Genomic DNA, 143,855 nt, shown 5'->3' with positions numbered 1-143,855 from the left:
TATATATAGCCCCCTTCATCACTGTATATATAGCACTCATTATTTACTGTGTATATATAGCCCCCTCCATCACTGTATATATAGCCCTCTCCATCACTGTATATATAGCCCTCTCCATCACTGTATATATAGCACTCGTTATTTACTGTGTATATATAGCCCCCTCCATCACTGTATATATAGCCCCCTCCATCACTGTATATATAGCTCCCTCCATCACTGTATATATAGCTCCCTCCATCACTGTATATATAGCCCCCTCCATCACTGTATATATAGCCCTCTCCATCACTGTATATATAGCACTTGTTATTTACTGTGTATATATAGCCCCCTCCATCACTGTATATATAGCCCTCTCCATCACTGTATATATAGTCCTCTCCATCACTGTATATATAGCACTCGTTATTTACTGTGTATATATAGCCCCCTCCATCACTGTATATATAGCCCCCTCCATCACTGTATATATAGCTCCCTCCATCGCTGTATATATAGCTCCCTCCATCACTGTATATATAGCCCTCTCCATCACTGTATATATAGCCCTCATTATTTACTGTGTATATATAGCCTTCTCCATCACTGTATATATAGCCCCCTCCATCACTGTATATATAGCCCTCTCCATCACTGTATATAAAGCCCTCATTATTTACTGTGTATATATAGCCTTCTCCATCACTGTATATATAGCCCCCTCCATCACTGTATATATAGCCCCCTCCATCACTGTATATATAGCTCCCTCCATCACTGTATATATAGCTCCCTCCATCACTGTATATATAGCCCCCTCCATCACTGTATATATAGCCCTCTCCATCACTGTATATATAGCACTTGTTATTTACTGTGTATATATAGCCCCCTCCATCACTGTATATATAGCCCTCTCCATCACTGTATATATAGCCCTCTCCATCACTGTATATATAGCACTCGTTATTTACTGTGTATATATAGCCCCCTCCATCACTGTATATATAGCCCCCTCCATCACTGTATATATAGCTCCCTCCATCACTGTATATATAGCTCCCTCCATCACTGTATATATAGCCCTCTCCATCACTGTATATATAGCCCTCATTATTTACTGTGTATATATAGCCTTCTCCATCACTGTATATATAGCCCTCTCCATCACTGTATATATAGCCCTCTCCATCACTGTATATATAGCACTCGTTATTTACTGTGTATATATAGCCCCCTCCATCACTGTATATATAGCCCCCTCCATCACTGTATATATAGCCCCCTCCATCACTGTATATATAGCCCTCTCCTTATGTGAAGGAGCTCCCTGTCCCCCTGGCTGGGTACCTCCGCCAAGGACCGCTTCCTAGCTGGGGACAAACTGCAGCACTTCTGCCCACAGTCGCCGTAGCTGGACTGGAGCCCTGGAACCGCTCCCTCCTGGAGCCGAATGGGGAATACGCTCTAGACACCCCCAGGCACTGGACGACACTCAGTCCTGGGAGCGCTAGTCTTTACAAGGACTTTCCCCGTTGAATCCCCTGCTAGCTGGAACAGCAGACACAGGGGTTACGTCTTCCTTCCCTCCAATAACAGGACGACACACAGTTTTGGAGTGCAAGCCGCAACGCTTTAATGGCAGCCACAACTGGCCTTATATTCATGTCCCCATGCAAGAACACTCCCCTCTGGACCTGAGAGTAGACTACAGTAAAAACATACACACGATTACATTGGCTGTCGGGTCCAGGACACTCCCATACATATTCAGATAATCTCTCCTCTGTGCCTGGGAGATAATTGGATCAGGAACTGTACTTATCTAACCCAATTATCTCCATAACAGAAAAACATACTTTTTACCAAACACCCCAAAAGTACTCTAAAAATACATGAAAACCCCACAAATGTAACATCCCCTGATAGCCCTGATCTGAGTGACCAACATATTCAAAAATCACACAGATCAGTTCAGGGGTTCAGGAATTTCCTGGAAGTCATTTATTTGGCCGACCGCAGGCATGGTCCCATGCCCAAAACAGTTCCAGAGAATCAGGGCTTGCGGTCGGTCTAGTTTGGTAGTTTGAAAATGAACAAACTACCGAACAGAGTCAATAGTCTTGCCCTGGAGCTTGTTCTTCTCATCCAGACAAATTATTTCAAACAAACAGTGCCCTTCTAAGTTGTAAAGAACCTAACGCAGGCGATGATGGAAGTTCAGTGGTGTTTGGTAGTTTCTGTGTCCGATTTTAGTTCCATGAGATTCGTGCCCAAACACGGCTGCCTGCGTTCATGCGAACAAGATGGCCGCCACCTCGTGGTTGTCCATAGGAATTGCGGCCACCCAGACAAACAATTAGAACACTGTGGTGAGAAACGTTCCAAGTTGTTAATAGGTGTTAACAAGCTTCAGGGTGGTCTCTGGTTCGTGCAGTTGTTCGGTAACTGAACCATATAATCCCAATTGCATGAACAGAGTCTTTTTAACATTATTTTTCACATAGTCTGTGGGCAGGAGGCTGGCAAGCAGGCTCCTCCAGGAGCTTGTGGCAACCTCATGTAAAAAGCAGAGTTTGTGACACCTTATAAGTGCAAATTCTTGGGAACTAAAATTTGAATTGAAGGTGGATTTCAAATCTAACGCCAAAATCGCCAAACTGAAAACATGCTGACTTAGAGAATTTGTCCAAATCAGTTAAACTGTGAAATTCCTATTTCTGACAATTCACACCATCGATTTACAGATCTGAAACAATTGCGTCAAAACTGGACAATATATCTTTTATTCCCAAACACCATTGCCTTAGAGCGTCCACACTTGGCATCTGGTCAACTCCCTTCATGGCAAAGAAATTGCAGTTACAAAAAGATAAGTCCTGCGCTCACTCCCATAAGGAGAGAGCGCAGGTAACTTTTCTTTTCAAAGGAATTGCAGTGACTGAATTGAAATAAATGGATTTACGCAACCTGATTAAGGGATACAAATAGGTACCCCACTATTCATACATCATTATTGCAGTGCACCCCTCACTAAAAGTTATGTACAGATCATACACGCTCTATTCTGCAGCAACACACCCCTGGAAGCACCACCGGAACCTTTTTTGGGTGGGTGACAGCGACAGGCACCTAATTTTGGCATGAGTCACTGTCACAAGGTGTGTTAATAAGATGGAGGAACTCTGTTGCAGAATGAATATACAGACGAGAACGTGTGCATTGTATGTAGTGTCGTGCTCAGCTGATTAATCTGATGATGGCTCTCCCAGCTTGTTAATAAAATAATTTCATTAAATGTTTAGTATCTAATGTTTCCCAAAAGATGGACAGACGTCGACTAAGCGAAAGCGCATGGCTGCTAAGAGCCTGTCGTGTTCGTCGTCTATGGGGAGCTGCTGGGTTCCTCTAAACTCTGCAGGACCTTTAACACTGCTACATTTTAAGGGAGGGAATAAGAGAGGGACAAAACACAAGTGGGTTCATTCACCAAACCAGTATTTGTAGAAAACATACAAGTACGTTTCACATTTTAAGCCACATTAAGTGACACTGCCTTAGAACTGGGAGACCTAGGTTTGAATCCCAGTCAGACTGGTATCCAGAAGTAGTTGCTCTTCAGGTGGGTAGATATGTAAAACAAAAACCGAGAGAGTCCATTGGTGGAGTATACATCAATATATAGACAGGAATATGTGTGGAGAGCCACTTTTAGATGATACATAAATATATGATAGTGCTTTAAACCAGATCTAGGATATTGGGCCTGTGAGGAACAATCCCCACCCAAAGGATATGTGGATATATCTTCCTACAACCAATATGGATTCTCACCAAGACATGTAAAACAGAGCAGAACACAGGAACAATATATGGCGCAGTGTGTACTGCAGTTTTGGATAATAATGCAAGTATTAATTTGTACACTCACATAATACAGAGCCTTGAATGGCTTCAATATATCAGCATATAGTGGTACAATCCCGATCTCATGTAAAATAAAACCTAGATATAGTGCTCCCTGTAGCCGAAAACGTTCAGTTTAGAAAATAATATTACTTACAGATTTCTGAGCATTTTTTGGTATTGATCAGTCTTTAATGCTTTAGTGGAATGTGGAATGTGGTCACAGATGAAAAGGAATCCAAACTGAACTTTATTTATGATTAGTAGAAACAATAAAAGATAATCGTACATAAACGTGTTTCACCTTATCAAAATATTTTGTTTACACAATGAAAAATACTTTTGGAGCCATTCAATGCTTTATATAATGTGAGTGCCCAAACTATATACTTACAATATTATCCAAAACTGCAGTACGTATTACATTAGATATTGTTCCTGTATCTTGCTCAGTGTTTCATGTCTTGGTGAGGATCCATATTGGTCGTAAGAAGACATCCACATATCCTTAGGTGGGAATTTCTCCGCTCAGGCCCAATATTCTAGAGCTGGTTCAAAGCTCCATCCACACATATCCCTGTCTATATATATTGAGATATACCCCACCATTGGATTCTCTATGTTTTCGTTTTACATATCTACCCATCTGAACAATTATCATTTTTCCAGCCAAAAAGAGAGACCATTGGCAGGACTGTGGCTGCTATCCGTTAACAGGACTGTTTGTTTTACCTGGTTACCAGTAAGTGCCCTTTAGCATGATGACATCTAACGACACGTCTAATTTAAAGCTTGTTTGAGCAGGGCCTTGTCCACCTCTTTATATAATTGTGAAGTGTTGCAGAGTATGTTGGCTCTACATAAATGCTAATATTAATAATTGCTACCATGTTGATTTGATGGATTTCATGACCACATAAATAATATACACTACTGACCGGCCCCATATTATACATGGTCTTAGCAGTCAGAGAAAGATGTACCATGTAGCAGCACCAGGGGAGGAAGGTTGATTGAATGATGATAGTCAGTAAATTAATTTCAACCGTCAGGTTAAAATTAAGTGTAAAATGTCAAGGATTCATTTTAGGTGTGTGTCTGCTCCCTCCTTCTCTGTAAAACTTGGTTCTTTTTTTGTGGGGAATAAACAGTGATTTAATTGTCGGGTTCTTGTTTACTTTGATTGTCATTCAATGCGTTCTTTCTTGGTTGTATCTCCGTGAAAAGGCGTGGACCTCATTTGAGATCTGGCCAACCTCGGTTTCTTTGTAGGAGGTTGAAGGGAACGTTTATGACTTTTGCTGTTCAAGCGGCTGATTGCCAGGAACGAGAGGTGGGCGTGAAGATGGGTGTCCCGGAGCACATGGGATATTTTGTTTTCAAGCTACTTGATGAAGCATTTAATGAAGATATGTAAAGACACCAGTTTGTGCCCCAAGTAACCGAGAAAACTGGCCTGCCGCCAGAGATATGCATCATCCGCTTACTATTTCTGGCTATTTAATGAATCTGTAATTGGTTAATCCGTTCTAAGTACTGCTTTATTGGCGGGTCTTGTTATTTTATGTTGGGCGGGCACCAGATCTTGGCTTATAAGGAAATTATCATAAAGGAACAACACAGAAATACTAAAAGACAAACTGGAATTTATGTCAGTGCTGTTAATAATGACATTGGTATCTACTAACGCCCGCTCATAACTTACTATTGTTTTCACTATTCTCTATTAGGTTTTCCTGACACCAGTATGGTTTTCACTATTCACCATTATAGCTCCCGGACATCAGTTTAGTTTTCACTATTCAGTATTATGGTTTCTCTGACTGAGCCATGGGGAGCAGAAAGAAAACTGGCAAAAGTCCTGCGTAACAAGGTAATGGAACTTTATAAAGATGGAAAAGGATATAAACAGATATCTTGTGAAAATTGATGGCAAGATGAATGCGGCCTGTTATCAGAAAATACTGGCAGACAATTTGCATTCTTCTGCACGAAGGCCGCGCATGGAACGCTCTTGGACTTTCCAGCATGACAATGACCCTAAGCACAAGGCCAAGTTGACCCTCCAGTGGTTACAGCAGAAAAAGGTGAAGGTTCTGGAGTGGCCATCACAGTCTCCTGACCTTAATATCATCGAGCCACTCTGGGGCGATCTCATATGTGCAGTTAATGCAAGACAACCAAAGACTTTGCATTTTGCCAAGACGAAAGGGCAGCTACACCACCTGCAAGAATTAGGGGCCAAATAGACAACTGTTACAAAAGACTGTACGCTGTCATTGATGCTGAAGGGGGCAATACACAGTATTAAGAACTAAGGGCATGCAGACTTTTGAACAGGGGTAATTTAATTGTTTTCTTTGTTGCCATGTTTTGTTTTATGATTGTGCCATTCTGTTATAGCCTACAGTTGAATATAAATTCCATAAAAAAAATAAAAGAAATGTATTTTGCCTGCTCACTCATGTTTTCTTTAAAAATGGTACATATATTACCAACTCTCCAAGGTATGTAAACTTTGGAGCACAACTGTATACCTCTTCCCGTCACTAGACCACCATAGAAAATAGAAAATGGGATCGGGGCATCACAAATTTACCCATCGCTTCCCCATATAAAAAAAAAAAGAGGATTTCGATTAGCAATTTCACAACGAACCCACAATTGCAGCCCTAGATCCCGGGTTTGGTGTATAATAAATGCACCAGGACGGGCGATTCTGTATTTTGTTTTACTGTGCCAACTGTGTTTTCCAACTCAATGCTGTCTACAGGCTTGTAATTTTTCTAATGGGAACTTATTGCCTGTACGTAATCACATCCTATTAAAGGTATAAAAAGTGCTCCTCCGAAGGGCACATTCAGAGCTCTAATCCCTTTTCAGGTTGCACGTGTACCAGTAGCTACAAGTCTGTTAGGCTGTCTGCAGGTACAATAGTGCCCTCTGGAAATGATTTGAATATAAATTACCAAATGAATAGAATGTATTCACTAATGTGGGAATTGTGAAGAATAGCCCGGAGCAGCGGTAGGCAACCTTCGGAAGCCCAGATGATGAGGACTACATCTCCCTTGATACTTTGGCTGGAGTGCCCCTGTCATCTCCACCTAGTACCGATACCTGTCTGATTCCTGTACAGCACACCCATGTAGAGAGGCGATACCCTCTTTGTGCATTCACTCCCTTTGGTACACGTCCCTGGCTAGGCTACTATTGCAGCGTCCCCGGCTAGGCTACAATTGCAGAATTATGTTATATTTTACCCATTAAAAGGTTTTTGTCTTGCTGAGAAACTATAATTTATCTTTACATAATAGTTCATTCTTTAAGGCCCAAGTAATAATCTTTAATTTAATAAGTGACCACAAGCCACACATTATCTTTCCCGGGTCTTGTGACCTCCTAAGATCACTGCAGTTGCTCGAAGACAGGACGAGCCTGAGTCTGCTTGTAGTTTTTAATTAATGTCAATTAAACATAGAGTGTGGCGTCTAAAGTACTAATCATTTCTCTGAATCCCAGATAGATGGTTTTTTTTTTGTTTTTTTTGCTAGGCTGAATAAATTGGAAACATGTTAGCCAGAAAGAAGAAAAAAAAATTCTGGAACAGGTTTCGCTTTTCCATGTTATGAATAAGGCATCGATGGAAAACACGGATATTTAACAGAAAACAGGGGGGCGGCTGCTTACACACAAACACACAATTACATTCCTGCACAGACGGGGGCAGCGAGGGGTGCATGGTTTGGAGAAGGGGTACGTTTTTGGGAAAGAGTGTTCCGAGCATAAAAAAAAGGACATATATCCATATTTTCATATTCTTAGATATGTATAATTGTTTAATTGTGTGCATTATTTTAAGACCGTAAAAAGTAAATATAGATGTTTAACTATAATTTCAATAATTCACAAATGATAGTCTTAACAGTCGAAGCTTCAGGACTGTCGTAATATTTGCGTTACAAAATCACAATTTTTTGGCAAGGTGTTTTAAAATTCTTTATTGTGAAGAGCAGAACCTGACGTCAGGTTGCAGATCCACCAAGTTTACAGGACACATCAACTATTCATGTTGTAGATCAATGCAGGAAAAGTGCTGCCCTATATTTTATGACCTGCAGCATTTAAATTCTAAAATTTTAAAATTCTAATTTTAAAATCACAAGGCAACACTTTTAGTGCTGGCCATTGATGATCAATGTATGGATCCGACAACCATATGCTTCTGGTTTGAAATCAGTTACTCCTGGCTGGAAGTCGATATGCTTCATGGATACAAATCACATTCAGTACATGAATGGTGCTGCCCTGTAGAATGTAGATTTGATAGGCGTAATCATTCTTCTTCTGGGCAAGTAATTTTGAAAATACACTGGGTTAAAATCCAAAAAAACATACTTACATTTTGTTGTTAAAATAAATCAAAACTTTATCTCAAGATCAAACTTTCAGAATTATTTACAGGGTTTATCTATAAAACATGTGATGATATGGTCTCCATTAGGTAGATATACATGTTTAAATCATATATTCTGCTGGATTTTCCTCCTTTACATTTGGATGGGAATAATTGTCTGAAAATGCTGTGGGCTGTTGAGGGGCTGGGCTTTAGCTGCAGAGAGAATTCCAGTATAATGGCAAAAAATACTTAAAAGGGGTTTCATTCATACAAATGCTTTCTGCACCATAACAACTACAATTGTCTGATCATGCACCTATAGTCTCACTGCTCAATTCTCTGCCATTTAGGAGTTAAATCACTTTTGTTTCCATGTAACCCGAGTCATACTTCCCTGGGCTTTGACTCACACAGCCTCCATGAAAAAAAATGGTTTCATTTTCAATCAGATGTTAACATTCTTTAGAAGTTTTTATCTCCTGCTCCTGCTAAATTGAACTTTAATCACACACAGGAGGCTCCTGTGGGTTCTAGAAGTCTATAAACAGAGCAGGCGATAAGTATTTCTAAATTAAACAGAATGTGTAAACATTAGATGACTATTTACAGGAAATGTTCAGGAAAGCTGTGTAAGTCACATGCAGGTGAGGTGGGACTGGGGCTGTATAAACAAAGTTATTTTACTCCTAAATGGCAGAGAAGTGAGCAATGAGGTTACAGGGGCATGATCTATACACCAAAACTGTCTAATCAGGATAAAGTTGTTTTGGTGACTATAGTGTCTCTTTAAGGGTACCAGTAGATAACTTTATATATGTTTGCTATTCATTAGGCTATCACAGGCTATAGGCATAATTGGGAGCTTTTTAAAACCATGACAGAGTGAGAAATATGATTGAATGACGAGGGAATTGCAGATTTTAGCCAAAAATATCCAATGCGGAAAATTCTCCATATCGGCTATACCTCTAGCTCACCAAATTTGGCTTACATTTTCAATTCCCTTGATAATTCTTTGCGATTTAACAGTTTAGTGAATAAGTCCCAAATGTTTTGTGGAATCCCTCATAAATGATTCAGTATTTGGACAAAGACTTGTTGCACATGTTCAGGCCTGGGGCTCTGCTGAATAAAAGCAATATGTAACACCAAGAAAAATGTAAAGCTATATGTTAATGGACATACATTTGTTAATTACTGATATGAAAGTCATATAAAACTGGTGCTGGGTATAGTGATATAAAAAAGATATTTGGATGTGTTAGCGAGATTGGAATTCGAATGGAAAAACAGAGTGAGCTGGGATGATCGAGGCGGAGCTGGGGGGAAACATTCGGTGTCTCAACTACATAAACAGTACACAGCTGTGAGATATTACTGCGCTGCCCCTTCTGTGTCGTGTAACATAACAATCCGCACTTTACCAAGACATGCTGATTCAAAGCTATTAGCTGTGAACCTGCCAATCCCAGTGACCTATCGCTTTCAACACATTGAAGAATTACCCTGTTAACAGAAAAATGATTTCTGTGCGTGGATATTAGTGAATTTAAAAAAATCCATGTTCCAAATAAATAAGTGATATTTGTTTAGGCAAATGCTAACGATTGAAAATTCAGGGAAGAATCTGTATTTCGTCAGAACCCTGTACTCAAATCACCCCCATTTTGCTGATAATATAGGCCTCAATTTAATATTTTCGGATACACTTTACAAGTTATGTAATATTTTTTTAAAAACTTAAAATGAGTTAAAAAATATATATATAATAAAATATTTAAAAATGTCAAATAAAAAATATAGCTATATATATATATATATATAAAATCACATGTATTTTTAAATATTAAAGGACCACTATAGGCACCCAGACCACTTCAGCTCAATGAAGTGGTCTGGGTGCCAGGTCCATCTAGGGTTAACCCTGCAGCTGTAAACATAGCAGTTTCAGAGAACCTGCTATATTTACATTAGGGTTAATCCAGCCTCTAGTGGCTGTCTCACTGACAGCTGCTAGAGGCGCTTCCACGCTTCTCACTGTGATTTTCACTGTGAGAAGACGTCAACGTCCATAGGAAAGCATTGAGAAATGCTTTCCTACGGACTGATTGAATGCGCGCAGCTCTTGCCGCGCATGCGCATTCAGCGGATGACGTCGGAAGAGGGAGGAGAGTCCCCAGCGTTGAGGGCGCGCGGCGCAGGAGAAAGGTAAGAATTTAATCCCTTCCTCCCCCTTCAGCCCGGCAGGAGTGGGACCCAGAGGGTGGGGGGGACCCAAAGACCCTATAGAGCCAGAAAAACTAGTTTGTTTTTCTGGCACTATAGTGGTCCTTTAAATCATTTTAAATTATTATCCAAATATATTAAATCATTGGAAAAGGTTATCCAAAAATATTAATTTGAGGCCATAATTGGTCAATGTCTAAATCATAAAATATTGGTGGTTGTTTGAAACTTGTTTAGGAAGAAATAGTCCAAGTTCACTAAATAGTTAATTCAGCTCTATTTGGCAATTTTCCAACAAACAGATAATACTTTTAATTCTTGGACTACACTATATAATACAAAATACATACAGAGATCATCAAGGAGTTTCCCACTGAAAGAGCGTATCAAAGAACATGTCAGATCCCCCAAAAATCGACTTGACACTCCCATCTCAAGACATTTAAAGGAACAGCATGGTGGGTCTTCTAAAGATATTCGCTTCTGTGGCCTGGAGCTTGTCAAACGCGAACAGAGACGGGGGGGATTTTGACAAAATTCTATGCCAAAGAGAATGTAGATGGATTTACAAACTGAACACCCTTAACCCAAGAGGTTTAAATGAAGGTTTCTCTTTCTCCCCATATATTTGACCCACTGATAATTGTTCTCTATTTATCTCTTTTACTTTACATACCTTGTAATCCGTCCATATTTATATATTTTTTTTATTTATTTTCTTTATCTAGCCTTTCTATCTATTATAGTGATCTTTTCCAGTATACAACTTATGGTAAAATAATAGCCTTTATTTTGGCATTTGAACTTAAGGTCCTCCTTTTTGCCACAGTTTTTTATCTTTATGACTTTGCTTGATGTGAACCATAACAATTTTATTCATAACTCATACCACTTTACACTCTCTTAACGGTTGATAAACCTTATGAGTTTCCTATTACTTGGCTACTTGCATGATTCTGCAATATGTTGCTATAATTATGGAACTCCGAAGCAACAATGTTAATAAATGTGAATGTAATAACCTTTTTTTGAACGGGCTGGATTTGATATCAATTTTCAATAATACTATTATGGATTTCAATCATTTACTCATCTTTCACTGCCCTACACTATGGTTTCATCACATTTTGCTTTCATTACATCTTGTTCCAGTCCAACTTTAGCAAAATCTCTTTCACCGTTTAACAGTGACTAAGTTTGATCCTTTCCCCCTCCCTTATCCACCTCCTCCCTCCGCTCTGGAAACGGAGACCGGAGCTACCACGCCCACCGCCCCTGATTGGTCCGACCTCCTGGGGAACAACTTGTCACTCTTCGACAATTAGATCGTCTGATTGGAGGTCCTGTTTGGAGGGGCGTCTACTTACCCCTTTATAAGCGGTCCTCATTTCATTTGCCGGGTAACTCTTGACAAAGGCTTATTGAAGACGCCGAAACGCGCGTCGAGCTTTTAGTAGCCGATGCTATGATCTCTTATTAAGTTTACTCTTTTCTATTTTTATCTACTTGGGCTTTTATGGCGCTATCCATGCATCCAATACTTTGATTGAAGCTTTAAGGGATTTCGTTAGGCTGCCATGAAGCAGCAGTAAGCGGTTGTGGGTTCAGACAGTCAGTCTAGGGCGTACTAGGTTCTAACTTCACGCTTGGATACTTCCTTTTTTACAAGGATAGATTTACTACTGTTCTGATTATTCTGATTATTCTACTTACTAATTATACTATCGGACGTGCTATCCCTATTGTGGTTAAATCCATTAGGGATTTTTTTCACCCTTTACCTTTAGTGGTAATAATAAGTGTAACTAGGATTTATATTCTACATTTCTTAACCCCCTGTTCTTTACTTTATAGGGAGGTTTTTCTTCTTTTTCCTAGACATCTCAGGACTTAGTCTATACGCCCTTGTCTACTTTTTCAATCTTACCGTCTTTTTATTGTCGGCACCACAACCACTGCCAGACACCTACTATCACATTTATGCTTTTTTCTTTAGACTAAACCATTTTGTTATTTTTATACTGAGGCTATTTAGGTGATTCTACTCTGATTACCTTAAGACAAATACTACTCATTCACCTTTATCTTATACTCAGCTAAGGTACTCTGTAGGTTTAGCCTGCCCACTTTATCACGATTTACACACACTGTTTTGGTGTATTTAGTATTTATATATATATATATATATATATTTTCCAATAAAGGTTTATTTACCCTATTTATGTGACGTTTGATTTTAGGAGGTATAGTTCAGTGGGTTTGACTTTTCACCTGTTTTTTGTAGGTGGATTCTCTACCCCACTCTCTCTGTCTTTTTGTTAGGAGTTTCTCACTGGTCCAGATTTCTTTCAGTCTTCTCCAGTAGGTTTTATCCAGAAGTACTCAAATTTATTTTTGATGTTCTGTTGTGAAGGTCATCTTAAAGTCATTAATGGGCTTCCTGTTGGCCCTGGTGTTCTCAGCATGCAGGGGACTTCCTCATCTTCTGAGTTTTTTTTTCAAATCTTTTATAGAAAGAGACATCCAAAACCCATCATGGTTCGTCCATCTGGTCTGAATGTGATCTTTAGAGCTTTAGAAAGAGACATCCAAAATCCTTCGTCCATCTGGTCTGAATGTGATCTTTAGAGCCTTAGTAGTTAACAACCATTTCTGGTTGATTTCCAAATGTAACTCTTTTTAACATTATAGAGGAACAAGTATAATCCATTCACATTACAAAAACAGAGAAGGTCCAATATATATATATAATTTTGGTAGGGTTATCTGTCCTTTTAGCAGCTATTTTGATCATAGTTAGGATAAGACTTTGGCAATGTAGGCTGGTGAGATAGCTCAGTGGGCTAATGCATTTATCCTTTCATCCTTCCGAGGTAGATATGAGTACCATTAAATTGGGTAATAGTAACATCCCCTGGATGTTGGGCTAAGGTATCATCCCCAGGACGTAGTTGAAAACCAGAGTAATCTGAATATTCCTGGTTAAATACTTTGTTATTATTAATGTGATTACCAGGGACCATTAAATGTTCAAATGGTATGTGTGAACGAGTCTGCCAACATTGACCCACCCTAAAATATCTGTCACTGACAGTTTGTGAGAAAGAACATTCATTGCATTTTGTTATCTTTGTAGACAAAGGGAACACTCCAAGCACCATAACCACTACAGTTCACTGGCAACCTCCCATTGTAAGTAGTAAAACCGTTTGTTTCTTTTTAACCTAGGGACCACCACCACCAGGCAATGCTCCCATCCTCAGCTACTAACACTGAAAGTTCCTAATCAGCGCAAGGCTCAGCTCGGGAGAGCTATTGGACACTCTTGGCACCACAACCACTACAGACAGCTGCAGTGGTTATGGTGATTGGAGTGTTCTTTAAAGTATTGCCACTTCTATGGAAATAACAACACTGAATGAAACATTTAAAATTACCCATAACCTGTATTTATCTTTTACTCATACAGCAATTCAAACACCATCCAGTTTAGTCCTGGCACAGTCAGGGCACACGTTGCAAATTAAGACAGAAACATTGTCTCTTCTCTTCCATGGGAGAAAAGCTCTATATTTATAATGATTTATGACGGACGGGGAGCTGGATGGCGAGACGCAGTTCCAGGATAGATGTGAAGAATTCTACATTTAATTTAATTTTTTTTAAACCTGACAGAAATATTTGCTACATATAGAGAATAAATAAAAAAAGAATATTACAAAATCCAGAGAACTGCTATATTTTAATATATTTCAGCCACCTCGGTCCCTGTCCACGGTGCCAATGACAACCAAAGGCAAGAATTTCAGTAACAGATCCCAAACATTGTAAAATCCCAGGAACTTTTGGATTAGTGGTAAACATTAAAAAAGATTAACCTGTATAGAAAGCTGTGTGCATTAACCCATTAATGTCCCTCAAACCTGGCCTATATCAGCCATGGCACATCTTTGCAAACTACATATCCCATCAGGCTCAGTCAACATCCCGGCTTGGTGAGCAAGCCTAATGCTTTTAAATGTAACTGCACCAGGGATTAAATCATTTTCAGTCACAGTTAAACAGTCAGTTATTCATCATTAACGTTTGATGATTCATAGCCATTTTGAGATAAACATAACTCAGTGAATAGGTGAATATTCAGAAAATGGCCCTTTAATACGAGGAAAATATATGTCATGGTCCATTGGTAGCTACATGCAGGATTACGGCAGGCGTTAATTATAAGTTCAAGGCAAATGAATTATACTCAGGTAGAAATAAAACACACCTACGACGAGTTATTTCACGAAACTGGCGGATTGGTGAGGGAGGTGATAACTTCAGGCCGGTATAGGTGAAGTGGAAAAATCCTACAACTCGCCTAATTTTTTCATTTCTGCTATATTATTCTAAAATGTTTAATTTCCAGGTCGATTTCCATAATTCCAGATTTAGAGAATATACCCCCAAAGGAGACCCCTTTAAATTAGCACTGTTTTAATTGCCCAATCAAAATGCACGCAACAATACCTTTAAAGGATGCATGTCCTCGTAGTGCCTCATAGATTATAGGGACTCTTCACACAACTTCTAATAGAGGGTTAGGGTTATTGAACATATAGGGTTCGGGTTACAGGACATACTGGGTTAGAAGATACATGGTTTTAAGATACCCATAACAACAGTGTCTACCCTTAGGGTTCAAGGGGTGTATCTCCACTCAAGAAATTGGATTGTAATTCCCATTATCCAATAAGTGATAAGCCACCATACCTCTAATGCCCAGGTTAAGTTAGTGAACTAAGTGGGTTAATGGGTACATCAGCGTACCCCTGGATTGATAAGATGATTGGCACCTTGCTGTGCCCCATACTATGGCCATTTTAATGTCAGTGCTTTAATAGTGACTAACTACAAAAAATAAAAAATCTAAAAAAAACCAAAATAATGCTAAAATCTAAAGTCATCTATAAATACTAAGTGTGTCTGATCCTAGCAACGGACAGAGCCACCTGTTATAGGAAATGATTAGAGACCATTATATCGCCGCTATTTGTACCGAGAATGTTTTTAGATTTTTCTGACCCTCAGACAGCCAAGAAATACTGAAGATTTTTTTAAACGTTGCACAAGTCGTTAATACAGTCGCCAAGGAGCGACCTGGCGATGTCTCAACTCATACTGATATTTATTCAATTTCTTCCCTTTTGACATACATATCCTAACTCTTCTGAATCTGAATGATCTCTTCTAAAAATCTGGTAGTTACTGGGATTGCATTAGAATTGCATAGACAATGTGCTCCATGTTCATGGAAATACAAAGTGACGCATGTGTGTAATCTGACACGTGATGTAGGTAAAACGATGCATGTATGCAAATCATGACACGTGTGTAAAGTGAAACATTCAGAGCAAATGCACACATGCGGGTAGCATGACGATGACAATGACAATCTGTTCTCATTTTTTTATTGTATCAGTTGCAGATCTGTGATGTCAGGAGACACAGCGCTGAACACACTGGAGTCACCGTTGTGTGAAATCAATGCATCTAAAGGCGGCAAATTGCTGACTAGCGAAACAACGCTCTATGGAGAAATCCGGTGTCCTAGCACTCCAAAGTCCTGACATTTACCCCTGTGTTGTGTTCTGTATTTAAAAGTTCCATGGTATGAGATCCCAAAACTTACATTCTAGAGATTTGTATGTGGATTGGGTCCGTATGAATATAAAGAGACACTCCAAGCATCCTGACACACGTACCCTCTAATTCTGTAATTCAGCCAACAGTCCTGATATTTATGGGCTCCTAAACCTTTATCCTGATGGTTCTCTATTGGTCTGGTATTCGCTTCTAACAAACCTATATTTTTAAATGATACGTTATATTATTTTAAAGGGAAATTATAGTGCCAGGAAAACAATGCGGGGGAGACCCAATGCGCATGCGCGGCAATGGCCCTGCTCGTATTAGGATTTCGCCATAGGAAAGCATTACACAGTGCTTTCCTATGAGGATCTCGATGACGCTGGATGTCCACAAGAGGTGAAGTTACCCCACAAAATGATTTATTGCAGTTTATAAAAAAAATGCAATAATTACCATTACAGGGTTAAACATGCTGGGACACTGCATCCAGACCACTTCAATGAGCGGAAATGGTCTGGGTGCCTATAGTGACCCTTTAATATGTCTAATGCTTTAGCTATATAATGAATTAGAAAATGTACCACCAGCAGCTACGCCGTACACATTGCGGTTGACTCTTGGTGGCCGGCCAGTGGCATGGTGTGGCTGGGATAAATGCTCAGATTTGTGGACGATTTAAAAGGTAAATCCACAGCTGGCTCACCCTGTGAACTGGCCATGACTGGGAGTTCCCCTCAGATATTTACACAGATCTCTTTTATATGCAATCCCTGAGCCAGGGCCCAGCCTTCCTCCCTCCTAAACCTTGCACAGGAATGCAGTGACTGGTTTCAAAATATGTGCGTTCTTGCTAAACAGATCTGTTCTCAAACAGATACCTTTACTCCCATTTGCAGCACGCTGAAAATTTAAAGGGAACTTTCAATTTTACTTGAAGACGAGAGAGATCGCAATGTATCCTTCCTGGTAAAATATTTTATAAATAAATGAATAAACATTACAACACGTGCGCTCCTGTCAGTGTCTGTGATTTACCCGGAGAACCAAAGTAAAATTTGAGGCCGGCTTTACTTTTTACAATATTTTCTTAAAATAATATACCGTAAGCTCATTTTAACAATCATAATATAAACTCATTTTAACAATCATAATATAAAGTCATTTTGCCATTCAAAGTCCAATTTGTTTCAATAGGAAGTTGGTGAATAGCCCTGTTTATTGTCACTGTTTGGCCTATACAAACAGGTGAATCCATAGTTTGTTTGCTCTCTAACTGAGTTTGCAGTCCTGCTTTGTTTTATGAATAAGATTAATGTCATGTGTATTGTGTTTGCAAGTAAACACTTACTGCCAGTATCAGCAATAGCCCCACATACACGCTCCCAGCTACAATGGTCTATTGTCTCCCAGACACAGTGTAGCTGTACGCCTGCAAGTCAATCCTCACAACCCTCCATTATCTAACACGTGTGGGGTAAACAATGAGCTGCACTCAGTGAGTGGGACACACACTAACACGGGCTTACCTGCTACATTATTAAAGTGGTTTCCTGTAGTTTGGCAACCAATTCTCCCTCGCTCTTAAAAATCATACGGGAATATTCCTCCAAAATAATTCTATGGTAAGAGGAATTTGGCCATGCTTAATCGACGTTAACCCTTTACGTGCCATGTCATTGTTCTGAAGCATTGCTTAGCTAATGCTCTGAATTCTCAATAGATTTCCACACAAAACAAATATAGAACAATACAGCATATTAAAATGTAACATTGCTAATATGTTCATTATATTTTTTTATTATTATTATCATGTGTACGCTGCTTCTATCGCTGCCCTTATTGCATTGTTACAAATGTAACACAGGCAGGCAGAGTTAATTCATCTGACGGACATCTAAGGGAATTTACAAACAAGCGGGCTTATTCACTAAGAAGTGAACGGGAGTGAATTTAAATCTGATTTGTAAAGTTTTAGGTAAAAGATGCCGGTTTGTAGAATTCCTTCCGTCCCGCTGTATCGTCACAGCTGGGCCATGTCAGACGACATATTGCAGTTTGGATTTTAATTGCAATGACTGGGATAAGGCATAGAAATAGTGATTTCTTCTTTCCTTATAAAGTATTCCTGATATAATGTTTATTTTATTTTTTGGGGGTGATTAACCCTTGACAGAGATCTCAAGGTCCCGAGTGGAAGGAAAGGTGACAGAGTCTCCCCGACGAGTTACTCCCTCAATAAAACCAGTTTGTCCTGCTCTCTGGCATGGGGACAGTGACATCCTCCCTCTGGGTGTGTCCCTTCTAAAATCTCTACCGAAACCAGTCAGCCCGGTACTATAAGGGATGAGCCAGGGTAGGGTCTAGATAGACCATATTCTCAGTGTCTCTAGTGCTTCCAGTACGCGAGGCTTGGGTGTCCGAACTACAGGGTTTACTCACTAAACGACAAATCGTAGGGAATTAAACACAAAACTGCAACATTTTACCAGCTATAATCACACCATGTCTATCTTGGCCACATTTTATAGTTTGGTTTTTCAATTCACTGCAGTGTTTATATATATATCCTGATGAAAGCTCCTATGCCAATCTGAAACGTTGAAATTCAATAAAGATTTTATTTCTATCAGAACACAGAGTGCTATCCTCTTTTGATATTTTGTATCCTGTGCTGTGTCAAGCACCAGGTAATAATTTTTCATTTTAAGCTAGCATTTTCCCACTGTTTTATATATAAGTGCGGTCAATACATATATTGGATTAGCCGTATTAGTCCAGTAGACAAGATGCCAAATACCAGAGTATTGCTGTATGCAATGATACCTTTTTATTGGGCTTTCTCTTCCGCGGGTCAGAACCAATACCGATCAACTTAAAACAATGATGTGGTTAGAGAAGCAGAGGGGGATAGTGGGGTGTCATAAATAGCAGCAGATAGACCCAGGAGTGAAAGGTGCAGATAGGTTGAGAATAGCCAGAACAAGTGAATAAACAGAGGAGAGTTAATGAGCTGAGTTTAATTACCTTATTGTTTATTCTGTTTATTTACTTGTGCTGGCTATTATCAACCAATCTGCACCTTTTACTCTTGGGCCCAAGATCTGCTATTTACCCGCTCTCCTTCTCTAATATTATTATTATTATTTTATTATTTATATAGCGCCAACAGATTCCGTAGCGCTGTACAAGGGGTGGACTAACAGACATTTAATCGTAACCAGACAACTCGACGTACAGGAACAGAGAGGTGGAGGGCCTTGCTCAATGAGCTTATTGCTTTCTGTGTTAAACTCCATCATATTGATCAGTATTGCTTCGGACCTGAGGAAGAGCGGAAAAACGAGTCTGCTATCTTGGCATCTATATATATATATAAAAACTATTCTGGTATGTTAAACCGCACGATTAGGGCAACATTCAATGTCACACACTCCATAGAAAGTCTAACATTGTCAATGCAGAGTTGTGTCAATGTATTTCTTGGTAATTTTAGACTCGGCACCTTTAGTTAGGTGCTTTGTCGCCATCTGGTGTCAAGTGAGTGCATTACAAAAGCACGTGGAACAGGTGCGTAGTCTCTATGTCGGAATTATCACTAATCCCTAATTAACGGGGAATTTTATGGACAATATATTAGAATTGGAAAAATTCTCCAACACGTCTATTTTTCTCTGATCAATTCAATATAAATAAACAGCCAGGAGATGCCATGTATGTACGTCTATATTGAGATTTTCAATTTAGTTTTCCGCTCACCACAGTTCTCTGATGATTAAACTCCATAGAATCATTGGAGTGCTGCAGGAAATAGTGATATCTACTACAGTGAATACTCAACATGAATTAAAAGTGAATTTCAAATTTATGGTCAGAATAGCAACACTGAAAGTTTGATCTTAAAATTGAATGTCACTTTTAATTCTCAGTATAATGAATAACCCTGAAACTTTTTTTGTTGTTGTTGCATTTTGGCTTTCCATTCACTGCTATTCACAGATATGACGATTCATTTAAAGTGTCCAGTGTTTTAACACCTAGGAATTTAATAACTAAATAGAGCCTTGCAGCTCTAAGGAACTAAGGAACTAAGGAACTAAGGAACTAAGGAACTAAGGAACTAAGCAAGAGGGGGGCGTGACTGCTGCACACTCACAAAAAGAGAATTGGGGGCAGACCCGGAACATGCATTTTACAGGAATGGTGCTGCTGTAGAGACCAAAATGTATACATAATATAGATTAAGGCTTAATCTGTATTAAAGGAACACTATAGGCACCTAGACCACTTCAACTCATTGAAGTTGTCTGGGTGCATTTCCCAGTTCCCTTAGCCCTGGAAAGGTAATTATTGCAATTTTTTAATAAACTGCAATAATTACCTTAGAGCGTTAACTCCACCTCTAGTGGCTGTCTGGCGGGGGGGAAACCAAGAGGGGAGAGGCCGGGGAAGTCATCATGGCTTTTTAACAAGAGCCAATGATGGTACTTTAGCACCTGCAGATTTAAACACGAGTCCTCCCAGTGCAGAGGTGCACACCCAGCAATTTAGTGATTTAAAAAGGGGTAATCCGTTTTTCAAGGAGGGGGATCTACTAAGGGCGAGAACCCCAGTGAGCGCTCTAAAGATGTGCCCCGGGTAGATCTGTGTCCTAAGCTTAAGAAGCAGCTACATTGTGGGAAGATTTTACGGTTGTTTTTTGAGTACCCATTGGTTTTGGGGTGTATTTTCAGAGTGGGTGGTGCGTGGAGACATGGCCACAGTGTTGGGTGCGTTTGGACATTCTCAGGAATATGACTTTTTTGGAGTTGTTTTCAATCGTGTTGTCGGTGGAGCTCTTGGGTCAGGAGCTTAGTAACCGTAGGGAAGTATTTCATATGTACAAAAAATACACAGATAGGATAAGCACTAAAGTGTCTACTGAGTATAGATATGATAGCAGGCAGCAAACAATAATAGTAAGGGATACCCTCAAAGCCTTACTGAAAGATATAGAGAAAACAATATATACAAAATATAGGTTACTCCAATATAAAGTCCAATTAGTCCATAATTGCTGGAGTCTGTTCTCAACTGGTAACCGTCCAGATTTCAAATAGTGAGAGTATATGGAATAAAAGCAGAAATAATAATGTATATGGTACATCACTCACATTTGAGAGAGCTATAAGACCAGAGATGGTACATCACTCACATTTGAGAGAGCTATAAGACCAGCTCTGAGTTTAACAGCATGCAGCGGTACAATCCCCACTCATGGATATATAGATCTGGGGGCTGGACCCTCAATGCTTAGTTTGATATATATAAAAGATAAAGACGGCAAACAACAGTGATCAAGTGTAATCAATATAATAATTGATTGGACCACCGTTGGGATGGCAGTGACCTAGTGTCAGGATAGGGTAAACCCCTTTACTTAGAATATAGAGAAAGAGTAGCCAAAATGACCGGACCTTAGAGTAGCCGGGTTTTACATGTGCCCTAGATAGGCAAAAATACAGTGTTGATAGAAAGCCAAAAAGGTCAAGGATGCCAGAGGTACTTAAAATACGATTTAACAAGCCAGGGTCGAGAAAATAGAAAATCAGGATAGTCAATACGAAGCCGGATCAGAAACGAAAAAACACTTATTCAGTATGCACTCTTGGGCCAAAACAGAAAGAACGGAGTAAAAATATGGACAATCAAAATACTATTGGACATCATCATCACCCTGCACCAATTCACACAAAGGTGTGTAACTTGTGATGGCCAGATAATATGTCCCACAATTATAACCGGTTACTCTTTAACCCCTTAAGGACCAAACTTCTGGAATAAAAGGGAAATATGACACGTCACACATGTCATGTGTCCTTAAGGGGTTAAAAAAAGCCTAAACCTACAGGGCCCTCTAATTCCTGTAGGTGGCCTTAATGATCTAATTTCCTTGCAACGGTGAGGGAGTACAGACCACATTGTGCACAAGGAGCATTGGAACGTCTGCACGCCATCATGGCTGCCGCGCGGCTCCCCCTAGAACCTGCATGTGCAGCTCAGCAGCCCGAGGAATGGCACCTTGTCAGCTTAGCACATATATAAGAAGGAAATCGCCTAGGGCCAGCTTGGGGAGCTGTGGTCTGCAGGGAAGCTGAAGACAGAATGTGGACTCCAGTGGACTCTGGTTATTTATTTATTCTTATTTATTACCGGCATTTATAAAGCGCCAACATGTTCCGCGGTGCTGTACAATTAGTGAAGAACGTACAATATACACAGACAAAAAATAAAAAGGTAGAGATCTAACCATTGAAGCTCTTTTATACAAAGTGCTTAGCTAGATCCCTCCACAAATGTGAACTAAAACTCCCATAACTCTCAGTCAGGCTGTGGCCAGCAGTGCATCATAGGATTTGTACTCCAGCAAAAGCAGACAAATCTGATGAATCAGTATCTAGTTCTACGTGGTTTTGGTTCCTTTCGTCAAATTATGTTACCGCTATTCCAAACAAAGACTATGTTATCTTCTGAACCTTGTTCCTGAGACATAGTTGGGGTATTAAGTAGCTTCAAGTGTTAACACGATCTTCCTTTCTCTCACAACTATTAGAAACGGGACTGATTCATGTCAGATACCTACAGCCAACAGTCAATGTTGTACCAAAAGATCAACTAATTACCTTCCTGATTCTGCTGCCAGGAAGGTAAGACGATAAAATATAAGGGTAAAAATCCCTTTACATTTACTAAATATATCGTTTTAAATGGGAGTTCTAGCTGACTGTATGGAGAGTGCTGATATAGGTTATTAGTCATAGTATTAGTTATGACTATGACTAAGTGCCATGATCTGAGATAGTTTTTTCTCGCAGAGCGGTCTTTGTTGTGTCTGGAGATATAACCTCAAGGAGACCTTGAATGGCCAGCCTAGCCTTGCTCTCCTGCCATTTGGGATTAGCAATGACATCTGTTCCTAACATGTTGCAGAGTCAGGGACAGCATTGGGGAGGGGCAGCTCTGTACAGGCAGCCATGACCCAGGACTGCAGCATACCATCCTCTAATGTATATATGTGCGGCTTAGTATTCAATATACAGTATCCTAGCAATGGTAACCAGTGAAAGCATTTAAAAATTAACCCTCTGAGTACCAGACAGCAATGCAACATAGAGTCCTGTCTGCTAAGGGAGTGTACATCAGCATGGTGTATATTGGTGATTTTTGTGTGAGCAAAGTAATAATATAATTATTATGTTCCTCTAATTTACCCAGGAATCCGATGTGTTGTCGTGTTTATATTGTTTTTTTTTTCAGGATTCCATTGGCTCTGTGTGTGCTGGATCCTTTAACCTGTGCTGAGTGTCCTGCGTGTGTTTGGGGTGCTGTGAATTGAAGTAGTGTCCCCGACAGTAACCCTTAAATCCACTATTTATATGGCTCTGTTTATGTTGCCTACTCCACAACTGGGGCCAAACCTAGTGCCGATCACAACCTGTACGACATTATCTGCAAACCTTTTCCACTGCTTCACCCCAATAAAACACATATGTTTCCCCATTTAAAATCCATATTGATCTCCCAGCCTCTGTTTATTTCCTGCTGTCCTGGCAGGTCCCTGGTGTGTATTAGTAGAACGGACAGTGATTCAGGTTGTGCTTTGCCCATTGAGGGAGCATGCTGATGGGTATTTTGTCATAAGCCGTCACCCTCAAGCATAACACAAAGCCTTTAGTCCAAATGGCCACAACCGTCCGGTGCTGCCTGTTTATCTATCCAGTTCCTGCACTAGAATAGAGCAGTGAAGCACTGAGTGAAAACTTCTAAGGCTTTCCTGATCAACAAAGTTGATAAATATATAACGTGTTGTGGATGCGATGGCTACCTTTCCTGCTTGCCACAATCTCCATCCCTATTTCTGATGCCTGCCTTGACCTTGATCATTCTATCTCCTGCTTACATTAACTGATCATTCTATCTACTGCCTGCCCTGACCTTAACCATTCTATCTGTTGTCTGCTCTAACCTTGATCATTCTATCTGCTGCCTGCTCTTACCTTGACCATTTTATCTGCTGCCTGCCCTAACCTTAATCTTTCTATCTGTTGCGTGCTCTGACCTTGATCATTCTATCTGCTGCCTGCTCTAACCTTGACCATTTTCTCTGCTGCCTGCCCTGACCTTAATCATTCTATCTACTGCTTTCCTGACCTTAATCATTCTATCTACTGCTTCCCTTTCCTTAATCATTCTATCTACTGCTTCCCTGACCTTAATCATTCTATCTACTGCCTGCTCTGATTTTGATCATTCTATCTGCTGTCTGCCCTGACCTTGATCATTTTATCTGCTGCCCACCTGCAGTTTGTGTATATCTTAAAAATGTATTCCTGTGCATTCTGCCTGCTTGGCCTTGACCACAATACCCAATCAGGCTCTTATTAACACTCCAGTACCCACATGCACACAACTGAACACAATGGACAAATATAAACACAGCACGCCTCCAGGTGGATGGTGATAACTGCATTGTCTCTGCTGTAGCAGTGTCTCTCCTGGCAAATGAGTTATCCATCCCACTGCTGCCTGCACTGACCTCACCTTACCTGCTGCTTCAACATGTTAAACTACTAATAACATAGCACTAATGCAATATTGTTCTCATCTTCATATTCATATTAAGAAGCATCCAAAATGCTATTCAAACCTCCCTGGCATTTACATACTCCGTTATTATCCCCCTTTGTCTTATGAGAATGTCTCTGAGCAGGAGGTTGCTGTATGGAGGGTCAGGAAGTCATGCATGCAAGGGGCATTTGTTCCCCCAGTCTGTTCGGAAACAGCTTGCGGCGTCTCATAAATCTTGAATCATGTCCATACTCGGAAGCCTTTACATAAATGCACATTCGTAAATGTTATAAAAATCTCTTTTTTGTATTTTATCCATCTCTGAATATAAACTGTCAAGGGATATTTTTAAAGTAATCCTGAGTTAAATAAAATCTCTCCTTTCCATTAGGCAGGATTAGTACATTAACAGAACAATATATTGAGTTTGTGCCGGCTGATGCTTTAGTGGGTTTTTGAGACCACGCCAGCCAAGTGGAAGTAGAATTCTTACAGGTAAGAGAAAATCAGCTAAACGAGAGACGTCCGACTAGACTTACTGCGCGATTTAAAGACTAAAGTCTGGAAAAAATAGAGATACATTTACTAAACCAGCCATTGCAGAGAATTTACAAGAGAATTGCACATTTTTGGTCAAAACAAATAAACTGAAAAAGATTAATTTTAGAATCTTTGCCCCTTCCACTATTTTTTCTTCAAAATCACAGTTCCCATGGCAAATCTCCAAATGTTCCCGTTTAGTGAATAGTCTCCACATCTCGCAAGAATGCAGGTAAGTCTACGTACTTACCCTATGCGAGATGTGTTGGGAAAACGTAACCACTTCATAGCAGATGACGTAACAGGGTTATCATGAAATCAGAGGATTTGCTAATGCCGTGTTAAAGACACAACGAGGAACTTATAGAGAAATTATCCTTCTTACTAGGTTAATACACTCTGTTAAAATGTCAATACGGAATAAGCTATACGTAGCTGCTAACTACAACGCCCATCATTCTCAGCTAACAGAGACATTCAAGGGGCTATTAATAAGTTATAATTTGGGGGAAGATCCATTCGCCAAGCCAATACCTGGTATAGACCTTACTACACAATTGAAAGAGCAAGACATGCAAGGTACCCTGTCTGCCAAGGAGAAAGGGCACTGCGTACGGTGTGAGCTGGACTAGGGACAGACGGGTTAATAAAATATATAAAGAGGGAGGCAGTTTGTGGGTGGGGGTGTTGAAGTAATATGCAGAGCTGAGATTAGGCCTGCCTGTCTGTGGCTGAAATCCTGAGCGATTAGCACAGAGAGAGCTGAGATGATAGGGCATTAAGAAAAGGACAGAGTACCGGGGCATGGACTGTCGGCTGACGGAACGCAGCCTGGTGCCTTGATGCGGGACAGGGGCTCACTGGAGGCTCTCTGATGAAATGTCCTATCTCAAACCATCTGGGAAGGAGTTGGAGAGGTTTGACGGGTTATCGCTCATCTATTGGTGAGTACCACAGCCATCACTGACAGCCGTCTGCTTTAACACAATAATAGTTATCAGTTTTGGGGGGGGGGGCGTTCGTGTACCTACCTGTGCTTCATTAAAAACCTGCTTAGACATTGGGTAATAACTCTATCACTAATCCCTAATGCACCCAAGTCCCATTGTACAGAGCTTCAGCATGTGTTGGTGATATATTATTATTATTATTAATAATAATAATAATAAAATGTGCAGAAAGTGATCTATATATCAGCTGGTTATAAAGCTGGGGGCAGGGACTGTTGGCAAAGGAGCAGAGACTGACCTGTCAAACACTAATACTCCATTAATTCGTTAAGATCCAGAACAGTGTGCTTGTAATGGGGGGATTTCATGCCATGTAAAGCCTTGATACTCCTTGATACTTCTGCACAGCCTGGTCACCAGCAGCTATAGTAATGTGGGAAAAGTGACTTTGTTCTCTCCTTAATTATTATAAATGTATTTTATATATGTTACCTGGGCAGAATCAGAAGAATTGATCAGAATTGGATATATTCTGTTATTTTTAGAGCTTGGCTATTTAACTGTCAGATCCAGATAATGTCCAGTCTACTGAGTATAGCAGAGGATATCTGCGCTCTGGAGAATTATGGGAATTGTAGTCCAATTAAAGATAGAGGGTAATAACGGTGTGAAATATGCCCTTTCATTGCATATAATTCACAGTCACAAGTTTTTTTTTTAACTTTACTATTGTGAGCTAAATTTTTAAACTCATGTGACAACTCGACATCCATCCCATATTGTTTATCAAAGCCGACATTAACTTTTCCATATCCCCCTTGTCAGTCACTGTGCACCCCACTCCTGGATGTTTGGGAATGTCCCCATATTACTCTGTATCCCTTACTGGAACACCATGTTACTCTGTAAACCCTACAGGAACCTCATTATAACAACATATTACTCTGTACCCACTACAGGAACCTCATTATAACACCATGTTACTCTGTACCCCCTACAGGAACCTCATTATAACTCCATGTTACTCTGTACCCCCTACAGGAACCTAATTATAACACCATGTTACTCTGTATCCCCTACAGGAACCTCATTATAACACCATGTTACTCTGTACCCCCTACAGGAACCTCATTATAACACCATGTTACTGTGTATCCCCTACTGGAACCTCATTATAACCTCATGTTACTCTGTATCCACTACAGGAACCTCATTATAACACCATGTTACTCTGTACCCCTCTACTGGAACCTCATTATAACACCATGTTACTCTGTACCCTCTACTGGAACCTCATTATAACACCATGTTACTCTGTACCCCCTACAGGAACCTCATTATAACACCATGTTACTCTGTACCCACTACAGGAACCTCATTATAACACGATGTTACTCTGTACCCCCTACAGGAACCTCATTATAACACCATGTTACTCTGTACCCCCTACAGGAACCTCATTATAACACCATGTTACTCTGTATCCACTACAGGAACCTCATTATAACACCATGTTACTCTGTACCCACTACAGGAACCTCATTATAACACCATGTTACTCTGTACCCCCTACAGGAACCTCATTATAACACCATGTTACTCTGTACCCCCTACAGGAACCTCATTATAACACCATGTTACTCTGTACACCCTACAGGAACCTCATTATAACACCATGTTACTCTGTACCCCCTACAGGAACCTCATTGTAACACCATGTTACTCTGTATCCCCTACAGGAACCTCATTATAACACCATGTTACTCTGTACCCCCTACGGGAATCTCATTATAACACCATGTTACTCTGTATCCACTACAGGAACCTCATTATAACACCATGTTACTCTGTACCCCCTACGGGAACCTCATTATAACACCATGTTACTCTGTACCCCCTACAGGAACCTCATTATAACACCATGTTACTCTGTACCCCCTACAGGAACCTCATTATAACACCATGTTACTCTGTATCCACTACAGGAACCTCATTATAACTCCATGTTACTCTGTACCCCCTACAGGAACCTCATTGTAACACCATGTTACTCTGTATCCCCTACAGGAACCTCATTATAACACCATGTTACTCTGTACCCCCTACGGGAATCTCATTATAACACCATGTTACTCTGTATCCACTACAGGAACCTCATTATAACACCATGTTACTCTGTACCCCCTACGGGAACCTCATTATAACACCATGTTACTCTGTATCCACTACAGGAACCTCATTATAACACCATGTTACTCTGTACACCCTACAGGAACCTCATTATAACACCATGTTACTCTGTACCCCCTACGGGAACCTCATTATAACACCATGTTACTCTGTACCCACTACAGGAACTTCATTATAACACCATGTTACTCTGTGTCCACTACAGGATCCTCATTATAACACCATGTTACTCTGTATCCACTACAGGAACCTCATTATAACACCATGTTACTCTGTATCCCCTAGAGGAACCTCATTATAACACCATGTTACTCTGTACCCCCTACAGGAACCTCATTATAACACCATGTTACTCTGTACACCCTACAGGAACTTCATTATAACACCATGTTACTCTGTATCCACTACAGGATCCTCATTATAACACCATGTTACTCTGTATCCACTACAGGAACCTCATTATAACACCATGTTACTCTGTACCCCCCTACAGGAACCTCATTTTAACACCATGTTACTCTGTATCCGCTACAGGAACCTCATTATAACACCATGTTACTCTGTACCCCTCTACTGGAACCTCATTATAACACCATGTTACTCTGTACCCCCTACAGGAACCTCATTATAACACCATGTTACTCTGTACCCACTACAGGAACCTCATTATAACACCATGTTACTCTGTACCCCCTACAGGAACCTCATTATAACACCATGTTACTCTGTATCCCCTACAGGAACCTCATTATAACACCATGTTACTCTGTACCCCCTACAGGAACCTCATTATAACACCATGTTACTCTGTACCCCCTACAGGAACCTCATTATAACACCATGTTACTCTGTACCCACTACAGGAACCTCATTATAACACCATGTTACTCTGTATCCCCTACAGGAACCTCATTATAACACCATGTTACTCTGTACCCCCTACAGGAACCTCATTATAACACCATGTTACTCTGTACCCCCTACAGGAACCTCATTATAACACCATGTTACTCTGTACCCCCTACAGGAACCTCATTATAACACCATGTTACTCTGTATCCCCTACAGGAACCTCATTATAACACCATGTTACTCTGTATCCACTACAGGAACCTCATTATAACACCATGTTACTCTGTACCCACTACAGGAACCTCATTATAACACCATGTTACTCTGTACCCCCTACAGGAACCTCATTATAACACCATGTTACTCTGTATCCCCTACAGGAACCTCATTATAACACCATGTTACTCTGTACCCCCTACGGGAATCTCATTATAACACCATGTTACTCTGTATCCACTACAGGAACCTCATTATAACACCATGTTACTCTGTACCCCCTACGGGAATCTCATTATAACACCATGTTACTCTGTATCCACTACAGGAACCTCATTATAACACCATGTTACTCTGTACCCCCTACGGGAACCTCATTATAACACCATGTTACTCTGTACCCCCTACAGGAACCTCATTATAACACCATGTTACTCTGTATCCACTACAGGAACCTCATTATAACTCCATGTTACTCTGTACCCCCTACAGGAACCTCATTGTAACACCATGTTACTCTGTACCCCCTACGGGAACCTCATTATAACACCATGTTACTCTGTACCCCCTACAGGAACCTCATTATAACACCATGTTACTCTGTATCCACTACAGGAACCTCATTATAACTCCATGTTACTCTGTACCCCCTACAGGAACCTCATTATAACACCATGTTACTCTGTATCCACTACAGGAACCTCATTATAACACCATGTTACTCTGTATCCCCTAGAGGAACCTCATTATAACACCATGTTACTCTGTATCCCCTAGAGGAACCTCATTATAACCTCATGTTACTCTGTACACCCTACAGGAACCTCATTATAACACCATGTTACTCTGTACACCCTACAGGAACTTCATTATAACACCATGTTACTCTGTATCCACTACAGGATCCTCATTATAACACCATGTTACTCTGTATCCACTACAGGAACCTCATTATAACACCATGTTACTCTGTATCCCCTAGAGGAACCTCATTATAACACCATGTTACTCTGTACCCCCTACAGGAACCTCATTATAACACCATGTTACTCTGTACACCCTACAGGAACTTCATTATTACACCATGTTACTCTGTATCCACTACAGGATCCTCATTATAACACCATGTTACTCTGTATCCACTACAGGAACCTCATTATAACACCATGTTACTCTGTACACCCTACAGGAACTTCATTATAACACCATGTTACTCTGTACCCCCTACAGGAACCTCATTATAACACCATGTTACTCTGTATCCCCTACAGGAACCTCATTATAACACCATGTTACTCTGTACCCCCTACAGGAACCTCATTATAACACCATGTTACTCTGTATCCGCTACAGGAACCTCATTATAACACCATGTTACTCTGTACCCCCTACAGGAACCTCATTATAACACCATGTTACTCTGTACCCCCTACAGGAACCTCATTATAACACCATGTTACTCTGTATCCACTACAGGAACCTCATTATAACACCATGTTACTCTGTACCCATTACTGGAACCTCATTATAACACCATGTTAATACAAATACAAAAAGAGAAGTCCTGCGCTTAAGCAGCAAGGACTACAACACACATCAGCCCCAATATATAGTAAAAACCAAAGAAAAGAAAATGTTACTTGCGCTTTCTCCTTAATCCCTATGTATATTTAGACAAATGGAGGTCATTTAGTTGCTCCAATGGCCATTGGAGGGATGCCCGCCTACCAACGTCAAGGCAGACCCCCCCTAAGCGGGTCCTAACACTGACCCTTCAGCCTGCTTCCTTGAGCTTCTGGCTTCTTTGGTTTTTACTATATATTGGGGCTGATGTGTGTTTTAGTCCTTGCTGCTTAAGCGCAGGACTTCTCTTTTTGTATTTGTATTTACTTTGTATCACACAGCCTGGTTACAATGCTGCTACCCATCCCATGTGTTCCCTATTAAGGGTTAATAAGTAAAGGGGTGTATATAAAAAATACCCCTTTCTGTCTCATTAGAGATATCTTTGCCAGAAGCTCAAGGAAGCAGGCTGAAGGGTCAGTGTTAGGACCTGCTTAGGGGGGGTCTGCCTTGACGTTGGTAGGCGGGCATCCCTCCAATGGCCATTGGAGCAACTAAATGACCTCCATTTGTCTAAATATACATAGGGATTAAGGAGAAAGCGCAAGTAACATTTTCTTTTCTTTGGTTTTTACTATATATTGGGGCTGATGTGTGTTGTAGTCCTTGCTGCTTAAGCGCAGGACTTCTCTTTTTGTATTTGTATTTACTTTGTATCACACAGCCTGGTTACAATGCTGCTACCCATCCCATGTGTTCCCTATTAAGGGTTAATAAGTATAGGGGTGTATATAAAAAATACCCCTTTCTGTCTCATTAGAGATATCTTTGCCAGAAGCTCAAGGAAGCAGGCTGAAGGGTCAGTGTTAGGACCCGCTTAGGGGGGGTCTGCCTTGACGTTGACGTTCCTATAGGAACCTCATTATAACTCCATGTTACTCTGTACCCCTCTACAGGAACCTCATTATAATACCATGTTACTCTGTACCTCCTATAGGAACCTCATTATAACACCATGTGATTATGAAACTCCTTATAAACCTGTCTTTGCCTCCCATGTTACCTTCCAGTTATCTGCTAGGATATAAATATAACACCTATTAACGTTGCTTCCTCCTTCTGAGACCTCTGTATAAACCACATCTTACTCTTCAGTACCTAAATGTACCCCACTATAACAACTTTTACTCTCCAGTCCCTACTTGCACCTGCTTTGTTAATCTGCAAGTCCAGTTGAGAACTTTCTATAAGCCCCATGTTACCTCTCTATAAGAAGCCCTCAGTCTGTTATTGAGCTCTTCTAGTAATAGAGAGATACATGTTTTTCTAATTATTCTGCACGTATATGGTAAGTGTAGCATAGTCTGGGACAGAGCTTTGTCAGTAACTCTATTGGAATAAAATATGGAAATACATAAATCCCAGACTATTGGTGAGACATGAGGACTGATTTAGGAGCCACTGGGCCATTCCTCTGGAAAGGTTACCTCACAAAGACACCTACTTGTCTTTTGGTTGGGTTTATTAATCTGATCAGGTTAATTGTACTAGTCCCTGGCTGCTTATATAGCCTTAGGGTAATATAGGCAATGGATCAGGAGGTACATACTTTGGGAGGCCATGCCCTCCACAAATTGGATTTTTAACCAGTTGTGGAATTAATTGGCTGTGGGAAGCAATGACAGCATGGCTGGAGATGTGAGATAAATGACCTACAAAAAATGGGAGACAGCTGTCAGGAGACCGACCTCTGGTGGACGTGAAGCCTTGGTTCGCAGTCGATACTGCTGTGCACTCATTGCGGTGACACTGTGGAACCTGATAGCCTGGGGTGATTCCAGACATTTATCAGTTTTCTTTTCTTAACAATGTGATTTGCTTGGTTTTGTGATACCTTTCTGACTTGGTTGATGTCAGCAAGCAATAGCCAATCAAGTACAGCGCCTCCCTATTTTAGGAGTGCTTTCGGGCTGTTCTGGGCCTTTTTGTGGTTTCAGAATCCTAGTGATATTTTTGTCCTGATCTTGTTTTATTGGTTTTGATCCAGCTTATCCTTTGACAATTCTTGATCTCCTGTATTTGTGTATCAGATTTGGCTTGTATGACTACCCCTGTTCGTGTACCAGACCGGGATTGTTAATTAACCTGTTCCAGTCCGTAATCCTGACTTTGGCCTGTCTGACTGTTTGTTTCTATATCAGCCTGTGTTTTGTCTGGTACACAGTTTTGTTCGTTTTCCTTTTTGTATTCCTCTCTGACCTGAAATAGTTGTCTGACTTAGTCCTGATATTTCCTAGTTCCTACTTTAAGTTGAGCCTGGACTCCCTAAGGTCCAGTAACATGCTTCTTCTATCCCTCTGTCTTTGCCTTTGTTAGGTCACTGTCTCTTACCTTGCTGAGAATCCTTTGACCAACTTTGAGAACATCATGGACTGTGAAGGGAACAAGGCTCTACAGAAAGGAAAGGGACAATGGTGGGTTGCAATGGTGACAGTAACAAAGGGATTGATGGCCCTGCTCAATGAGCTTACGTGTTAGAGGGAGTGGGGTATAGTGACATTAACAGAGGGATTGATGGCCCTGCTCAATGAGCTTACGTGTTAGAGGGAGTGGGGTATAGTGACACAGTAACAGAGGGATTGAGGCCCTGCTCAGTGAGTTTACATGTTAGAGGGAGTGGGGTATAGTAACACAGTAACAGAGGGATTGAGGGCCCCGCTCAGTGAGTTTACATGCTAGAGGGAGTGGGGTATAGTGACACAGTAACAGAGGGATTGAGGCCATGCTCAGTGAGTTTACATGCTAGAGGGAGTGGGGTATAGTGACACAGTAACAGAGGGGTTGAGGCCCTGCTCAGTGAGCTTACATGTTAGAGGGAGTGTGGTATAGTGACACAGTAACAGAGGGATTGAGGCCCTGCTCAGTGAGTTTACATGTTAGAGGGAGTGGGGTATAGTGACACAGTAACAGAGGGATTGAGGCCCTGCTCAGTGAGTTTACATGCTAGAGGGAGTGGGGTATAGTGACAGTAACAGAGGGATTGAGGGCCCTGCTCAGTGAGTTTACATGTTAGAGGGAGTGGGGTATAGTGACACAGTAACAGAGGGATTGAGGGCCCTGCTCAGTGAGTTTACATGTTAGAGGGAGTGGGGTATAGTGACAGTAAGAGAGGGATTGAGGGCCCTGCTCAGTGAGTTTACATGTTAGAGGCAGTGGGGTATAGTGACACAGTAACAGAGCGATTGAGGCCCTGCTCAGTGAGCTTACATGTTAGAGGGAGTGGGGTATAGTGACACAGTAACAGAGGGATTGAGGGCCTGCTCAGTGAGCTTACATGTTAGAGGGAGTGGGGTATAGTGACACAGTAACAGAGGGGTTGAGGCCCTGCTCAGTGAGCTTACATGTTAGAGGGAGTGGGGTATAGTGACACAGTAACAGAGGGATTGAGGCCCTGCTCAGTGAGTTTACATGCTAGAGGGAGTGGGGTATAGTGACAGTAACAGAGGGATTGAGGGCCCTGCTCAGTGAGTTTACATGTTAGAGGGAGTGGGGTATAGTGACACAGTAACAGAGGGATTGAGGGCCCTGCTCAGTGAGTTTACATGTTAGAGGGAGTGGGGTATAGTGACAGTAAGAGAGGGATTGAGGGCCCTGCTCAGTGAGTTTACATGTTAGAGGCAGTGGGGTATAGTGACACAGTAACAGAGGGATTGAGGCCCTGCTCAGTGAGCTTACATGCTAGAGGGAGTGGGGTATAGTGACACAGTAACAGAGGGATTGAGGCCCTGCTCAGTGAGTTTACATGCTAGAGGGAGTGGGGTATAGTGACAGTAACAGAGGGATTGAGGGCCCTGCTCAGTGAGTTTACATGTTAGAGGGAGTGGGGTATAGTGACAGTAAGAGAGGGATTGAGGGCCCTGCTCAGTGAGTTTACATGTTAGAGGCAGTGGGGTATAGTGACACAGTAACAGAGGGATTGAGGGCCTGCTCAGTGAGCTTACATGTTAGAGGGAGTGGGGTATAGTGACACAGTAACAGAGGGATTGAGGCCCTGCTCAGTGAGCTTACATGCTAGAGGGAGTGGGGTATAGTGACACAGTAACAGAGCGATTGAGGCCCTGCTCAGTGAGCTTACATGTTAGAGGGAGTGGGGTATAGTGACACAGTAACAGAGGGATTGAGGGCCTGCTCAGTGAGCTTACATGTTAGAGGGAGTGGGGTATAGTGACACAGTAACAGAGGGGTTGAGGCCCTGCTCAGTGAGCTTACATGTTAGAGGGAGTGGGGTATAGTGACACCGTAACAGAGGGATTGAGGCCCTGCTCAGTGAGTTTACATGCTAGAGGGAGTGGGGTATAGTGACAGTAACAGAGGGATTGAGGGCCCTGCTCAGTGAGTTTACATGTTAGAGGGAGTGGGGTATAGTGACACAGTAACAGAGGGATTGAGTGCCCTGCTCAGTGAGTTTACATGTTAGAGGGAGTGGGGTATAGTGACAGTAAGAGAGGGATTGAGGGCCCTGCTCAGTGAGTTTACATGTTAGAGGCAGTGGGTTATAGTGACACAGTAACAGAGGGATTGAGGGTCTGCTCAGTGAGCTTACATGTTAGAGGGAGTGGGGTATAGTGACACAGTAACAGAGGGATTGAGGCCCTGCTCAGTGAGCTTACATGCTAGAGGGAGTGGGGTATAGTGACACAGTAACAGAGGGATTGAGGCCCTGCTCAGTGAGCTTACATGCTAGAGGGAGTGGGGTATAGTGACACAGTAACAGAGGGATTGAGGGCCCTGCTCAGTGAGCTTACATGTTAGAGGGAGTGGGGTATAGTGACACAGTAACAGAGGGATTGAGGCCCTGCTCAGTGAGCTTACATGCTAGAGGGAGTGGGGTATAGTGACACAAAAGGTAAGGGTAGGAGTAGAAATCTAGGTTGCAAGAAATATTTCCACTGAGGACTTAATGTTTCATTTTTTGGATGACAGCTGCAGGAGAGGTAGCAAGGTGCGGGGAGGGAAAGCTATTTTACAGTTTAATTGATAATAGACGTCACACAAAACAGACCCAGAGGTCCAATTAATCTTGATTTAAAATCATTAACTGAACTAAATTTGACCCGGTAACTGTCCAAAACAGCCTAAAACCTGTATGTGGGGTGTACTGTTATACCTGTCAGACATCTCTGAACAGAAATCTGAAGTGTGCTTTGATGAAACCTTTTGGTTAAAAGTAAAGTGTGGTTATATAGCCTTATTTAATACCTTTATAGTCTTTGCTGGTATATTGATTGTATTTGTTCATTTTTAATTGAAATAACGTTTAAATCCTTTTTAATTTAATTTTGAATTTATTTGGGATTTTACTTCAAACCCTGCTTGTTTCCTGATTCCTCATATCCCAGGTGAGGGTTGTTCCACCAGAGCTGTGTCACACCAGAGCAGGTCATATGCTCTGCCACGTGTGAGTAGGATAGCTACCTTATTTTGTATACGGTCAACCATTTGTTTATACTGCACCATTGGATGTTTTTATTTTTGTCATTCCATATCACACTTACCTTGGATATATACCATCACCACTGCAGACAAAATATAAATGCTAAAACGGGGATTGTACCGTCCATGCTGAAAACAGCAGAGCTCTTAGTAGCTCTTTAAAGTGTGAGTGTGCCCGCATTATGTGTTTTGCTGTTTATAAAATCTAAAATAAGTTTTACAGTATTGTAATTTCTTTTGTTTGTTTTTGAGATATTCAGCACTTTATAATGGAAGGCTTCCTCTGACATACGTATGTATAGAACAAACTACTCTATAAAAAAGATAACACTTAAGGGTTAAAGATATTTTTGGCACGGTTTATCAATTTTGTATTGGGTTTTTGCTTGTATGTTACAAGGTTTGAGAATCCTTGTTGAGAGTCACTGATGCCTCACCACAATAATGGTGAGCACCTAATCCTCTATCTGTGTGTACTTTCGTGAATGGTATGCCATGATGGGGTAATTTTCATTCCTAGGCTGCCATACGGTCTCAAATGCAACATAGGCCCAGAAAACCAATCTGACAAATTACAATGTCTAAAAAACTGAAATGGGCAAGCTCTTTATTTTAACCTGTAACTTTGTGTCCCGAGTCTGTCATATTTGTGACAATTTATAGAAGTGCTGAATTCAGTAGTAATCAGCAAGATTATAAGAATTTGTTGAAACGTCTCCCACACACTGGCTCACATTGAAATACACACACACACATACTGGTACACATTCAGATACACACACTGACACATAGATACGAATACTGACCCACACTCAGATACACACACGGACACACAGTCAGATACACACCAATACACTCACTGGCACACACACACACACTCAGATACACACTGACACACAGATACACAGACTCTGATACACACACTGACACACAGTCAGATACACACCAATACACTCACTGGCACACACACTCAGATACACACTGACACACAGATACACAGACTCTGATACACACACTGGCACATTCACACTAACATGCACACAGATACACACATCATATTTTATATATTTGCAGCTACCATCCTGTTAGCTTACCTTTCTGTCCAGGGGGTGGCTTTTTAGGGGTTTTGGTGCTGGCTGAGGCTAATGGGAATGACCATGCAGCAGCAGCGCACTCCAGCCTCTCCTCTGCCTCCATGCTGCTGTGTGCACCACCAGCTTCCCCCTCCATTCCTCCCATGCAGTTCTCTGTGAAGCAGGGAGGAAGTGACATTCTGTCACTTCCTCCATTCTGGCTGATATCATAGTGGCACGGTCTCTCTTAAAGGGCCACGGCACCCGACCAGGTCCCTGTTTAGCGAGTATTATCAGGTGGCCGCAAATAATATACAATATCCCGGAAATCACACACACACAATGCGATATACATTGTGTTTGTGATTTCAGGGATTTCCAGGTGTCAGGGAGCCAAATTCAAAATGCGGGAGTCTGACATAACCTCCGGGAAACTTAGGATGTCTGAGATCATTGAGAAGCACCCATGTGTGGGGACCGTGTGACCTCTATGGGGGTATATCTACTAAATTGTTCTATAAAAATTCAGTGGCGTCTTTTGTTAAGTAGCCAACATTTCCTTCTGATATTCTGCCTTCTTGAACACAACAGTTCCTGTAATAAGTACCAATCGGATTAGCAGATAAAGGCTTTTGTCAGTTGAGGTTCAGATCAAGTCCACGTCTAATAACTTACAAAACCTCAGCTCAGAAGGACACGCTTCCACATTGACATTGACCACCGACCAAAGAACTGCTTGCTGTAACCCGTTGTTCGTAACAAACTCACCGGTCACTGCAGATTGATAGAGAATGCAATCCATACCTTCGCTGATTTAGACAGTTCTGAAATATTGTGTGCCTTGTTGGTAAATCTGTTGATAAAACAATAAATTTATAGAGATTCAAGATTTTACCTGTGACGTCAATCCCAAGTAAACTTCTAACTGTGAAAGAATCGTTTCAGGGCCATAGGAATGATTAAGAAAACCATGTCTGGTGTATTTTCCCGTGTAAGGAGTGAACAGGGTTCTCTTTGCAGAAGCTTTCTTCACCACTATTGGCGTTAAAGCCCATATCTCTCATTAACCAAAGTCTCACTTTATCCCTTTGTGAAAACCGCAGATACAAATAACTTCATAAAATAATCTGTTTTCCATAAATAGAGTTATTGGCTTGTTTTTAACCCCTGGGTTGTCTAAGATCCTTAAGGCAATATATTTTTATATGTCTGCAGACTCTTTTGACAGATTTTCTTCTGTACGCCTCTTGTTACCCCCCCCCGTCCCCCCATTTAACAGAACGGGAGTCGGTGTTCTGCCATATATAGGTCAGTTCATCCCCATGGCACCGGGAGATGACATATAGTATCAGTGTCAGGCTAACATTTGGGTGACGGCTGCAAATTCTGAGCTAGCACATTCCTGGCAGGCCTTATTCCTGGACAAGTTTTATTAACTTAATATTATATTTATATATACAAATCAATATTTTGTTATAAACTATTATTTTCATTGTAGCCATTTACAGAAATTAAATTTGCCAGCAGACAGGGTTATTCACTACGGTGTGTGAAATTTGAAATTCACTTTGCATTCTGAACAAGTCACACTTTAGTAAATAACTCTGTAAAGGTTGAACTCGGGTCCATTGGGGTTTTCAAACTGAACAAGTATCATTACGATACATCACACACTGCAGTGGCATGTAACGTCCCATTAAAAAGAGACATTGAGACTATTTGGCAAGGAAAGTCTAGACTCGCCAATAGGGTCAGAAATGAGTTAGAATCAGACTAGCATAATAGTAGGGGTAACACAAGGGTTCCTCTGTTTTTGGGTTCCTCACTTTGGTCAAAGGAGCCCTCCATAACTGTGTTCTTTGTGCCCTCTATGGTACAGGCTGGGTTGTGTAAGCCGTGACTCTTCTGAGAAATGGCAATGTTTACAATGCTGCTTAACGCCGACTCTGCTGATTTCCTGGGTTTGGTTCTTCAAATATTGCAGGAGTGACGTTCATAGTCCCCGACCGACGCTGAACGCTCCCCATAGAGAAGCATGGACTCCATGTAATGCTATGAATGTTTTCATGCATGCCCACTAGATTCCCAATGCTTGCTTATAGTAAAGCACTGGATTGACTGGGAGCTTCAGAAGTGATGTTCTCAGCCGGCGAGGCAGGGTCCTCACGAAGACTGGTAAACCAAGGTAAGAAAGGGAAGGACAGTTATTTATTTTAATCCACATTGATGGGCCAACAATCAAAATAGTTAGTATAACAGTATAATGTTGGAATACATGTTTATATTCCTAACAGTATAATGTTCCTTTAAGATGACATCATATCATAAGGTTGAGGGAGCAGGAGAAGCCAGACTTGGGCTTCCAAATCTACAACCATCCCAGCTTTGCCATAAAGTAAAGTACATAATGAATTAATTGCCAAACGACATTTAGGTTACATGGTCCATGAAGCCAGCGTTTCTGCTGGGCGAAGCCTTTAACACTACAAGGAGAGACGGTTTTCACGTTCAGGCTGTCCCATGTTACATTCTGCAGCACACACAATACCAGAATACTAACGTTAATACTTGGCGTTTATCAGATTCCATTAGAAATGGAATTCAAGAAGGCGAATGGGGGACACAGGTCAGCGGGCAGCATTCCGTGCAGCTTAATGCATTTTGTGCCCTGACATATTGTGAACAGAGATTATGAATACATTAATGAATAAATCTGATTGTAAGATTTATTTTATGGTTTGTTAGGAGGCTGATTCTTGCAGGAGCTGGATTTGGCAGTTGTGATAAAATAGCTGCTAACATAGCTCAGTGGATAGAACTGGCACGATTACTCGGATCAAATCAGCCTTGAAGATCAGGGATGTAAAGATTCAGAACAATTAACACCCGGATCCGAGCCTCTCTCTCTGCCGTGTGACTGATCCGAAATGGTAATGACTCAAAAAACCTGCGATATGTTTCAGAACCTGCAGTCACAGCGACAAGGGAAAAGCAAAAATGGTATTTGCACCACTTTGGTGGTAGACCATTTACTCCAACATTGTACTACCTGGGTCAACTTGCCTCAACGTGTTAACCATGGCCTGCAAGGTTAAACAATTGTTGTGAATAGACAAACTTATCTTAATATTTGTTACTTTATAAGTATGTGATGTCCATAGACCTTTCATTTAAAGGATATTGGGGATTTATTCACCACCTTTAGCCCCGTTCTTGGTGCTTTATAAATAAATAGATAAATAATTGACAACATATTCGGCAGCACTGTACATGTACAAGTAAAAAGACAGAGAAAGAGTTAAGGGCCCTATTCACGTGGAAACTTACAGTCTACAAGATTGAGGGTCAGTGTCCTTCTATAAGCAGTGCATAGCAGGCTGCTGCCAGTAATCCAAACAGTTAGACAGACAGACTGCTGTCTGTAGAGTATTTAGGGAACACAGTAGCTCCCACTGGGGGAACACGGCAGCTCCCACTGGAGGGCAACACAGCAGCTCACACTGGAGGGAAACACAGCAGCTCACCCTGGAGGGAACTCGCAGCTCACACTGGGGGGAACTCAGCAGCTCACACTGGGGGGAACACAGCAGCTCACACTGGGGGGAACACAGCAGCTCACACTGGAGGGAACTCAGCAGCTCACACTGGGGGGAACACAGCAGCTCACACTGGGGGAACACAGCAGCTCACACTGGGGGGAAATCAGCAGCTCACACTGGGGGGAACACAGCAGCTCACACTGGAGTGAACACAGCAGCTCACCCTGGAGGGAACTCAGCAGCTCACACTGAGGGGAACACAGCTGCTCACACTGGAGGGAACACAGCAGCTCACCCTGGAGGGAACTCAGCAGCTCACACTGGGGGGAAACACAGCAGCTCACACTGGGGGAAAATCAGCAGCTCACACTGGGGGGAACACGGCAGCTCACACTGGGGGGAACACAGCAGCTCACACTGCAGGAGGGAACACAGCAGCTCACACTGGGGGAACACAGCAGCTCACACTGGAGGGAACACAGCAACTCACACTCGGGGGAACACAGCAGCTCACACTGGAGAGAATACAGCAGCTCTCACTGGGGGGAACACAGCAGCTCACACTGGGGGGGGAAACACTGCAGCTCACATTGGAGGGAACGTAGCAGCTCACACTGGGGGAACCCAGCAGCTCACACTGGGGGGGAAATCAGCAGCTCACACTGGAGGGAACACACCAGTTCACACTGGGAGGAACACAGCAGCTCACACCGGAGGGAATGTTGCAGCTCGCACTGGAGGGAACACAGCAGCTCACAATGGAGGGAACACAGCAACTCACACTGAGGGAACACAGCAGCTAAAACTGGGGGAACACAGCAGCTCACACTGGGGGGAACACAGCAGCTCACACTGGGGGGAAATCAGCAGCTCACACCGGAGGGAACACAGCAGCTCACACTGGGGGGAACACTGCAGCTTACACTGGAGGGAACACGGCAGCTCACACCGGGGGGAACAGGGCAGCTCACACTGGGGGGAACACAGCCACTCACACGGGAGGGAACATAACAGCTCACACTGGGGGGAGACAGCAGCTCACACTGGGGGGAACTCACACTGGGGGAACACAGCAGCTCACACTGGGGGGAACACAGCAGCTCACACTGGGGGGGACACAGCAGCTTACACTGGGGAAAACACAGCAGCTCACACTGGGGGGAACACAGCAGCTCACACTGGGGGAAACACAGCAGCTCACACTGGGGGGAACACAGCAGCTTACACTGGGGAAAACACAGCAGCTCACACTGGGGGGAACACAGCAGCTCACACTGGGGGGAACACAGCAGCTCACACTGGGGGGAACACAGCAGCTCACACTGGGGAAAACACAGCAGCTCACACTGGGGAAAACACAGCAGCTCACACTGGGGGGAACACAGCAGCTCACACTGGGGGGAACACAGCAGCTCACACTGGGGAAAACACAGCAGCTCACACTGGGGAAAACACAGCAGCTCACACTGGGGGGAACACAGCAGCTCACACTGGGGGGGACACAGCAGCTCACACTGGGGAAAACACAGCAGCTCACACTGGGGGAAACACAGCAGCTCACACTGGGGGGAACACAGCAGCTTACACTGGGGAAAACACAGCAGCTCACACTGGGGGGAACACAGCAGCTCACACTGGGGGGAACACAGCAGCTCACACTGGGGAAAACACAGCAGCTCACACTGGGGAAAACACAGCAGCTCACACTGGGGGGAACACGGCAGCTCACACTGGATGGAGGAAGATAAGCCACAATAGTGTTTTTCAATTTGTCTCTGGACATTCTAACTCTACAAAGCAGCATAGAGTTATTAAAAATATGATTAAAGTGACATTTTGTGATAGGTTCCCTTTAAATTGTAAAAACATGGGGCTCGTGTTGCATTCAGACAGAATGAAGCAATTCTGCGATAATTCTAACCTGCGCTTGACCCTCCAGGAAGGCGAAAGGTTCATTGTGCTGAATATAATCACTTTTCAAGAAAAGATTAGTCCCTGGCTGGGTTTTAGCGAGGAGACAGCTTAGAGGGGATGTATACAGACTGTGGGTTCACACAGGGGCAGAAAGAACGATTAATCTGTTCGCTGTAACAGGAAAACAAAGGCGATAAGTTATAATGTTTCTGAATTATTTGATTTTCATGCATTTTGGACCTGGGTTTAACCCACAGTCATTGACCCTGGGACTTCGCCCGCTAGAGAGGCTCAGTTCCCTGGTATGATGTAAGCGGATTTATAGCCATTGTCTCGTTATGTAAATTCATTCCTAAACAATATCATGCATCCCGCTGTGCTGGCTGTGTGAGGCTTCTGATCCTTTCAGACTGATTGGAACAAAAAAGATGCAGAGTGGGACAATAAATGTGGATTTATTTTGACGAAGTTAGAGGAGGAGTTATAGGGAGTGGGTATAGGAGCAGTTAGAGGTGGAGTTATAGTGAGTGGGTATAGGAACAGTTAGAGAAGGAGTTATAGGGAGCGGGTATAGGAGCAGTTAGAGGAGGAGTTATAGTGAGTGGGTATAGGAGCAGTTAGAGGAGGAGTTATAGTGAGTGGGTATAGGAGCAGTTAGAGGAGGAGTTATAGTGAGTGGGTATAGGAGCAGTTAGAGGAGGAGTTATAGGGAGTGGGTATAGGAGCAGTTAGAGGAGGAGTTATAGGGAGCGGGTATAGGAGCAGTTAGAGGAGGAGTTATAGTGAGTGGGTATAGGAGCAGTTAGAGGAGGAGTTATAGGGAGTGGGTATAGGAGCAGTTAGAGGAGGAGTTATAGTGAGTGGGTATAGGAGCAGTTAGAGGAGGAGTTATAGGGAGTGGGTATAGGAGCAGTTAGAGGAGGAGTTATAGGGAGCGGGTATAGGAGCAGTTAGAGGAGGAGTTATAGTGAGTGGGTATAGGAGCAGTTAGAGGAGGAGTTATAGGGAGTGGGTATAGGAGCAGTTAGAGGTGGAGTTATAGTGAGTGGGTATAGGAACAGTTAGAGGAGGAGTTATAGGGAGTGGGTATAGGAGCAGTTAGAGAAGGAGTTATAGGGAGCGGGTATAGGAGCAGTTAGAGGAGGAGTTATAGTGAGTGGGTATAGGAGCAGTTAGAGGAGGAGTTATAGTGAGTGGGTATAGGAGCAGTTAGAGGAGGAGTTATAGTGAGTGGGTATAGGAGCAGTTAGAGGAGGAGTTATAGGGAGTGGGTATAGGAGCAGTTAGAGGAGGAGTTATAGGGAGCGGGTATAGGAGCAGTTAGAGGAGGAGTTATAGTGAGTGGGTATAGGAGCAGTTAGAGGAGGAGTTATAGTGAGTGGGTATAGGAGCAGTTAGAGGAGGAGTTATAGTGAGTGGGTATAGGAGCAGTTAGAGGAGGAGTTATAGGGAGTGGGTATAGGAGCAGTTAGAGGAGGAGTTATAGTAAGTGGGTATAGGAGCAGTTAGAGGAGGAGTTATAGGGAGTGGGTATAGGAGGAGTTAGAGGAGGAGTTATAGGGAGTGGGTATAGGAGCAGTTAGAGGAGGAGTTATAGGGAGTGGGTACAGGAGCATGACATGCCCCCAGTCGATTATTCGGCAGGTGCGCTGTTTACCCCAACCCCCCAATAACTTACAGACACCGTATTTCTGTTGTAATATAAAAGTCCACAGCTTTATTTATTATTATAAACAAGGTAACAAATCGGGGTCATTGCCACAAATGTAAATTTACCTCCACCCCCCACCGTACATAAATTACCCCCGGCAATGACCCCGCCCAATAACAATAAATAACATTATAAATAACAAATAACACATAACACATGGCCTACCAAAGAGGCCCCATATCCATAACTTTTTTAACTGTAGGGGTGTACCGAGACCCCCCTACAACACCTGGTTCGGAGCCACCGATGAGCTCGAACCCACAAACCATTTCACACTCCATTCTAATCCAGCCTAACCAATTTATACTCCTCCTACCTTCCAATTACCCAAGCCCTATCCCGCCGCTGTGACCAAACGGGAACTACAAAACAACAGGGAGGGTGGGAGGGACAATTACCAGGTAAGTGTCAGTTTAGTTAAAATGTCCCTTACTCATAAAATGGCTGCTTAATATACTCCTATTATCCAGCCCACATATACAAATAACCACGCCCCTTTAACTGGTTACTCCCCTGCCTACTCCTGGCTCTGTCAAGGCCCACTCCCCTGACTGCGCTGTTCCATGGGCTTCAGTTAGAGGAGGAGTTATAGGGAGCGGGTATAGGAGGAGTTAGAGGTGGAGTTATAGGGAGTGGGTATAGGAGCAGTTAGAGGAGGAGTTATAGGGAGTGGGTATAGGGGTAGTTAGAGGAGGAGTTATTGGGAGTGGATATAGGAGCAGTTAGAGGAGGAGTTATAGGGAGTGGGTATAGGAGCTGTGGCGAAACCAGCTTCGCCACTGTGAACTGGAGAGGCCTGGTTGCTAGCCTCTTACCTGCTGACTATGGCCCCTGGGTTATTTGGGGCATATTGTATTTAATTGTGCGACTGCTGGCCCTTTAAGCACAGGGAATGGTATTTTATTGTACTGCCGCTGACCCTTTAAGAACTGTCTGGGGACATATTGAGACTTTGGGTAACCATACCCTTTAAGACTATGGCCCCTGAAAACGTATGGACTTTTATTGGTGTGTATGGCCCTTTAAGAACCGTCTGGGGACATATTGTGACTTTGCTGAACAATGCCCCTTTAAGACTATGTCCCCAGACCGGTAAAATAACTTGTTCCTGGCTTTCCCCCACTTGGTTCAGTAAATAGGGCTTACTGAACCAAGTACCACACAGGCGGACCACCCAGAAGCTAAAGTGTGCAGGCAATTTACCTCCCAGGCTGTGAGGTTACTGCAGGTTAATTGCACGTGGCGGCGGCCATCTTTGTTCAGCCGAACGCGGTCAGCGGTGTATGCTAAAGATTCTGTGGAACTGAAATCGGCTACACATTTTGCCGAATACCGCTGACCCTTACCTTCTCCCATACTGAACTTGCAGCTCCAGAGACTAAGTCCCGTTCGAAATGGGACTTAGTCGTTTTTTCGGCATGAAATTGACCGACCGCACAGCCCAAATCTATGGAACTGTTTTGGGCAGGAAATTGTGCTTGCGGTCGGTCATAAAGGACTTCCAGCTAACTTTTGATCCACTGGAGGGATTTGTCTGATTTTTGGAAGGGTGTATGTTTAAAGTGTGCTGATTCTAAATATGCAGTTTTTAGGAAGATTGGATGTATGGATTTAAAGTTATAGCACATGTATAAAAACTGTAGTTTTCCTGGCTGTATAATTATGTTAACTGGTTATCTGAGGGGAGGGGATGTGTGGGTTGTACCATGTATCTGACTGGTTATTTTATGCCTCCCCCTGGGTGTGGCCTGTATGTGTGAGTTGGAAATAAAAGCCAGGCTGGATGAGCCAGTCCAGAGTTCTTGCTTAACCCTCAAAGCGATGTGTCGTCTCGGTCTTTGGGGGAATGGGATTGTATGCTGACTGCCAAGAGTGTAAGCCGATGTCTGCTTTTCTTGTTCAGCTGTTCCAGTGTTCGTGTGGTTCCAGTCGGGAGAATGGTGTTTGCAGTAGCTGCCTGTGCATCTGTAAAGGGGATTATCGCCTAAACTGGGTTTTATCCTCTTGTAAGTGAAACGGTCCGTTACAGGAGCAGTTAGAGGAGGAGTTATAGGGAGTGGGTATAGGAGCAGTTAGAGGTGGAGTTATAGTGAGTGGGTATAGGAACAGTTAGAGGAGGAGTTATAGGGAGTGGGTATAGGAGGAGTTAGAGGTGGAGTTATAGGGAGTGGGTATAGGAGCAGTTAGAGGAGGAGTTATAGGGAGTGGGTATAGGAGCAGTTAGAGGAGGAGTTATAGGGAGTGGGTATAGGAGCAGTTAGAGGAGGAGTTATAGGGAGTGGGTATAGGAGCAGTTAGAGGTGGAGTTATAGTGAGTGGGTATAGGAGCAGTTAGAGGTGGAGTTATAGTGAGTGGGTATAGGAACAGTTAGAGGTGGAGTTATAGGGAGTGGGTATAGGAGCAGTTAGAGGAGGAGTTATAGGGAGTGGGTATAGGAGCAGTTAGAGGAGGAGTTATAGGGAGTGGGTATAGGAGCAGTTAGAGGAGGAGTTATAGGGAGTGGGTATAGGAGCAGTTAGAGGTGGAGTTATAGTGAGTGGGTATAGGAGCAGTTAGAGGTGGAGTTATAGTGAGTGGGTATAGGAACAGTTAGAGGAGGAGTTATAGGGAGTGGGTATAGGAGCAGTTAGAGGAGGAGTTATAGGGAGTGGGTATAGGAGCAGTTAGAGGTGGAGTTATAGTGAGTGGGTATAGGATCAGTTAGAGGAGGAGTTATAGGGAGTGGGTATAGGAGCAGTTAGAGGAGGAGTTATAGGGAGTGGGTATAGGAGCAGTTAGAGGAGGAGTTATAGGGAGTGGGTATAGGAGCAGTTAGAGGTGGAGTTATAGTGAGTGGGTATAGGAACAGTTAGAGGAGGAGTTATAGGGAGTGGGTATAGGAGGAGTTAGAGGTGGAGTTATAGGGAGTGGGTATAGGAGCAGTTAGAGGAGGAGTTATAGGGAGTGGGTATAGGAGCAGTTAGAGGAGGAGTTATAGGGAGTGGGTATAGGAGCAGTTAGAGGTGGAGTTATAGGGAGCGGGTATAGGAGCAGTTAGAGGAGGAGTTATAGTGAGTGGGTATAGGAGCAGTTAGAGGAGGAGTTATAGTGAGTGGGTATAGGAGCAGTTAGAGGAGGAGTTATAGTGAGTGGGTATAGGAGCAGTTAGAGGAGGAGTTATAGGGAGCGGGTATAGGAGCAGTTAGAGGAGGAGTTATAGTGAGTGGGTATAGGAGCAGTTAGAGGAGGAGTTATAGGGAGTGGGTATAGGAGCAGTTAGAGGTGGAGTTATAGTGAGTGGGTATAGGAACAGTTAGAGGAGGAGTTATAGGGAGTGGGTATAGGAGCAGTAAGAGAAGGAGTTATAGGGAGCGGGTATAGGAGCAGTTAGAGGAGGAGTTATAGTGAGTGGGTATAGGAGGAGTTATAGTGAGTGGGTATAGGAGCAGTTAGAGGAGGAGTTATAGTGAGTGGCTATAGGAGCAGTTAGAGGAGGAGTTATAGGGAGTGGGTATAGGAGCAGTTAGAGGAGGAGTTATAGGGAGCGGGTATAGGAGCAGTTAGAGGAGGAGTTATAGTGAGTGGGTATAGGAGCAGTTAGAGGAGGAGTTATAGTGAGTGGGTATAGGAGCAGTTAGAGGAGGAGTTATAGTGAGTGGGTATAGGAGCAGTTAGAGGAGGAGTTATAGTGAGTGGGTATAGGAGCAGTTAGAGGAGGAGTTATAGGGAGCGGGTATAGGAGCAGTTAGAGGAGGAGTTATAGTGAGTGGGTATAGGAGCAGTTAGAGGAGGAGTTATAGTGAGTGGGTATAGGAGCAGTTAGAGGAGGAGTTATAGTGAGTGGGTATAGGAGCAGTTAGAGGAGGAGTTATAGGGAGTGGGTATAGGAGCAGTTAGAGGAGGAGTTATAGTAAGTGGGTATAGGAGCAGTTAGAGGAGGAGTTATAGGGAGTGGGTATAGGAGGAGTTAGAGGAGGAGTTATAGGGAGTGGGTATAGGAGCAGTTAGAGGAGGAGTTATAGGGAGTGGGTATAGGAGCAGTTAGAGGAGGAGTTATAGTGAGTGGGTATAGGAGCAGTTAGAGGTGGAGTTATAGTGAGTGGGTATAGGAACAGTTAGAGGAGGAGTTATAGGGAGTGGGTATAGGAGCAGTTAGAGGAGGAGTTATAGGGAGTGGGTATAGGAGCAGTTAGAGGTGGAGTTATAGTGAGTGGGTATAGGAACAGTTAGAGGAGGAGTTATAGGGAGTGGGTATAGGAGCAGTTAGAGGAGGAGTTATAGGGAGTGGGTATAGGAGCAGTTAGAGGAGGAGTTATAGGGAGTGGGTATAGGAGCAGTTAGAGGTGGAGATATAGTGAGTGGGTATAGGAACAGTTAGAGGAGTAGTTATAGGGAGTGGGTATAGGAGGAGTTAGAGGTGGAGTTATAGGGAGTGGGTATAGGAGCAGTTAGAGGAGGAGTTATAGGGAGTGGGTATAGGAGCAGTTAGAGGAGGAGCTATAGAGGGTGGGTATAGGAACAGTTAGAGGAGGAGTTATAGGGAGTGGGTATATGAGCAGTTAGAGGAGGAGTTATAGTGAGTGGGTATAGGAACAGTTAGAGGTGGAGTTATAGGAAGTAGGTACAGGAGCAGTGAGAGGAGGAGTTATAGGGAGTGGGTATAGGTGTAGTTAGAGGAGGAGTTATAGGGAGTGGTTATAGGAGCAGTTAGAGGAGGAGTTATAGGGAGTGGATATAGGAGCAGTTAGAGGAGGAGTTATAGGGAGTGGGTATAGGAGCAGTTAGAGGAGGAGTTATAGGGAGTGGGTATAGGAGCAGTTAGAGGTGGAGATATAGTGAGTGGGTATAGGAACAGTTAGAGGAGTAGTTATAGGGCAGGGGTAGGCAACCTTTTAGCAGCACTGTGCCGATATAGGATTGTGATGTCCCGTAGCGTGCCGATCCTCAGGCCCGTTGCTACCAGGCAAGCTAACCAAGCAATTGCTTGGGGCCCCGAGCTGGCCTGGGCCCCCAAGCAGGGCCGCCATTTCTATAAGGATGCAGCCGCCTGAGCGCTCTATAGAGAGCCTCAGGCGGCTGCAGCACTGCCTCTCTCGTCATCTCCCCTTCCCTGTAGCGTGGCCGAGCTCCTCTTCCTCCTGTCAGTCCGGCTGGGTACCACACGGTACAGGAGATTTAGTTTCCTGTTCCCGGCCGGACTGACAGGAAGTGCACCCTGAGCTCGGCCACGCTACAGGGAAGGGGAGGTGAGAAGAACATAGGGAGGGAGGGAGGGAGGGGTGGGGGAGTAAAAAGAACATAGGCGGGGGAATAAGAAGGACACAGGGGGAGGGGAATAAGAAGGACACAGGGAGGGGAGTAAGAAGTAAGAAGGACTTAGGGAGGGGAGAGAGTAGTAAGAAGGACTTAGGGAGGGGGAGGAGTAAGAAGAACACGGAGGGGGGAGGAGTAAGAAGAACACGGAGGGGGGAGGAGTAAGAAGAACACGGAGGGGGGAGGAGTAAGAAGAACACGGAGGGGGGAGGAGTAAGAAGAACACGGAGGGGGGAGGAGTAAGAAGAACACGGAGGGGGGAGGAGTAAGAAGAACACGGAGGGGGGAGGAGTAAGAAGAACACGAAGGGGGGGGGGTAAGAAGAACACGGAGGGGGAGGAGTAAGAAGAACACGGAGGGGGAAGGTGAGGAGAAGGTGAGATTAGGAGAACACAGGGAGGGGGTGAGGAGAACACAGGGAGGGGGCTGAGGACAAGGGGAGATGAGGAGAACACGGAGGGAGGTGAGTAGAAGGGGAAATGAGGAGCACACGGGGGGTGGAGAAGGGGAAATGAGGAGCACACGGGAGGGTGGAGAAGGGGAAATGAGGAGCACACGGGGGGGTGGAGAAGGGGAGATGAGAACACAGGGAGGGGGGGTGAGGAGAAGGGGAGATGAAGAGAACACAGGGAGGGGGCTGAGGACAAGGGGAGATGAGGAGAACACGGAGGGAGGTGAGTAGAAGGGGAAATGAGGAGAACACGGAGGGAGGTGAGTAGAAGGGGAAATGAGGAGCACACGGGGGGGTGGAGAAGGGGAAATGAGGAGCACACGGGGGGGGTGGAGAAGGGGAAATGAGGAGCACACGGGGGGTGGAGAAGGGGAGATGAGAACACAGGGAGGGGGGTGAGGAGAAGGGGAGATGAGGAGAACACAGGGAGGGGGTGAGGAGAAGGGGAGATGAGGAGAACACAGGGAGGGGGTGAGGAGAAGGGGAGATGAGGAGAACACAGGGAGGGGGTGAGGAGAAGGGGAGATGAGGAGAACACAGGGAGGGGGGTGAGGAGAAGGGGAGATGAGGAGAACACAGGGAGGGGGTGAGGAGAAGGGGAGATGAGGAGAACACGGAGTGGGGGTGAGGAGAAGGGGAGATGAGAACACAGGGGGGGATGAGGAGAACACAGGGAGGGGGGGTGAGGAGAAGGGGAGATGAGGAGAACACAGGGAGGGGGTGAGGAGAAGGGGAGATGAGGAGAACACGGAGTGGGGGTGAGGAGAAGGGGAGATGAGAACACAGGGGGGGATGAGGAGAACACAGGGAGGGGGGGTGAGGAGAAGGGGAGATGAGGAGAACACAGGGGGGGGGGTGAGGAGAAGGGGAGATGAGGAGAACACAGGGAGGGGGGGTGAGGAGAAGGGGAGATGAGGAGAACACAGGGAAGTTTTATGCACATTATATGCAACAGCAGTATTTGCACTGTAAACCTTTTTTATTTATATAAAGTGTGGGTGAACTTAAACTGTATGGCTATGCTGTGATTTTTGTAGGCTTTGTGTGCGGGGGGGGGGGGCACCATGTCCATTTTGCTTGGGGCCCCCAAATTCCTTCAAACGGCCCTGCCGATCCTATTTTTTTAAATTGAGGTGTGTGTGCTGCCGTATTCTGCTTGTGTTATTTTTACTGTAATTGCTTTGTATCGTTGTATTTGTGCGTATATGAGCTATTATATTGTATATGTTCATTAGTAGTTTATGGTATCGTGTATGATACATATGAATGTGGGCTGTGTATGAGGGCTGCTTGTGGAATTGTGTGTAGATGGATATGTCACATTGTGTGTTAGGTAGTGTATGGGAGCTGTTTGGGGTTTTGCACGTGAGAGGCTGCATGTGGGATTGTGTGCATGTTTGTAGATTGTTAGTGGTGTTGCGTTTGTGGGGATTGTGTGTATGTTTGTGTGTGGGCTGTTCGTATTATGTGTATGAGGGGAGGCTTATTCTGCAGGTCTGTGTATATCTAGCAGTGTGGGTGGCTTCCCTGGGTTCCAGTGGGGACCAGCCTGGGCAGGTACAGGTCAAGGACAGGAGCTGCAACATCAGCTGTGGGCTGCTCTACTACAGTGTGGATTCCCATTCACAAGTGCTGAGATCACTTCCTCTAAGTGCTGCAATGCATAAATTGAGGATTGTCCATCACTACCTCTTTGTATTAGCAGATATCTGAAGTTTCACTGAGACTCCTGATAGGCCAGACCCTGTTTGGCTCTAGCAGCCTTGAGTGCCGTGGAAAGACACCTCGAGTGCCGTGTATGGCACTAGTGCCGTAGGTTGCCTACCCCTGTTATAGGGAGTGGGTATAGGAGGAGTTAGAGGTGGAGTTATAGGGAGTGGGTATAGGAGCAGTTAGAGGAGGAGTTATAGGGAGTGGGTATAGGAGCAGTTAGAGGAGGAGTTATAGAGGGTGGGTATAGGAACAGTTAGAGGAGGAGTTATAGGGAGTGGGTATATGAGCAGTTAGAGGAGGAGTTATAGTGAGTGGGTATAGGAACAGTTAGAGGTGGAGTTATAGGAAGTAGGTACAGGAGCAGTGAGAGGAGGAGTTATAGGGAGTGGGTATAGGTGTAGTTAGAGGAGGAGTTATAGGGAGTGGATATAGGAGCAGTTAGAGGAGGAGTTATAGGGAGTGGATATAGGAGCAGTTAGAGGAGGAGTTATAGGGAGTGGGTATAGGAGCAGTTAGAGGTGGAGTTATAGTGAGTGGTTATAGGAGCAGTTAGAGGAGGAGTTATAGGGAGCGGGTATAGGAGCAGTTAGAGGAGGAGTTATAGTGAGTGGTTATAGGAGCAGTTAGAGGAGGAGTTATAGGGAGTGGGTATAGGAGCAGTTAGAGGTGGAGTTATAGGCAGTGGGTATAGGAGCAGTTAGAGGAGGAGTTATAGGGAGTGGGTATAGGAGCAGTTAGAGGAGGAGTTATAGGGAGTGGGTAAAGGAGCAGTTAGAGGAGGAGTTATAGTGAGTGGGTAAAGGAGCAGTTAGAGGAGGAGTTATAGGGAGTGGGTATAGGAGCAGTTAGAGGAGGAGTTATAGGGAGTGGGTATAGGAGCAGTTAGAGGTGGAGTTATAGTGAGTGGGTATAGGAACAGTTAGAGGTGGAGTTATAGGGAGTGGGTATAGGAGCAGTTAGAGGAGGAGTTATAGGGAGTGGGTATAGGAGCAGTTAGATGAGGAGTTATAGGGAGTGGGTATAGGAGCAGTTAGAGGTGGAGTTATAGTGAGTGGGTATAGGAACAGTTAGAGGAGGAGTTATAGGGAGTGTGTATAGGAGCAGTTAGAGGTGGAGTTATAGGGAGTGGGTATAGGAGCAGTTAGAGGAGGAGTTATAGGGAGTGGGTATAGGAGCAGTTAGAGGAGGAGTTATAGTGAGTGGGTATAGGAACAGTTAGAGGTGGAGTTATAGGAAGTGGGTACAGGAGCAGTGAGAGGAGGAGTTATAGGGATTGGGTATAGGAGCAGTTAGAGGAGGAGTTATAGAGAGTGGGTATAGGAGCAGTTTCTGGAGGAGTTTTAGGGAGTGGGTATGGGAGCAGCTAGAGGTGGAGTTATAGAGGGTGGGCGTAGGAGCAGTTAGAGGAGGAATTATAGGAAGTGGGTTTAGGAGCAGTTAGACATGGAATTATAGGAAGTGGGCGTAGGAGCAGTTAGACCAGGAATTATAGAGAATGGGTTTAGGAGCAGTTAGACAAGGAATTATAGGAAGTGGGCGTAGGAGCAGGTATTATTATTATTTTATTATTATTGCAATTTATATAGCGCCAACAGATTCCGTAGCGCTTTACAATATTAAGAAGGGGATTTAACTATAAATAGGACAATTACAAATAAACTTACAGGAACAATAGGTTGAAGAGGACCCTGCTCGATCGAGCTTACATTCTATAGGAGGTGGGGTGTAAAACACATTAGGACAGGAATTTGCAATCAAATAAGGTGGACTGCCCTTTAGGAGAGGGCAAGAGACAGGTATGTGAGGTATTGGTTAGTCTTGGAGGCCATAAGCTTTCCTAAAGAGATGAGTTGTAAGGCACTTCTTAAAAGATGCAAGACTAGGGGAGAGTCTGATGGCGGTAGGCAGGCTATTCCATAGGAAGGGAGCCGCCCGCGAGAAGTCCTGCAAGCGCGAGTTGGCCGTACGAGTGCGGACAACGGACAGGAGGTGGTCATGGGCAGAGCGGAGAGACCGAGAAGGGACATACCTATGGATCTGTGATGAGATATAAGAGGGGCTAGAGTTGTTCAGTGCTTTATAGGTGTGAGTAAGTACCTTGAATTGACTCCTATAGCATACAGGAAGCCAATGTAAGGACTGGCAGAGGGGTGAGGTGTGAGAGAAACGACTAGAGAGGAAAATCAGTCTAGCAGCAGCGTTCATTACGGACTGTAGGGGTGCAGTACGGCTTTTGGGAAGACCAATCAGGAGAGGGTTACAGTAATCCATGCGGGAAATTACTAGAGCATGGACAAGCTCCTTGGTAGTATCTGGTGCAAGAAAGGGGCGGATGCGGGCTATGTTTTTAAGATGAAATCTACAGGATTTGGCAACATGCTGGATGTGAGGCTCAAAGGTGAGACCAGAGTCAAGTATGACGCCAAGACAGCGCGCTTGCAAGGATGGACTGATGTTGGTACCACAAACTTGAAGGGAGAGCGAAAGAGGAGGATCAGTATTAGGAGGAGGAAAGATAAGGAGCTCAGTTTTTGAGAGATTGAGTTTCAGAAAGCGGGAGGACATCCAGTCAGAGATGGAAGAAAGGCAAGCCGTGACACGTTGCAGGACGGCAGGGGAGAGGTCCGGGGAGGAGAGATATAGCTGGGTGTCATCAGCGTACAGGTGGTAGTGGAATCCAAAAGAGGTAATAAGTTTGCCAAGAGAGGCAGTATAAAGAGAAAATAGAAGGGGACCAAGGACGGAGCCTTGGGGGACTCCAACCGAGACAGGACGAGGGGAGGAGGTATCATTAGAGAAGGAGACACTGAATGAGCGTTGGGAGAGATAAGAGGAAAACCACGAGAGGACAGAGTCACAGAGACCAAGCGATTGAAGAGTTTGAAGAAGGAGAGCATGATCAACGGTGTCAAAGGCCGCTGAGAGGTCAAGAAGAATTAGTATGGAGTAGTGGCCTTTGGATTTAGCTGTGATTAGGTCGTTAGTGACTTTGATAAGGGCAGTCTCTGTAGAGTGGAGAGGGCGGAAGCCAGATTGAAGGGGGTCAAAGAGAGAGTTGGAATTGAGGAAATGAGACACACGGGTAAAGACAAGTCTTTCCAGAAGCTTTGAGGAAAAAGGGAGCAGGGATATGGGACGGTAGTTAGAGAGGGTGGATGGGTCGAGGGATGTTTTTTTTAGTATAGGCACTACAGTGGCATGTTTAAGGTCAGCAGGGACGATGCCAGAAGAGAGCGAGCAGTTGAAGATGTGTGTTAGAGAAGGCACGAGACAAGTGGAGAGAGATCTGATAAGGTGAGATGGGACAGGATCGAGCGGGCAAGTGGTGGGGCGAGAGGAGCAAAGAAGAGCAGCCACCTCTTGGTCAGTAGCTGGGGAGAATGTCTGAAGGGTAGGAAAGGCATGATCTATGTGTGGTTGAGAAACAGAAAGGCAAGGAGGGGAGAATTCTTTCCTTAGCTGTTCAATCTTGTCAGTGAAGTAACATGCAAAGTTATCAGAAGTAAGGTTAGTTTTGGGGGTGGCCACAGCAGGGCGAAGAAGAGAATTAAAGGTGTCAAAGAGACGCCTGGGGTTGCGGGAACATGAACTAATGAGAGAGGAAAAATAGGACTGTTTGGCAAGGGCAAGGGCTGCACTGTACGAACACAATATGAATCTATAATGGAGAAAGTCTGCCTGGGTGCGGGACTTCCTCCAGGAGCGTTCAGCACAACGGGAGCATCTTTGCAGGTAGCGTGTTGATTTAGTATGCCATGGTTGGGGGCGGGTCCTCCTCGAGGTGCTTGTTTGGAGTGGCGCTGCAGTGTTCAAGGCAGATGTAAGAGTAGAGTTATATATGGAGATGGCCAGTGAAGGACAGGAGAGGGAAGGGATGGACAGCAGTTGTGAATCAATGTCAGCTGACAACTGTTGGAGATCAAGAGAATTAAGGTCCCTCCTGAGTTGAGGGGGGTTAGGCTGAGGTTGTTGGGTGAGGGGGTACGCAAGAGCAAATGATAAGAGGTGGTGATCAGAGAGTGGATATGGAGTGTGCAGATATTAGTTACTGTACATGCATAAGTGAAGATTAGGTCAAGGATATTGCCAGCTACATGGGTGGGAGAATTTGCCCACTGTGATAGCCCGAGGGAGGAAGTAATTGAAAGTAGTTTAGTGGCTGCAGAGGTCAAAGGTGGGTTTATAGGAATATTGAAGTCCCCGAGAATTAGGGATGGAATGTTAGAAGAGAGGAAATAGGGTAGCCAGGCAGCAAAGTTGCTAAAAAAGTTGGTAGACGAGGATTTATAGGAAGTGGGTGTAGGAGCAGGTAGACGAGGAATTATAGGAAGTGGGCGTAGGAGCAGTTAGACCAGGAATTATAGGAAGTGGGTTTAGGAGCAGTTAGACAAGGAATTATAGGGAGTGGGCTTATGAGCAGGTAGAGGAGCAGTTATAGGGAGTGGGCATAGAAGCAATTAGAGGAGGGGTTATTAGGAGCGGATATATGGGTAGTAACGGGAGGGGTTAGAAGGAGGGGTATAGAAGCAGTTAGAGACGTAGTTATATGAAGTTGGTATAGGAATAATTAGAGGAGGGGTTATTAGGAGCGGATATAGGGGTAGTAACGGGAGGGGTATAGAAGGAGGGGTATAGAAGCAGTTAGAGACGTAGTTATATGAAGTTGGTATAGGAATAATTAGAGGAGGGGTTATTAGGAGCGGATATAGGGGTAGTAACGGGAGGGGTTAGAAGGAGGGGTATAGAAGCAGTTAGAGACGTAGTTATATGAAGTTGGTATAGGAATAATTAGAGGAGGGGTTATTAGGAGCGGATATATGGGTAGTAACGGGAGGGGTTAGAAGGAGGGGTATAGAAGCAGTTAGAGACGTAGTTATATGAAGTTGGTATAGGAATAATTAGAGGAGGGGTTATAAGGAGCGGATATAGGGGTAGTAACGGGAGGGGTATAGAAGCAGTTAGAGACGTAGTTATATGAAGTTGGTATAGGAATAATTAGAGGAGGGGTTATTAGGAGCGGATATATGGGTAGTAACGGGAGGGGTTAGAAGGAGGGGTATAGAAGCAGTTAGAGACGTAGTTATATGAAGTTGGTATAGGAATAATTAGAGGAGGGGTTATTAGGAGCGGATATAGGGGTAGTAACGGGAGGGGTTAGAAGGAGGGGTATAGAAGCAGTTAGAGACGTAGTTATATGAAGTTGCTAGAGGAATAATTAGAGGAGGGGTTATTAGGAGCGGATATAGGGGTAGTAACGGGAGGGGTATAGAAGCAGTTAGAGACGTAGTTATATGAAGTTGCTATAGGAATAATTAGAGGAGGGGTTGTTACATGGGACAGGATATTAATTGTTTATCCCATGGAAAGTTATTTATTTCTATAAACAGTTCTCCTACTTCTGTCAGGAGATTATTCAATGTACACACATCCCTTCTGTAAAGTAATAATTTCACACGTGTGAATATTTGTAATAATGGGTTAATTTTCGAGTTGTGGGTGAGAAGTATTATTGGTTACAGTTAGGTGGCTGAGAATTAGAGAAATAAGGTTAAGGGAACCCACGAAGCTCCGTAAGACTGCAGCTCGTTGGGGGCACAAAGCTCTCTGTCTGAGCTCAGCCCTGCAATGCAGAGCTTCCTTCTCTCAGCAATAGAGAAGGTGGTGAGCGTGCTCAGCGGAACCCTGGTAAGAATCAGCTTGACTACTTACAATTACAGTGAACTGTAGTGGTTATGGTGCTCGGAGTGTTCTTAAAGCTTTAGGGTACAGGGTAAGACAGTACCTACCTTTATCATGCTGAACTACCCACCTTTAAGTCCTGCTCACTCTAGCCCTCCCTAATCCCCCTGAAATCACCCACAATTACAGTACTTGGTACCTCCTACCATTATAGCGCGGTAATGGCGAATGTCTTTATAAATGGCGTTAGAATGTCGCCCGCTCTTTAACCCCTTAAGGACCAATAAGTCTTCTGGAATAAAAGGGAATCATGACATGTCACACACGTCATGTGTCCTTAAAGGGTTAAAACATGTTTTTGACAATTTTGCTACAATATATCCTTAATGTATTTGAATAGCCCACAGTTGGCATTAAAACTTGTATTGATAAAGCGGACGCTATGTATTGCTAGTAGGGAACTGAGCATGTTAATATAAAGTGGCTGATTGCAGTGATTGTTGCTTGCAGGAGATTTGTCTGTCGATGCCAGTTTGGGATCAGCACACACAGTGTCTGTAATTACTGACACATCACATTTACTGGTTCTGTTGGGAGATGGGGGTATAAATCTTCTGGCAGTCAGGAGAAATCTTGTGTTTAGAAATGCACTCCTGTTTGCCTCCAAGGTTCAAAGCAAAAATCAAAGCTGAAGCATAAAAATTGCTTATGTTTGTTTTGTTAAAATTCGGTTTTTAAATGGTTTAGCATCTTTTAGCATTTACAAGGAGCATTGATGGCTGAAGTATTGAGACCTGAATGTTTTTTAACATATAAATGATACTGTCGGACAGCACACAAAAAGCGACGGAACGTTATTGATTAGTTAATCACAGGGATTCCTTTGAGACCCGTACCATGATTAATTAATTAAATTCAATCTTGCCACATGTAGCTTCCTATCGCTAGTAATGTGCCAGTTCAGCATTCAGCATGTGGGATTTATAGCATTATTGAAGTTTAAGCACCAACGTGTTCCGCAGCGCTGTACAATGGGTCGACAAGAAGAACTTTTAAATAATTCACAATGTACATAGGCTTTCATCAACAGGGGCCCAATAAATTAAGCTTACACCTTTCAACGCCGTTAGAATGACCATAACACATTATGATTTATTGCAAGGAGTTCCCCGCACACAGTGTATTATAACTGCAGCTATAAGGTTATGGGGTAAGGAGATCCCATGTCTCCCTGCACACAGTGTATTATAACTGCAGCTATAAGGTTATGGTGTAACGAGGTCCCCTGTCTTCCAGCACACACAGTGTATTATAACTGCAGCTATAAGGTTATGGTGTAAAGAGGTCCCCTGTCTCCCCGCACACAGTGTATTATAACTGCAGCTATAAGGTTATGGTGTAACGAGGTCCCCTGTCTTCCAGCACACACAGTGTATTATAACTGCAGCTATAAGGTTATGGTGTAAAGAGGTCCCCTGTCTCCCCGCACACAGTGTATTATAACTGCAGCTATAAGGTTATGGGGTAAGGAGATCCCCTGTCTCCCTGCACACAGTGTATTATAACTGCAGCTATAAGGTTATGGTGTAACGAGGTCCCCTGTCTTCCAGCACACACAGCGTATTATAACTGCAGCTATAAGGTTATGGTGTAAAGAGATCCCGTGTCTCCCCGCACACAGTGTATTATAACTGCAGCTATAAGGTTATGGTGTAAGGAGGTCCCCTGTCTCCCCGCACACAGTGTATCATAACTGCAGCAATAAGGTTATGGTGTGAGGAGGTCCCCTGTCTCCCCGCACACAGTGTATTATAACTGCAGCTATAAGGTTATGGTGTAACGAGGTCCCCTGTCTTCCAGCACACAGTGTATTATAACTGCAGCTATAAGGTTATGGTGTAAGGAGGTCCCCTGTGTCCCCGCACACAGTGTATTATAACTGCAGCTATAGGGTTATGGTGTAAGGAGGTCCCCTGTCTCCCCGCACACAGTATATTATAACTGCAGCTATAAGGTTATAGTGTAAGGAGGTCCCCTGTCTCCCCGCACACAGTGTATTATAACTGCAGCTATAAGGTTATGGTGTAAGGAGGTCCCCTGTGTCCCCGCACACAGTGTATTATAACTGCAGCTATAAGGTTATGGTGTAAGGAGGTCCCCTGTCTCCCTGCACACAGTATATTATAACTGCAGCTATAAGGTTATGGTGTAAGGAGGTCCCCTGTCTCCCCGCACACAGTGTATTATAACTGCAGCTATAAGGTTATGGTGTAAGGAGGTCCCCTGTCTCCCTGCACACAGTGTATAATAATTGCAGCTATAAGGTTATGGTGTATGGAGGTCCCCTATCTCCCCGCACACAGTGCATTATAACTGCAGCTATAAGGTTATGGTGTAAGGAGGTCCCCTGTCTCCCGGCACACAGTGTATTATAACTGCAGCTATAAGGTTATGGTGTAAGGAGTTCCCCTGTCTCCCCGCACACAGTGTATTATAACTGCAGCTATAAGGTTATGGTGTAAGGAGGTCCCCTGTTTCCCCGCACACAGTGTATTATAACTGCAGCCATAAGGTTATGGTGTAAGGAGGTCCCCTGTCTCCCTGCACACAGTGTATTATAACTGCAGCTATAAGGTTATGGTGTAAGGAGGTCCCCTGTCTCCCTGCACACAGTGTATTATAACTGCAGCTATAAGGTTATGGTGTAAGCAGGTCCCCTGTCTCCCCGCACACAGTGTATTATAACTGCAGCTATAAGGTTATGGTGTAAGCAGGTCCCCTGTCTCCCCGCACACAGTGTATTATAACTGCAGCTATAAGGTTATGGTGTAAGGAGGTCCCCTGTCTCCCGGCACACAGTGTATTATAACTGCAGCTATAAGGTTATGGTGTATGGAGGTCCCCTGTCTCCCCGCACACAGTGTATTATAACTGCAGCTATAAGGTTATGGTGTAACGAGGTCCCCTGTCTCCCCTCACACAGTGTATCATAACTGCAGCTATAAGGTTATGGTGTAACGAGGTCCCCTGTCTTCCAGCACACACAGTGTATTATAATTGCAGCTATAAGGTTATGGTGTATGGAGGTCACCTGTCTCCCCGCACACAGTGCATTATAACTGCAGCTATAAGGTTATGGTGTAAGGAGGTCCCCTGTCTCCCCGCACACAGTGTATTATAATTGCAGCTATAAGGTTATGGTGTAAGGAGGCCCCCTGTCTCCCCGCACACAGTGTATTATAACTGCAGCTATAAGGTTATGGTGTAAGGAGGCCCCCTGTCTCCCCGCACACAGTGTATTATAACTGCAGCTATAAGGTTATGGTGTAAAGAGGTCCCCTGTCTCCCCGCACACAGTGTATTATAACTGCAGCTATAAGGTTATGGTGTAAGGAGAATTTTGGGTAATGCCCTGCTATTCAGATTTAGTTTTCAGGTTATCTGCATCCAGATACACCTGGAACTGTGTCAGGCAGCACAACACAAAAGCATTAGTCGCTTGCTCTGTTAAACGGGCCCTAGGATCCTGCATAGAGCGTTGGAGCAGGGAGTGTGGTGCACAACCATTTATACAAACTGTGAATGGAGCCGTCACCAACTGCAGTATCATTGCCATCAGTATATGCGTCAGATCATCCTATGCTATGTGATGTGCAGGGGTTAATTGGATAAGATCAGATCCTATAGACCAGAATTAGAGATTTGTGAAGAATTGTTCTGGTCTGCGAGGAGCTGCACCCGCAGGAACGATAATGGGAAGTATCTTTTTATCTTAATTCTTAACTTAGTTTTTGTATATTTACCCAGAGTCCTAGACAAACAAAATATTCCAGAGACAGATAAACCTCAAGGGGTATTGGATAATCATTAAATATTACCAATATTTCTATAAAATATTAATTATTAAATGAAACTTTAAAATGAACTTAGTTACCTGGAGTTATAACAAACGAGTCGTTTTGTCGCTTGCTGAGTGAATGCTGTCCTATATGTTTTTTTATGGTAACGTGCTTGGCAGTGATGGGGTTAAATCTATTGATAACAGTCCTGGCAGAGCGATAGGGCATTTATCGGGCTCAGTGACAGGAGATAGCTAAAGGCTGGTGCCCTAAAGGAGTTGTATTACAATATTTAATCCCTGGGGGGCAGGCAGACAGTGATTAGCTTCAGGTCAGGGAGAGCTGACAAGTCCTTCGAAGCACATCTCATGTCGTGGACTCTGGGTACAGATATAGCTCTGATTTAAAGAGACACTGCGCACAGATCTCTTGTTTTTTAAATGCTTTACAATTTGTTTTTATATTTTGTCGACATTGAATTCGAAATAAAAATGAAATTGCAAAAAAAATATATAAATGTATAAAAGCAATGGTAGACTGCAGTGTTTGCGGTGGATGTGGCAATACCCAGTGACTATAACATCAGGAAGACGGAACTTGAGAATGTAGACAAAAGCAAGGACTAAAAGCAGAGTTAGACAGGATGTGGACAGTGAAGGCAGTAGTAGTCCAAGTTGTGACAGGAGAACCCAGGGCTGTAACTTCAACAGATTCCAGGTGGGAAATCTGAGATCGCTGTCCAGAAGAGTGTAGTACTAACTAATATACTGCAGACTCCCAGGCCACTGGTGGACCCGGACATGAGGAATACACAGAAACACTTCTCTGAATCCCAGGGTTCTGATTTTTTCAGACCGAGGATCGGCTAATGTTTCTCAGCCAATTCCTGATCTCTAATGTTGTCCTGCTGCAAGGCGTATGCACAGATGATCACTAGATCCACATGCTGCTGGTCACACAATTACAGTGTACTCTCAACCAGGCTAATCGTGATATAGAAAGGGTAGTAGATACCTGGAATAGCCTTACATTAGAAGCAGTAATGACTAACAGTGATATAGAAAGGGTAGTAGATACCTGGAATAGCCTTCCAGTGGAAGCAGTGAAGACTAACTGTGATATAGAAAGGGTAGTAGATACATGGAACAGCCTTCCAGTGGGAGCAGTAACAGTGATTTGGAAAGGGTAGTAGATACCTGGAATAACCTTCCAGTAGAAGCAGTAACAGTGATATAGAAAGGGTAGTAGATACATGGAATAACCTTCCAGTAGAAGCAGTAACAGTGATATAGAAAGGGTAGTAGATACATGGAATAACCTTCCAGTAGAAGCAGTAACAGTGATATAGAAAGGGTAGTAGATACATGGAATAACCTTCCAGTGGGAGCAGTAACAGTGATATAGAAAGGGTAGTAGACACCTGGAATAACCTTCCAGTAGAAGCAGTAACAGTGATATAGAAAGGGTAGTAGACACCTGGAATAACCTTCCAGTAGAAGCAGTAACAGTGATATAGAAAGGGTAGTAGATACCTGGAATAACCTTCCAGTGGGAGCAGTAACAGTGATATGGAAAGGGTAGTAGATACCTGGAATAACCTTCCAGTAGAAGCAGTAACAGTGATATAGAAAGGGTAGTAGATACCTGGAATAGCCTTCCAGTAGAAGCAGTAACAGTGATATGGAAAGGGTAGTAGATAACTGTAATAGCCTTTAATAAATTATTGTCTAAGTTAACAAATAAAAGAACATTGATATATATTTAAAACTGTTTCAGAAGAAATGATAAATGTTCAGTATACGGTAATTATCGGTTGCCATGGTGTAAATACTTTCGAGTAATTTTATTGCAAACAGTTGAAAAAAAACCCAAGAATAAAGTGTCATGGTTTTCCGATCTCCTGCATAAACCCTAATTATATCTATTTACGCAGACCATACGCATGTTGTAAAGTTAAAAATATGTCAGAATGGATCATTTTCAGTGTCCGAGATTGGGGAAGTCAACCTTGATTATCTCTAATTATTCCAATTATGGAATTATTATCTATAAATGGTGGAATTTATTATATATAGAATATATTGCGATATCTCTATGTCGAGTTATTCTCCTGTTCTGTTAGTTATTTATTCGCGTGTTGTATATATTGTTGGTTTGGGTTCAGGAATTTGGCGTTGTTAACTTATAAAAGAGGTGCAATATGGCCCCCTGGGTTCCCACCAAAATGTAACACCACTGCTGCAGAGGCAATGTTTCAGACAGGGGCTAATATATAAAGAAGCACATCAATTCTGTTTTATACAGAAAAAATAGCGCGTGTTAAAAAGACACCAAGAATTCTAAAAAAGGTATTCAGACACATATACATGTATATAACTTTAAAAATAAAAAAATCATTTAAAATCTAATCTAATGTCACGCCAAATTACATTTTAAATATTATTATTATTAAATATATTATTATTAAATGTTATTGCAGCGCTGTACAATGTAAGCCTGGTGGGTCATTAACACGGTGTAATGTATTTAGTCACAGTGATAACACTGAAGATTGCAGGCTGAGCCTGTGAGCTTGCAATCTAGTATTTGTAGGACTTTTATGTAATTTCTAGATAAGGTGTCCATGTGATTTTACCTTTCTACAACCAGGCAGGAAATAAAAAAAAAACGAGACACTGTTGTTATGTAGCAGACGTGCCTGGAGTTTACGATCACATTAACCCATTGGATAATAGTTACCGTACTAGAGCAATTTATTCCAGTGCTCGGGAAAAGGCTCAAAAATATGTCACGTGATCCCCACCCCCACCCTTTCCACAATCGAGCTCAGTCGCTTTCTCCTTTCCCCACTCCCTGACCTCGCTCTGTTGATGCTACCTGCCCCGGCACTGACTTGACAACGATGCCTTCCGTGTCCGTCTTCTGTAAAGGAGCCATGCTGATCAGCAGGTGAGTCGCAGCGGCACTTGCAGGTGCTGAGCGTGGAGAGCCGAGCAGATGTTGGGCATTTGTCTAGTGGAGATATAAGACGGAGGGAAGGCAAACACATCTGTTCATCTGGCTGCGTATCTGGTGGAGAGCTCGCTCCGGGCTGCTTCACTGCTCTGGTTACAGTGTTATACTGATACTGCTGCACTGCCCTGGGTATAGCGTTATACTGATACTGCTTTACTGTGTATAGTGTTATACTGATACTGCTGCACTGCCCTGGGTATAGTGATATACTGATACTGCTTCACTGCCCTGGGTATAGTGTTATACTGATACTGCTGCACTGCCCTGGGTATAGTGTTATACTGATACTGCTGCACTGGATATAGTGTTATACTGATACTGCTGCACTGCCCTGGGTATAGCGTTATACTGATACTGCTTTACTGTGTATAGTGTTATACTGATACTGCTGCACTGCCCTGGGTATAGTGATATACTGATACTGCTTCACTGCCCTGGGTATAGTGTTATACTGATACTGCTGCACTGGATATAGTGTTATACTGATACTGCTTCACTGGGTATAGTGTTATACTGATACTGCTTCACTGCCCTGGGTATAGAGGTCTAATTATATTATTTCACTGTCCTGGGTATAGTGTTATAATGATATTATTTCACTGTCCTGGGTATAGCGTTATACTGATACTGCTTCACTGGGTATAGTGTTATACTGATACTGCTTCACTGCCCTGGGTATAGTGTTATACTGATTTTGCTTCACTGCCCTGGGTATAGAGTTATAATGATATTATTTCACTGTCCTGGGTATAGTGTTATACTGATACTGCTTCACTGCCCTGGGTATAGTGTCATACTGATACTGCTTCACTTCCCTGGGTATAGTGTTATACTGATATTATTTCACTGCCCTGGGTATAGTGTTACACTGATATTGCTTCACTGCCCTGGGTATGGTGTTATACTGATAGTGCTTCACTGCCCTGGGTATAGTGTTATACTGATATTGCTTCACTGTCCTGGGTATAGTGTTACACTTTTATTGCTTCACTGCCCTGGGTATAGTGTTATACTGATATTGCTTCACTGCCCTGGGTATAGTGTTACACTGATGTTGCTTCACTGCCCTGGGTATAGTGTTATAATGATATTATTTCACTGTCCTGGGTATAGTGTTATAATGATATTATTTCACTGCCCTGGGTATAGTGTTATACTGATATTGCTTCACTGACCTGGTTATAGTGTTATACTGATATTGCTTCACTGCCCTGGGTATAGTGTTATACTGATATTGCTTCACTGCCCTGGGTATAGTGTTACACTGATGTTGCTTCACTGCCCTGGGTATAGTGTTATAATGATATTATTTCACTGCCCTGGGTATAGTGTTATAATGATATTATTTCACTGCCCTGGGTATAGTGTTATAATGATATTATTTCACTGCCCTGGGTATAGTGTTATACTGATATTGCTTCACTGCCCTGGGTATAGTGTTACACTGATGTTGCTTCACTGCCCTGGGTATAGTGTTATAATGATATTATTTCACTGCCCTGGGTATAGTGTTATAATGATATTATTTCACTGCCCTGGGTATAGTGTTATAATGATATTATTTCACTGCCCTGGGTATAGTGTTATACTGATATTGCTTCACTGACCTGGTTATAGTGTTATACTGATATTGCTTCACTGCCCTGGGTATAGTGTTATAATGATATTATTTCACTGCCCTGGGTATGGTGTTATACTGATATTATTTCACTGCCCTGGGTATAGTGTTATAATGATATTATTTCACTGCCCTGGGTATAGTGTTACACTGATATTGCTTCACTGCCCTGGGTATAGTGTTATAATGATATTATTTCACTGCCCTGGGTATAGTGTTATAATGATATTATTTCACTGCCCTGGGTATAGTGTCATACTGATACTGCTTCACTTCCCTGGGTATAGTGTTATAATGATATTATTTCACTGCCCTGGGTATAGTGTTATAATGATATTATTTCACTGCCCTGGGTATAGTGTCATACTGATACTGCTTCACTTCCCTGGGTATAGTGTTATAATGATATTATTTCACTGCCCTGGGTATAGTGTTACACTGATATTGCTTCACTGCCCTGGGTATAGTGTTATAATGATATTATTTCACTGCCCTGGGTATGGTGTTATACTGATATTGCTTCACTGCCCTGGGTATAGTGTTACACTGATGTTGCTTCACTGCCCTGGGTATAGTGTCATACTGATACTGCTTCACTTCCCTGGGTATAGTGTTATAATGATATTATTTCACTGTCCTGGGTATAGTGTTACACTGATATTGCTTCACTGCCCTGGGTATAGTGTTATACTGATATTATTTCACTGCCCTGGGTATGGTGTTATACTGATATTGCTTCACTGCCCTGGGTATAGTGTTACACTGATGTTGCTTCACTGCCCTGGGTATAGTGTTATAATGATATTATGTCACTGCCCTGGGTATAGTGTTATACTGATATTGCTTCACTGACCTGGGTATAGTGTTATACTGATATTATTTCACTGCCCTGGGTATAGTGTTATAATGATATTATTTCACTGCCCTGGGTATAGTGTTACACTGATATTGCTTCACTGCCCTGGGTATAGTGTTATAATGATATTATTTCACTGCCCTGGGTATAGTGTTATACTGATATTGCTTCACTGCCCTGGGTATAGTGTTACACTGATATTATTTCACTGCCCTGGGTATAGTGTTATACTGATATTGCTTCACTGCCCTGGGTATAGTGTTATAATGATATTATTTCACTGCCCTGGGTATAGTGTTATACTGATATTGCTTCACTGCCCTGGGTATAGTGTTATAATGATATTATTTCACTGCCCTGGGTATAGTGTTATAATGATATTATTTCACTGCCCTGGGTATAGTGTTATAATGATATTATTTCACTGCCCTGGGTATAGTGTTATACTGATATTGCTTCACTGCCCTGGGTATAGTGTTATAATGATATTATGTCACTGCCCTGGGTATAGTGTTATACTGATATTGCTTCACTGCCCTGGGTATAGTGTTATAATGATATTATGTCACTGCCCTGGGTATAGTGTTATACTGATATTGCTTCACTGCCCTGGGTATAGTGTTATAATGATATTATTTCACTGCCCTGGGTATAGTGTTATACTGATATTGCTTCACTGCCCTGGGTATAGTGTTATAATGATATTATGTCACTGCCCTGGGTATAGTGTTATACTGATATTGCTTCACTGCCCTGGGTATGGTGTTATACTGATATCGTTTCATAATGATACGGTGATGGAGATGGGATTGCAGTGATATAAAGGAACTCAGTACCTAGGGCATAGTCATAATAAAAAGTTATCCTCATTTTATGAGACCGTCTTGTGACCATATAAGGAAAGTGCTCGGAAAAGACCCAGATCGTAAAGGAGGCTTTAATTGATTATACTACAGAACCCTCGCTGTATTAACCCCTTACCTCGCCTTCCATTAACTCTTGCATTGTTTTGCATTAAGTCCTAACTTGCCTCTCGTTAACCCTTAATGTGTCATTTATTATTTGTTCCCATGTCTCTTATTATAACTTACCTGGTATTTTTTATTATCCATCCATTGTCTATTATTACCCCTTACCATGTCTTTTATTACCCCTTACCATGTCTTTTATTACCACTTACATGTGTATTCTTACCCCTTACCATGTGTCTTATTACCTCTTACCTTGTATCTCATATCCCCTTACCATGTCTTTTATTACCCCTTACAACATGTCTTTTTACCCCTTACCATGTCTTTTATTACCCCTTACACGTGTATTCTTACCCCTTACCATGTGTCTTATATCCCCTTACAACGTCTCTTTTATTACCCCTTACATGTGTTTTCTTACTCCGTACGATGTATCTCATATCCCCTTACAACGTGTCTTTTATTACCCCTTACCATGACTTTTATTACCCCTTACCATGTGTATTCTTAACCCTTACCATGTGTCTTTTATTACCCCTTACCATGTCTTTTATTACCTCTTATCATGTGTCTTTTATTACCCCTTACCATGTGTCTTATTATCCCTTACCATGTCTCTTATTACCCCTTACCATGTCTCTTATTACCCCTTACCATGTCTCTTATTACCCCTTACCATGTCTCTTATTACCCCTTACCATGTGTCTTCTTACCCCTTACTATGTCTCTTATTACGCTCTTTTAATGACCCATTACCATGTTTCTTATTGCCCCTTTTCCATTACCCTTATTAACCCTTTCCATGCCTCGCGAGTCGCGTGTTTTATTTAAGATATTAATGTAACACCATTTGCCCATGAATGGTTTCTCGTTTCCAAGTGTGTTCTGGTTTCTCGATGTCACAATAAATGTGCTAATTCAGCACTTTGAATAAATTGCTAGCCCACTGTTAATTCATCATTCCCCCTGTCCCCCACCCTTCCTCATGTCCCACAGCCCTATATCGCACCAGCTGCTGGGTACTACGGTAACGATAATGGCCATTTTATTGCACACATCTTGCGGTATACATTGCTAAATATACAGCATATCGGGTGTTTGCCTTCTGTAAAATGTGTCCTGGGCCATGGGTGTATGTTGTAACCCAGTAAATGGATGCTATAGACTGCAGGCATGGGATCACAGTAAAGCTGAGCATTCTGACAGAAGGTGGGGGTGGAGAAGAAAGGAGATTGGGACAGAGGTGGCTAGATTAGATTAATGAGAGGCTAATGAGAGACATTTTCATTCCCTGGTGCGGCTTCTGAGCTCTATATATAACAAAGGTCAAGCGCCACACTTGTTTACACCGTCCAGTCCATCATAAACATTCAATTTCCATTCAGTAGAAGGTTTTTCAGTCAGGCCGGACCTTGACTGGGGGTCGGAAAACAGTGGCAAGAATATACCTAGATTATGCCTGTGAATGGCTCAGTGGTTAGTGCTCCAACTGCAGTTATTGAGAATCACATTTGATTCCCGGTAAGATCAGCTCAGCCGTTCATCCTTCTGAGGATATTAAAATAAATATCATTAAGCTGAGTATGATAACATCTATAACCCCAGGATGTACCGGGTATTTCCGGTTAAATGCTATTGTTATTATTTGAAGGCAAAGTGGATAGAATCTTTTCTCAAAGTAGAATATCCATATTTTATTAATTATTTTTCCCCAGACATTTTCGGTATTGGTTTTGGTGCAGATTTTTGTCACTGTCAATGGATAAAAAACAATGGCGCAAAAAAACCTATTTTAAAATAATTTGCCACCAATTGCGCAGTGAGTGATTTCTTTGTTGCAGGCGTAAGCTGTTTACTTTTATACGGAAGGAAAGGGAACGTGTGCAAAATCCTCACATAATTTTTTTTATAGATAATATATATATATATATATATAATGTATTTTGTTAGTATGTTTTTGGAACACGAGTCAGACGGGAATAAACACACACCTACCTATTCCTTACTGTGTATCGTAAATCACTTTGTAACTACAGATCAATATATGCAGGATTTATTATAGTGGGCTGTGATTTGCATGTTTGTAACGTAAACACAGATACAATTAATATCCAGGTCCTACTATATTGAAATTCGTGAATGGCGACCTCAGTTAACCCTTCTGAGGGCGAAATACGCCAATATGTGATAATATTGCCAAAAACCATCAAAAGACAAACCACAAATATAAATGTTTTGATGATTGTAATGGCACACCGATTAGCACAATTACCAAACTAAGCAAGCAGCCATCTTTGTTTTATCATATCACCCTTATGAGGGGCAGACTTTTTCCTCGAATGTGAAATTAAGACTAGGAGGATGGTGGCATTATGTGGGATGTAGTTACAGTCTGGTGTTATGTTTATGGAAAACCTCAACTATACGCTTTTTCCTTTTCGTTTTGTGGGGTTCGTTCACGACACTGCATGGAAATATGACGACCATTTTAAATCCCTGTCTGTTTTAGCATTTAATGAAAATAACAATTATAGAGATTTGCAATGGGTTTGTTCAACCATAATTCTTTCTTCGTTAACATTCCTAGACATATAACGTGTCGGTTTTTAAATGAATACACAACACTGCAAAATAAATTAATACTAAACACACTTTATCACAGTGTTGTCTATAATTATACAGATAACGAAAAATGCCTATACATAATTTTACGTATTTGTCCTGATTACAGAATGTATCATATGTGTCGAAATTCCGCCGATTCTGGTAGTTTCAGGTCAAAAATCTTTTTCATAGATTATTTTTCAGAATTTAAGCCCACGAAGGTAATCCACTTGAAGAAATTAGTACTTCATGGTGCCTCACATGGTTAATTGTGAACCTGGTAACATAGGGATTCCCCCAGTATACAAAGCACTGAGCTCTATGTGAGAGCTCTGCACAGTGTGACTCCCTCTCTACTGATAATTGATATCATGATGGGTAGATACAAAATGATCCTGTATTCTCTCCCTGCCATGATCACACACAGCTAATGCTACAGGGCTGTGTGCAGAGCCCAAAGCAGATCATTCCTAATATCAGATTTGGATCATAACTGTAGTGGGAAGTTAAAGCCCAATTATGCCTGGCAGCATGGAACATCAACCCGATTTCAGAATTTACAACAAAATATATGATAAGGTAACATTCTCCAATTCAGTATTTTTTATTATTAATTTTATTTTAAATTGATTATTTGGTAAGAATTTTTCATATTGTCAATTTACTAGAACATGGCATCATTTTAATAATCCCCTTTGGAAACCACCTAGGTCAGGGGTGCCCAAAAGGTAGATCCCTTGATGTTGGAGAACTACAACTCCCATGATGCTTTGCTTGTCTTTAGAATGCCTTTAGAATGCCAAAGCATCATTGGAGCTGCAGTTTTAAAACAACCTTTTGGGTACCCCTGACCTAGGTGACTCAAAGTGCAGTATCCATCCCCACCTTTCCATTCTGTGCAGGTGCTGTTTGCACTTATTGCAAATAAAGAATTGTATCAATTGTCTAATAAATGACCTCCTGTAGTTATGGGTAGCACACTGGCCCAAATATGGCCAATATAAGCAACATTTCTTTCCGAACCATGCACACAGTTGAAATGATCGGGTCTTTCTAACTGTTCAATGTTTTTTTATATTTTTCAGGACATTAATGGGTCCATACGGGATGGATCGTAGTGTGTACTGCATGGAATTCACAGACTGCACCAATGGATTGGGTAACTTATTCATTTCAACACACTCTATTGCTCGGACTTACAAACACGGCGACTGGCGCTTTTTATTGGCCTGGCTATGTGTCTGCCTTTAGATTTCTACTGCTAAAACGCCAAACTCTGTGCGGAAGGGAACATTACTTCCAGTGACAGCTTAGAATGGACTGTTTTTAATTTATATTATGTTTGCTTATCCTTTATATTTAACAAATATGTGTATATGAGGTCTAAAAACTAAAATTCAATGTAGAAATCCCCACCACGGCATTCCCTCTATCCTGTAACAGAACGCCATCTTGGCCCCTGCTAACCTTTGTTATAAGCTCTGTCCTCTCGACAGAGAACAAGTAAGATCTCACAGGTCCCTAAGCAGCTTACCTGTTTGCCCCAAGCCCTCGTCAATCTTCATCGATGGTTAAAGGATGCCAAGCATCTTCATGACTCTGGACCCCTGTCTCAGCTCTGGGTCTCGCTATCCTTGTCAGTCATCACAGAGACTATAGAGGGGGTGTAACACAAACAATGTTTATCCAATGCAATATGTGCCAAGACAGAACTGAGCTGCGATATTAATTGCTAAAAAAATATGTGTATTACATTAAAAATAGGTTAACAGTTCGCCTTTAAAGGACCATTTTGGGCATCATAACAACTTCATCGGAAGTAGCTCATCATTCACAAAACAACATACGTACGTCTTTTTTTTTATCCAGTCGTTTTGTGAATGTGGAGTAACCTGTAGGCTGGGAGCGTCAGCTAACGCTCTAAGTCTGTGAGCACCACCTCTGTCTGAGGCTTCCTGATTCAAGCATTGGACTGCAGTGGAAGGAGTTGGTCAGAGCGATCAGAGAATTTATTAACTGTTAACACGTTGAGGTAAGCCAGCACCTGGGACCTCCTCGCACCATAACAACTTAATTCAGATGAATTTATTATGCTGCCTGAAATGTCCCTTTAACAAATCCACTCTCTTTCTATCTGTAAATACATTTTCCCGGCCAAAAAGACTGGCTTGGTGTCATAGGACATATAAGCACAACCATAAAGTGCCAGAGGTTAGCAAGCAAGTTTTGTCGGTGTGACTAGTTACATTGGAGGGTAACATGCATGAACATTTATCTTTGTTCTAAGTATTTGTTTTGTTGTTATGTGTTTATAATATATTATCAATATAATTGTCCTTGAAATATTTTCTGCTGAGTGATACGTAATCACCTAAATCACTCCCCTTTCTCTTTCTAGGTTATCTGTTTAATACCCCGCTTATAATGATTCATATCTCATTTCATCTCATCATCTAAGATTACACAATGACCCTCCCCCATCCCTTTCGCATTCAATTGAAATAATGGTCTCGTATTTACATAAAAAAATCTATAAATCCTCTTTCATTCTGGGTGCTTCCAGACACAAAATCCTGTCTGATTACTGAGAAGGTTGATTACCTTGCATGGTGGGGGCGACAGACCTCCCATGAGAACCATTAACTGCACGGGGCTTTATTAACACGCAATGGGCTGGGCTTGTGTGCCGGTGCAGTGTAAGTTTATTACCAGGATTATTCACTAAACGAATGCTCCAAACGCCTAAACCAGAGCTGTCCAACCTGCGGCCCCCCAGATGTTGCTGAACTACAACTCCCATAATCCTTTCAATTAAACAGATAGCAAGGGAATCATGGGAGTTGTAGTTCAGCAACATCTGGGTGGGCCGCAGGTTGGACAGCCCTGACAAAACCTTGTTCATTTTACAAAAAGCGCAGATTTCAATTGAAATTGGCATTTTTTAAATTAACCTTGTTACAACCCCCCCAGCTGTCAATCAGTGGAGCTAAACTCGAGAGGCAGCGGTGGCACAGAGCATCTGCCTTGCAAATACTTCTCATTGAGCTGCATTAGGAAATGCGTGATTGGACAGCCACAGAATGTGTGGGCGGGGTTAGAAGGGGAGGGCTTGCAAAGGCTTCAGACAAGAGATCTGTAGGTTTTGCAAGCTGTTCTTAGATATACCCACCTTAAAAAGATTTCAATGCATGCATGTTTTCATTTTTAGTATATCTACTAAATAGTGTTTTTTTATTTTATTTGGGCATTTGTCTTGTATTTGGATATGTGTCCCTTTAATTGAACGCTTTAACATTATAAATCTATTTAGTTCCAATGTTAGAGGCTTCTTTTTTTAGATTCATGTTACCCCTATTTTAAATATAAAAATGTAATACAATTTAACTGTAATCCGTTAAAATGCAGTGGTTTTTGTTTGTGTAGTTGACGAGGGATTTGTAAATTTACTCACAAGCGGCTAAACTGGAGATTTTACTCAATGAGACTATTTTTGCCAAAATATATTAATATTTGGGGTCTATTCCCTAAACAGCGAGTCACAATCTGCTATTTATAACTGTCTCAAAAAATATTGTCTAAAGTAGCTGAATTGGAAAATTCTCTCAATTCAGTTGATTTTGAGAATTTTGTTCCATCTCTGTAAAGGATATTTAACAGATCAACATGAAACAGGTGTTGTATTGTTGTAGAAGACCCCTTATAATATATAGTTCTGTTATCTCTACAATAGTTTAATACTGTATTATTATATGTTGCTGAAGATTGAACTATGTGTGTCTTATGTGTAAATATATGCACAAACACATAGATACATATAACAAAAACCTTTCACCACCATGTGAAAAATGTCAAAATAGTAATACTTACCTAAAATAAGTAAAAAAAAAAAAGCTTCCCACAGATCACCTCCCAGATGGTGGTCTTAACAAAACCATAGAAATATACAAAACACAAAGGGATACAGCTGATATTGTCTAAAAAGAAATGAATAAACAAAGCATTGTGTAATAAAATTAGATAAAAGAAACACACATTGCGATAGACTGCACTCACAAGATGGTAAAATAGAAACCCTCCGAGGTAGATTGGAGGCTATTGTCCTCTTCTTAATATGGTAGTTACAACCGTAGATCAGGAACTGACCAGGACTTAGAAAGATAGGTAAACCTAAAACGACAAAAAAAGATAAAGTAATAATAAACCAATCAGTCCTACACGTTTCGTCCCAGTATTAGGACTTCCTCAGGGACCGTATGTGTAAAAACAGTGACAATAATGAAGCCCAAAAAGAAGCCAAATATAGTGCAATCTATCACAATGTGTGCTTCTTTTATCTTATTGTATTACACTTTGTTTTGTTTATTTATTTCTTTTTAGACAATACCAGCAGTATTTGTGTTTTGTATATTTGCATATATATATATATATATATCTGTATAATAATTACTGACACTTGAATAATTAATACAGGCAGACAGACAGACAGAGAGCCAAGCTGACAGCCAAATAATCTTACAAAATTCCACAAATCCTCTTTTCTCCTCAATCAATTTGTAATGTATGTCAAAGTTGTATATTTTCAATATGGTATTGTATTGTAGGGATTAAAGTAATCGGAGGAAATCGGGATTTTAGTAGAGAGGAATACGGAGTTTACGTAAAAAGAATTCTTCCCGGAGGTGTGGCTTATGCAGATGGTAAGGACCATGTATCAATATGTTATGTGCATATGGGTTTAAAAGAGTGAGTGAATGCATTGATATTTTTAGTATTTCCTCACAGCTTGTGGAAAAAAAAATTCTGTCCCTCGGGGGCTGTCCCTGAGGATCTAGTGGGAGGAGCTGGATATATATGATCCAGTCTTCTAGATGTGGCCATATGATATTTTCTTTTTTAAGATGTACTTTTATTTTCCCCATTGATTGGTAGATCTCCAGTAATATGTTACCATGATGTTCATTCCTCCTCTCTCTGTGTGGCATGTCATAATGTTAGGGCTCTTTAATGTGCAATATTTACTGGAATTCAATTATTATTCACAGGACGGCTGCAACCTGGAGACCAGATACTGGAGGTGAATGGAGATAGCTTGCTGGGAGTGACAAATGAAAGGTACATGACCTGAATACAGCATAGAAACATTCCTGGGATTACGGGAGAAATTCTAGAAATTAGAAATATTTATTTCGCTTTTTTCCTTAAATTCTTCTTCTATTTTTCACTATTTTGTGGTGCAGAACGTTTTATAAAAATGTGGTGATCGCACAATGAGATTTGATAACCCTATTGGTGAAGCTGAGAGAATCCTAGTGACCCCGAGTTTTGTAGCTTAGATTAATGATGTGAACGCAGTAATTGTCGAGAGCTGACAGATTCAATTAACGGATTACAAAGCACACGGCTTTCATTCATAGCAGGGGACAGCACGCTCAGGACATTACAGCTCAGTGGAGACATCTAGTCAGCGCTGTGCGTTTCCGTTATAACCCTCATAACTAGCAATGCACGTTTGCTACCTGAACCTTAATTAGCATCAGTGTTGATGAACTAATATTTACATTCTAAGGTAGGAACCGAATCATTAAAATGTATTGTATTATATTTTTCTATAAACTAGATTTTCCATTTATTTTTATTTACAATATAATTCTTCTGATACCAGATATACGTTCTGTGATGTATTATTTCTGATACATGTTTCCAAGTTATTGAGTAAATATATGGAGCCCTTGGTGGGCCTGGACTTCTCTTCCTGTTGGGAATCTATGGCCAAATCAGAATGTTAATTGTCAATTGCTATAAACCGTTTTCTTACACTGTCTGTAACATGTCTGCTGGTTTAGTTCAGCCATCAACTAAGAAAAAAAGAAAGATTAAAAGTAAAACAAATAACATTCTCACAAATATCTTAGAAAATAAACCCATAAAACAACGCAATTCATTTAAAAAACACAAAACTAGGGATCTTATCGATTTATCTGAAATTGAGATTTCTTTGTTTTCTCTTTCTGCAGAGCTGTTGATATTTTGAGATCGGCCTCCGCCACGAGCTACATGCGCCTCCTCATAGCCCGAGATGAAGAAGCCAGGTGAGTGTCACTTTTGGTTTTACATATATTATTAAGTTAGCGTTTAGATCCATTTAAAAATACAGATCCAGTTCAGGTCTAATGTAGAAGATACTATGGATATTGGGCAACAAAGTACAATATAAGTTGCCATTTCCTGCTGAGCCTTAAAATCACTTGGGCTAATATCTCTAAAAGATGACCCTAGGTATGATGGAGACCAATATCTCTGAGAGGTGACCTTTAGATATGACCAATACCAATAAATCCAGAAGATGACCCTACAATAGCCTGAAAACCCTAAACAAACTAAAAGCCTGAGACCAATAACTGGAGATCGTGACCCTCAAGGTGACCGGAAATAAATAACTCTAGATGATGACCCTCGAGGTGACGGAAAATATATAACTTTAGATGATGACCGTCGAGGTGACTGAGACTAGATAATTAGAGATGATGACTGTTGAGATGACTGAGACTTGATAACTAGAGATGATGACCGTCGATGTGACCGAGATCAGATAATTCTAGATGATGACCATAGAGGTGACTGAGACTAGATAACTAGAGGTGATGATCATTGAGGTGTCAGAGACCAGATAACTCTAGATGATGACCATAGAGGTGACTGAGACTAGATAACTAGAGGTGATGATCATTGAGGTGTCAGAGACCAGATAACTCTAGATGATGACCATAGAGTTTCCTGAGACTAGATAACGATAGATGATGACCCTGAAGGTAACAGAAAACAGATTACTAGAGATGATGACCCTCAAGGTGACAGAAATAGATAACTCCTTTGATGACTGAACATCTCTAGAAGGTGACCATGGAAATGATGAGATAAATATTTCCAAACGATGACACCTAAGATGGTCCATACTACTTTTGGTATACAGATAGACAGATTACGTGAATAGATTGATTTATTTTCTGGCAATGTAAGAAGGTCTGTATCATTTCTCTACTTTGTTAATGTAATAAGATGATGTGATTTATTTTTCAAGGTTCTGTTATTTTTTTTTTTTTTTTAATTATAGCAACAGGGTTTTCATAATTTGTTTGTTTGTTTCATAACTAGTTGATGTGAAACAGTTACTCACTGCAAGTCTTTGGGATGGCAGTAAAGGTTACTATGACTGCAGTCTTGCAGGGTTATTCACTAACATGTGAAGGCACAATAGCCATGCGCTAGGGTGCTTCTACAAACAAGTGACTCTGAAATAGAGTGTTTCAATATGACAAATTGCCCTGCAATAGGACGTGCCTATAGGGCACATTGCCTTTCTATAGGAAATGCCCTTAGGAAAATAACTCTGCAATAGGCTATGCCTATAGGACAGATTTGGCTTGAATTCAGAGACGTATCTACTGAAGATAGAGCCTATGGCAAACACTAAAATTGCGCCGCTTACATCCCCTGTCCAAATGTCTGACACCCATCTTTTAGATAAGTTTACCATAAAATAAACGTAACATTTCAAGCTGCATGTAATATGCGTGTGGTGTCTGCTGGCTGTATGTGATGTGATGTGTGTGCTGGCTGTATGTGATGTGATGTGTGTGCTGGCTGTATGTAATGTGTGTGTGCTGGCTGTATGTAATGTGTGTGTGATGGCTGTATGTGATGTGTGGTGTGTGCAGGCTGTATGTGATAAGCGCTGGCTGTATGTAATGTGTCTGTGTGTGTGCAGGCTGTATGTAGTGTGTGGTGTCTGCTGGCTGTATGTAGTGTGTGTGTGCTGGCTGTATATAATGGGTCTGTGTGTGTGCAGGCTGTATGTAGTGTGTGGTGTCTGCTGGCTGTATGTAGTGTGTGTGTGTGTGTGTGTTTGTGTGTGTGCAGGCTGTATGTGATAAGCATTGACTGTATATACTGTGTTTGTGAAGGCTGTATATAATGTGTGTGTGCTGGCTGTGTATAATGTGTCTGTTTCTGTTGGCTGTAGATGATGTGATGTGTATGCTGGCTGTATGTGATGTGTGTGTGCAGGCACTGTTGTGTACATTATGCCACTGCTTACATTAGGGTATGTCTATAGGACAGATTGGCCCTGCTTAAGAGTATGTCTAGAGGACATATTGGCCATGCAGACCATGTACACAAAATGTTCAAAATAAACCTTGTGAATGGGGATGGTACACAATCGATGAAGATATCAACTAAACTAGGCAGATTATTGCTCAAATCCTTAATTTACCTCTTGATAAATTCAGGGATCTCCACTGAGCTTGGAATTGACATAATAGCTGCGCAAGAGAAGTAACTGACTGTTTTAAACTATTGGTGACTAAGATTTGCAACCCCCATGACTGTCCCCAGCCTCTGGCACCTCACCTACTGACAGCGATCATTCAGCACCGCTTGGCTGTGAGACTCCCTCTGGGTGAGCATCATGGAAACTGGGGGTCACAGAAACCATGCCCAATTTCAAGGGGTTGTGGATGTCATGTCTGGTAGTGGTACAGACAATCTCGCCGTTGTTACATCATTCTCATCTTGAAAGCGGCGTTCACTGCACTATAACCACTACATCTCAGCGCTCTCAACCTATCACTGGCGTCCTGGTTGGTCAGAATTGATCTTAGAAATACAGAAATGTAAATTCCACTGTACCAGCGCAGTTGGAGAGAGGGGCAGTCTGTGGGGTAACAGCCTGCTTCCTGTCAAACCACTCCAAAATTATTTTACCAAAACTCTGCGACACCTCTCTTAGAGACTGCATTGAGAGTGTCCCTTTAATATCACGAACTGCTGCAGTGCCAAAACCTAGTTATGAGATAGTTTGCAACTTATCTTCTACAAAATCTTTTTTTCCCTCAAATTGATCTCACCATCTGCTCATACTGCCAACTCTGATTGAGTTTGGGAAAAAAGTAAACTAAATGTATATTTTCTTAATTGTTTGGCAATTTGTGAGCTATTAAAAAAAAAACAGTAGTTTTTAAAGAGATTAGTTTAATGTTTATGATAGTTATCGCACTTTAGAACTTGCACCCCCAACACAGGCAAAATATGATTTATTTATGTTGAATGATAGCGGTTTGTTCTTGCAAACATTTGTAAAATGAATTGCACAGACCCCATAACAATCCCCTGGAATATGATATAAGGCCAATAAGTGCAGGGGATCCCAGAACCTCCTAATCTGCCAGCTTTCTCCCCTTCTCATCCCATGCGCAGCACAGAGATCAGGCCCGTTAGCAGCACAAATCTTGCAACTCCTGCATTAACATAATCTATGTATGGGATCTAGTCCTGTACATCTTTATCCATCCCACAACCCCTACTTATACCCCTCTACGTACTCCCTCCCCCCCCCCTTTCCTTTTTAGGATTTTGGGAACTAGAAAAAAAAGAATGTTGAATTTTAGCAGAGTTGTTGTAGTGCAGTAGCATGTTATGGCCTTCAAGACTTCTTGAGGGCTGCACCGTTCCTGTGGAACTCACTTCCCTCCTCCGTTAGATGCTCACCCAGTCTCCACTCCTTCAAAAAAATAATTAAAAACCTACTTCTTTATAAAAGCGTATCAATTAAACTGTTAATAGCTGCCAACTGATTCCTCTCTTGCAACTGTCACTAGTCTAATACTATCCTTACCTTTTGTGTCCCTTTACCCCACTCCCTCTAGCATGTAAGCTCATTGAGCCGGCCCTCAACCCCTCGTTTCCTGTGTGTCCAACTTGTCTGGTTACAATTACATGTCTGTTCGTCCACCCATTGTAAAGCGCTGCGGAATTTTATGGCGCTATATAAATAATAGCATAATAATAATAATGGCAAAATGGCTGCAGAGCGAGAGAGAGAGGAGAAGAAGAAAGACAAGACAACATACTTCCTCTCCAGCACCATAGAGACCATAGATAGTGTACATAATAAGTCCTCCAATAAAGAGCTCCCTCTGTAATGAAGATAGTGACAAAATAAAACAACAAAAAAAGATACCTCCCAACATAACAGATCGGAACGTGACATCAGCAGTGAAGCAACTTGTGTCACTGGTGATGCCCATAATGGTGATGCCCACTGAACGGGTCTGTCTGGCCAGCCGCCTGCCCGCAGGACCTTACAGAGAGCACTGCTGAATGACGCACTCACATTGTGCTACCTGAGGAGAACTGCCTGGTATCCCCAGATGCGGGACCTGGGAACTAAATCAAGATGTAAGTCAGGCGTCACTTTACAATACACTTTGATAAATATTCAAAGTTGTTTATGATTCTCCTCCTGACCTTTGGTCGCCTTCACCACCATGAAGGTATTTGACGCAGGTTGTGTGGAGGTCTCTGTGCTGACTGACAGGAGCAGAGACTGTTTTTTAAATGACGGAAAAGAGTAGAGTTTAAAACAAATATTTAAATAAGATCCAAGGTGGAGATACTCATTTCAAGGAGAGAGGTACATTTGGTAGAGGACTGGAGGTCTGTGTGAATTTAGTAGATTTAATTTAGTATGTCAGACCTCACACTAAGTGTTTTTTTCCTCTCTTAATTAGGCTTTTCTGAGTTTGTACAAAAGGTTTAACCCCTTAAGGACACATGACATGTGTGACATGTCATGATTCTCTTTTATTCCAGAAGTTTGGTCCTTAAGGGGTTAAAGATATAAATCAATTGTGCGAGGAAGTCGTTTAATTTTTCAGGCATACCATGTTGTGTTCATTATCCCTGGAGAATAATGTGGTATAAACCGATCACGACTTTATCCCAGAGACAGACCCCCTGAGGGGTAATCGGCTCTGTCCGCCCCATTCTGCTGACAGATTTAACGTAACGCTGATATAAAAAAAACCTTCAAGCCGAGCTCTGACCGGATCAGTAAGCATGCCATTAACCAAATCATTGCCGGAGGATCCTGAATAACCTATACGAATCGAAATCTTAGCAGCCAAGGTTTAGGCACTCACAGACTCAAAATGCGTTGGGCAGGTTTTTCCCCGCTTCCCCCTGCTCTTTTCCTTTGTCTTGCCTATTCAAGTATTTAATAAATTATATTTAAATAAATAATATTTCAATGAATGCTTCAAATAATACTAGTGACAGATGTGATTCTTTTTTTTTTTTTTTCTAATTTTTCTTTTTTCTTTTTATTCTGTTGTAATTTTTTATGTATTCAGCCATACTTAGCACAAACGTAGAACTAACAGTAGACCAGCAATACAATTTCACATGAGCATAGAAGGACTTTTGGATATGTGGATACCTTACCATGGCTCTTGGCATCTTACCGTGTCGGTGATTAAAGGGACATGCATCACTTTGAGACAACTGTCTCGTTCAAAAGCTTTAGCTCCGAACGACAGTCGCCTCACTCTGCAGGCTAAAAAAAAAGCAGGTAAACATGATTTTAAAAAAATAAAAAATTCTATTTACCTGCTTCTACGTTCTTATGCAATTAATACTGGTCCCCACTTCATCCATTGCAAATGCTAATAAATATACTGGTGGTAGCTGGATAGGAGGAGATACCATTGCCTTGGGATGTAGCTGTTTCCCAGATTCATTTCAGTGGTGGTGAAATTCCTTAGAAGTCTTGGTTTGAGATCCCAATACACTCTTATAGGCTACGACTTGCTGTAACATCATTGTGGAGCCGTACGTCTAAATGAACTTTATTGCAGGAAGGAATTTGCAGAACTACTGGAGAAGTATGGCTCATATAGCGACGCTAGCTCCTCGAGAAGTTCACCCATAATGCACAGCAGTAAGTATGACATTTACTATAATTTGCAGAAATGTTTTCCATTTCCTAAAACTTACCTTTCTTTAGCTTGAGAAATAAAGAGGATCCCTTTTTGCCAAGCGCCTGTTCCCTTGTTAGTTCTACGCATTGTCCAATCGGATGCTTCTCACATAAAAAGTAATTTCTGTGCTGTGTTAGTAAGTGCCCTTTTAGGTATTAATTTTATCTGCCCGATAATATGAAGGCTTGCTATATAAAGCTATGGTGGACTAAAATTCTTATCAGGCTTGGCCGACCATGGATGAGGATGATTGGAGTTATATGCTGCATTACCTGTTAAACAGGTGGTTGGCTCACTTTCGCATTTACATCAGAAGTATATTATAACTCCAATCAGCCTCAGCCAGAATATCACTAAGCATAATAGGCATTGTAGTCCAGGTTGGGAAGGTGTAAATTCCCAACAGAGTGATTGTGGGTTTTTCCTGATCTCTGCACCTAGAAAAGGGGAGAGATAACAGCCCAGATAGATGCTTTTCCCTTATCAGGGAGTTAGAACGATAAATTGCCTGGAAGCTGGGCAGCTGGAGCTTTGGCAATGTGTGTAACCCACCGAACCAGTAGCAGCCTGTCTGGGGTTAGAGTGCTGTGTTTGCTGACACCATATACAATAGGTGCACAAAACAGTTATTGCCAGCCAGGAAGAGAGTATACCAGCTGACTGACTGACACAGAGAAAAAAAATAATTTTAAAAGGAAAGGGTGCAGGGATAGGGTCTTTGCATCATACTCCACCGCTGTACGATGAAGTGGTTATGGTTCTTAAAGTGTCCCTTTAAGGCTATCCACTATATGTCTGGAGTAGCAAAGGCCCTGCTAGAAGTATTTATGAACTGCCATATTTAAAGGGACACTATAGTCACCTGAACAACTTTAGCTTAATGAAGCAGTTTTGGTGTATAGAACATGCCCCTGCAGCCTCACTGCTCAATCCCCTGCCATTTAGGAGTTAAATCCCTTTGTTTATGAACCATAGTCACACCTCCCTGCATGTGACTTGCACAGCCTTCCATAAACACTTCCTGTAAAGAGAGCCCTATTTAGGCTTTCTTTATTGCAAGTTCTGTTTAATTAAGATTTTCTTATCCCCTGCTATGTTAATAGCTTGCTAGACCCTGCAAGAGCCTCCTGTATGTCATTAAAGTTCAATTTAGAGATTGAGATACAATTATTTAAGGTAAATTACATCTGTTTGAAAGTGAAACCTGTTTTTTTTTTCATGCAGGCTCTGTCAATCATAGCCAGGGGAGGTGTGGCTAGGGCTGCATAAAAAGAAACAAAGTGATTTAACTCCTAAATGACATTGAATTGAGCAGTGAAATTGCAGGGGAATGATCTATACACTAAAACTGCTTTATTTAGCTAAAGTAATTTAGGTGACTATAGTGTTCCTTTAATGTTCAGCCAGTCACACATAGTTTTGCTGTAAAAGATGAGAGGAGATCTCTTGCATTTCTCTGCATCCTTCCCTGCATTAAAGTTATGAGAACACAGTCCTTTTGTTCTGAATTCTGCTAAAGTGTTTTATATACAATAAACAATACATTTATCCTACTCTCTATATACAAAGAATCAGAGACAGTATGCAGTGTTGCAATATTACAATGTATCACATTTAGCAAAACGAATCTTGTAAATCTGCAATGATTCAATTAGCCCACAATTCTAGCTTGCTCCCAAAGGTTCCAGTATATCCAGGTATAAAAAACAAAAGGAAATTGAATAATATGGTTATAAAAATGTTTCCTTTTATTAGTACATCATCGTTATTATAATAGCGTACAGTTTATAAAAGCATGTGTAACTGGGTAATTAAAAACAGTAGTTTGAATGCAGACCTTATTCGATGTACTCTGCGTTCCGAGTATCAGTCAGTTCTATCTGCTCCAATGCCAACTTTGCCGGGTACATCGACTAAGGTCTGCATCAAACTCGAATAGGGTAAACTTAATGTTTATTGTGCGTATTTATTGTAATAGGTTATTAGGTTACCTATATTTTACCCCTTTTTTCTTAGTTTTTCTTTTACCAATTTCCCCTTGGGCTATGGATATTGGGCAACAATACTGATATATAAGTGTATTAACATGTGTTTTATCCCTAGGCAGGTATCTGGAAAGCACTTCCTCAGAATCTTCGTCACGTTCCCAGAGTCCTTTGCTGCTGAGTCCAGCCAGTTCTGCTAGCCAATTCTTGGGAAGCTCTAGCCTCTCCCCGCACTCTCTTTCAAGGTATGAATCTGTCTAGTCCTAAACTACCTGCATGTTACCCCAAGCAGTGTTGGAATAAAATTAACTTTTCAATCTGCATTTCTTGCACTACAACTCCTTTCATCCTCAGCTGGGAGTTTTAGTCTAATAGATATCTGCAGGCCGTGGTTTGACCAGCTTGAATTAGATTGTCATTTCCACTGTCCACTTGAACTTCTGCTGTCAGTGGTGACCAACAGAAAGGGAAGGGAGGCTGTGGAGATTTCTGTGCACTGATACTCTGTCTATCCACAGTGACTCTGGAATCCAAACCATCTCCATATCAAAGTCTACGGGCCTTGGACTAATGATCAACGGAGGTTCCAATCGACCAGACGGACCCATGATCTATGTGGAAGAGATTCTGGCTGAAGGAGATAGTTATAGGGTAAGATAGTCGTTTGGTGTTGTACCGTAATACCTCTCTTTATGGCACTTAATTAATACGAAAGCCAGATGATGATTCTTTATTTTATGGTGGTAATATTTTTTAATTTCTTATTTTTACATCTTTTTTTTTTGGTCTACCGCTCTTGTACACCTACTATACATACACTGTATGATAGCGTAAATGTATTCTAAGGATTTTATATGTACCAGCAAATGAAAATCCATGTGGTTCACTTTACAGCAGTGCTCTGGACTCTACATGTGACAATGGAGATATGTTGAACGTGCTACCATACGTAAAGGAACACTATAGTCACCTAAATTACTTTAGCTAAATAAAGCAGTTTTAGTGTATAGATCATTCCCCTGCAATTTCACTGCTCAATTCTCTGCCATTTAGGAGTTAAATCACTTTGTTTCTGTTTATGCAGCCCTAGCCACACCTCCCCTGGCTATGATTGACAGAGCCTGCATGAAAAAAAAAAAACTGGTTTCACTTTCAAACTGATGTAATTTACCTTAAATAATTGTATCTCTTTCTCTGTAAATTGAACTTTAATCACATACAGGAGGCTCTTGCAGGGTCTAGCAAGCTATTAACATAGCAGGGGATAAGAAAATCTTAATTAAACAGAACTTGCAATAAAGAAAGCCTAAATAGGGCTCTCTTTACAGGAAGTGTTTTATGGAAGGCTGTGCAAGTCACATGCAGGGAGGTGTGACTAGGTTTCATAAACAAAGGGATTTAACTCCTAAATGGCAGAGGATTGAGCAGTGAGGCTGCAGGGGCATGTTCTATACACCAAAACTGTTTTATTAAGCTAAAGTTGTTCAGGTGACTATAGTGTCCCTTTAAATAGCACCAGTTCAGAGGGAGATACAATTTCTGCACTGGACTTGGTTAAATAAATTATTCTGGCCTAACATTTACAAAGTCTTAATTACTTACAAAGTATTTACAAAGTTCATTTTGCACAGTTCCCAGGGCAGTTCCTTTAGAGTAGACTGGAAAATGATGGACTCATTCATGTTAAGACTCAGATAAAGAGCATTAAAATGGTCAATTGCTTGGAAACATATTCTAAGTAATGAGACTAGACATTAGAGAGGCGAAACTTCAGGCTCAAAATAAACTTTTGATTGGAGATAAGATCAGATTGGCTACCTAGGTATACAGTTAGACCCACAAGTTGAGGACATTGCTATTAAAAACCTCCTCTAGGTATGGAGTACGGGTAAAAAGATTTACACAGATGGAAAGGATATGAGGTCTCATGGACAGCAGAAGGGTAAAGTGATGCTGCTTCCAAAGTTCTTATATATTTTTCGAACTATAGCTCTACTATTTCCAATGAGCCAGTTGAGGGAAATACAAAAGGCCATTAATAATTTTATAAATGTATATAACAAACCTAGGGTGGCTAAGAAAATATATCAAACAAAGCCACAGGTAGAAATGGGAAAACCAAAATTGGAGTCATACTATCAACAACAGCATTGTCCCAAATGGCCCTATTCTGTAAACAACCATTTAGCAAACAGTGGATAGATGTAGAGCAGGGCTGTCCGACCTGCGGGCCCCCAGCTGTTAATAAACTACAACTCCCATGATTCTTTCAATTAAAAAGATAGCCAGGGAATCATTGGGAGTTGTAGTTCAGCAACATCTGGGGGGCCGCAGGTTGGACAGCCCTGATGTAGAGGATGCCATGGTTCATCCTTTAAGGTTCTCCTTATGGTCAGAATTCCCCATGTTACTAAATTCCACTAAACAATCGGGCACTGTGGCGTAACTTGAGCAAGGTTATCCTAACGCTGTCGACTATATCTAGAGTGGCACCTGTCCAAACAGTGGGTCACCTAGCTAGGTTCTCCTATAAGCAAGTTTATGTTATTGTTGTTATGTCATGTGTTATAATTGTTCTTGTTTATGATTATTGTGCATGATGTATTGAAGTCTATCTGTGTATAAAATAGCTGCCAGCTGTATATCACATGTACAACTGCTTATGTGTCGATATATTGAAACATCAATACAAAATGACAGTTCAAAAATAAGGTAATACATTACATTTATCTGTGAAATGATATTAGAGAAACCTTTTTAGCATGTTTTTATTACAAGCAGAAGGTGATTTCTCATGAACTGCTTAAAATCTTTTTAAAACATTTTTTTAGAGGTGAAGTAAGTCTTCACCCCCACGGTATAGTCAATACTTTGATTACCCTATCAATGAAAACCTCTGTGGCTTTTTATCAGGACGGGCGTCTCCGAGCCGGTGATCAGTTGGTTGCTATCAATAAAGATTCCATGGTCGGGATCACCAATGAAGAGGGCAAAAGGATTCTGGCCAAAACCAGATTTAGGTATGTACTTATGGAATCAATGCGTTTAACCAGGGCAACGTATCTTCCTGAGCTTCCGTGATACGAATTATGTTATTTACTTGCAGTAACTTCCACATGTTGCCAAAAAGGCTCTGATCCACCCGGTATCATACACAGGATTGTTCACTAAACTGAGAATTTCACATTTAAGGTCAAAATAGCTGAACTGAAAACATTTTCTACGTCTGTTTGGCTACTTTGGCCTTAAATTTGAAATTCACTTTCATTTCACTTTAGTTAATATCTCTGATATGGATTATATCATTAAGAATTAAGCCTTGGATCCTAAAGGCCTGGAATCCCTCTCTATTAGTGAAAGGAACCAGATCTCCGGTTAGTGTTGGCAGACATGCAACGTGATGTCATACATATCGTACCCTTCATGTGTTTAAAGGATTAACTCTCGCACTGCTGTGCAAATTGCAATATCTTTTCTATCTTTGTCGGGGTTGTTGTAACACGCTGTAACGTCCCGTATCATGCTTAGTACGTGCTATTTTCTCTTATCTCAAGGCAAAACAGCTGCACAGATGTGTCCTTTATCCCTACGACAGGACGTGTCTCCAGCATGTCGGGGGCCTGCAGTCCCACCTCGCCACAGCACAGGATTCTGGGAAATGGTCTACCCTCCTGCAGACTAAAAGTCCATGTTCGGTCCCCTGAGGTACGTGCATGGCAGGCATATGGGATGTATGTATCAGTGTCTGTGTATGTTTGTAAATGTATGTATACTTTATGTATATTACTTACTTGGTTTGGAAATAAAGTATGTGTGAGCTCGTCTGTGGAAAATGCAAAGTGCAGGTGGTTAAAGCCTGGAGCAGGATGTATTTATTAACTAGCGTTCTGCGTTCATTATTGTCTTACTTCTGTAATGCTGTAAAAAACAGCTGGTCATTTTTACCCTGTAGGTTTCCATGAAATAGCCACTTTCATTCCCACATATATATTACATACTTAACCGGTCACTCTACACAGACACTGCGCCAGCTACTCACCAATATCTAACCAGGCACACATATCACCAAATTCACTCCAGCCCTCGGTGAGCCCAGCTATCGAGGCAGCAGTATAGCTCAGTGGTTCCAACCCCAGTCCTCAAATCATACTTACATTCCAGGATTTAGGTATGTCCCAGTTCTGTTCCAATGGGGAGATGGCCAAAATGTGGACCATTAGACTCATAGCCAAATCCAGAGCATGACTCCAGGATTGTTTAAAGAACTACCGGGATAAACATCTGTACTGCCTGATGCTCAGCCCATAGTCACAAGAGCTAGATACATTCAGGATTCTGTGTAATGCAGTCAAAGAGATTAAATCCCAACCGTATTCTTACTTAGCAAATTGATAGCACAAGGGATTCACAGCCACTTGCCACGGAATCCACAAATCATGTTAACACAATTTCAGTAAAAATGACCTTCATCAGGCTTAGCCGTGACCCTTACTGTTAAAGCAGTGACTGACAGCTGCAATCTATGTGATAAAATTCAAAACAGGAAAACACCAAAAAGGGGGATCAACACTACAGTGCCACTCAGGCAAGGGAGACTACCAGTCCCTCATAATTTGCCAGAATTAAAAGAAAATGTATGTGTGGACCACACACATTACACACAGTGTGGTCTGTGAGAATTAGTTGTGTGTGTGTGAGACAGTGTCTGGATGAATAGGATAAATTACACATTAATATGAAATAATTCGATCGATAAGAAGTCATTTTGTTGTCCATCTGATTGCTCCTATGGAGCTTTTAAAATGGCGGCCCTGAGCGCTCCTGAGAATACCTCTGCTTTTATAAGTCAAGCTGTCTGTGTTCTCTTTTAGTGCCGCCAAGAAAATCATGTGCCTTCACCCTCGCCTGACATCTGCCCTCCTGAATTAACCGTGTCAGGTGAGAAATCTGTGGCCCAATCCCTAATGCTTAATGCCTATTGGATGCATTTAGATCTTTGACAGTTTATTGTGTTAAATATTTTATTATTGCAAGATGTATGTGTCTATGTGCCTCAAACAAGCAGAAAGTTCTTCTCCAGATTTGAAGGAATTGTTAACACGATGTAATTAAATAATAACCATTTTGTTTGCTTTGTTTCTTATCCAGCTCCGGTGTCCCCACCAAATCACCAATTATCTAGTAGCAGCAAGGAGAAGGTGTCACTGGATCCACATGTGAGACTCAAGGAGGAGAAGTTGGAACTGGTAAATCTCAGAAAGTTGTACCCTCTGACCCATATTACCATCAGTGAGCTATAACGACCATACAGTAAAATCATTGGCTGATATTATCAGTTCATGGACACAGGGTAAATATGAGACTAGGAACAAAATACTAGAGAACTTCACCCATCAAAAACGCCCATATCTGTCAGTATCCACCTCTGTGGTACCCAAAGGGTTCCACTACAGCTGATACAAGCCAACGTCTACCACAGGCATTCCATATAAATTAAAAACATTACAGAGGACAAACCGATTGCCCCAGACGACCCCATAACCCTGTATACATAGCAGTACAATTCGATATTAACTGGAATAGATTGTGTTTCCTTCATTTCACTGTCTGGGCTTTATGTCAAGTTCTATGTCCATGTTTGATAATGGCTTCCTCACCCAATCCAGATCCTGCAGTTCCTTGGACTTGATGTTTCAGAGAAAAAAAGGAGAGAACTTCATCAGGGTTTGGTAACAGACTGTCAGGGAACGGTAGCTTATGGCGGTGAGTCCAGAATCCTAAAACTGGTATTAAAGTGCTATATGGGGTTACAAGGCCACATGCATTCCATTGGGATGCAAACAGTTATATGACTGATGAGATCGCTCAGTAGAAAGGGTTCCAGCATTAGTATCAGGTTTAATTTCAGAAAGTTCCGTTCAGCTTTTCATATTTCCAACTTCAATAAGATTTTATAAATTTATCTGGTTAAGTTGGGCCCCATATAGACCTAGAAAGTAACCTAAAGATAAATATAACTATTCTAGGTAAATATTTTGATGATTTTTTTTTTTAAAAATTCACTTTATTTGCAAATTAAAATTGTATTAAAATGAAGTGAACTTTTGTTTTTAACTTTCAACTTAATTTATGACATTTTATTGTTGGTGATCATATTGTGTTTGTAGTGAAGTCATTGTGAATTTCAGACAGCCAGGTGCAGCCTATGGGTTGTCATACAAACACTGTCTAAATGCGCACTTGTACCAATCCCCAGATTTCTTGCAAGTGATGCGGGACAGTCTGCAGGAGGAGATGGAGGAAGCAGGCCTGGATCACAGCTCTCTGAACTTCACGAATTACCAAGCGGCCAATTTACTTGATACGTCTGCATTTTATTCACCTGTCAATAAGGTAACGTGTGGTCACAGATAACGAGGCCCACTCAAGAGAACTGAGTGTGATAACTGGAATTAATGTTAGTGGACTTACTATACACAACTCGAGTTATTTACTAATGTGACCTGTAATGAATTCAAAGTGAATTTAATAATGCAGGCCAAAACAACCACATTGAAAGTATAATTGACTAGAAGTTGTTGTTTATTTTCCCAATTCAGCTATATTGACAAAAAGTTTAGCTTCAGATTGAAAAGTAGCCAAGATTTTTCTAAATCATTTGTTAATGGACGATATTTTGAAAATTAAAGGGACACTACAGTCACCAGAAGAACTACAGCTTAATGTAGTTGATCTGGTGAGTATAATCATTGCCTTCAGGCATTTTCATGTAAACACATTGCCCCTAGGGACACCTCCAAGTGGCCACTCCTCAGATGGCCACTGGAGGGGCTTCCTGGCTCAGGGCTGCACAGTAAGCAGCCCTGCCGCTCAGCATCCCCACGCTCTGCATGGAGACGCTGAATTTTCCTCATAGAGACGCATTGATTTTAGCCAATAGAGATGCCGATTTTAGCCAATCCAATTGGTTAAAAATTGGTTAAAAATCAGCCATTTTGATGATGTCACAAAGGGGGCGGAGTCAGCGCCAGAAGACCTGCGCGGTGCTGGAAATATGGTGAGTTTTAAACTTTTATAGGGGAGCTAGGGTGGGGCGAGCCACCTAACTGGTGCGTTTATCACTATAGGGTCAGTACATGTTTGTGTTCCTGACCCTATAGTGATCCTTTAAGCCCCAACTCACTATAACTATGTAACAATCAGATTCATTGAATAGTTTTATTGCACAATAAAACTAGGATGGCACAACTTCCAGGACACACATCATTTAAAGCATAGAGTTATTCCAGGATGGACGCTGGTGTTGGGATTTAAAGGTTTGTTTCTCTGGCTTACAGGAGATGGAGCTCCTGGGATTCTGTGAAAATGCTGACGAGGAACATCTGCGGTTGGAGGTATCTGACCTCAGACAGGAGGTTCGACAGCTGAAGGTGAGAAATGCATTACTGGATGGGACCTGAAAGATCTAGAAATGTTATTATTTTATAATAAAACCCGAAAGTGTAAAATTGCGAAAATGAAGTTAGAACATCAAGGTGGGAGTTTATTTACTAAACTGTGAAAATGTCCAAATCACATAATTTAAGATAATATCGAGAATAATTCCCCGACTGTGCTAACTCGCAGTCCTCCAATTAATATATGTCATTATTTTGACAATGATTAATTACTAATTATTATTATTAGTATTTAGATATAGAATAGGATATTATAAAGAGGGACATTTAGCAATAATTGTAACCATTAAAAAATGTGACGGGAATTATAGGTTGATGAGGACCCTGCTCGCACGAGCTTGCCGTCTAAGGGTGGTGGGGTATAAAAACGCAATAGGAAGGGTTTTGAGGGCAACTACGACTAAGTGATAGGGTGGGAAAGTAGCAGAACAGGAAGGTGAGAGTGGAGTGTGGCCCTTTAAGAGTTCTTAAATGATTGATGACTAGGAGAGAGTCTGATGTCAAAAAATGTTTTAATTGAAAAGGTCTGAAGGCAGGCGGTGTAGATAACCTAGCGCACATACCAATTCCATTAGCTCTGTGGGGACAATGGAAGCAGCCACGGAGGTGTTTCAGCAAAGTTTTATAAAAGCACTGATTTCTGTTGAAATTATAAATTATATGACTCCAGATTCCCGACATAGAAAGCACATCAGCAAACTTGTGTTTAATGTGTGTGTTCCTTTAATGACATAATCCTGTGCTGCCCTCTAGTGGGCTGTTAGGGTACATGCAAGCCATCACACCACACATGATTAATGTATATGTCTCAGTTAAGTTTTGTTTTTTTAAAAAGAGTATCTGTCACAGGGCAGAGGGAATATTCTAATAACTAACGAATGGTTTTATTTGTGGATATTTAACAATTCGAATGCAAATTTTAGACCATAAGAGCTGAGCTGCAAAAAATAGAAATTTTGGTGTAAAATCTTAATTTTTTTTTTTTTTTATAAATATTCTTCCTGCTAGCACTTTATATACAAATAAATACAAGATACCAATAATATAGGTGCCTGAGAAATGTATCTTTTGGGGGGTTTGTTTACTATCAGTGAGTCATGGTTCAGTTATTTGCATGGAATGCCTTCTGATGCCAGCAGAACATTCTGTGCGTATAACTTAATATCCAATGGGCACCCAGGGAATTATGGGAATAAAAGCTAACTAACCTGGGTAATGCTGCAGAGGTAAGTGCATTTTACCAGCAATGTTGCCCGATTACTAGGAGAGTGTCAGGGAGCCATGTAGGCACATTTACTAATATAGTGACCGACCCTTGTTCAGATTCCCCACTCACGCACAGTTCTACATTGTTCATGTGTCCAGGAAGAGCTAAACCAAAGGAGAGTCTATAGGCGATGGCACTCAGTCCCCTTAGCAGGACAATAACCCTGGAACAGGGGATGTTATGAAACAGCTTTCCAGCAATTCTCTTGGTTCTCTGCCTGTTTTCCTCTCACAGATTTTGCTAAGGGAGGCTGAAAATAGTAAAAGGATATCCGAGGAGTCGGTCCAGAGACTAAACCAGGTAAGTGTACGCTTAGATGCGTCTAAGTTGTTGTAGAACTAAGGTGCGCAAAGCATCATGGGAGATCTAGGTCTACAGCAGGTGGAGAAGGGGACAGTCCTCAGCACACAAGTGATCCAGGTTTTGTCAGAACCCAACTGGTGCGTTAATCATGGACTGTTCACCTGCTTAAGGACTGGGCTGAAAACTTTTTACCACCATTTAGAGTGCAAGAAATTATAAATATAGTGCTCTTACTGTGTTTTTCTGTAGCTCAGCCGGTTCCACATATTATCAATATATATTCACATATATAACAATGCTTGCAGAATAATTACCGTGTATTTGTATATATGGGTATTTTAGGTACGATTTGTATGACATTCCTCTCCTGTGAGTCTTGCTCCAATTCTAAGCCAACATCTAGGTCAAATGATTAGTCTGGGAAATTGGGTTCAGCTTAGTTTGGTACTGAGTGTTGCTGACCTGACAGAATGTGGTAGGGTTATTAGGTACGAGCTGGAGACCTAAATATTGTACAATTGATGGTGCACCTAAAGTGCATCCCATGGTGCTCTCGTAGCCTTTTGGCCATCACCAATCTCAGGGATCAATGATTGCTAAGTTGTATATGAATACTCCCTTAATAAATCACATGGCTCTGGTTATCACTGCACCTAGAACATTATAGCCATACTTTGGTTGATTTGCAGAAGGTCATGGGGCTGTTATCGGAGAATAGGTGCCTGCAGAACAAGCTTCAGGTGGCAGAGCTTGCCCAGCGCCAGGCGCACAGTGCGGAACATGACTACGAAGAGGTTGTCCATCTGCTGGAAGCGGAAATCAAGGAGCTGAAAAACCAAATGTCTGAAAAGAAGAAGCTAATGGCGTTAGAGATGCACGAGGTACGAAATGTGTGGGGTTGAGCATGTTTGCATTAGAAGGTCATATTTTGAGCAATTTTTGATGCTGCCACCTGTATCCTCAAGAAAGTAATAGAAACCTCTGTATACAGGATTGGTTTCTTAATTATTGTTGTTTATTTAAAGTAGAAATTCTCTGCATCAGTTCTAATAAACATATCTGTATCAACAGTTGGAAAATATAAATATATTTAAAGGAGCACTATAGGGTCAGGAACAAAGACATGTATTCCTGACCCTATAGTGTTAAAACCACCATCTAGCACCCCCTGGACCCTTCTGACCTCTCTAAATATAGTAAACTCTTACTTGTATTCAAGTCTGCAGCTGCTGGCTCTTCCCCTGTCTGCCTCAGACCTGCTGACATCATCAGAAGTGGTGGTCTGAGCCAATCACAATACTTCCCCATAGGATTGGCTGGGACTGTTAAGGAGGCAGAACCAGCACAAGTCAAACACAGCCCTGGCCAATCAGCATCTCCTCATAGAGATGCATTGAATCCATGCATCTCTATGAGGAAAGTTCAGTGTCTGCATGCAGAGGGAGGAAACACTGAATGGCAGTGCTGCTTACTCTACAGCACTGCCCCAGGAAGCACCTCTAGCAGCCATCTGAGGAGTGGCCAGTGAAGTTATCACTCGGATGTAATATAAACACTGCATTTTCTCTGAAAAAGACAGTGTTTTCAGCAAAACGCCTGAAGGTAATGATTCTACTCACCAGAACAAATTCAATAAGCTGTAGTTGTGCCGGTGACTATAGTGTCCCTTTAATAAATATTACCTTTGCAAAGCTCCAGGGAGGGACATGCATTAATTCTGGAATAAATTTATATTATGGTACTCAAAAGGTTAAATGAAAATGTATATATTTTTTGCTTCTGTTAGATATACTCTTTATATCATACAATAGATGTACAGTAAGCGGCGTGAAAATAATGTAAAATGGGCAGCTTTTCTGTTACTTAGGGTACCTTAGGACCGGAGTAGCGAGTAGGGAGTAAATCCCATCTATTGTATATCTCTAACGCCCATAATCCTTAGCCAGCCATATGGCTTGAAAGCATTGTGAGAGTTGCAGTCCTGCACCTGTCTTAGGGTAGCTGTCATAAAACTGTGCACTTTTATTAAACGTTTGGTTTGTATTGGCAGCGTTGTACTGCCTTGTGGTTAATATTTAATGTATAAATTTCAGTTGAGTAAGAGGCAAACTGCACAGTCCATTGAGTTACAGATACCCTCTCTAACATCACATCACAGAAGGGCAGCAAATGGCGGAGATTGTGCAGATAATCTCTGCTTCGGTTACCTCATTAACACAGAATCGATAGATTAAAACCGCACACTGAATCGTGGGCCGTTCCTGAACTCTACCCGTGGCTACTGCTCCACTTAAGTTGCCTAAGGAACCTTTTAAAATTGATGGCTACATTTTTGTTTTTCATTCAATAAATGTTTGAGGTTTGAGTAAATAGAACATAGGACAATAAAGAATAAGAGATGTTCTAAATGAGGCTGTTACAAGGATAATACAGGATGTCTGTGTTTGCAGTTGAGAAGTTGTGGTACACCAGTAATGCAGTAAGCAAACAAGAATTCATATAAATAATCATAGTACCGCAAGCTTGAACTCAGTATTTAGCTTGGGGTCCAAAGAGCTATGGACATGGAGGGAAAGAGGAAGACATGATTGGGAAGGAGAAGACCAAATGGTGAGTGTCGGGGGGGGGGGGGGGGGAGGTTGAGGAGAGAGAGTGAGGGCCAGGAGAGAAGAGGAATAAATAGCATTGTTAGAGCCCCAGGCAAGAGTGTGGCCACATCTGCATCTTATATACGGTCGGATAAGCTACCGCACCCCTACATCCGCATTTGCTGCTGGTTGCGCATATGCACGAATGTCTGCTGGGGACAAAAATTCCAGCCAGTAGAACCACCGCCTGTCTACTAGGGTTGTCCACACTCATGGTATCCATCTCTCTCACCTCCTGGACCAGGGTCATCCGCAAAGACAGGGGTGGTGGACATTTTATGTACACTTCTGTAGACTGTTCAGATGCCGGTTATAACTTTTCAGACGATTGTAAGACTGTGCACGATTATCAGTGTAAACGCTGTAATGTTAACAGTACTCTGTATATATTCAAAGGGTTTGGATCTCAATCGACGGTTATCTCTGTCCGATTGTCAGCTGCGCAAGTCTGAAGTGTCACGGAAACATCTCGAAAGCTCCAACAAGAAACTTTTCAGCTTCGTCCAGGTAACTTCGTTTAGTCTTTCTAAATAAATTAAAATAATTTTACGGATTTATTATACTATTACATGACATATTCTACAGATACAGATAGCCATATACGTTTACAGTTTATTCATTAAACAGCAAATGGGCCTGAAGTCAGAGAATACATTTCCAAACACTTGTAAATTCTAAATGTTTTTAGCCAAATAAAAAATACTTTTACAAATTACAGTAAAATAGGGAACAAAATGTATACTTTTTTCTAATTATTTTATTTTCGGTGTGTTCTGTTTACTTCCAGAAAATCCAAACAATATTAACATCTTCGCTTCAAGTAACCGATGAGAAAAGGTATGATTTAAAAAAGTTTTTTTCCAAACAATGGGTGATATTTAAGAAAATCTAGGGCTTTATTTACTAAACAGTGATTTGCAATGATTTTGCAGTTTATGTACTACATTGAGAAATTCAAAGTGAACTCAAAGTGAATTTCAAATCTAAGGCCACAGTAGCTGAACTTTTTTGACCTGACATTTAAAATCCACTTAAAATTCACTTTGAATTCTCAATGTAGTAAATAAGACCTACAGACTTCGGCATATAAATTGGGAGAAAAATCTCAAACTCAATTGAAGTCGACTAACTGCAACTCAGTTTTTAATATTAATGAGCCAACCCCTTCGTTATAGTCAAAAATGTAGAAGCATCTGAGCTTGAATCTCATTTAATGATATACCGTAAGTAAAACAACAATGTATCATATATTTGACTCAATTTAAATATATAAAATGACACAGTAATGAGAATATATATATATATATATATATATATATATATATATAACTATGCATGCTGACATTAAAAATGATCAACGGTCACTTATAAAAACCCTCTTTAAATTAGGTTTGCACAAAACATACTTGTTCATTAATTCTTCCTTTACAAAAATATTAGGAAGTTAAAAAGTTTTATAGATCACATGGTATCCATTTTCATATCTAAAATGTTCTCTTAAAATACAGTGTATACAGCAAACATCCCACAGGGAGCTATTATACTCACCAGAACAAATACATTAAGCTGTAATTGTTCTGGTGACTAGAGTGTCCCTTTAATACGACTTCCTACGAGGGTTGGGCGATGATGCCTAACCAAATGATTTCCTTTCTGGGTAGCCAACGCTCTCTGCAGACAGCGATATTATTTTTTATCAGTGTGTTTATATAATGGGCTAATAATTGTAACATTGGTGGGAGACACTATCAGGCTGACGCGGTTATCTCTTAATATCATGATCTAGAAGCAGCAGTCTTGAGAAAAATCAAGGAGGTAGTCTGCTAAATGTGACGATACCGTCTGCAGAACTGCTAGCAACAGAAGTCAATGACATTCTAGAATCATGTAATGGTGAGTTCTTCTGGATTCTTGTGTATCACTTACCTAAAAATAAAGGAGGTTGCTATGGAGCCTCCGAACTAGCCTTGTACACATAATACTTGGAATAAGGTCTTAGAATGTATTTTGTTGTTTTGATGCGGGAGAACTAATTTTCCTATAAGATACTGGCTACTAGCCTTGGCCTTACAGTAGCCTTCGCCTCACATGTACATCGCTGTGGAATTTACTGACGCTATATAAATAATAAAATAATTAAAATAATAATGTACATAGGAAGCACTTTACTATTCGTGCAGATGATACAAACAGGCGTACATGTATTCATGGGCATGGAAGTCACATGCGTTTTTCATATACAACAAATGTAAAGTGACCTGAAAACACACAACATACCCCCAACACTCCTCTGTAAATTAACCTGTTAATAAAAGAGTGAAATCGCCTATAACATGAGTTCACCTTTTTACTTTGAATTTTTTTTAGCAATCAACATCACAACCCAGTTTTGTCCTGGCACAGCATGGCACACAATGCATTGGAAGAGGAGAACCAGATATGATGTTTCCCTTCCTCCTCCTCTGTGCATGCTTTCTCTGTGCCAACTCACAAGCGCAATTGGCACCGCTTATAACAATGGAGGATTTAAAAGCACTTGTGCATCAGCACAGCTCAGCAATAGGTTGCTCTGAGCGAGTGGGTTATAGTATCTGCCTACGCATGTGTATTGGAACTCATTTTTAGTAATTTCTTCCAATGACCAAGAGTAACGGAACTATACGGTGGTGGTGGTTTTGGTTTTCAAGTCAGACTGGAACAACAGTTGTGATATAAACATTTCCATTTTTATTACAAACTCTGTGTTAAATAAATAACTTACTGGGCAGACTAGATGGGCCGAATGGTTCTTATCTGCCGTCACATTCTATGTTTCTAAATAAAAATAATCATTTTTAGAGAACATTTTCTCTTTAGCTAAAAACAGATGGTTTTGGCGTTGAACTATATTTGCGTTATATAATATTGGCATCTTTTTTTCCCCACTTTTTCTAGCCAGCACTTTCAATTATAGCGATTTACAGAAAAACCACAAGCCATCGTGCCAGCCAGGGTAAGTACAAATCGCAAAACATGTCAACGATTCAGAAAACTAACACTTCTGTGTGTTTTATTCCGTAAACGTGTTGATCTGGAACTCAGTTTTTCTGGGATAGTTTTTTATCTTTATAATATATGACTTCTCTTTCAACTGAAAGTGTCTAACCACTATAACTACTGCAATCCATTGTGGTGGTTTTGGTGGTAGTAAAGTTCACACGTAGCATCCGCTGATTTTGGGTCAAACTGTTTTCAAGTGGTCTGACTACAGTGTAGTATAGTATAGTATGTTTGTATTGTAAATCCATATATCTCCAAAGCACCTGTGGCTTGGCCCCTACTCGCCATTAAGATATTAGCAATATCAATTGTGTCCATATTTGGATGGCAGAGATAGACTGAGAGCATCACACCAATTGTCACCATCACTGGTTTATTCACTAAAGGGGGAATTGTTGGGAATTCTAGGTCAATTCAAGGGAATTTTAACTTTAAGGAAGAAGTAGCTGATTGGAAAAATCCCCCCAGTCATTTGTGATTCCAGTTCAGCTACTTTGGCCGTAAATTTTTAATTTTAGTGAATGAACCTGTGAGTGAATCGCTACTGTCAAAACGTGGACAAAATGAGGGGCGTGGCCTGACTGTGGAGCTGAACAGTCGCACATGCTTCGAGCTCCTAGGCCCTGGTCTAAATACCGGCTGAAATCGGGGGCTATCTGCCTAATCTTGCACCCCTACTCACCCTAATTTGCTCCGCAGCAACCGGCGACCCGAGGGACACCCTTCGACGCCCAACTTACCCGCCGGAATGACCGAGCCGAGGTCTGGAGCATATGCCAAGCAGGGCAAGGGAGAGGCGGCCGCTCTCCCAGCCCGCAACTACGAGCAACGCCCGCAGCACACGGTTGCTTCCCCCCCCCAGGACCGGTGGGGGTTATCCCGGTCCACACACTCTCGACCAGCACACCTCTGTGGCCCTTCAACGCTGACTACAGCACAAATCACGCACCAGATATGCAGGCGGCTCGCCACGCTAAAATGGCGGATGTACAGCCATGCGGAGGAGACTTGCCGCTGAAATGCAACCCCCAACCAAGCGTTTCACTCACCACCCGCCTGAATGCGCTGTTTAACACCTTCTGGGCACGAATTGAGGCCCGACAAGCAGCAAAGCAGCAACTACAACAGGAGAACGGGAGAGGAGGGGATCAACGTGGCGGTGTCGACCGGAGCAGGCCTGGGCTACCCTTGGGCACAGCCTTGATACAGCAGCACACACCTCACCACGCTAGCCCATCTGGGCCGCAGGCCACCAGGGGCCCAACCCTGGCGCATCAACCACACAGGCGGAGGCCGGCCCGCCGAAGGCGGCGCTACACCACCATACAGGCCTCCAGGCCTATCCCGACAGGGAAGGATCCGGCCCCCAGAGGTACCCGAATCCGTGGACGCAAGATGCCGGCCATGCTACAGGCCCGGAGCTGGAGGGCGCAACCGGCTAACTCCTGGCTGAATGCCTACCACCATGAACCCCCACTGCTGCAGACACGGTTCCCACCTGAAGGAATGGGGTGATTATCCAGCAAGAGGACGGCTCCCCCCACGATCACTATTGAACGCTGCCCAAACGCTCACGGACACTGACTGTACACACCAGGGTTTCTGACACATGTATGTTGGTGGCTGTGTTTACGCTATATCTCTCTCTCACACAATGCCACAGAAACGCATTCAACACTTATTACTTATTGCAAATATCCATGACACTCATATAACTATTCCAGCTTACACTCGCGCATGTTTCAACCATAAGCTGTTACTTGAACTATGTTCCCTGTTATATGCCTTCTGCTTTAAGCCTTTAACACATTGTCCACACTAGCATTGGGCAGAGACAAGAGGGGCCTTCAGACTTAGTCTGCCAATCCATGTGTAATCAAGATTGCTAGACATGCCTATTGTTTATACCATGTGCAACACTATTGCCATTCATGCTATATATGTGCCTAATCGTGAAACTATATTGCCTTATTCTCTCATGCTATCTGTTGAACGTTCTGATGAGTCTAAAGCTTTTGTCAGTATACACTGCAGCAATCTGCTTCCTCTCACTGAGAATTTAACTACGACCTCTCTAAGCACAGATTTCTATGATCCAACTCACTGCGGATCTTATGTGATAAGTTTATGTTTTCAGCCTGTTCCCTTAGCATGTTACCCTATTTCATCATAAAAATGTGCAACTGTATACCTTGTAAGCATTACCCCACCTGTGCCTGCTGTTGTGGCACCACAGGAATGTATGTTCATCCTATTTGCACCAAAAATAAAGAATTTAAAAAAAAAAAAAAAAAAAAAAAACGTGGACAAAATTAATATTGTTAACGTGGAAAGCGTATCAGTTTGCCTCAATTTGTTTTGGTCAAACCTCTCATATATAGGTTGATATCTGCAAACTGGGAAACCTCTCCCTTTCATCCATATCTTTCTCTCCCTGCCAGTCTCCCCCCTCCTATCCATAACTCTTCTCCCCCTATCCATACCTCTCCCCCTTTGCCAATCTCCACCCTTCCTCAATATCCCCCCCTGCCTTCCTCAATATCTTCTTCCCTCTTTCCAACCTTCCCCCTTCCTCAATATTTCCCCTCTTGATAACCTCCCCCCTTCCTCAATATCTCCAGCCCCCTGCCAACCTCCCCCTTATTCAATAACCTGCCTGCCTCCCCCCTTCCTCAATATCCCCTCCTTGGCAACCTCCCCTTCCTCAATATCTCCCCCCCCCCGTGCCAACCTCCCCCTTACTCAATATACACTCTCCCCCTTCCTGAAATCTACCTACCTATGCAATCCTCGTCCCATGCAGCACTCACAGAGCCGGTCCAGTAAAAGGCTCCCTAACCTTTTGCCTGTCATGGCAGGGCAGGGTAGGGGGGCACATGATGTCCGGCGTGGCGCGCTGTCTGTGTCATGCTGAGCGCCAGGTAGTCACGGGACACCCGGCACTCCTATGCAGACCGCTCCCCCTGTGTACTGTGAGTGCGGTTCCTTGATGAAGCCGCACGCTGCCTGGGGGCGCCGGATGCGTAGGCTGAGCAGAGCGCCCATTAATCACTGCTCACACTGACAATTGATTTTTGTGTCCCACCTCGGCCTGCGCCCCTGGCGGGCGCCGGTCTCGCCAACCCCTCGGTACACCCCTGCTTCTTCATAAAGACGCTGAACACTCTTCAGAGAAATACATTTCTCTTGCATGCGTTCCTCTAATAGATTGCAGCCAGGTCGGCATACATGGAGATTCCTCTTGCACACATGGGATCCTAAAGAGTGCAATGACATATCCATCATTGGCACCAGAGAGAAACTTGTACCAACTTTGGTTAAAGTCAATGCAGTCTCAACTCATTAGTGCTGTGAGGACAATCTTTTTATCTTAAATAATTACACTTTAATTAAAGTGACTCTCCACATCTTTAAAGGGACAATATATTCACCACTCCTCAGATGGCTGCTAGAGGTGCTTCCTGGGGCTGTGCTGCACAGTGTGACTGACATTCAGTGTCACCACCCTCTGCATGCAGACACTGAACTTTCCTCATAGAGCTGCATTGATTCAATTAGTCTATATGAGGAGATGCTGATTGGCCAGGACTGTGTTTGACTTGTGCTGGCTCTGCCCCTAATCTGCCTCCTTGACAGTCTCAGCCAATCCTATGGGGAAGCATTGTGATTGGCTCAGACCACCACTTCTGATGATGTCAGCAGACAAAGGCAGTTCACAGGCAGAGGCAGCAGCTTCAGACTTGAATACAAGTAAGAGTTTACTTTATTTAGGGAGGCCAGAGGGGGGCAGGGGGGCTAGATGGTGGTTTTAACACTATACGGTCAGGAATACCTTTGTGCTCCAGATAAAAAGCTAATCTTAATGTTAAGTATTGATTTAATTAAACTATGTTAATTAAAAATGCTTGTGCCCACCTGTTGCACAGCATTGCAGAATATGTTGGAGCGTTATAAATACAAATTATATTAATAAATAACTACAAAATATTTTTATTTCAGACCTTCCAATCTTCATATGAACTGGCCCTTTTCATCGCCATCACTACTTAAAACACACAATATTCACAAAGATGAAGAGTTACTTTGCACAGCCAAAGAAGCCCAGGAGAAGACCTCTTAGGGATGTCTCTCACCAGCTATCTGTTCTGCAATGTACACATGGACAAAAAAAAAAACTGTTCAAAGACACAGACGCAGGGCCAGAGTTCAGGATCACCAGACGGGACCATTATTGAAGAAATATCTTATGATCTAATACTGTTGTGAATACTGTGAATACTGTAAAGAGGTTTGCGGAACGTTTTGTGGGAGACAAATTGTAATAAAGTGAAGAGTGAAGAGTACCTAAAAACCAAACTGAGGCTACTGAAGGATTTTAGCCAAAACGATTGCTGCCACGTGTACCAATGGATCGTACGCATCTGAGCCTTTTTGTTGGGGCTGTGATTCAAGACACGTTACTTTCAAACCCTGTTTTTTTGTAGGAAACAGTGTCGAAACTCACAGCTAAACATAAAACAAACCTTGCTGTGTGAGTCCTTGCCAATCCATAGCACTAAACCATGTGCTGCTACACGCCATTGAAGCTGCCATGACACTGCCCTTTGACATCACTTGAAGCAAGGTTTGGCCCAATAGTGACCACCTCCATTAAGTCAGGCCGAGATCAAGTCACAGCATTGATTTCTCATTATCTTTCAACTCGCCGCTGAACGAGTGTACACGATGTGTTCAATTTAACATGTTGCAGAGACTATGAAGTTAAAAAAAAAAAAAAAACCACTCAAAATAGCAACTTTTTAAACTGTTTTTTTTTATAGCTCGAACAGTCATTTTTGATTTTTCTTGTACAGTTTAGAATGATTCACAATCCATCTCATTGTGGAAAGAGTTTTCATATCGATATCGGAGATCTTTTGCTATTTAGACCAGGAATTGTCCTGCATTTTACAAACTTTGCACTAATGTCTAAGATGGAGTCGTCAATCTTTGGACAGACAGACTGACTGATGATTCTCCAGTGAAAAGACAGACACATTCAGCATGCTAACCATCTTCATGCCTGTTTATTATTTAATCTTTCAATGAAAGATCTGTTTTGATTTGCTGTAAATAAAAAAAATAAAAAAATCAATTCATATATAAGCCATTTTAAAACCATAATATATTAAATATAATATTAATTAACTTTTCAGGGATATTCCAGTGCTATGTTCTGAATGTTTTATATACGAGCTGCAAATGTGACTCTTTACCAGTAGTTACTGTATAAAATAGGCATAACCACAAAGCAGACCACGGCTCGAGTGATACGGACCCAGTGATGGTTTTCACTTGTAAGTCTTTCAAAGCATCATGGGAGCTGTAGTTCACCAACAGATAGGAATCGTTCGCTTGGAAACCCCTGATCTAAAAACATGGATTTACAATCTTTACACTACAACTGTTGCTGGAGTACATTTCCCAGAATTCTCTGTCTGATCGAGCATTATGGGAGATTGATCCAAACATTCCAAGATAGAACATTCCCTATAAAATCCTCTTTCAGTATAAACAAAGAGTAAGCTGGTTTATTTGAAGAAGTTCTGTGAGATGTTGGTAGTTTCTTTGACGAGCTATAGTACCAGTTTGTCTATTTTGGTGTAGCATTTGCAATTCCCTTGTCCCGTCAGCAAACGTTCCAATTTAGTGAATAAACATTTGTACGATTAATTGTTGGATATTCTAAAAAGCTATACAGGTATTTATTAACTTTAAGGAGCACTATAGGGTCAGGAACACAAACATGTATTCCTGACCCTATAGGGTTAAAACCACCATCTAGCCACCCTGTCCCCCTCATGCCTCCCTAAAATTAGTAAAATCTTACTGTATTCAAGCCTGAAGCTGTACATCTCCATGCTGTTTGCCTCAGAAAAACAAGCTGTCTGCTGACATCATCAGAAGTGGTAGCCTGATCCAATCACAGTGCTTCCCCATAGGATTGACGGAGACTGACAAAGAGGCAGATCAGGGGCAGAGCCAGCACAATTCAAACACAGCCCTGGCCAATCAGCATCTCCTCATAGAGGTGAATTGAATCAATGAATCTCTATGAGGAAAGTTCAGTGTCTGCATGCAAAGGGAGGAGACACTGAATGTTTGGATGCATTTTAGGCAGCCATGACCCAGGAAGGATCTCTAACAGCCATCTGAGGAGTGGCCAGTGGAGTTATCACTAGGCTGTAATGTAAACACTGCATTATCTCTGAAAAGACAGTGTTTACAGCAAAAAGCCTGAAGGGAATGATTCTACTCACCAGAACAAATTCAATAAGCTGTAGTTGGTGACAAGAGTATCCCTTTAACTTCCAATTATGGCGAAACAGAAACCCCACTTTTAAAGTAAGGTCAGGCTAAAAAAGCTGAGCTGTGACGAGAGATGAGAGCGGGATTTTTAAAAATCCGCTATTATGGTCTAACTTTTGCAGCTTGGTTTTCAATTAACCACACATTGCTTGACATATGCACCGTCGTTATTCGGCAGGTGCCATTTTAGTTTACCTTAAATAAAACACTGACACCGAATTTATCTGTTGGATTATAACGTCCACAGCTTTATTAATTATTAAATATGTAAATAAATAAATTAACAATTTAGGGTCATTGTCCATCTAACATTATATTACTATCCCCCCGTACAATACCCCTGACAATGACCCTATCTTTTGAACAATAATTAACATTCACTTAACATATAACCAGAAACACACGGCCTACCAGAGAGGCCCCAAAACCATCTGTTAACTGTAGGGGTGTACCCAGACACCCCTACCCCCTAGGTTCGTAGCCACCGAAGAGCTTGAACCTACCAACATCTAATCCATCTGGCCTACTCCAGCCTAGGCCTTGGCCTGTCCATTCCCAATTCCATCTAACTCCTGGCTTTAACACGCCCTGTTCCCGCCGCTGTGACCAAACGGGATCAAAACTCAACTATAGGGAGGGAGGGTGGGACAAGTGACAGGTCAGTGCAATTCAGATTAACTGGCTCCTCACTTAAGATGGCCGCCTATTTACACTACCTGACTCCTCCCCTACTTAGCCCCGCCCTGAACATCCCAAACCTTTCCACCTGCCTACTTCCTGGCCTTGTCAAGGCCCACTCCCCTGTTTCACTGTTCCATGGGCTTCATGACATATGCACCGTCGTTATTCGGCAGGTGCCATTTTAGTTTACCTTAAATAAAACACTGACACCGAATTTATCTGTTGGATTATAACGTCCACAGCTTTATTAATTATTAAATATGTAAATAAATAAATTAACAATTTAGGGTCATTGTCCATCTAACATTATATTACTATCCCCCCGTACAATACCCCTGACAATGACCCTATCTTTTGAACAATAATTAACATTCACTTAACATATAACCAGAAACACACGGCCTACCAGAGAGGCCCCAAAACCATCTGTTAACTGTAGGGGTGTACCCAGACACCCCTACCCCCTAGGTTCGTAGCCACCGAAGAGCTTGAACCTACCAACATCTAATCCATCTGGCCTACTCCAGCCTAGGCCTTGGCCTGTCCATTCCCAATTCCATCTAACTCCTGGCTTTAACACGCCCTGTTCCGCCATAGCACATGACTTGATCCCTTAAGGACATGTGCGCCCCCCACCACCCTGAAACAGGGCCAAGCTAATCCCTTCCTGAAAGCCTAGATTGAGCAAGTCACAACCCACGTCTGACAAGTGTACCCCGTCTCTCCTAAAATAGCCCGGAAGCATGTCCTCCAGTTCCCTATGCCGAACTACAATACCCCCCACTCGCCGCACAAAACTCGCCATTGCCCTGTTAACCTTGCCCCTGCATCGAGCCACTGCAGCTGGATCCCTGGCGTGCTGCCACGTGAAACGGGGGACCATTTCCGACCACACCACCACCACGCCAGGGACCAGGTCCAACAGCCGATCCACGTCTCTCTTCATCCGTCTAACCAACTCCCTTTGCGGAATCAGACCCAAATCATTCCCTCCCCCGTGTAATAAAACTATGTCTGGAGCAGACCCCCCGGCCAACCTGCTAAACAACAAACTACTAAGGCTTTGCCAGCTAAACCCCCTAAAGCCAAACCAAGAAATCGACACTTCTCCTTGAGTAAAACCCAGCTGTGCTCCACTTCTCCGAACAGCAGCCCTCTTCTGAGCCCAATAGACATACGAGTGGCCCCAGATCCACACTTTCCATCCTGCAAAGAAAAACACGTTAATACCAAACAGATGGATTCCACTTCCATCACAGCATCCCATCGCCCTGCTCACACCAGCCTATCTGGTCTAACGTATGATCTAAAACGCAAGGATTCCCACCTCCCTATGCGTTTAATCCTCTCGTCCCCCAGTCCCAGCCGTGCGGCCTCAGTTGCCGCCCCAATTCTAAAGGAGTGAGTCCCAAATTGCCCTGGCTCTAGGCCCAGCTTACTTACCCCCATCCTAAACACCCTCGCGAACTGGAAGCGCGACAGGGCCGAGCCATCCTGGTGCACCAAGAAGCAACCATCACCCCCCGGGCGCAATGCCCGGTACTCCGACCCCTTTTCAACTGGGCACACCCCTGACCCAGGCAACCCGAACAGCACAACTGCGCAACCTTTGCCAAAAATGTCCGTCTTCGAACGGCGTAACTGAATTCGCACCCTGTCCTCGCGAACCTCCACATCTGTGAGCTGAAGACCCCCAAGGCCCTTCTTGTTTGCGCTCACCAACTCCCCGATCCGAAAAGCCCCGAAAAAAGCCCACACAAATGCCACCGTGAACAACGACACCTCAAATGAGGAGCTGCAAATACCCGGAAGAACGCCCACCAGCTCCCGCAACAATTCAAAGGACACTGGTCTACGCGAGTCTACCGTTTTCTTCCCCCTCTTGAATCCCTTCACTGCCTGACGGACCAGGAAGTGTTTGGTATCATCAACCCAGCCATTGAACTTAAACAGGAAAGCCAAGGCAGAGAGATGCCTATCCACCATGGCAGGCGACGCCTGAGCCGCGAACAGTCGACAGAGTAACCACAAAAGTGCATCCAAGCGTTGCCCCTCCGTAGGGGCGCTACTCACCTGAGCCACCGTCTCGTCCCACAGTTTCCAAACCTTTACGTAGGACGCCCACGTGCTCGGCGCCAGTGACCTCCTCACACAGTCTCCAAGCAGGCCGTCCCGAGTTGCCACATCACACCCGGGCACTCCTGACCCTGGGCCAGCGCGTCCGGCGCAGCCTCCCGGAAGCGTTCCCACTGAAAACGAGACAGTGAGTCAGCCACCACGTTCTGGAGCCCCGGGATGTGCCTAGCCCTGAACACTATGTTGAATGACATACAACTAAGTACTAATTGTCGAAGCAGGCGTACTACCGGGGGCGACGAGGCGGTCAAGCTATTGATCGCTTGCACTACCGCCATGTTATCGGAGTAGAATACCACCTTTTTGTCAGCCAACTCCGTACCCCAGAGTACCACCGCTACAACGATGGGAAACAACTCCAAGAACGCCAAGTTCTTAATCAGAGGACTCACCTTCCACGGTTCCGGCCACGCCTCCGCGCACCACTTACCTGCCAAGTAGGCCCCAAAACCAACACTGCCGGAAGCGTCCGTAAACAACTTCATTGCTGCCGACGACACCGTCGGTTCCCGAAAGAACACTGTCCCGTTAAAGTTGCCCAAAAACTGTTCCCAAACCCCCAAATCGTCCTTCATCTCGGCCGACACCCGAATGTAGTGCGACGGCCGCCGCACCCCACTCGTTGCCTGCGCCAACCTCCGGCAAAATATCCTCCCCATGGGGATCACCCTGCACGCAAAATTAAGGCTCCCCACGAGGGACTGGAGCCCCCGCAAGGTCACCTTCCTTGCCCCCTTGACCACGTCCACTAGCTGTCGCAGATGCCGCAGCTTATCCCTAGGCAGCCTGCATTCCCCGAGCTCCGAATCAATTTCGAGACCCAAGAAGCTAAGGCACGTGGTGGGGCCCACCGTCTTGTCCCCCGCCAACGGCACCCCAAAGGTATGCGCCACCCGCTGAAAAACCTTCAGTACCTGAGCACACCGCTCCGAGTCCCGTGGGCCGACACACAGAAAATCATCCAGGTAGTGCACTACAGCACCCCCGGCCGATTCCGTGCGCACCACCCATTCCAAGAAGGTACTAAACCTCTCGAAGTAAGCACAAGAGATGGAACAACCCATAGGCAGACACAAGTCCACGAAGATTGCACCCTCAAAGTGACACCCCAACAGGTGGTGACAGTCCGGGTGTATGGGCAGCAGCCGAAAAGCCGCCTCCACGTCCACCTTGGCCATCAGCGCCCCACGCCCCGCTCTCCTAACCAGCTCGACGGCTTTGTCGAATGACGTGTAGGAGACCGAGCATAGGTCGGCGTCGATGTCATCATTCACCGAAGACCCTTTCGGGTGCGATAAATGATGAATCAGACGAAACTTTCCCTCTTCCTTCTTGGGAACCACCCCCAATGGTGACAACCTCAAATTCGCCAAGGGCGGAGCCGGAAATGGCCCTGCCATCCTCCCAGCTTGCACCTCCTTGGCCAACTTCTCCCGCACAACCCCCGGGTGTTCCCTGACCGACCTGAGGTTCTCACAAGGTGCCCCCGGCCCCGTGGCTTTGAAGGGAATTTTGAAACCCTCGGCAAATCCCGCCCGAAGGAATTCTGCCACAGCCTGATCAGCGTATTGCCTTAGCCAAGGCAACATCGCGCCTACCTTCACTGGTGACACCCCCAGCGGGAGCTGTAGGAGCGGCCGCTCCCGCTGCTCCTCCCCCTGTGGCCGACTTACCTTTCTTGAAGCACCTGTTGACCCCGTGGTTCCCGCCGCACCCTGAGCATTCGTGCCGGAATCTACAAGCGGATCCCCACTTACACTGTCCTTCGTTGAAGGCCCAGCAGGCACCTTTCTTTTGACCTGCCGCCACCGCCCCCCCGGGAGCGGTGCCGGCAGTCCCTGGAAAGGGCGCACTCTTTTGCGCCATCATTAACCGCATCCAAAGCGGCAGGTCCATTTGGTCCCAGCGCATGGAAGGGTTGGCCGCCAGTCGCTGGCGGAACTGCTCGTCATACCTCCACCATGCCAACCCTCCATAGGTGCGGTATGCGTCCCCGATTCCGTCCAAGTAACAAAACAACTGGGAGCAGCACTCCGGCCGCTTCTCCCCAATAACACTGGCCAAAATGCAAAAGGCTCGCAGCCAGTTGCCGAAGGTTTTCGGTATCTTGCGATACCTCCGCCTTTTCTCCTCCTCCTCCTTCTTGGCGTCTTTTTTGTCCTCCTCTTTTAAATCTAAGAATTCCTCCAGGGGAAGAAGGGAAAATATTTCCACGAATTCCCCTTTCGCAATCTTCTCCTTCACCTCCCCTTTCAAATGGCAACCCAACGGCCCCGCGAAGGACACATGTACATTCTGACGTGCTGCCTCCGTAATGTCCCCCCCCGTCACGTCGAGTACCCCGTCCCCCACCGATGATCCGTCAGGCTTATCAGTGGGACGCGTTTCCTCCCTAGTACCACCTGTCACTCCTGAGGATACCCCCACCAACCCCGACCCACTGCCTTCACCTGCTGACCAAACCCTATCGAACCTAAGTGGCTCCCTATCCTCTGACCACGAATCTATAAATGATTTCAAACAATGTATGAATGTCCCCGGGTGTGGTGTAGAGGTAGACTCACCGCTGATGCCCCTGGCCGCCGCAGGCCGCGGGGTTGCTGTCCCTCCATCCGCCATTTCTGACACTGGAGCTCCCAGTAGACGCCGACTCCTGCCCGCCTGGTCCCTCCTCGGAACCGCTGGTGAGTTACTCCGCGACCTGTAAGGAGAAGACATCCTGGGTAGTCTGCCCGAGTAGCTCCCTACCCGCCCTTCCTCCCTACGCTCTTCTCCGACTGCCCTGGATCCTCTCCACTGCTCTTTCCGACCTCCCTTGCTGAGCTCTCCCCGTCGCTGCTCCCTGAAGCTCCTCTCTGAAGATCTCGATCCACTGTGCCTTCTGCTCCGCCTCCCCTCCTCTGACCTGGACCTCCTTCTCCTCTCCCTGACGCTGAACCTGGACTCACTGCGGCCTAGCCGTGAATGGCTCCTGTCCCTGCTGTCCCGTCCTCCCGACCAGCTCCTGTCACTGCTGCACCTGGTGCTGCTGCTGCGCCGCTGGCCGCCCCGGCCCTTTGCGGCCGCTTCCTTTTCACTAGGCCGTACCTGAGGGCAGCCGGATGGGCCCCCCCGCTCTATACTGCCATCTCTAGTTCCCCGGTATCGTGCTGACACCACAGGCTCTCCCACAGCCGCTGCGCCTGGCCCCCCACCGGCCGCCCCGTCTGACTCTGCCCTAGCCCCTAAGGATAGGCCGCCTGTCGCTTTCCTAGCTCCAGAGACCCTCTGAGCCGCCCGACCCGCTCCGCTGTCCTCTACTCCTAGTCTACTGATCTCAGTCCTGGCCCTCCCTCCGGCCGCCCCTTCGGATCCCTTGCTGGCCTGGTCTCCCCGCACTGCCTGGCGGACCGCTGGTGCTGTAGTAACCCGACTAGTATTCCCACCTTGCCCCTCAGTGATACCGCTGGAGGTTGACTCACCGGGACGCTCAGTCCGTTGCCCACTGGCCGCGTGGGTGAACCCATCCGCAGCCGCATGGTCCACTGGAGGTGCCGCAGTCCCTCTTTCCGCTGTCCCGCCGGCCGCCATTACGCGGGGCGCCTTCTGACTTCGTGGCCTCCGTTTTGCGCCCACAGTCGCCTGCCCGGCGGGTCCGCCCGAAGGCGCCTGCCGCATTCCCTCCGCCGTCGCCGTGCTCGGTCCGGCCTCCGAACCGCCGACCGCTGAAGGGCTCCTCCGCCGCCGGGCCGCTGGGGCCTCTCCCGGGCTCAACCTCTGTGGCGGCCTGGTCCTCCGCGCCGACCTCCTCTCCGGTCCCTCCGCGTGGGTGGCAGCAGCCCCGATCTGTTCATGCAGCCACGCCAGCCCTCGATCACGAACCGCCGCCCGAACTCCGTCCAGAATCTCCTCTAGGGACGCCATTACCTGCAGAGGGAGAAAAAGAAAAAAGAACTCCGCCGACCAGCCACAAGTGACAGGTCAGTGCAATTCAGATTAACTGGCTCCTCACTTAAGATGGCCGCCTATTTACACTACCTGACTCCTCCCCTACTTAGCCCCGCCCTGAACATCCCAAACCTTTCCACCTGCCTACTTCCTGGCCTTGTCAAGGCCCACTCCCCTGTTTCACTGTTCCATGGGCTTCAGTTAAGTAAATTCATTTCTGAGTGCATACTGAGTCCCATACTCATGCAGGCCACGTTGCAAGCGGAGAGATATCCCAGTATTTCATCGAGCTGAGCTTCCATTGACTTGTAAATCACGTTGAGTGACGGAAAATGGCGTCTCCGAAATACCTCTTAGAAATACAGGGGGGATTTTATTGCCACCAGGCTACATTGAGGGGTCAGTGATGAAAACTGCAATGGCACACTAAAAAAAAAAAGTGTTTTTTTTTGTCCTACTCCTTTTTAACACTGCATTGAGAGTATGAATAACTTTGAATCCAATTTCTTAGAGTTAAATAGTTCATGCAGGGCAGTGTGGACATTCCATGATACCTTAACATGCAGGGCTGATAAAGAAGCTATCCTGCCTTACATGGAATCTCCCACCTTGACTTTCCGAAGAATTCTGGGAATTATAGAAGTTTGCAGTTGGATACCCCTGCCTTGGGCCAGCTTTGGTTCTAAAGCCCACCTATACTTTCATAAGACCCTCAGAGTAATTCAAACTCTACTCCAAGGTTGGTCAAAAAATTTAGATCCCTAGCTATATGATAATATCCCAGCCTTGAGGCCTGCAAGCCATCATGGGAGTTGTAGTTCTAGCTGACTTTATTATCTGGGCATCATTACACTACAGTCACCTCCTTCCCACCATGCCATTTACCTAAAAATCACTTGCTGTACCTAGGGCTGACATAGTTTCGCCACATCTAAAATGCATGATGTCATGCGCAGCAGCTCTGTAAACCTACGGATTAACATGGCTTCCTGTAATAAAGGATATTAATTAATAACTGATTTTTATTATTACAAATAAATGGCTTTAGAATCAAATCCATCACACAGGACAGAGGTCTCTGTCTGGTGAATGTAGACACAGGTGGGGTCCCTTTAAGCATCCAGGCCTTTCGCTATGTCTCTTAATACTTAAATAACTCGTGCTTTTGAAGTGTAGCTTCATCGCAAGGTACCAGCATTAAAACCCTTCCTGGAACTAATACGGCGAGTAATACATTTTAATAAGGATTGTTTAAATGTGCTCGCTTGGAACATGCCCCTAAGCAAGCGCAGTAACTTGGCGACGGGATTGCAAATCAATATAAAAGGTGTTATCTTTCCTGAAGACGGGCAGACAAACTGTATCACGCTGCCACATGATGCCATAGACAACACGGCTCTGAAAGCGCTCATTCACTCTTTAAAACTGCTTGCTCTGCATCACGGCCGCACAGAGCAGAGGATTTATAAAAAGCTGTGTTGGCAGAGCTTTTCCATGAGCGAACCTCTGATCTCTACATTTTCTACATGCGGGAGTGACACTCGCAGTGCCCAGCAGCATCCAGTGAGTGTTGGTCCTCACTCCATGAGTTCCAGGTAAAAATGTGTTTATTCACTGAGCACTGAATTGTCGCGAACTAATTGCTAAATAGCTAAACTGTAACTATGGCAGAGTTGTGGAATTTTTCCAAACTAGCAATTGTTGCCCAGCTTTCACGATTTAGTTTTCAATTCAATGTTTAGTGAATACAATTCATTGATAATGTAAATCAATTAGTTACAGTGGTGACATTTAAAAAAAAAAAAAAAAAAAGTTTGGTTTATATGAAAAAAAGCGATTTTTCTTAACACCGCATGATTCTGGTATTTGCATTTAATCACTCCTTTGATGGCAGGTGTTTTGAACGTTTGTAGAACTGTTAGCATACTTTTCATACTGTCAGACTGCATCTTTTTTTAAATGGATGGAAGTGTAAAATAATGGCATAAAAATAAATTTCATAAGAGTTATGTATTATATCTGCTAATTAACTGGGGATTTGGTCAAGATTTATAGATTAGGATTTTTTTCAGTAAACTGAGAACTTTAAAGAATTGCACATTTTTATGCAAAAAGGAAACATTTTCAACTTTGCTATTTTAGGAATTCAGCTATTTCGGCCTGGGCAATTCTCAAAAATGTGCAATGTTCTAAAATTCACAGTTTACTGAATAAACTCATAAATTGATGTAATTAAGAGAAGTTATGGTGAGCATATACAGGATTATTTACTAACGTACACGACACATTATAGGCAAAATATCAGAATTGGCTGTAACGATATATTAAGGGAAGCTGCTGTATTTGTTAACCTATAACGTGTGTTGGCAAACGCCCGTGCCAGCGAGCCAATGCAGCCAGTGATGCCCAGAGAAAAGACAGTGTTTATTTTACTACCTAGGGACGTCTCCATTGGCAGCCACTCAGACGGTGACTAGAGCTGCTTCCTGGTGCAGCGCTTTGACTCAATGCGTCTCTATGAGGAGATGCTGATGGGCGTAGCGTGCCATTTTGCTGCGCATGCATGAATGCCTCCCAATGCTTTCCTATGGGAAATCATTGGATTGGCTCAAGGGGCGGAGCGTGGGCCTGGCCAGATGGGACTGTACCCATGTGGTGCTGGAAAAAGATGAGTAAAATCACCTTTTTTTTTTTTTTTTTTTTTTTTTTTTAATTCTTTATTTTTCTTGTGCGATGAGTGGTAACAAACATACTTAGCCAAGATAGCATTTGCAGGCAATATACATATCATTTCAAGTCTTGGCAGTTAGTACAGCACATTTTTTTTTTAAGTAGCAGGAAGTCAACAGGTTAATTTAAACATAAGTATAGAAAATATGCATTATGTTTTTTCAGCCTTAAGTACTCGAGTCAGATTGTAGATTAGGCAAAATCAGTGCATAAACTGTGCTATGAACATTCCAATCAATGCATTTACTCAACTTTAGCTATGTAAGCAGGCTAGTGCATTTAGGGGTTATGCATAACGTTAGGTACATACACAGAGTATTGGCAGGAGCTTTTCCCTCTGAGTGCAGCCCAGACCATAAGAGAGTCCCTTTGGCAATTTATGCAGTGGCAGTTCATGTTTATCCAACCCCCGATCTGCAGAGTTTGTGGCATGGTAGGAGTGAGTCCATCGTGCATGGGAGGAAGAGGTGTGAGTGCTCTCTCCTTGTGGGATTCCATTGTGAGATCTTCAGCTGGACATAGTCGGATTTCTGGGTCGTGGTGTAGGTCGGCAGGATTAGCAGCAGTGCCTGTTGATGGACCGGGTGGCAGGTCCCGACTGCTCGTTGCCGCGGGAGCTGGGAATCCCCGTCTGTGGCTTGGTAAGTTGGTAGCTTCTCTGTAGTGAGGGGCCCCATTGCTTTTCCGCCGGCTGGACAGCCTCGGGGTATCGATTTTGCTGCGTACTGGTGGTCCCTGATTGCGCCGCCATTTTAGGGCTACATTCTTCTTCCCGCCATATTGGTCGTGGGGAGCCCCCCAGGCCTGGGTGCTGCAGGTCGCGGAGACAGTCTCCTGGGACCGGGATAACCCCCCCGGTCCAGAGGGGGGGGGATACGGGGCCCTTACCGCGTGGCGTCGGAGTTCCAAAGGGAAACCGCAGGGCAGGATAGCGAGGTGGCGGCCGTCCACCTCACTCACCGCTCGGGTAGGCCTCGGATGTGGCTGTGCTGATGTGCCTTCTTAGGGGTCTAAACGCTCGGGATCCGAGTGGCCTCAGCTCCAGCACCTTTGCCCGCAGGACCGATGTTGCTTAACTGCAGTTGAGTAGTTTTTTTAGCTTTTTACGGGTATAATTGCTGTGAGTCTGCAGGAGCTCGACATGAGTGCGACCTCTCAGCATGGCGGTCGGCCCCGCCCCCCCAAAATCACCTTTTTTAACCAGAGGTAACACAGAACCTAAACGGGTATTTTAGACCTATAGCGTCAGGAATACATGATTGTATTCCTGACACCATAGTGTTCCTATAAACTACAATAAATGTGTTTAGAAACCACTGTGTGTAAATAAGATACATTGTCCTTGTTCTAAACTACATCTTGTTATTAGTAAGTCACCAAAAATGAGTCAGAACAGCCACACCCCACTTACACCCCTAAAATTAAAGGGTCTTATTTTATCTGTTTCAAATGTTTTTGCTTTTCAATGTATTTCCTGTTTTTGCACATATTTTCTATTTAGCCACAATACTATAATAATTTTACTCTACAAAGACATTATTGCAAGTTCTCTTTTCCTTTTCCAAGTGGTCAATAAAGCATTGAAATATTAAGTCCTCTCTGCTAAACCCTGAGGCATGCTGAGTCCACTGAAAAAACGTATTTGTTGCATTAGAACATCTGCAAGTCTCCTGTACTCCTAATCCCCACATCATGGGTCTTTTCTGAATCCCAGCTTTCTGACAGCTTTAGCCATAGCACTTATCATTGGAGCATACCTGCCAAGTGTCCCGATTTACAAGTCGCAGTCCCACATTTCCAGACTTAGTCCCTGTGGCACATTGTATACCAGCCTGCAGTATATTTTCTATATATTGTAGTTATTTTAATCTTTGAGATAGTAATTAAAAATACTATGTTTATTTTAACTCCTTCATTGCCAAGGGATTAAATGGTTAGCCTTTTCATTGCCGACCCCCTTTGGGCAGCGTGGAATAATCCATACACAATCTCCATCACGGTTAGTTATAATACTTTGGAATATACCAAGCTGTGGGCGGGGGTGAGCTGCGCTGGACTCTGTGTTAGCACAGAAATTTTTTCCAGGGGGGACAGGTGCATTGGGTGGTTTCACTGGGGGCGGGGCCTACGTTGTGATTGGTTGGTTTGCTGTGGGCGGTGATAGTGGTAAGGAGAGGTGTGGGCGGTGACTTTCCGTGTATGCCCCAGTAATAGAGCGGTAGAGGGCGTTCCTTCTCCTGTCTGTCAGGCCGGGGGGCGTGGCTCCGTGTTTCTGTTCTGCTGCTGGGGATGGAGCCGATGCAGAGCGCTCAGTGCTGGGAGCCGGGAGGGCAGAGTGCAGCGCCCCCTGCAGGACAAGGTCAGTACTGCACAGGGAGATAGGGGGACAGGGCAAGCTATGGGAGTGTGAGTGACCGGGCAAGGTATGGGAGTGTGAGTGACCTAACAATGTATGGGAGAGTGAGTGACCGGGCATGGACCTGAGTGACACTGAGTGAGTGACACTGTGTGAGTGACCTATCATGGACCTGAGTGACACTGTGAGTGAGTGACACTGTGTGAGTGAGTGACCTAACATGGACCTGAGTGACACTGAGTGAGTGACACTGTGTGAGTGACCTATCATGGACCTGAGTGACACTGAGTGAGTGACACTGTGTGAGTGACCTATCATGGACCTGAGTGACACTGTGAGTGAGTGACACTGTGTGAGTGAGTGACCTAACATGGACCTGAGTGACACTGAGTGAGTGACACTGTGTGAGTGACCTATCATGGACCTGAGTGAGTGACACTGTGAGTGAGTGACCTAACATGGACCTGAGTGACACTGTGAGTGACACTGTGTGAGTGACCTATCATGGACCTGAGTGAGTGACACTGTGAGTGAGTGACCTAACATGGACCTGAGTGACACTGAGTGAGTGACACTGTGTGAGTGACCTATCATGGGCCTGAGTGAGTGACACTGTGAGTGAGTGACCTAACATGGACCTGAGTGACACTGAGTGAGTGACACTGTGTGAGTGACCTATCATGGACCTGAGTGACACTGTGAGTGAGTGACACTGTGTGAGTGAGTGACCTAACATGGACCTGAGTGACACTGAGTGAGTGACACTGTGTGAGTGACCTATCATGGACCTGAGTGACACTGAGTGAGTGACACTGTGTGAGTGACCTATCATGGACCTGAGTGACACTGTGAGTGAGTGACACTGTGTGAGTGAGTGACCTAACATGGACCTGAGTGACACTGAGTGAGTGACACTGTGTGAGTGACCTATCATGGACCTGAGTGAGTGACACTGTGAGTGAGTGACCTAACATGGACCTGAGTGACACTGTGAGTGACACTGTGTGAGTGACCTATAATGGACCTGAGTGAGTGACACTGTGAGTGAGTGACCTAACATGGACCTGAGTGACACTGAGTGAGTGACACTGTGTGAGTGAGTGACCTACCATGGACCTGAGTGACACTGAGTGACACTGTGTGAGTGAGTGACCGAACATGTACCTGAGTGACACTGAGTGACACTGTGTGAGTGAGTGACCTACCATGGACCTGAGTGACACTGAGTGACACTGTGTGAGTGAGTGACCTACCATGGATCTGAGTGACACTGAGTGACACTGTGTGAGTGAGTGACCTACCATGGACCTGAGTGACACTGTGTGAGTGAGTGACCTACCATGGACCTGAGTGACACTGAGTGAGTGACACTGTGAGTGAGTGACCTATCATGGACCTGAGTGACACTGAGTGAGTGACACTGTGTGAGTGAGTGACCTAACATGGACCTGACACTGAGTGAGTGACACTGTGAGTGAAGTATGTGACATGGAACTGAGTGACACTGAGTGAGTGACACTGTGAGTGAGTGACCTAACATGGACCTGAGTGACACTGTGAGTGACACTGTGAGTGAGTGACCTAACAGGCACCTGAGTGACAATGTGAGTGACCTAACATAGACCTGAGTGACACTGTGAGTGAAGTATGTGACATAGAACTGAGTGAGTGTATTATGTGATATACAGCTGGGTGTGTATAACAGGCAGTCAGTATATGCAGTAGGCAATCACTGTGTATAATAGACAGACACAGTGCATACCTCCTAAGTGTCCCTATTTAGGATGGACAGTCCATATTTTGAGTCCAAATTCCTCTGTCTCTCTTTTCTTTCCTAATGCCCCTCTTTTCTAGGAGCTCCATATTGTTGGTGTGTCTCAGTGTATAACAGAGCTCCACAGCAATAATACTCCCAGTAATGTGTCTGAGTGTATAACAGAGCTCCACAGCAATAATACTCCCAGTAATGTGTCTGAATGTATAACAGAGCTCCACAGCAATAATACTCGCAGTAATGTGTCTGAGTATATAACAGAGCTCCACAGCAATAATACTCCCAGTAATGTGTCTGTGTGTATAACAGAGCTCCACAGTAATAATACTCCCAGTAATGTGTCTGAGTGTATAACAGAGCTCCACAGCAATAATACTCCCAGTAATGTGTCTGAGTACATAACAGAGCTCCACAGCAATAATACTCCCAGTAATGTGTCTGAGTGTGTAACAGAGCTCCACAGCAATAATACTCCCAGTAATGTATCTGAGTGTATAGCATAGCTCCACGGTAATAATACTCCCAGTAATGTGTCTGTGTGTATAACAGAGCTCCACAGTAATAATACTCCCAGTAATGTGTCTGAGTGTATAACAGAGCTCCACAGCAATAATACTCCCAGTAATGTGTCTGAGTACATAACAGAGCTCCACAGCAATAATACTCCCAGTAATGTGTCTGAGTGTGTAACAGAGCTCCACAGCAATAATACTCCCAGTAATGTATCTGAGTGTATAGCATAGCTCCACGGTAATAATACTCCCAGTAATGTGTCTGAGTGTATAACAGAGCTCCACAGTAATAATACTCCCAGTAATGTGTCTGAGTGTATAACAGAGCTCCACAGCAATAATACTCCCAGTAATGTGTCTGAGTACATAACAGAGCTCCACAGCAATAATACTCCCAGTAATGTGTCTGAGTGTATAACAGAGCCCCACAGCAATAATACTCCCAGTAATGTGTCTGAGTGTATAACAGAGCTCCACAGCAATAATACTCCCAGTAATGTGTCTGAGTGTATAACAGAGCTCCACAGCAATAATACTCCCAGTAATGTGTATTTAAACTACAATAAATGTGTTTAGAAATCAGTCTGTGGAAATAAGATACATTGTTCTTGTTCAAGATTACATTTTAGTTGTCTAAATTGTTATTAGTACGTCTCCTGAACAGCCCCGTGCCTGGCCACACCCCCACTCGCACTCAGAATAATCCCACCCTGGCCAAACCCCCACACTCACTCAGAATAATCCCACCCTGGCCACACCCCCACGCACACTCAGAATAATCCCACCCTGGCCACACCCCCACGCACACTCAGAATAATCCCACCCTGGCCACACCCCCACACTCACTCAGAATAATCCCACCCTGGCCACACCCCCACACTCACTCAGAATAATCCCACCCTGGCCACACCCCCACACTCACTCAGAATAATCCCACCCTGGCCACACCCCCACACTCACTCAGAATAATCCCACCCTGGCCACACCCCCACGCACACTCAGAATAATCCCACCCTGGCCACACCCCCACTCACACTCAGAATAATCCCAACCTGGCCACACCTCCACCCACACTCAGAATAATCCCACCCTGGCCACACCCCCACGCACACTCAGAATAATCCCACCCTGGCCACACCCCCACTCACACTCAGAATAATCCCACCCTGGCCACACCCCCACGCACACTCAGAATAATCCCAACCTGGCCACACCTCCACCCACACCCCAAAAAGTATAGTGTTCCTCTTTGTTCATTTGAAATGTTAGGAGGTAGTACTGTGTGTAATAACAGTGAGCTCCACGGGGGAGTACTCTAAAATGTGCACACAATATTCATTATCTACGGGTGAGACGGATCTCCAGATTGATCTAGAAGAATCTGCCATGTCTGTCGGGGTTATTCTGTAAAATTAGAATTATTTGGAATTCAAAGTGAATTTTAAATTTAAATCTAATATAGATAGGCTGGACAAAGTCTCCAAGCCAGCTATTGTTCCAGTTAAGCTACTTTGGCCTTAAGGGAACACTCAACACACCTAAAGCACTCTATCTAGCTGAAGACCGTGTGATATTTTTTTCATTTTACAAAAAGTGTAGATTTCAATAAAAATGTACACTTTTATAAATTAATTGTGTTACACCCTCCTGGCTGTCAGTCAGACAGCTGGTCCTGATACTTCCTGGTTTGGTTAACTCAGTGGAGCTAAGTTCCAGATGCAGCAATTGCCCAGAGCACCTGCCTTGCAAGGACTTCTCATTGAGCTGCATTGGGAAGTCTGTGATTGGACAGTCACAGAAAGTCTGGGCGGGGTTAGAAGGGGAGGGCTTCAAAGGCTGCAGACAAGGGATCTGCTCAAACTGCTTTTAGATATAGCACTAATGAAAAAATACATAATTAACACAGCTACTGAATTAAAAGGCCGTCATGGTGGAACATTTCCTTAAGGGGCTTAGTGCACGAATGCTTTCATTTGGATTATATCTGCTAAATAGTGATTTTATTTCCTTTATTGTATTTGTGCAGTGGAGTTTCGCTTTTAATTACCATTCATTCTCAATTCCCAATAATTCTGACTTTAGTAAATAATCATGTTGAGTGGTTTTGAAACAGACCTACAACTACGAAAGCTTTCTATCTAGAAATCATGAACTTGCCGGCAGCTCGCTATCATTTAAACACTACTCCATTGAGCAGCCATATAGTCTTAACTTATATTTAGCACCAGGTGATCTCCGACACTGCTACTAACCGGACCTAATAAAAAACAACTGCCCCCCGCTTGTCAAACATGCTCTGTTTTACCCATTGTACTGCGCTGCGGAAGATGTCGGCCCCCCGCTTGTCAAACATGCTCTGTTTTACCCATTGTACAGCGCTGCGGAAGATGTTGGCACTATACAAATAATTGTAATTCTGTGTATTCCAGAACACTGTTGGTACTCAGAATAAGACTTGACAGTTTTCTGATTGTCGCACCTGTTTACGCATGTGTTAGAATTTCATATATAAAATGCATAGATCGGACCTCTGGCTTATTTCCAGATATGTCTGTATGGTATGTTCACTTGTGCAGAAATATCCCAACCCTGACGTAGACGTAGTTTGTAACACTGAATGCTGCCGGCTACCTGAGCAGGTATCAGGTGTACAGGATACTGTTTTACATTAGGGGAGGTGCCTTTTACTCACCGCAGATCATATAACCTCTAGGTAAAGCAAACAGTACATGGAATCTGGAAGTTAAGTCAGTGAGAATGTTCCGTTGATACTGGCCGACGGAGTTTGCCGGTCAGAGGACATCAATGGAAAGCAACCAACTCTGGAAGCTGATCTTCAGGCCAATTCAGTAGAAGGATCCCAAGGACCTGGCATGCTCTGGAAACCTCTGGATATTGTGGGCATCAAACCCCGGACCCTGGGTGAGATATTTACACATTTATCAAGTCAAGGCCATTTAAGGGAGCTTTGAAGTATCTTACCTTTACTTTGAGTTGAAACATGAAAGTTTCAGCAGTGGGCTGAACTTTATAACTCATTGCTCCTCACACCAGCCCTCAATGACCCAACAATAGTCAGGGATTTTTGGAATTACCTTACTTGTGTTTCCACTGGAATTAAAAAAAAAAAACCTGGGCTATTGGTGTCGTAAGAAGCATGACCAATAATTAATCAATATGCCCGTTATAGAGAGGTACTAGGTGTGTTCTGGCATCATTTATAGCATATCTTACCTTCATCTTTCCGGTAGGGATGCCACATCCACCATGTTTTCGTGACATACAGGTCTTCCAAATGATATTGTAAAACACATACTGTATGTAGAATTCATATGCGGCAGGGGAAATCAATTAACTATTAAAGGCATTGAATTTATGAATTTTATATACTGCATATCAGCACTTGTTCCGTCCATCTGCATGTAGAAGTGATACAGGTTCAGGCAAAATGTAAAATTTCTGGAACTAAAAAAGTTAATTGTTAATGACTAAACCCCAATTGACATGTTTATCCAGATTGCTTGGTAGCATGGGTTATTCGAGGGGGTGCATGACCAATATGCCCTGGTTGTCATATTATCAGGTGCCATCCAAAGCCTTGCCCACCACTAAGCAGCATCAGACCACACCACAAATTTGACCATTATTTCATCTTTGGGATCTATTTCTGGACACGTGAATTCTTCATACTGTGATGCTGTGCATGAAAAATGCTGTCATGAATAGATAGCAGTCATATGCTGCAGGAATGAAACCAAATAATCGCAGCTCTTCTTTGGAGATCACGACACGTATTAAACAATGGTTTAAATGCCAGTATCATGTGAAATGCACATACACCTGGAAGCACTTTTCATGCCCAGCACAACCGTCTTTCAAGAATTTCAGATTGACCTCCAGTATGCTATACTATTGGGGTCTATTTGAGAGGCAATCAGCAATGTTGGAGATTTTATTTCTCAAATTATTTTGTGGACTTAATGTTGCAATTTAGTTGTTAAAGCAGTCTGTCACCGTTTAGTGAATATCATACCTTACGATTGATATGTTCCTAAACAAAAATGATTTTGTATATTTTATAAGAAAAAAATAAACTGTATACTATTGATGCAGATTATTCCAAATATGGCTGAATTTAAGTTTTTGGTTAGATATAGGGCAGTGTATCAAATGTAAATGTTTGTCTAATCCAATATTCTTTTAAGTAACATGGATCTGCAAAAATATTTTTTTTCAAAAAATCTAACATTCTACCAATATTTTTATTTTTCAAATTCTTTATTTTTGTTGTGCTAGTAAGTACATGCAGGCTTGCGATGCCACAACAGCAAGAGCAAACGTTTCGGTAATAAACATAATTTTACAGAGCCATGGCACATAAAAAATTAGCAAATTTTTGTAGTAGAAATATAATAAAACTGTAATAATGCTGATAAGTACACAGTGCGTTGTAACGAAAAAAGGTATTTTGTAATAAATGCTTATCCTATGCACTGGTAGCAAGAAACTAGGTATAGGGTGCTAAGTAGGAGCCCTGGAGTGAACTACTACTCCTATTAAGCGCACCTTCATATATGTTCGGGTTCATCCGATACCCGTGCGTGCACTCTATGTCACACAGCCAGACATAGTCTCAGTTAGCCAGAACCTTCCACTCCCCCGGCCCCAAGTCTCAAGATGGGCCCATGTGCTATCCCCACTGATCCGGTTGCTCTTGGCACCAGGAACAATGTCCCGAGAGGAACAGAGTGAAGTTTGGCATCAGGTATGGTTTCTCAGGGGATGTGGGGCAAGCGTGGGGGGCCTCTCCCTCTCGGCCCTCAGCCTGGTATAGCGGCAGCGGACACCTGCTACCTTGGCCTTCAGGCTAGCGTGATGATATCAGGGCCTTTTATTCCTTCGTCGGAGGACTGGATTCATTGGTACCTGTCTCAAAAAACGGCCCGGATTGATGAGGCGGCTAACAGGAAGTGAGTCATGCTGCGAGTGTTCACTCTGTCTCTTCTCTTCATGCCAGATTTCTCTGCTCTCTAGTTTCTGCCAGAAAGCTGAGAAGGTTTGGTCAAGCCGCTCCATGATTGATGTCCACGGGTCTCGTGTGGCAGTATTATGAGGTGTGTCCGCCATCTTGTCTATGGCTTTAAGGCAGGCCTTGTGTAGGTACAGAGGTTGCTGGGCTGCGGGCCCTCCCGCAATTGAGTGTCAATAGCCAGAGAGCTGTTGCCGGGATAACCCTCACCGGCACGGGGGGAGGACAGGTAACCCACGCGCCTCCGCTCCCTCCCGCAGCCATAACAGTAGGGAGATCGGCCGCCTCTTTTAAATTTGAAGGGAAATGTGTCCTTGTGATGGTCCGAGAGCTATGGAAATTGTTCTCGTCCTTTGTACAATACAGTAAAATTACTGATCACAAGATTAGCAGTAAAAAAATCGAACAAGATATAGAGATAGGGACGTGGACAAAAGGGAGTTTGTTTCCGCCTATATTATGTAATTTAGTGTTTAGTTTCCTGCAACTCGCTGCTTAGTAAAAACCGAAACAAATTATTATAAAAATGAGCTGCACTCTACGTTTCATAGGGATTACTCTAAATAGTTTAAAAAGTAAATTGCACATTGTAGAGTTTTATGTCTGTAGTTTATCTGGGAATTTTTGGCAAATAGTTTTACTAAGCATGAATTGCAGATACGTCAAATAAAGGGTTTATCCTCTAAACATCAAACTTTAGTGAATGAAAATAAAATTGTACAAGGGGGGGGGAGGAGGTGGTCTATTATCAACTCAATAAAAACACATTTTATAAAATGGTATATACCTTTACTACAAGTTAAGGAGATTCAGCCAATGCGTTTTGTGCCTCAGCAGCACTTCTCTAAGGTATGAAACGCGTTAGCTCCTTCTGTGGGTGCTTCTTTCCCTGCTATATCCAGCCAAATATCCTGAACAAGAAATAAAGCTATTTTTTTATTTTATAAACGCTGGTTTTAGCTGAAAATTAATTTTTTGTTTGTTTGTTCGTATTGAATGCAGGTGTTTTGATGTAACCCGTATCAGAACTTATCCCAACTAACTGTTTAGTTAATACACCCCTTTCATTTTTGTAACTGAAGCACAATATTACTCAATATAGAATCTAATTATATACATACTCCAAGGACGGAGACGTGTTTGTAGAATTTAGGAGCCAGAGAGATGTATTTAGAACCTAATATTAGCACGCCAGTATTCCAAGAGTCTGTGTCAAGTACCTCCATTGAGTTCAGTTTAAAAACTCAAAATAGTTGGGTGTCTACAGACAGTATCAATTTTAGGAACCATAGGTTTTGAGAATAAATAAGTAGAAGCAGATCTCCCATGATGCTTTGCTTGTCATTAGGCTGGCAAAGCATCATGGGAGCAGTACTTGTACTTTTTATACCATCACTGCCTTAGAGTGCTGGGAGTAGAATGTTTAGATATAAAGATATGGTGATGTTAAATATCCGATGGCATCATACTGTGTTTTGTGTGGTATAATATACGCACAGTCGTCACCAAGCAGGCATTGTTAGGAATTCAAAGTAAGTTTGCCATTTTTGATGAAATGTAAAATTCCCCAAGTCAGCTATTATTTTCAGGTCAGTGATTTGGCCTAGAATTTCAAATTCACTGCGAATTAACTTTACATTTCCCACATTTTACCTTGCTAGAGGTTTGTGCATTTCAGAAACTGCCCGTTTAAATTTTAAAAGATTGTTTTAACTGATCACAATTCACTGTTTAGTGTATCACCCCCACAGTGTAATCCTCTTTATTTTCAAAACAAAGAAGGTTTTTTTTTTTTTTAAATCCGTACAAGAGAGGTGCATTCACTACCTAGCAGGGTCTGTTTACCCAACAGTGAGTGGCATATATTTTGCTGATTTAAAAACAGAAACACCCCAATGTATCGTGTAGTAACTGGACGGGACCCCAGTGAGTTGATATGCAGTTTGGAAAATTAAAGGTTTTCACTAACCAGTGATATTTGGTAAACTGAATTGTAAGAACTAGATTTGAATAGCTGTGATGGGAAAAAAATGTTAAATCAAAATTTTCCAAATCCTCTATTTTGATTGAAACTTTGCAATCCATTTTTCAATTAAATGGAAACTATAGTGCTAGGATACATAGCTGTGTGAATGTTAAAGGGACACTCCACTGCCAAAAACCCCCCTAAAGCTATTTAGTAGATATTCCCCCAATGAAAAAATACATATAGTTAATTAAATATTTTTTATTAGGGTTATATCTAAAACAGCCTCTAAAAGCTGTAGATCTACCTTTCTAACCCCAGCCAGACTTTCTGTCCAATCACAACCAGGAAGTAACAGAAACTGTCGTCTGATAGACAGCTTGGGGGAGGGGAGTAACAAAGTTAATTTATACAAGTAACAATGTATATTAAAATCTGCACTTTTTGTTAAAAAAAACAAACAAACCAGAGGACACTCTTTAAGCATAAAGCACGTTATTCCACATACTAAAGGGATTAAAGGGTCTGGAGTGTGTCTTTTAGAAATTCAATGTGAACTTTTGTTTTAGTTTAAAATAGTCAAGCTTTGACCTAACATTTGACTCTCACTGTGAATTCCCAACAAATTATACTCAGTCTAGTAAATAACCCTGTTTAGTAGGAAATAAATTATTTGTACGTTATATTAGTGAAAAAGCTCCATGTTTTTTAACGACAATAGTACTGTGCCATGTTTGGTTTCCAGTGTCCGATTTCGGCTATAACAATGTCTTTGCCAGTATATTATTAATTAACCAAACCCCGGCTTTGTGCGGACAGTCACTCTTCACAGACGATTTACAAAACTAATGGACGTCTATTGTTAAGCAAATAAAGATATAAAGTCGTGGATGCAGAGATAATACATCGCCTTCTGCATTGTGTTTGTTCAGCTTGATTATCAGAATATTCATTTCAGCTGCATGACATGCACACGCTCTATGGCTGTATTCTCATATCATACACGCATGTTAATAGAGACCTCATTATTGTAAATTCTCTATAATGTTCCCACATAAAAGCATTCTCCCCGCAGAGAGCAGAATCAGGTTGAAATCTCTGATGAATACTGAACCCACCCGAGCACTTTGTATGATTTTCTTCCTGTGATGTATAAAAGGAACAATTATTTATTTGATATGCTTTTTGCCATTTTCCTCTAAACTGTGTGTTTTCAAGGTTCCTCACCACAGTAATTCAAATGGTAATAATATTTCTAGGAAGCATTAAAATACACCTCACAAGTGTCCCTTAGGAGTGACAGTCCCTCTAGTCGAGGCACGTCCAACCTGCAGCCCATGGTCTGCATGCAGCCCGGAACCGCAGGCAATGCGGCCCACCAGCTGCGGTACCATCCGCAAGTTGACTCAGGGACCCGGTCAAACACAGCGGCTCTGAAATAGCGCGACCTGCTTTGTATGATGCCGCAATTTGGCCTAAATTTTGAAATCCACTTTTCTGCAAGTCCCACTTTGTTGAATATTCCTGTCTGTCTGTGTCATAGTATAGGCCACGGCTACCATTTTAGCTGCTGTTTGATGTCAACATTTCCCAGAAGCCTCTGGCTGCAAATTGGGGTCCAAATGCCTACATGTGCTACTGAGGTAACTTACACAGAAACATGCGTCTCACTGCTATTTGAAAAACATTATTTAGCGTTATACAGGGACTGTTACAGACAAGATTTACAAATGGGGGTCCTGTACAAAGCAGAGCCATTCTGAGACTGAATTCTGAAAGTTAAGCAGTTACCATGGCGACCGATTGAATGTTAATTCTATAAAGAGCAATGCTTAGACTAAATACTAAAAGTGGAGCAGTCGCCATGGAGACCAATGGAATGTTCATACTGATGTACCCGTTTTAGAATGTTTGTCCCCAGAATTTATCGCTCTCATTGAATGTAATTTTCAAAAGACAGTCCTAGGTCAGATCTGTCTTATAATAGCACATCTTATACTACCCCAAAATTAAACCAGTGAATGGCCTTAGCTGCTCCCTGGTGAGTCCCCTCCAAGCATGCAGGAGGTATCATTCAAACTGAGTCTTGTTACAGCATTGTGTTTCAACGCTGTGTCCCTTCCTCCGATTGCATCTTGGCACAAGGGAACCCGTGGTATCTATTTCATTGCAGGGTAGTATCTTTCTAGACGTCCGCTTGGCCTCATGCTTACTCCTGTGTTCTCATTAGCAGTTGTAGGTTCTAGGAAAAATATCCCTCCTTATCGAGAAGAGGAATTTGTGAAAAGACTGTGACTGTGAGTTGCTTGAACAGGATTTTACAAGTAAGCAGTTGCTCAAAGATCGGTATCTTGAAATGCAAACTGGTTTCGCAGTATTTCTCGTGGAACATGCCTTGCGGAGTTATGTCAGTCTGTAGAGGTCGGGTAAACTAGTGCTCAGCTTTCTATGGAACGTCTTCAACAGGAAATCATTTCAAGTTAATTCATAATAGTAATAGTGTTTAATATAATATGAGTATTGGCAGATAAAATCTTCCGCAAAATCTTCCACTCAGCACTTTACAGGTTACATTACAGTAGAGGGGGGTACAGTAAGTGCAGTAGGTATACAGTGTATGTATATTTTATTTATATAGCACTAACAGGGGTACTCAGCACTTTACAGGTTACATTACAGTAGAGGGAGGTACAGTCAGTGCAGTAGGTATACAGTGTATGTATATTATATTTATATAGCGCTAACAGGTGTACTCAGCACTTTACAGGTTACATTACAGTAGAGGGATGTACATTAGGTGCAGTAGGTATACAGAGTATGTATATTTTATTTATATAGCGCTAACAGGTGTACTCAGCACTTTACAGGTTACATTACAGTAGAGGGAGGTACAGTAAGTGCAGTAGGTATACAGTGTATGTATATTTTATTTATATAGCACTAACAGGGGTACTCAGCACTTTACAGGTTACATTACAGTAGAGGGAGGTACAGTAAGTGCAGTAGGTATACAGTGTATGTATATTTTTTTTATATAGCACTAACAGGGGTACTCAGCACTTTACAGGTTACATTACAGTAGAGGGAGGTACAGTAAGTGCAGTAGGTATACAGTGTATGTATATTTTATTTATATAGCACTAACAGGGGTACTCAGCACTTTACAGGTTACATTACAGTAGAGGGAGGTACAGTAAGTGCAGTAGGTATACAGTGTATGTATATTTTATTTATATAGCACTAACAGGGGTACTCAGCACTTTACAGGTTACATTACAGTAGAGGGAGGTACAGTAAGTGCAGTAGGTATACAGTGTATGTATATTTTATTTATATAGCACCAACAGGGGTACTCAGCACTTTACAGGTTACATTACAGTAGAGGGAGGTACAGTAAGTGCAGTAGGTATACAGTGTATGTATATTATATTTATATAGCGCTAACAGGTGTACTCAGCACTTTACAGGTTACATTACAGTAGAGGGATGTACATTAGGTGCAGTAGGTATACAGAGTATGTATATTTTATTTATATAGCGCTAACAGGTGTACTCAGCACTTTACAGGTTACATTACAGTAGAGGGAGGTACAGTAAGTGCAGTAGGTATACAGTGTATGTATATTTTATTTATATAGCACTAACAGGGGTACTCAGCACTTTACAGGTTACATTACAGTAGAGGGAGGTACAGTAAGTGCAGTAGGTATACAGTGTATGTATATTTTATTTATATAGCACTAACAGGGGTACTCAGCACTTTACAGGTTACATTACAGTAGAGGGAGGTACAGTAAGTGCAGTAGGTATACAGTGTATGTATATTTTATTTATATAGAGCTAACAGGTGTACTCAGCACTTTACATGTTACATTACAGTAGAGAGAGATACAGTAAGTGCAGTAGGTACACAGTGTATGTATATTTTATTTATATAGCGCTAACAGGTGTACTCATCACTTTACAGGTTACATTACAGTAGAGGGAGATACAGTAAGTGCAGTAGGTACACAGTGTATGCATATTTTATTTATATCGCGCTAACAGGTGTACTCAGCACTTTACAGGGTACATTACAGTAAAGGGAGGTGCAGTAAGTGCTGTAGGTATACAGCGTATGTATATTTTATTTATATAGCCCTAACAGATGGACTCAGCACTTTACAGGTTACATTACAGTAGAGGGAGGTACAGTAAGTGCAGTAGGTATGCAGTGTATGTATATTATATTTATATAGCGCTAACAGGTGTACCCAGCACTTTACAGGTTACATTGCAGTAGATGGAGGTACAGTAAGTGCAGTAGGTATACAGTGTATGTATATTATATTTATATAGAGCTAACAGGTGTACTCAGCACTTTACAGATTATATTACAGTAGAGGGAGGTACAGTAAGTGCAGCAGGTATACAGTGTATGTATATTCTATTTATATAGCGCTAACAGGTGTACTCAGCACTTTACTGGTTACATTACAGTAGAGGGAGGTACAGTAAGTGCAGTAGGTATACAGTGTATGTATATTTTATTTATATAGAGCTAACAGGTGTACTCAGCACTTTACAGGTAACATTACAGTAGAGGGAGGTACAGTAAGTGCAGTAGGTATACGGTGTATGTATATTTTATTTATAAAGCGCTAACAGGTGTACTCTGCACTTTACAGGTTACATTACAGTAGAGGGAGGTACAGTAAGTGCAGTAGGTATACAGTGTATGTATATTATATTTATATAGAGCTAACAGGTGTACTCAGCACTTTACAGATTATATTACAGTAGAGGGAGGTACAGTAAGTGCAGCAGGTATACAGTGTATGTATATTTTATTTATATACCACTAACATTTGTACTTAGCACTTTACAGGTTATATTACAGTACAGGTATACAGTGTATGTATATTTTATTTATATAGCGCTAACAGGTGTACTCAGCACTTTACAGGTTACATTACAGTAGAGGGAGGTACAGTAAGTGCAGTAGGTATACAGTGTATGTATATTATATTTATATAGCGCTAACAGGTGTACTCAGCACTTTACTGGTTACATTACAGTAGAGGGAGGTACAGTAAGTGCAGTAGGTATACAGTGTATGTATATTTTATTTATATAGAGCTAACAGGTGTACTCAGCACTTTACAGGTAACATTACAGTAGAGGGAGGTACAGTAAGTGCAGTAGGTATACGGTGTATGTATATTTTATTTATAAAGCGCTAACAGGTGTACTCTGCACTTTACAGGTTACATTACAGTAGAGGGTGTTATAGTAGGTGAAGTACGTATATAGTGTGTGTATATTTTATTTATACAGCGCTAACAGGTGTACTCAGCACTTTACAGGATACATTACAGTAGAGGGAGGTACAGTAAGTGCAGTAGGTATACAGTGTATGTATATTATATTTATATAGTGCTAACAGGTGTACTCAGCACTTTACAGGTTACATTACAGTAGAGGGAGGTACAGTAAGTGCAGTAGGTATACAGTGTATGTATATTACATTTATATAGCCCTAACAGGTGTACTCAGCACTTTACAGGTTACATTACAGTAGAGGGAGGTACAGTAAGTGCAGTAGGTATACAGTGTATGTATATTTTATTTATATGGCGCTAACAGGTGTACTCAGCACTTTACAGGTTACATTACAGTAGGGGGAGGTACAGTAAGTGCAGTAGGTATTCAGTGTATGCATATTTTATTTATATAGCGTTAACAGGTGTACTCAGCACTTTACAGGTTACATTACAGTAGAGGGAGGTACAGTAAGTGCAGTAGGTATACAGTGTATGCATATTTTATTTATACAGCGCTATCAGGTGTACTCAGTACTTTACAGGTTACATACAGTAGAGGGAGGTACAGTAAGTGCAGTAGGTATACAGTGTATGTATATTTTATTTATATAGCGCTATCAGGTGTACTCAGTACTTTACAGGTTACATTACAGTAGAGGGGGGTACAGTAAGTGCAGTAGGTATACAGTGTATGTATATTTTATTTATATAGTGCTAACAGGTGTACTCAGCACTTTACAGGTTACATTACAGTAGAGGGAGGTACAGTAAGTGCAGTAGGTATACAGTGTATGTATATTTTATTTATATAGCGCTAACAGGTGTATTCAGCACTTTACAGGTTACATTACAGTAGAGGGAGGTACAGTAAGTGCAGTAGGTATACAGTGTATGTATATTTTATTTATATGGCTCTAACAGGTGTACTCAGCACTTTACAGGTTACATTACAGTAGGGGGAGGTACAGTAAGTGCAGTAGGTATTCAGTGTATGCATATTTTATTTATATAGCGTTAACAGGTGTACTCAGCAGTTTACAGGTTACATTACAGTAGAGGGAGGTACAGTAAGTGCAGTAGGTATACAGTGTATGCATATTTTATTTATACAGCGCTATCAGGTGTACTCAGTACTTTACAGGTTACATACAGTAGAGGGAGGTACAGTAAGTGCAGTAGGTCTACTGTGTATGTATATTTTATTTATATAGCGCTATCAGGTGTACTCAGCACTTTACAGGTTACATTACAGTAGAGGGGGGTACAGTAAGTGCAGTAGGTATACAGTGTATGTATATTTTATTTATATAGTGCTAACAGGTGTACTCAGCACTTTACAGGTTACATTACAGTAGAGGGAGGTACAGTAATTGCAGTAGGTGTACAGTGTATGTATATTTTATTTATATAGTGCTAACAGGTGTACTCAGCACTTTACAGGTTACATTACAGTAGAGGGAGGTACAGTAAGTGCAGTAGGTATACAGTGTGTGTATATTTTATTTATATAGCGCTAACAGGTGTACTCAGCACTTTACAGGTTACATTACAGTAGAAGGAGTTATAGTAGGTGAAGTACGTATACAGTGTGTGTATATTTTATTTATATAGCGCTAACAGGTGTACTCAGTACTTTACAGGTTACATACAGTAGAGGGAGGTACAGTAAGTGCAGTAGGTATACAGTGTATGTATATTTTATTTATATAGCGCTATCAGGTGTACTCAGCACTTTACAGGTTACATTACAGTAGAGGGCGGTACAGTAAGTGCAGTAGGTATACAGTGTATTTATATTTTATTTATATAGCTCTAACAGGTGTACTCAGTACTTTACAGGTTACATTACAGTAGAGGGAGGTACAGTAAGTGCAGTAGGTATACAGTGTATGTATATTTTATTTATATAGTGCTAACAGGTGTACTCAGCACTTTACAGGTAACATTACAGTAGAGGGAGATACAGTAAGTGCAGTAGGAATACAGTGTATGTATTGTATTTATATAGTGCTAACAGGTGTACTCAGCACTTTACAGGTTACATTACAGTAGAGGGAGATACAGTAAGTGCAGTAGGTATACAGTGTATGTATATTGTATTTATATAGTGCTAACAGGTGTACTCAGCACTTTACAGGTTACATTACAGTAGAGGGAGGTACAGTAAGTGCAGTAGGTATACAGTGTATGTATATTGTATTTATATAGTGCTAACAGGTGTACTCAGCACTTTACAGGTAACATTACAGTAGAGGGAGGTACAGTAAGTGCAGTAGGTATACAGTGTATGTATATTGTATTTATATAGTGCTAACAGGTGTACTCAGCACTTTACAGGTTACATTACAGTAGAGGGAGGTACAGTAAGTGCAGTAGGTATACAGTGTATGTATATTGTATTTATATAGAGCTAACAGGTGTACTCAGCACTTTACATGTTACATTACAGTAGAGGGAGGTACAGTAAGTGCAGTAGGTATACAGTGTATGTATATTGTATTTATATAGTGCTAACAGGTGTACTCAGCACTTTACAGGTAACATTACAGTAGAGGGAGGTACAGTAAGTGCAGTAGGTATACAGTGTATGTATATTGTATTTATATAGTGCTAACAGGTGTACTCAGCACTTTACAGGTTACATTACAGTAGAGGGAGGTACAGTAAGTGCAGTAGGTATACAGTGTATGTATATTGTATTTATATAGAGCTAACAGGTGTACTCAGCACTTTACATGTTACATTACAGTAGAGGGGGGTACAGTAAGTGCAGTAGGTATACAGTGTATGTATATTTTATTTATATAGTGCTAACAGGTGTACTCAGCACTTTACAGGTAACATTACAGTAGAGGGAGGTACAGTAAGTGCAGTAGGTATACAGTGTATGTATATTTTATTTATATAGCGCTAACAGGTGTACTCAGCACTTTACAGGTTACATTACAGTAGAGGGGGGTACAGTAAGTGCAGTAGGTATACAGTGTATGTATATTATATTTATATAGCGCTAACAGGTGTACTCAGCACTTTACAGGCTACATTACAGTAGAGGGGGGTACAGTAAGTGCAGTAGGTATACAGTGTATGTATAATATATTTATATAGCGCTAACAGGTGTACTCAGCACTTTACAGGTTACATTACAGTAGAGGGAGGTACAGTAAGTGCAGTAGGTATACAGTGTATGTATATTGTATTTATATAGCACTAACAGGTGTACTCAGCACTTTACAGGTTACATTACAGTAGAGGGAGGTACAGTAAGTGCAGTAGGTATACAGTGTATGTATATTTTATTTATATAGCACTAACAGGTGTACTCAGCACTTTACAGGTTACATTACAGTAGAGGGAGGTACAGTAAGTGCAAAATAGTACAAAATAGAAAACTCCCTGGGTTTCAGCCTGGCTCCAACATTGCCCCCCCCCCCCCCCCCCCAGTCCCGAGGGCCAGGGTCCTACCAGCTGGAACGGATATAAAATATGGTTACGTCATCTCAATTATCTGTCAAATAACTCAGTTATTTCTTTACATTAGCTTTTATAAATAAAACAGGAGCTGTTCCATATTTTTCTTCACGCACATTTCTATCTTGCACAGATCTCACTACAGCTGATCTATTACCCCGTCCTCGATTTAGTAACCCTTCCAAATGAGTCAATACTGTTAGTAAAACTCTCCAAATGATTTGTCTAAAGAAATCCCCGTACACGTTAATGGTGTCTTTTACAAATCAATCAATTGGAACGTTATTCTATCAATACCGAATAAGTTAAAACGCTTATTAAATCAAGGCTCATGTCACTTTGTTTTTTTTCCATATTTTTATCATTTTGAAACTATGACATCCAGTTGCCTATCAAATTGCCTGAATTTGTTATCCTTGACCTGTTCTATAAAATGTTCCTTACAAAAAAAATCCGCAAAGATTTGCTGTTGTGAGCAGCCAATCAGAACCTGAGATTAGTTCATTAGCGTTTTTATGATGCTTTTTGGTGGCGCATAGAAAATAATGTTAAATACGTGACAAGTCTGTTTTTAAAAAACAAAACAAAACAAAAACCCCTACATTAAATAGCACCGGGTATTATTTGGATATCCTTTACATTTCAAGCGGGTCATATTTTTTCCTTAATTTATGCTTCTAAATATTTGAGTATATCATAATTCAATGTTTCAAATGTTAAGAAACGGAAATTTAAATATTGAATGTAAACTGATCCCTTTCTGTATTTCTGTTTACTCATAATATATTTTATTATTTTTTGTGTACACGTATTATAATCGAGTTAGACGTATTGCAGTAAATCAATCCATTCGAACCCTCTTTACTCAGTAATCTGGAGTTATTTTCCTGACAGCAATATTGTTGTGAAACATGTTTGACCTTGTCACGGGGAAGTTTTGGGCATTTTTCAAGAACTCGATGCAAAGACTTTGATGCACATCATCAGGGAGTTTTCTAAACCTGTCAGGTAGTGTTTTGAATTGATTTCCAATTAAAAAGAAAGACATCACGTGTTGCTAATACTATTGCAGGTATAATATATCAAAATAACAAATAGAAACAATTTTAAAGAGGGACTATAGCATCTCTGGGAATTATACCATTGAATACACTGAGTACAACGTTTTTCCCATGAGATGCTCCATTGTCTTTTTTACATTTATAAGTGAAGTCTCAATCCAGTTCAGACAAGGCACATCCGTGGCACGCATTGCAAATGAGGAGGAAAATTTTTAAAATTGGGGGTTATGAATAAACGTGTTTGTATTTGCTTTCTCCTTGGCATCAGTTGTGTGCACAAGCACCATATTTTTTTATTTATTGTTTTTAATACATTTATTACTCTAACTTTTACATTGAGCTTTTTTTTTTTCATTTAAAAAAATAAATAAAATTTTATGGGATGTAATCGCCCGTATTTTTGTCACTTTTTTCATTCCACTTTCAATTTTCTCCTCCTTTTTTTTTTCTGATGATTTTACCATTGATTTCAAAAACTCCTTTGACTGTTAAAATTCAGTGAGAGACTGCAGGGACCAACACCACTTCATTAGGCACTGGTGCTTAGTGTCTCTCTTTAAGTATACGGATATTTAAACATCAATTTAAAAATCATCCCCTTTAACGCACGTTTGGGAGATTTAACACACGTTATTTTAGAATGTCTGTTATCCTATAGCACACTGTCCTAGGATAGCTGGATTTTGCTATGAAAAACGTTCCCGTTTCTGATTTTCATAAACATGATCTAATGCAGATGTCACAGCTTTATAATGATCTTGTTAATTGTTAGTCATGTATTTTATATTTAATAAACTGTTTCAAGTATACATGAAGTTATCTAAGTGCCGAATATGGCACTGATATTTGTCCTATTTCTGATGTAATTCAGATCTTAAAAGTAGCAGCTGTTCATGCGGTAAAAGAAGACAGGGTTTGATAAAGTAAAGGAAGGAACGTCCCAAGTACCATAACAACTGCAGCTTATTGTAGTGGAGAGGCAGAGAAAACATTGCGACCAGAACAACAAAATTAGCAAAAGAAAACCAGAGAGAACCAAAATAACAGGTTTAAGGGGGAGAACTGAAGCTGTGATATTTAAATGCCTGTAAGCACCTGTCGCTGTCAGATTACTTGTGGATTTGGCAAACGCACAAACAAAAAACCTAGTCTAAACAACAAACACCCAGCGGCCAGCAGCCTCTCTCACGTATAGTGACGGGTTGATCGTGACATCTCACATTGAGCTATGTCCCTTTACGTCATGGCTGGCTCGGGTAGGACTATAACAATGCAGGTAAGACATTGTTTGACACATGCGTTAGTCATAGGAGGTTTATTCGTTAACAGGATTATTTATCATAGTAGGAATTGCTTACGATTTGGCTATTATGGCCTAAAAATTTAAATTTCCTTTGAAATCATTTTGATTTTCCCGCAATTCACACACGCTCTGTTGATTGAATTCCAATCACACACTGGAGGCTCCTGCAGGATCCAGAAGGCTATGTATTCCCAAGCCCTACTTTCAGATTTCTTTTGCACATATCAGCAAAAATGAAATCAATATTTTACTCCTCACCATTCAATGATTTAGAAATGCTTTTATATCTATAATGGTAGGACACAGGTTGCTATTGAATTGCCGTTTTTTAAAAAACTAAATACTATACATTCTTTCTTTGCAGATTATACACAAGATACAGCAAGTATGGACATAGCCCATCAGCTTCCTTGTCAGTCTTGATCACCACTGGAAATATTTGGCAGGGGTGTGAGTGCATTAATTACACGGTATGCACTGATTTTCTTTGATATGAGCTGTAAAATGATCACTATTGTATTGTGTCAGACACTTAGCCCCTTCTCCCCGTGCATACAGTATATAATGGTTATTAGATTGAATGTGTGTATATCGTGACTGTACGTACCCATATCCCTGTTACTACTGCAGTTAATGCAGGTGTAGCCTTTTGGATTTTATGTAAAATCCTCATACATTTGAAATGGTAACTGTGTAACTCTTTGGTGTTCAGATAGATCCTTGAAACATTGAAGGGATATAATTGCCAGCACCCCCCACCCTTTTTAATTCATTATGAAGATGAGAGATGTCCAACCTAATTAAGTGTGTGGCAAAAATAACCATTCCTACATTGAAGCATACTAGCAGGGCAGTGGGTCAGACTCAGAGCATCCGACTAGGGCGGAGAACCTTAGGTGGAGATTGAAGAGTCTCAGGTCTGATTATGGAACCTTTTCATTGTTACCCGTGTGCCCCCGGTTATACCCTGTGATACCGAGAGAGAAGTAACACTTCTGATTACATCATTTGTGACGGTGCCACTTCAGTGTCCAACATTTGTAGGAGCGCGCGTTGGGTGCAGAATTTGATGCTGCGGGTACAGGGTTAATCCAATATGTGTAGAGTTAATACAGTGTGTTTGGGGTTAATCCAGCACGTGTGGAGTAAACAAATCTAGGTTTATATAAAGCTCTGATTTCATTCAGTGTTTGGCATCCTAACGTGAATTATAGAACATGTTACGGTGAAGGTTGGTCATAGGGCATTGTATAGAGAGGGTTTTGGATGTGCTTAAGTCAATATTTGTTGTAGGTGGCATAAAAGTTACCCTTAGTCTGAATCATCTGGTCTATTTGCCGCCTATCAATATCCCTGGTCAGGTAGTTCCTGCATACTAATGTATGCATTGATGCAATGTTGTTATGGTGCTCAGAATGTCCCTTTAAACAGAGGCAGGATTGTGGCACAGTTGGCCACTAATAAAGAATACGTTATCTATGAAAAGACCAAACAAGGGTTGAGATGATCTACCAGAGATGCTATGTCTGAGGCCAGTCGACACTCTCAGCCAATAAAAAAATGTGAAATAGGGACAGAATGAATATGTCTGATGCAGAAGGCGACATTCTCTTTTGGCTATATCTAAAGAGGGGGCTAGACTGCAGGTGCCTGGGAACGCAGAAAATTGTCAAACAAAGTCAAAAACATTTAGACTCTTACCAGGGGGACATTGCCAGGACCTCATAACCTAGTCAGTGGGCTGTGGTGGTTATGGTGCTTGACTGCGCTTTCAAGCCTGTGTAGTTTTCTGTTCTATAGTATAAAAAATATTAAAACCCATTCTCTCGTTGCTGGTTATTTAGAACATGTTGTTTGTTCGACATGTTTTATGTATTGATGAGCGAATGGGTTCTAACAGGAATACCTTGAGATTTCTGTTCCTTTAACTCACTCATTTTGTATGTCATTACTTGTTTCTCTGCTGGAAGAATTAATATTAATATTCTTTAAGGGTTTATCAAGTTTAGCAACACGGGGAATTACGTGGTTAATATGCGCTTATTCTTGTTTTTTTACTTTTCCACCTTTAAATTAAAGAAATGTCTCTGAATTAGAAAACAGCTTGGTTCGCTTCCTATAAGGCTTTTACACTCCAAACCTCTTGTAAGTCGTGTACTGCGCACGTAGGTAGAAGAATAGAGGCAGCGGAAAAACCTCTTTGTTTAAGAAAAGTGCTTTCATTTAATACACCCACGCGTTTCAGTCGGGTGCCGCTCTCAAGTAATGGCACAAAACAAACGATTGCTGAGGCTGTGGAGGCCTAGCCGTGCCTGTCTCTCAGCGGCTGCACTGAATGGGGACTTTGAGGGGACAAGGAGTAGTTGTGTTATTTACAAACACTGCATTGTCCCCTTCCCAGTGTAGATATCTGCTAGACTTACGCCTGCACATCTGGGAACGAACAAAGACAGCCGAGTGATTATGGTAGACGTTCCCTGAAGGAATGCTTGATTTTAATTTAGTGAACGTACCATCCTTGCCTGCAGAGAATAAGCTTGAAATAATATAGGCATAAACTATGCCCACCTTGTGTAACACATTGTACATGGGTTAGGGAAGGATCTGGAAACATTATGAATAATGGCTTTACCCCTTACACACATCCACAAACCTGCAAATGGTAGAAATAACAGGTGCAACATCATGATTCACTGCGTTTGTTTGAATTCAGCATTTAAAAATAGCTATTACTTATGTTGGTCATGTGTTTACAGTGTGTGTGTGTGTGTGTGCGTGATCGTGTGTGTGTGTGTGTGTATACATTTTTTAATTCAGGGCTTAGAAATTTCAAGTCCTACACTACTTGCCAGGCCTTAAAATGTACTCGCCTCTCCAAGCCTTAGGGCTCTGGCTTTTCACTTGGCATTGGCAAGGCATTTCATGCAGATTGACATGCCGTTCCCATGAGCCTTCGGAGAGTAAGATTGCCTTGTTTTTTTGAGTTTTGATCCTTTTTTTTCTGAATTTGAGTTGATTTTCTTTTGATCTCCAAGTTGCAGAAATTTGATTCTGTCGTGACCTCTGTTACACGTAACACATTAGGTCTGTTTGTTAAAGAGGCATGACCTTCGGTTCTAATTCATACAAACTGTCAGGCAGAGTTGTTGGCATGTTAATAATATATTTATACGGCACTTACTCTCCTCTGTAATGCTCAAAATGCTTAGTACATGTTTGTGGATTTAACCACATTCGCCACTGATAAATATGTTAATATTACCAAACTTAATGGTAGAATTTTTTTATCAACCAAAACAGCATGAAAAAAATGAAGGTTTTATTCATTAAACACTAAACTGCGATCGGTACTGCAAAAAAGCAACAAAAAAATCTTATTTTAAAAATGTCTCCAACTCCCCTGTAGTCGCTGCTTGGTTATTTTAGACTTCGTTTTGCAATTTAAATTCAGTTCATTACAAAATAAACCTACAAGTTTATCCTCTCTGGAATAAAACCTGCTATTCACACACAAGATGCTGCAATCGATGCATTAACCAACTGATACTTTATAAATCGATGCATTAACCAACTTCATAAATACCAATAAATAATAAATAAAATAAATTGAGCTATCTTGCTGGCTTTAATAAAAATAATTATTAGAATAAAAGAAGGTGCATCTATCAGGGCCTGTCACTGTTTCAGTGATATATAACATAAATATACCAGTTAGGACTAGATATTTGTCTGACGTTTTGTCCGATGTTTGCCATGCTAGTGGCCTGGAAACCGATTTAAGTTGGCATATGGTGTTGGAATTCACATTCTTTTCTTTTTTGTGATGCATTTTCTACCCAAGAGGATCGAACCTTTCAGCTCCCTGGGATCCAATCTATTGCAAAAAAAGACGACTGACGTACATGTAACCTCCGGTGTGAGATGAGCGATCACTGCTTGTAGGAAAATGTTTTTTTTTTTTGTTTTGTTTTTTTCCCCTGGGGTGCAAGCAGTCTTTGTAGATTAAAAAATCTATTTATTCCTCTTAGTAAAACTATTTTCTAGGAAAGATCCAGGAGTTGTGAGCTCTAGCCAGTGAGAGTAATATACCTGTGCGCACGTTGTGTGCGCCGTACAGTGTGTTCTGTCTGATAAATGTAATGCCAGGATAAAGCAACAAGGAACGAGCTGGGGATCTTACAATTGGTGACGACGGATAGCGTGCAGGCAAAGCACATGGTTTTTATTGCTGTAGAAGAAGTCTTGAAGGGTAGCAGGACAATGTCATGATATAAAATCCATGATATAATTGCCCTTTTACTATATCACAGCCTCGCCACAAGCTTTTTTGTTACAGAGAAACATGTTTTTTCAAAGGTCTCTGTCACAGTAATTGGAGAAGGTTTTTATTTTTATATTTATTTTTTCCATTTTACACTTCACTTCACTGTAACATTTTTTGCATACGTGTTATTTTTTCATGGTGTTGGTAAGTCTAAACCCATTGCACCTCAGATAGACAATGGCAGGTGTTCTAGAGCAAGGTTAAACATTCTTTGCTAGCACCTCTTTTAGTACATGTGACTACTGGGACCTCACTACCCACTAAAAGACACATCTGGGACACTGAATTCTGGTTTCTGGTACTCTACTATAGAGTGTTCTGGTCACTACTATAGATAGCGTTTTGGTACTGTAATATAGAGAGTGTTCTTGTACTTCTTTAGAGAGTTTTCTTGCACTCTAATATAGAGATTGGACTAGTACTCTCCTATAGAGACTGTTTTAGTATTCTGCTATATAGAGTGTTCTTGTACTCTCCTATAGAGTGTTCTGGTACTCTGTGATAATTGGGATGTTAAGATTCTAGTACTATGTAGTTCCATAGTAATAGCAAATTGGGGTGAGTGACGGGGAGTTTCAGGTATTCTCCCATAGTGAGTGAGTGATGGGAAATTTCAGGTATTCTCCTATAGTGGGTGAGTGACGGGGAGTTTCAGGTATTCTCCTATAATGGGTGAGTGACGGGGAATTACAGGTATTCTCCTATAGTGGGTGAGTGACAGGGAGGTTCTGGTATTTTCCTATAGTGGGTGAGTGACGGGGAGTTTCAGGTATTTTCCTATAGTGGGTGAGTGACGGGGAATTTCAGGTATTCTCCTCCTATAGTGTGTGAGTGACGGGGAATTTCAGGTATTCTCCTCCTATAGTGGGTGAGTGACGGGGAATTTCAGGTATTCTCCTCCTATAGTGGGTGAGTGACGGGGAATTTCAGGTATTCTCCTATAGTGGGTGAGTGACGGGGAATTTCAGGTATTCTCCTATAGTGGGTGAGTGACGGGGAATTTCAGGTATTCTCCTATAGTGGGTGAGTGACGGGAAATTTCAGGTATTCTCCTATAGTGGGTGAGTGACGGGGAATTTCAGGTATTCTCCTATAGTGGGTGAGTGACAGGGAATTTCAAGGATTCTCCTATAGTGGGTGAGTGACGGGGAATTTCACGTATTCTCCTATAGTGGGTGAGTGACGGGGAGTTTCAGGTATTCTCCTATAGTGGGTGAGTGACGGGGAATTTCACGTATTCTCCTATAGTGGGTGAGTGACGGGGAGTTTCAGGTATTCTCCTATAGTGGGTGAGTGACGGGGAGTTTCAGGTATTCTCCTATAGTGGGTGAGTGACGGGGAATTTCAGGTATTCTCCTATAGTGGGTGAGTGACGGGGAATTTCAGGTATTCTTCTCCTATAGTGGGTGAGTGACGGGAATTTCAGGTATTCTCCTATAGTGGGTGAGTGACGGGGAGTTTCAGGTATTCTCCTATATTGGGTGAGTGACGGGAAATTTCAGGTATTCTCCTATAGTGGGTGAATGGGGGAATTTCAGGTATTCTCCTATAGTGGGTGAGTGACGGGGAGGTTCTGGTATTCTCCTAT

At 42.4% G+C, this 143,855-nt stretch overlaps 1 protein-coding gene across 2 annotated transcripts; it reads left to right on the top strand.

The window, feature by feature from the left end:
• The first annotated feature begins 26,060 nt into the window (after positions 1 to 26,060).
• LOC134571999 (syntaxin-binding protein 4-like) lies at positions 26,061 to 104,114 on the top strand. Of its 2 annotated transcripts, none has more exons than XM_063430746.1 (22): positions 26,061 to 26,235; positions 71,917 to 71,990; positions 75,433 to 75,528; positions 75,874 to 75,943; positions 76,846 to 76,920; positions 82,525 to 82,607; positions 84,751 to 84,877; positions 85,151 to 85,283; positions 87,546 to 87,652; positions 88,187 to 88,337; positions 89,504 to 89,570; positions 89,781 to 89,878; positions 90,299 to 90,395; positions 90,889 to 91,025; positions 91,970 to 92,062; positions 93,591 to 93,656; positions 94,349 to 94,540; positions 96,704 to 96,814; positions 97,095 to 97,144; positions 98,094 to 98,200; positions 99,242 to 99,299; positions 103,346 to 104,114. In XM_063430746.1, exons 1-22 carry the CDS (start codon positions 26,171 to 26,173, stop codon positions 103,464 to 103,466), a joined length of 2,178 nt encoding a protein of 725 aa, XP_063286816.1. In that variant the 5' UTR covers positions 26,061 to 26,170; the 3' UTR covers positions 103,467 to 104,114. The 2 variants fall into 2 exon arrangements, with proteins under 2 accessions (XP_063286816.1, XP_063286817.1); XM_063430747.1 differs by lacking the exon at positions 26,061 to 26,235 and adding an exon at positions 64,588 to 64,716.
• The last annotated feature ends 39,741 nt before the right edge of the window (positions 104,115 to 143,855 follow it).

The sequence above is a fragment of the Pelobates fuscus genome, chromosome 8 (assembly GCF_036172605.1).
Source record: "Pelobates fuscus isolate aPelFus1 chromosome 8, aPelFus1.pri, whole genome shotgun sequence".
Taxonomy (NCBI): domain Eukaryota; kingdom Metazoa; phylum Chordata; class Amphibia; order Anura; family Pelobatidae; genus Pelobates; species Pelobates fuscus.
Note: the sequence above shows the minus strand (reverse complement) of the source record. Positions and strands in the feature narration are given on the sequence as shown.

Coding starts and splice junctions, on each gene's coding strand:
- LOC134571999 (XM_063430746.1), top strand. CDS start 26,171: ATGTCCTATCTCAAACCATCTGGGAAGGAGTTGGAGAGGTTTGACGGG. Junction 76,921..82,524: donor GCCCGAGATGAAGAAGCCAG/GTGAGTGTCACT, acceptor ACTTTATTGCAG/GAAGGAATTTGCAGAACTAC. Junction 89,879..90,298: donor AGGAGGAGAAGTTGGAACTG/GTAAATCTCAGA, acceptor CACCCAATCCAG/ATCCTGCAGTTCCTTGGACT.